We start from the raw sequence: 120,163 nt of genomic DNA, 5'->3' as shown, positions 1-120,163 counted from the left end.
GTATACTTTTTACTTAGTTATAAAGTAATGTACGGAACTCGTCCAGTTACAGTTTTAAGAGGGGTCTCTCTGTCACTCGCTCTATACAAACGTAGTTCCAATTTCATTTGAATATTAAGCAACCAAAGTCCATGAAATTTCGCAGGCATATTCTAGAAACTAATATCTATGCCTGTGGTTTTCCAGATTTCCGTTAAAATATTCGGTTTCAAAGTTACGCAGTCTTAAAAATTCACATACAAATCTTTGAGCCCCTGTAATTTTAAAACTACATATTTAAAAAAAAATCTAAAACAACACAGGCACAGATATTAGTCTCTAGAATGTGTCTGCACATGGACTCTGGTTGCTTAATATACAAATGAAATGGGAACTACGATTGTATGGAGTAAGAGGAGAGAGGAGAGAGCCCTGTTAAGTAGGTGCTGATGATTTCGCAACGAGCACTAAAATATAATATTAATATAGATTGTATAGATTTTGTACACCTCTCAAGACACAACTAGATACTGCAAACAAAGGTCGCAGGTGGCAATCCGATTTTGCTTGTTACGAATAACGATACCCTCAAAAGGTATTAAATTATTTGTTCTAAACCCTACCTAGGTACTTATATGATATTCATCTCTAAAGATAAAATAATCAGTTATTTAGCATCTATTTATTTAACATTCTGGCTCCTGAAACACAGTTTTCACTTCATCAGGAGGCAGGGCCTCACACTAAAGTTTGTAAACACTGTTTTGTTAAGATAATAAAGATTTATTTAATTATTGTTATTATTAACATTTAATTATTATTTAACACATTGGAACAAGACCAAAAATCTTTTTATAAAATCTATCGGAATAATATTATGATTCAACCCCTATTTTCACTGACATAATATTACCATTACAGTTCTTTTGCAACTCACTATACTATTTAACTTTATTACACAAAAACTGTACAAAAAGCGCACTTAGTACCAGTAAATAAAAGCTAGAAATCAGAAATAGCTATTGCAATTTCATTCAAACGTAGAAAGGTAAATTAAAATGAAAAGCAAACATGATGCTCCAGTCAGCACGCAAGGCGAATAAAAAGGACGATCTATTTATTCCTCTTCAAGTCTTTACTAAGTACGAGTGAAGGGAAAAGCGCATATAAACGGAATGCTATTTAGAGGGGTCTCTCCGTCACTCGCTCCATACAAACGTAGTTCCAATTTCATTTGAATATTAAGCAACCAAAGTCTATGAAATTTTGCAGACATATACTAAAAACTAATATCTATGCCTGTGGTTTTCTAGATTTCTGTTAAAATATTCGGTTTCAAAGTTACGCGGTCCTAAAAATTCACATACAAATCTTTGAGCCCCTGTAATTTTAAAACTACATATTTTTTGAAAAATCTAAAACACCACAGGCACAGATATTAGTTTCTAAAATATGTCTGCAAAATTTCATGGACTTTGGTTGCTTAATATTCAAATGAAATTGGAACAACGATTGTATGGAGTAAGTGACGGAGAGAGCCCTGTTAAATTAAATCAAAAAGTACTGAGCTATGCTTTCGTTAGTTTCTGTACAAAATTGTCTGGAACATTATTATAGTGAAGGAAAATGCGCATATAAACGGAATGCTACTGTATAAAATGAAATCAAAAAGTGCTATACACTGCTTTTGTTAGTTTTTGTATACAATGTCTGGTAAAACATTATCTGTTTCTTAATTTCTTTGCATGTAGAGGGAAATATAATATTTATAATATTTTGTCTGTAAAAAGCTTTAATATAGTGTGTTGGAATTGGAATGGGCAAATATTATTAACAACTTAAGTCAACACAAGAATTTTCTTTTTAGAGTGTGTCGTGATTTGAGAGGCCCATCCTATCCAATCTATCTTGCTTTCCAAACCTATGGTGGGTGAGTACTACCCTTTTTTATCGTAAGGAAATCTGGCATGGGTTCCACCGGCCACGGGGGAGCACAGAGACTATGCTGGACTCCTACCGATTAAAAACCTTACGAAATTGCATCCCACCGCTGACGACGAATACAACGCCTTGTTAATCTGCCAGTGGATGTCCGCCGCAACAGAACCACCACTGGGACGTACTACGTGCCCCCAAACACCCTTAGAGGCATGCCAGAATCACAAAACGCAAACCAACCTGAGAACCACCCCGTGTCCATCATCCACAGGTCCGAGGGTTAGGGTTCGCGGGGAGGGCAATTCCCTCTCCATTCCCTATCCTCAACATCTCCCTCGCCCGTCACCAAACTGGACAGGCGAGAAACCGGTGGAGCAGCCAGTGATTGGATGGGTGATGAAACATGGAATGCCGCGTAGTGTCGGTCCAGCTGATAGTGGGACGTGCGACGAGGTATTTGTCCAGGTCGAGTCCAGTTGTGCACGCAGGGAAGTCGGTTGGCTGCGCTCGTAGGCTCTAGCCAGCAGGGGTGGCGTGGTCAGAGAGCTAAAGCGTGGAAGAGGATTACACACAGCATAGGACGACGAGCGACGACCGACGTGACGATAGAATCCGAGCGGAGCTCCCCCTCCTTTACAGCAAAACTTTAAACTTGATTCTTAAATCACTTTTCTCTGAAATGAGGTTGATTCCATTGAAGTCTTAGTTTCTTTAAGTTTAAAGAAGTCAATATAAGTTTGCCTGTTCAAAGCTAAGCTTCATTGATCAAGATCTTTTACAGATACATTACTTTTGATTAAACTGGACCGATATTCTAAAGTCGAATGCTCACCTACGGGATCAAATATTAACAAAATTATCACTGGAATTCATTTTGTTTCTAATATTAAAAACTGGTAACAATGATAAGTAGGTACCTATATGGATTGATTCTTAGATACGTTGATGTAGGTATAAGTTTAGGTCAGTATAATAGATAAATCAATTACTTATTAGGCTTAGATACTCGTAGGCTAGTATAAGAATATTCTCGATCAAGCCACCTCTCAAACAAAAAAAAAACTAAATTAAAATCAGTTCATTAGTTTAAGAGCTACGATGCCATAGACAGATACACAGATACACAGATACACGCGTCAAACTTATAACATCCCTCTTTTTGGGTCGGGGATAAAAAAACATGTCAGTATGCATTGAAATATGTTACTTTGACTTTGCTTAGAGTTAACTTTACCTCCTCCTAACCGTATGCGTATAACCGTAAGTATATATTTTGTCAAACGTTTTTACACAGATGTAGACAAGATTTAGGTAACAATGTACCTTTGTAACTATGTTCACATTGAGATACAAACTGGAGGGCAACTCCAAAATCCACGAATCCGATGTCAAAGTCTCTTAATGTTGATGAAAACGGAAACTTGCCTAGTTTGGCTTGCTTTATGTGGAATCAGGTCATGGTAAATCTAGCTGTGCTTAAAACTTTCCCGCTGAAAACATCAAATCATTTATTTTACGTTTGCTTTGTATTTATTTTATTTTTCGGGTTCCGTACCACAAAAGGAAAAACGGAACGCTTATAGGATCACTTTGTTGTCTGTCTGTCAAGAAACCTATAGGTTACTTCCCTTTGACCTAGAATCATAAAATTTGGCACGTCTTATAGCACAAGTACAGGAATAAATCTGAAAACCGCGAATTTATAGCCCGCACAAAAAATTTTTCGAAATGACTACCTTATGCGTGATATGATAGTATAGATAGATAGATAGAAACTCATAGAGGTCATTGGTACTTGCAGTGCTATAAGTTTTATTGAGCGAAAGAATAACAATCTTAAATAATAGATCTCTATCAAAGATGGCCGCTAGACCCATTCGAAAGTTTCTACGAACTTTTCAAGGAAGTCAATCTAAGTTGGCAACTTCTTGAAAGTAGAATATCATGAAACTTAATTTACAACTTGGGAACCTTGTTTAATTTAAGGAATGACCTTACTATTTAACTTGGACTATGCAATTTACTCTCTATGAAGGAAACACTTTTTTGGTATCGAGTCCGTAAGATGTTTAAATTAATTTTCAGCGTTGATTGTGCTGTCAGTGATAAAATATAGAACCTTTAGTAAGAAGAATAAAATATTTTCAATTTATGTTTTACTAGCTGATACCCGCGACTTCGTCCGCGTGGATTTACGTTTTTAAAAATCACGCGGGAGCTCTTTAATTTTCCGGGATAAAAAGTAGCCTATTTGTTAATCCAGGGTATAATCTATCTCCATTCCAAATTTCAGCCAAATCTGTCCACTAGTTTTTGCGTGTTTGAGTAACAAACATCCAAACATCCACACTTTCACATTTATAATATTATAAGGATTAGGGTTATAATCTAGACGTGCTACGCCGTAGAGTCTACGATATATCAACGGATCTACGGCGTAGCTTTTTAAACCCTTTGCGGCTATCGGTTAAAAATCTCAAGAAACCAGCATTCATGTAGTTTTTATGGTAATAAACAAAATGTTTGGCAGCAACCCAACCCTCGCAAGCAGTGGTGTCGTACTCAACAGCCCGGAATGCCTCTCAGGCAAAAGCGAGCCGTTTCTAAGGACATTAGGAATATTTCCAGGAAAATGTTCAGAGCCCGCTGTGTTGGTGCCAAGTCGTTTTGCGATTGAACAAGGATTCATTTTTCAACTAACCTTTGAACGAATCTTCACCACTGGTACCAAATTCACGTGACGACAGTTTTCTGACTATACTAGGCTATATTAACTACATTAGACTACAGGCCCATGTTTAAAAATGGGTGGGTCATATGAACCACCAGGTGACGTATACAGGACGATATAAGAGCATAAAATAATAAGTTTCAGCACTATGCCGTCACTTGTAAGCTGTCCAACAGAGTGCTGGTGAGAATTGAAAAGTGCAGGTAGAGTGAGTACATTTTGGTCATATATTTTTGTACGGCATTTTTACCATCGATAGATCCATGAAAAATAATAAGAAAGCGCGCAGTGCCGTAAAAAAATGGTGCGCCACAAAGTCAGTAAATGTTTTGATTTTCTGACAATTTCCGGGGTAAATTTGGTCATTTGATTCTGTACGGCACTAGTTTCATACTGTTTCAATACAGCCTCTAATCCATTATTCCGCAACGCCGTACAAAAATCATGCGACAAGGGGAAAAAATTGAGGGTAGCAACCCCCTCTCTTTCCGTGGTCCGGGGGGTGATTTGAAACAACATAAAATTAATTTATTTTGAAAGTGTTTTATGCATAGATAATATTTTTTTACATGCCGTACATTTTCGTTGGTCCAAAGGTTTGTAGGGGATGTGGATATTATATACACACCCGTTCACTTCAGTTAGACGGCATAGTGATTTTATCATATTATCAGTTGTTCTCTTCAAAAATATGTTAATGCCGTACAGTATCAGATGGCCATAAAGTACTACCCTTAAAATGGTAGCGTCATTTTCATCAGCCTAAAAGATATGGTCTGCATTAAAATGTACGGCATAATTTTTTCCTAATTTATTTATCTTAATACTATTTAAAACAAGGGAAAAGCGTAGAAAATTGCTATATTTTATTAATCTATGAATATTTAAACTTTTGCAATAATTTGAAAAATTTCAGTTTTTGTATTTATCTATAATTTTTTTTAGAACAGTTTCTTTTGAACGGCAATACTATATAACAATAGTATTTTACACTATCATGTTAAAAAAAAAGTTGCCGTACAGAGTCAAATGATTTTACAGCTTTAAAAATTAAGTATACCATGAAATTAAGATAATTATTGATACACATTCAAATGAACACTAATTTTTTTACGGCATTATTTTTAATAGTACTTTTGAGTGCTAGATAATGTTTTGGAACCAAAGCCGTACTTTCTCAAATCACCCCCCGGACCACGGAAAGAGAGGGGGTTGCTACCCTCAATTTTTTCCCCTTGTCGCATGATTTTTGTACGGCGTTGCGGAATAATGGATTAGAGGCTGTATTGAAACAGTATGAAACTAGTGCCGTACAGAATCAAATGACCAAATTTACCCCGGAAATTGTCAGAAAATCAAAACATTTACTGACTTTGTGGCGCACCATTTTTTTACGGCACTGCGCGCTTTCTTATTATTTTTCATGGATCTATCGATGGTAAAAATGCCGTACAAAAATATATGACCAAAATGTACTCACTCTACCTGCACTTTTCAATTTTCACCAGCACTCTGTTGGACAGCTTACAAGTGACGGCATAGTGCTGAAACTTATTATTTTATGCTCTTATATCGTCCTGTATACGTCACCTGGTGGTTCATATGACCCACCCATTTTTAAACATGGGCCTGTAGTCTAATACTACGGCGTGTGAAAATCCCTACAAAATAAGTACCTATGCCCAGCTGTGGAAACCTATCAGTTGACGACGACGGTGACAAAATACCACCTCAACTTGGTGCCAAGATTACTGGCTGCATTTCCGCACTGGACAGCCAGGCCGATTCTTTGCGCAAAAAATGAGACAGTCTTGTTTTTTATTTATTTCATAAGATACACCATCAATTATACTGTACTGACATTATAAATATTATTATGTTATAATAATTGTCTAGTCCGAGTACAGTCTTTCTATCACCAGATGAGGCTTTTAACTGCGTTGAAATGTCTCGTATTTTTTTTTTTACTCTAAGACTCCTTGGCCCTAGGGTCTTCACGGCAAACGGAACAAAAATGTATAACTCTTGACTCTCCGTGAAGAGAGGTACTTGCGCCCCTTACCAGTTTCAGCCATTTCTGCTGCGGCTCCCACTCTTGATACTGTCTCACTTTGGTCTCACTGATATGACATGTTGCGTCCCACATTAGGGTCCGTTTCCGTTCCCAGGGAACCAGCGTGAATCCATCAGCCACTAACTCGACCTTGTTTTGGCGGTCGTACTTACAGAAGATCTATGTAATTAGAATATAAAAAAATATACCTATCTAAACGGTATCTAAGAGCACTAAGCGACAGCAACATTTAAAATCGCTTACAATTCTCATAAAAGGAAACCGTCGTATCACGTGTGTGGGGCGAAATTCATTGTAATTACGAGGACTATAGGGGGAAGCGTTTCTGTCAGGGGCAGATTATAGAGAAGAGGCGAAGGCGGAAACGTGGCGCGGACGTAAACTACCACGGCGGATCCGAGAAATATACCTATGGAGAGGCCCAAGACTTTCTTTCCTGAAAGAGTGAGATAAGAAATAAGAGTTCACGCGATAGAAAGAAAGGCGTTTATTGAACTTTATGCAAGCTGAATTGCTCTTCCATACTAATATCCATAGGTACTAATATTATAAATGCGAAAGTGTGTCTGTCTATCTGTCTGTCTGTCTGCTACGTTTTCACGGCCCAACCGCTGAACCGATTTTAATGTTTGGTACAGACACGGGATACATCCCGGGGAAGGACATAGGCTACTTTTTATCCCGAAAAATCAAAGAGTTCCTGCAGGATTTTAAAAACCTAAATCCACGCGGGCGAAGCCGCGGGCATCCTCTAGTTATTATATACATTTATTTTATAAAAGCTGAAAGTTTCTCTGCGTACTGTTCCCAACACAGAGAAGAACGATCAGCAATTTTGAAGTTTGGATCATGGTGGCTTTGGGAGATAACAGCTAACAAATGTGTAAAAAAATCTTACGCCATTTTTTTCATATTTTCTTCGGAATAGTATTAAAAGTCACGTCATTCATTGCCAGAAATTTAGTATCGTGGCGACCTCCAGCCAGACACCCTTAAAGTTTAAAAAATTGTTAAAGTTAGTGCCACATCTCCGCTTTCTCCAGGTCTATATAAACCGAATCGTATATAGCTGACACGGGTGCATGAATGCTTTTATTTGTACGAATATCATTATAGCTGTGTCAACGTTTCCCTTGTGATGCCCTCGTGGAGCGAGGTAATTATTTTTAGTGTAGATTGCAAAGGTAATAACATGGTGCAGTCGAAATTGTTATTAAGAACACAGACCTCTGAAGACAACAATTTTGTTAGGACCTTAAAATCATAGTTTGATGAAAAACATAGGATTTGGAAGACAAGACTTGTGAGTGGCGTACGAGTATATTGCACCGACTTTACCACCATTGCCTTCAATAAACTTGTTTATTTACTTACTGACACAACATCTGGAACAAAATCATCCGCATATAGTACAGCAAAGAATATAATAATTATTTTATTACCTATTTTTTAACCCCCGACCTAAAATAGGGGTGTTATAAGTTTGACGTGTGTATCTGTGTATCTGTCTGTGGCATCGTAGCCCCTAAACTAATGAACCGATTTTAATTTAGTTTTTTTTTGTTTGAAAGCTGGCTTGATCGAGAGTGTTCCTAGCTATAATCGAAAAAAATCGGTTCAGCCGTTTGAAAGTTCTCAGCTCTTTTCTAGTTACTGTAACCTTCACTTATCGGGGGTGTTATAAATTTATAATTTACACTTGTTTAATTGAACATATTACACACGCCTTCGTATTTATAATAAATGTTAGTGATATATTATAGCGCTATGCCTTCGTTTTAGGAATACCCTGATAAGGTATCCCTATTCGACGGAGCCGACCATCACACCGACGTAAAAGATTTAATTAAGATCCGTAGTAAAAGCCGCTAAAGTTAAATCGGGCATAACGCTAAATTAAAGCAGTTTTGTACTAGATTTTATGTGGCTAATTAGTGTTAACAGCCGAGACGGATACCTATGTTAAATCCAATTCAATTAGGTAAATTAGGTTTCATCACATTTTAGAATGTCTAATCCAAACTAATCTCTACCCATATTTTAAATGCGAAAGTGTGTTTGTTTGTTGGTTACCAAACCAGCTGTTTCCACGGGATTTTACACACGTTAATCGACGTGTGCGAAGCCGTGGGCATCAGCTAGTATTATTTTACATGCAAAAGTGCGTCTTTCTGTCTGTTCGAAACTTTTTCGCAGCCTATAATAATCTGTGATTTTTAGGGTTCTGTATCTCAAAAGGAAAAACGGAACCCTTATAGGATCACTTTGTTGTCTGTCTGTCTGTTTGTCTATCCGTCCGTCCGTGCGTCCATCGTGTCTGTTGAGAAAACCTATAGGGTACTTCCCGTTGACCTAGAATCATGAATGGTAGGTAGATAGGTCAAGTAAAGGAATAAATCCGAAAATCGTGAATTTGTGGTTTTCCTTTTATACATACTTACTTAGGTATGTATGCAGATAGATTATATAGTTTTAATTTTTGATACTACAATAGTTAATTTGAAAATCCAAAAAATGCCACTGTTACCTATATTTTCATAGTTATAATTTTCACTGACTGCCCATTTTTATTTTTTAGTTGAAATATTGAGGAATTGCGCTTCAATCGAGACTAAGAGGTGCTACTAAAATCCTCATCTCATTATAATGACGCAGGTCAAAGACAAAGTTTGTGCTTTCACCCGCTCCGGTACCTAAGGGCAAAAGTTAGAGGCTGTGGACAGGGCAGTTAATTAAACTAAGGGTACTTTAGTAACTGCGTTAATAAGGAAACTACTTTACCTAGACCGTAAGTTGCGAAATATTTGCTACTTAGGTACCCAGTCGCTTGCAGAAAAAGTACTAAGTAATCTTATTTCGTAGCTGGGTATGAAAATTAGTTAGGTACTAATGTAGATGGAAGGGAAAAAAATTTAAGAGGGCTCTCTCCGTCACTCGTTTCATACAATCGTAGTTCCAATTTCATTTGAATATTAAGCAACCAAAGTCCATGAAATTTTGCAGACAAATTCTAGAAACTAATATCTATGTTTGTGGTTTTCCAGATTTCTGTTAAAATATTCGGTTTCAAAGTTAAGCGGTCTTAAAAATTTTTATTAAAGAGCCCCTGTTATTTTAAAACTACATATTTTTAGAAAAATCTAAAACACCACAGACACAGATATTAGTTTCTAGAATATGTCTGCAAAATTTCATGGACTTTGGTTGCTTAATATTCAAATGAAATTGGAACTACGATTGTATGAAACGAGTGACGGAGAGAGCCCTGTTAACTTTCAACTTGTCCGATTGATAGAACCACAAGCAATAACTTAAAATTAAAAAAAACCCCGACATAAAACCTTTATAAGAAAACTAGAAAAGAGCAGATAACTTTCAAACGGCTGAACCGATTTTCTTCGATTATAATTATAGTTAAAAACACTCTCGATCAAGCCACCTTTCAAACAAAAAAAAAAAAACTAAATTAAAATTGGTTCATTAGTTTAGAAGCTACTATACCACAGACAGATACACAGATACACACGTCAAACTTATACTCTTTTTGGGTCGGGGGTTAAAAAGAATTGCCCTTGGATCAACCAGTAGAACTACGCGATCGGACCACGGACAATAAACGAAAATGACTAGCCCTTTTCCATTAGAAAATAATGTCTGCTGCCTTTTACCGGTTTCGCACGGGTGACCTGTATGTATATATAATATGTATTTACATAATAATAGGAACCTTTTCTGAGAGACTATTATCAGAAACTTAAATATTAACCCCTTTACGCTTCCGTTCAGCTTTATACTACTAGTAGCTAGACTGTAACTTCAAAACAGTGTAAGTACCAAAGCTACTTAACAACTTACTTTTCATCCACTTGTATCAATCTGAAACTTTACATCCAACTCCGATGCAAACTGCACTACTACTACTACTCCACTAAAGGTTATTCGACTTGATTTAGTGAACCCTTTTATTGGTAACATACGAGTAGGTATTATAATTAAATAAGGGTCCAATGAATAGTTTTTAGGGTTCCGTACGTCAAAAGGAAAAATGGAACACTTAGAGAATCACTTTGTTGTCTGTCTGTCTGTCTGTCCGTCCGTCCGTCGTGTCTTTCAAGAAAACCCATAGGCTACTTTCCCGTTGACATTTGACAGGTAGGTAGATCTTATAGCACAATCAAAGGAATAAATTCGAAAACTGTGAATTTGTGGTTACATCATAAGAACAAGTGTAAATTAAAAATTTTCAACACCCCCGACCAGTGAAGGTTACAGTAACTAGAAAAGAGGTGATAACTTTCAAAAACTTGGAGTTTTCCAAAACATCATTTTCAAATAAATAATAATGTATATCTAGGCAACGTCCATCTTGACAGCTTGACATTTGTCAATTGACTTAATATTAAGAACCTAACGGTTATCTAACCTTCTTTTCTACAAGAAAACTAGAAAAGAGCTGATAACTCTTAAACGGCTGAACCAATTTTTTTGGATTATAGCTAAGAACACTCTCGATCAAGCCACCTTTCAAACAAAAAAAAACTAAATTAAAATCGGTTCATTCGTTTAGGCGCTACGATGCCACAGACAGATACACAGATACACAGATACACAGACACACAGATACACAGATACACAGATACACACGTCAAACTTATAACACCCCTCTTTTTGGGTCGGGGGTTAAAAATATCAAAATGTGTTTCAATTTTCAAAGTGAGATAACTATACTAAATGAGGTGTCATATGAAAGGGATTTACGTGTACATTATAAAACAGATTTTTATTTATTTTTAAGCATAATAGTTTTTGATTTATCGTGCAAAATGTCGGAAAAATTACCCTAGTACGGAACCCTCGGTGCGCGAGTCTGACTCGCACTTGGCCGGTATTGTTTTTAAAATCTGTAATTTATTGCATTGAGATAAGTGATATAGGGAAATTTAATTTGAATCATCTCTACTCTGTTCTTTAGTTTACGTCTTGAATGTTATACAGTAAGTATTTAGTATATATTTTCTTAAGTGAGTACCTATACGTCTTCTTAGGTGAAGCTTTTGAGAGAAAGAGACTTATTATACGTCTATGTTAGTGAGCTTAAAAACATGATCAAAGCTTTGTAACCACTCTTAGCTATTACCAGGTAGCCTACCAATACATATGTGGGGTTTCGCACTCATCCGATTCGAATCCGTAAATACCTATATAAAACTCGGACCGAATTCGGATATTGCTTACGAGGTTATCCGATCTCCGATCAAATCTAAATTCAGTGGGCATCTTTGTCATATCTACGTCATATATGTCCGATTTAAATCCGAGGCACATCACACTAATATTTGTGTGGTGAACGTTTGTGTGTATGTGTGTATGTTTGTTACTCTTTCACGCAAAAACTACTGGACAGATTTGGCTGAAATTTAGAGTGGAGATAGATTATACTTTGGATTAACACATAAACTAATTTTAATCCCGGAAAATTAGAGAGTTTCTACATGATTTTTAAAAAACCTATATCCACTCGAATGAAAACGCGGACATCAGATAGTCTGATAAATATTCTAACGGATGACGGAGAGAAATCGGATGACGGAGGTGGAATCTAGTGCGTAAGATACCATGCAAATAAATAGTTGTATGACTACTTCGGATCACATTTTCACGGATTCGGATCGGATGAGTGCGGAACCGCCCTAACAATATTAGTAATACCTAGTAATATTAATTAATCGGATCAACTCTTGACGTTCCTTTGGAAGATAATAATGGGAATAACTGGAATCAATCTACTCTATTGAATGAAATAGCAGAATCACAATGATAATATTATTTATTATAACATTCATACCTTATTAAATTGTGCTTGCCTTATATTCAGGAAATTACTAATAGTTATATTTGAACTAGGTACGTAATATATTCATTATTATACTATATTAGTTAGGTTTTTTATTAATAAAACGAGCGAGCAAACGAGCAATCGGGTCACCTGGTGTTAAGTGATTACCGCCGCCCATGAACATTTGCAGCACCAGAGGTGCTTAATGCTGGTAATTCCTGAATGGCCGATGCGTTGGCAGCCATTCAGGAATTTATTGGCCCGCCCCTTGAAAACCCCCATGTAGGTACTATTATATGATTTTCTATGATAATAATAATACACAGCTTATTTTAACTCTGCAATTATAAAAGTCCACTTACAAAGCCTATTTCAAGAGAAGTTGTTACAAGTAGAAATAAAACTTAGTTAAGTGAAATCAATTTTAATAACAAGTGTAAATTAAAAATTTATATCACCCCCGACAAGTAAAGGTTACAGTAACTAGAAAAGAGCTCATAACTTTCAAACGGCTGAACCGATTTTCTTGGATTATAGCTAAGAACACTCTCGATCAAGCCACTTTTCAAACAAAAAAACTAAACTAAAATCGGTTCAGTAGTTTAGGAGCTACGATGCCACAGACAGATACAGAGATACACAAATACACACGTCAAACTTATAACGCCCCTCTTTTTGGGTCGGGGGTTAATAAAGGCAATTATATAATTAATAGGATGAACAAAATCCATATTCCTTGGACAGTTTGGCGACATGATGCGCCGCGACTGACGCGCGACGTGTTTTTCTATAATAATAATACAGAGCTTATTTTAACTCTGCAATTAACAAAGTCCAACCACAAAGCCTATTCACAATTTCAAGACAAATTACAAATAAGAAGAAATAAAATCAAATTTAATAAAGGCAATTATAATATTATAGAATGAACAAAATATTTATTTAAGTGTCAGAACTTCGACACCATATTCCTTGGACAGTTTGGCGACATGATGCGCCGCGACAGCCGCGCGACGGGGCAGAGTTGCGACGTCGTCGCCTGTCGCGGGACGCACGTTGAAGGCCTGAAAGCGAGTGGTTCCTGGCATCATGCGACCTATAACCCTGGAATTAAGACGAATTAGAAAGTCAAATACTAAAGTTATAGGTGTCTAGATTTAAGAAGTTTCAGATTTTTTTTTGTTTCAAGAATGGTATCGAGTGCAATAATAATAATTAATTATATGCAGCGGTTTGAGAGGCCCTCGAATCGTTTATTTTCGATGTAGAAAAAATTAATCATTAAAAAGATTCCGACGAACTGAGAGCCTCCTCCTTTTATGAAGTCGGTTAAAAATAGTTTTATGTTCTGTAAAAAAGTTATTTTCAACGATATCCTACCAGCTTGACTAGATTAAAAAATATGATTAATGATAAATATCTACCCGGTATGACATTATAGTAGATACAGTCATAATATGGCTGCATGCGCCATGCATTTCTCTAATAGAGAGAGCCAGCGTGCCTGGAACTTTCGTAAGAAAGCTGAAAGTTGTAGCTTTTATAAAATAACAAAGGTCTGGCACGCGCTGGCTCTTAGCCTATATAGTACATACATTGTTTATAACTTAATATTTTTTTCTGTTATGGTCATATAATTATTTTTTGTTTGTTGCCAAGTCGCTTTGTTTAACGGCGATGTGTAAATTCAACGTTTCAGCCAAGTAGGTAGAGAGAGAGAGTAGAGTTTCGCTCGCTCGATCCTATAGGTATTCAAGGTACTAAATAAATCTTACCTGACCGTACAAGGTGGCTTCAGTTCTGGTAAGAAGAAATCGATCTCATAGTAAACGATCTGGATAGCTGGGCCGTTCTCATCCCTAACAACCAAGTTTTTGGCGCAGGATTCTCCTGCTCGCACGGTCACGCATTTCCCTAAAAAATATGTGCATTTAAGAAAAAAGCTATAAATTATATTTTATAGTATCGCCAGATTGAACTAGTATCGCTATCATCTAACAATTATATGAATAGACCCCATTTAAAAGTAGGGTGAGCGATATTTATATATTATATTATATTTCCGTAGTTTAAAGGCAACTTAAGTGCTACTTTAAGCAGTCACTGACCGCTTCAAGTTGTGACTGCAACTAAATTAAAAGTGAACTATGTCTCCCTTCATCGTCGTTATATACACGAGAGCATCTGCGACGGCTTGGAGTGGTCGTATATTGTGATCTGCTTGAGCAGTTGACAACGACTGGTCGAGCAGTCAGTGAGCCATCAAGCTCGAGCTGTTTGTGGCCACTCAAGTAGAGATTTTCATGTAGTTATACTAATAGATTTAATTTACAAACAATACAAATAAAATTATATGTAGTTATGATAAATTATATTATAACATATTTGATTTACAACTTTTTTAATAATTATTTAAGAGTCTTTATAACATTATACTTCTATTTTATTATATTAAAGGGGAAGAAAGCTTTGGAAGCTCTATAAGTGCTAAGCTTCAAAGAACCTTACCAACAATTTCGTAGAATACCATGGCGCCAATATCTTGAATAGACTTATGCCATTTGAGGATCTTTTCAACCGGTCCAGAGAATACCCTTGTACCAGATTTTTGCAATTCCTGTGGACAAGGAAAGTCTATAAGCATCGTGTTATGTCCACTTTGAGTTGACACAAAGCAGCACCTTGACCCTCGGACGTGGCACATTAAATGAAGAGACCCTGAAGTTTAAGTAATGTGTGGCACAGCTTGTAAATAAGTTATTGGGGTTCCGTGCCCGCAATGTGCCAACTGCCAACGGGACCCGATTACGAAGCCTCCGCTGTCCGTCCATCTATCTGTTAGCGAGCTGTATCTCGTGAACCGTAATAAGTAGAGTTGAAATACGCCACCATTTACCATTGCCTATTGTTTGACTATTGCCGCTATAACAACAAAAAATTAAAAATTTTGTAATTGCTGCCATAAAAATTTAAAAAATTACGACGATGGTACGGAACCCTTCGTGTAGGAGTGCGACTCGCACTTGACTTTTTTTCTTTTTCTTTTATTTATGCTATCTTTGATGGTTCACTTTTTTAAATTCACCACGTTAGTTAATGAAGTCCCTATTTAAAAAGTCACTTCGATCTGGACTTTCGGTTATGGAATCGATAGCTCAAATTTCACCGAATTCTGACATTATATTCAATCTTTCAGTGGGTAACTTTAGTATGAGTTTGCACATCTCGACAACGTTAGTAGATTTCGTGTATTGAAACAGTAGGTATAACATCTTTTTAACCACTCTAAAGGATATGCTGTTTTCAAGTCGTTTATAGCCTACAATCCTTTACCGGTTACCGTTCTCGTAATGTTTGCTTTTTCATCTTATTATAAAAAATTTGAACCAGAGATACCTTTGCAATGCTGTAAATGCCCAAACTTAATTGATAGATGTAACAGTACCTACTAATATTATTTTAAACATATTTTTAACTATTATGAATGTTGTAACAGTTAATTATTGTCAGAATATAAAATAAATAAAATAAAGGGCGCTGGATCTAATTAAATAAACTAAATATATTTAAATCCATTTGACTCTGGTTCTGTTCAAAATCTATCAACGTGGTCGAGATGTAAATTCTCGTACTAAGGATAGAAGCCATGGATTGTTCGACGGAAGCTTTATAGTTTTTTAAAGACAAAACGTCGGAGACGGATATTGCGCGCGCCGCCCGGCTTCTACTTCCCCGATGAACTCTATTTACTGGGACAAAATCACTCGCTTTTACTTAGACGACAATGGAGAAAAGTGCTGCATTTACTTTTATGACGGGCAATTTCTTTAAGTTTTCGTTTTATGGAACACCCTGTACATACGCGTTTTTATAGCTTTTGAAGGGCAACGTGGTCTAGTTAAGGCAGTGCATATTAGTCGAATGTGCTGGTTATACATTCTACTTTCCCGATGAAATTTATTTACTGGGACAAAATCACTCGCTTTTACTTAGACGACAATGGAGAATAGTGCTGCAATTACTTTTATGACGGGCAATTTCTTCAAGTTTTCGTTTTATGGAACATCCTGTACATACGCGTTTTTACAGCTTTTGAAGGTAGCGTAGCCTAGTTAATACAGAGCATATTAGTTGATTTTGATGGTTGTACAACTTGACCTCAGTTGCTTAAGTGGTCTAAATCTGGCCTCTACCTTTACTAAATCTTGGAGAGCACTTTAAATTACCACTCCCATATCATAAAGGCGAATGTATTTATTTGTTGTTTTATTGGTTTGTTCGTGTGTCCTTCAATCACGTCGCAATTCGTCGTGTTTTTTTGCATAGGCTACTTTTAATCCTGGAAAATTGAAAAAGTTCCCAAGGGATTTTTAAAGCCTAAATCCAAGCGATCGAAGTCGTAGGCATCAACTAGTCAATATATGCCCTTACTTCACTCACTGGCTAACTTATCTGGCTAGGTTTAAGCGCATTTGTATAGAAGATGCCTATTTACTATTGCTTTGAAGATATTTAGCCTGGAAGGGCATTCCACACCTTAGCGGCTCGTATCAGATATCAGAAAGGTTAAGCAAAAACATTTTGTCTGAGTAGTAACTTATACATCCTCAAAAGATAATATTATTCTACGGAACCGCCCATTACAGCGACGTGCAAAAGATTTAATTAAGATCCAAGTCACGCGTAAGGATCGCCTAGATTTTAATTTAATTTATAGCGCATAAAACTAAATTGAAGCAGTTTTCCATACAGCTCCACGCGGCTAATTAGTTTCAATAGACGGGTCGGGCATATTAATTAATAATTAATTAAATTTAGTACGTAATAACTTTTCAACTCATTTGTTTCGTGCATGTAAAAGCTGTTCAAGTATATCACGAAGAAGAACTACTTAATTATTGTTGTTCCTACCCATTTTCTCTTACTTGCTAAAGTTTTTTTTTAACCAATTGTTGTCTGTCTGTCTGTTAGTTTTTCATCCATTTAACTTAGTAGTTCTAATTGCTGTCTTGAATATCAGGACATCGTATCGTCTTTGTGCTCCCAAGCTCCCATACATAGTTGTGTTCAGAGTTACAAGCTTTTACAATATGAATTTAGGTCAAATCTTTCAAGTCGACTGTAAAGTTTAACACAGTTTTCCACTTTATTACAAAGTTACATAGAACCATTGTTCTATTGTACCCAACACTTTGACTGCAAAAATTGTCATACTTGCCTACTTAACAATATTGAACTGCATTAAAAATGCATAGACGGCCCTTACAATTTCAGCTCGTTTAACACTTCTACACGTATTCTGGATTCTGTGGTACCTCCTTACTTTTAATATCGTAAAATACAATCTAATATAATATACTTAATACATATTACAAAAGCGAAATCGAATGTCTGTCTGTCAGTCTGTTACCTTCTGATGTCCTACCTTCTTAACCGATTTTAATGGGGACAGAGATAGCTTGCATCCCGAAGACGGACAAAGGCTCCCGGAAATTCATAGTTTCCACAGTGTTTAAAAACCTGAAATCCACGCGTAAGAAGTGACGTCATTATCTAGTTCCAAATAAACTGTACCTATCTCCTTCTGAATTTCGCAATTCGCATGAAAAGTTCGTGTAACACATTGATAGGTACTTACTTTTAGTTTCTCCCCCCGAGTTTTAACTTGGTTCTGTAGTTCGTGCTTCGATAAATCAATTTCAGTTTGTTTCTTGGAAGCTACTGAAATGCAAAGTACGGAATTGTATTCGTTCTTAAAATATAAAGGTATAATAAGACGAGTCGATATTTCAGTGCCCCCAGTGAAAGAGGAAAGCAACTTAAATTCGTCATTTTTCAGGAGCGACCTCAGTATTTCGTAGTTGAAATAAAAACTTCTTTTTGAATGAAAAAAGAAGTCATGATTTCAAGTGCGAAATAGCTAACTTTTTACAGCCCATGAGTTTAACAAATTTTGACGAAAGGTACAGAGGTGGCTTATATATCTTGGGGACAGACATAGACTAATTTTTGTCCTGAAAAATCAAAGAGTTCCCATAGTATTTTTAAAAACCTAAATTCACGTGGACGAAGACGTGAGTATCATCTAGTTATTATAAATACTATGAAAAATATATCTTCGTAAATTTTCACTAACGTAATATTATAAAATGTTTTATCAAGTTGTAATGAAAAGTAAAAAATGCTAACCATTTGGCATTATTTGAGGCACACTAAGTTTATTTTCGTTCTTCTCAGCTCCTTTGAAATGTTGATTAATTGTTCCAGCTCCATTGAAATTACGATTATTATTTTGTCCTCTATTGAAATTACTTTGATTATTATTATTTTGAACTCTATTGAAATTATTATTTGCATCAGCTCTATTATAGTTTGGATTGGCCATTTCATTTTTATTGAAATTGGAAGTATTCAAGTTAGCTCCATTGAAACTGGGATTAGTTGTAGTTTGAGCTACGTTGTAATTTTTGTTCACATTGCGATTATTAGCTTCAACTCTATTGAAATTGTTATTATTTATACCAACTCTATTGAAGTTTTGATTATTTGTTTCATTTTTGATGAAACTGTGATTATTCACTCCTGTTTCATTGAAATTGGGATTTGTTATTTGAGCCCCATTGAAATTTGCATTATTCATTTGATTATTATTCATATTACTATTTGCTTCAACTCTATTGAAATTATTGTGATTATTAGCCTCAACTCTGTTGAAATTTTGATTATTTGCTTGAGTTTTATTGAAATTACGATTATAGGTTACAGCACCAATAAAATTGCGATTTTGATAATCACTACCAAATGTGGTAACCTCTGCCGGTGAGGGTGTATTGACTCCATGCATAGTTTGCAAATATGCAGCATTATTATCGGCATATTCAGCTAAATACCGAGGATCAATGCCAGATACAATTTGACCTTGTGCCTGAATGACCTGAAAAGTTTTAAATTTTTATCCAATGAAAATCATTTATTATTAGACAAACTAGGCGATCTCTGCTTATTTATTTGGTAGACTTCTCCGAAAAACGTTCTATAGATTGGTGAAACTGTACAGCGTTTCTTGAGATTAGTGCATACAAACAGACAGACACGGTATGCTGACTTTATAATAATGAATAGGTACAGATATTACGATGATGATGCCAGAAGCTAAGTAGATATAATACGCGACACGTTGCAACACATTACTTAAATTTTTTATTTAATGAAAATTTAAAAAAATTACATTTGACGAGTAGGTCTGCACGTGAGGCGGCACTAATCGGTGCGTTCCTAATTGCTGCACATTTGTGCTTTGTACTTCCCCTCCGTAAGCGCTGTAGTACACATTATTTTCAGGGCTGAAAATTAAACATTCAATGGTTGCTCTAGCTCTTTTAACCATATTCCCCATTACTGAGGGTATCTCTCCCTGACCATTAATTTATTAATCGGTCATTTCAAAAACCGCATTATGTCAAGGTTTTTTTATCAACATGCTTTTTATGCTGTAAAAGTTTCCTCAAAGGTAGACGCTTATCCCGGATAAAAACCATGTATCACACTAATATTATAAAGGCGAAAGTTTGTATGTGTGTGTGTGTGTGTGTGTGTGTGTGTGTGTATGTTTGTTACTCCTTCACGCAAAAACTACTGGACGGATTTGGCTGAAATTTGGAATGGAGATAAATAATATCCTGGATTAGCACATAGGCTACTTTTTATCCCGGAAAATCAAAGAGTTCCCACGGGATTTCAAAAAACCTAAATCCACGCGGGCGAAGTCGCGGGCATCGGCTAGTTCCTTATAAAGTTCAAACACTATATTCAGCCAAAGTCCTTGGAAAGTTTACTTTTGAATAAAAAAGTTTTATTGATTCCTAGAAAATTATAATTTATTGACTGCAGTTTTTTAAATGACTGATTCAATTATAAGGGAACTACTAAAGAGACACAGTACTTATTCCAACGCTTTTGATCTCGTGGTAAATGACGACGACGACATAACAAAGGTACATAACACAACTAAGACCAACAACTTAACGTGCGCGGAGGAAAGGAAATAGTAAAATTCGGAACTCCAAAGGCGGTCTCCCATCCAGTTACCGACTTGAGTCAAAATTGCTTAATCAGCGCAGTTGTAACTAAGCAACACGTTCCTAATGGCTAAGATTAAAAAAAGTAGGTGTCTACGCTACCTACCAAATGACGTACCTACCTATCTCAATCCTTCTAGTCCTATAAAATAATAATATTACCTAGTGCTAAATTCTTTTGTTAAATTCTTTTTTTCCATTTTACACGTTTTATTTATATGAGTCGATATACCTATACTTAAATAATGTAATTATTTCAAAGTTAAGCGGGAATCAAACCCAGAACATTCTGTTGCGGGACGAGGTATCGTATAAAAATACCAATCACACTAATATTATAAAGGCGAAAGTTTGTATGTGTGTGTGTGTGTGTGTGTGTGTGTATGTTTGTTACTCCTTCACGCAAAAACCACTGGACGGATTTGGCTGAAATTTGGAATGTAGATAGATAATATCCTGGATTAGCACATAGGCTACTTTTTATCCCGGAAAATCAAAGAGTTCCCACGGGATTTCGAAAAACCTAAATCCACGCGGGCGAAGTCGCGGGCATCGGCTAGTGTGTCATAAACGCAGTAGCTAAAGGTTGATGACCTTGTACTGACAAATCCACTGAACAAAGAAACAACTGTAATAAAATGATAGATAATGTCAAGATCTAAATCCTTAGAGGGATTCCTTCCCTCGCAATCTTCCGGCTACTTACATAGTAATATTATTTCCTGGTCTACTGCTAGTTGCTGAAAACGCAATCATTTGATTTCCCTCGGGGAACTCTGAAAAACGTTGATTTTACGATACAAATATTCTGCAGAATCTTGTTAATGTATACCTATTTTAGGTGTATTTTTAAATATTAAGTTAAGTATCCTATTAGTATTTAGGTATATAATGTCTTGATGAATAATAATAATCAATTATTATCCACCTAGTAGGTAGGTACATAACCAAGCCCATGATATATCGATGCATATTATTATAATTAATTATTATCTTAAAAATAGATACCTATTTAAATAGATAGGCTAAGTAAGTATTCGTTTAAAAATGTGCTATTTATCAAGCATAATAGATAGATATACTAGAGAGAAATAATTAATTACCTCCTCCACTCCTTTGCTCTCTTACAACGTAACGATCCATTCTTATTTAAACTTTAAAATTGCTAGAAATAAAGTTTTAATTCGTGCAGTTTCAAGATGGGCGCCAAAGTAACTTTTTTACGTTAATTTTGCCGCCTCCAGGCTTCAACTTCCGATCAATACTTTTTTTTAAAATTAAAATACTAAGCTATGGATTCTAACGTTTATTTATTGTATAAAAAAGTTTTTATTATCAATAGAAACGGGTAACATTGGTATAGTATTAAAAATTTTTAAGATCCCGGCCGTTAATATGTTGTGCATAGCTATCTTTTCGATCCATCCAGTAGTTTCAGCTTTGTGTTATAGATCAGTCAGTCAGTCAGTCAGCTTTTCCTTTTTCTTAAATTTTATTTTATTTAGATTTTTTTCAGGTACGTGATAGATTTTTTTCATAGTTTTTTGTATGCTTCCATTGAGCCGTCAACTCGTTGTTTAGCACTTTTACAATGTTACCCAAAACTAGTAGCTGTCACTTCAGTCTTGTCTATTGTGATTGTCATCATAAAATGAAAGAGCCACAAGTGCGGTAAATGGCTAAAATGCATTATTGAAGCAAAAACGCTATAAATCCTACCAATCACAGCATTTGTAGTCGACTTGGAATTTGGATTGTCATTTTGACAGTTTTGTTAGAAGCACAGACACTTGAGTTCGATTTCGATTATCTACTTAACTTACTTTTCAAAAGATGAAAATAAGAATTTATTAATTTTCCAAGATTTTTTTAAGCAAAAAGAAGAAAGAAATGTGAAATATTTAATTTCATTGAATCATCATTGAATATAAAACATATTATTCTAGACGTGGTTTCCATTAAAATTAAATTGAACAGGGTCACTTGGTGTTTAAATCAAGAGCAGTTTTTGCATAGAATTATTGAAAAAATGGAACTCCAAGACTCGTATTACAATAAATCCGAATACGTAGAAACTGTAAGTAAAAAGTGGGTCCAAATTGTTGTAAATATTAATTTTTTATACCTACTAAGGGTTACTGCTCCCTCATTTCCAACAAAACAACTGCATGAAACTAGCATGAATCATGCCACAAGAATTATCTATCAACTCTTTTTTTTAATTGTATTAGGGGTACCTAAGTTTGTATTAGAATTAATTCATTGCAGCACAATATAATCCAATGCTCACCTTATAATTTATATTTCATAAATAGACTCATGAGCCTCATGAGGTAGAAAAATATGTAGATAACTTCTCGAATAACGCTTTTCCTGAGGCTTCAGATGTTGTAAAGTTTGATTTTTCACTAGGATCACAGCTTGATTGTAAGAATATCAAGGTACTTATGCATTTCTAAGAGAAGTGACATGTTTTACCTTTTGAGTCAGCTTAGCTAAGGTAAAAATATGTGTTGTAAATACTACATTGTATTGCTATAATTCTGTTTAGAAAACAGAGATGACTCTTCAGTTAACTCTACAGTTGCATGATATAAAACACTCTTTCCATCTGCTTTTATGTATTTTTCAGGCATCTGGCAACAAAGTAAGCAGACAAACAGTTCTGTGTGGATCTCAAAACATAGTATTACATGGTAAAGTCATAGTACAGAGTGATGCAATCATCAGAGGTGATCTGGCAAATGTAAAGACTGGCAGATTTTGTATAATAAGCAAAGGGTCTGTTATTAGACCACCATTTAAGAAGTTTAGCAAAGGGTAAGACATTTTTTGCTACAGTATTTTTAGTTGTAACAAAATATTAGCTGACCTAACTTCATTCGGGTGGAATTTCCACAAATTGTTAGTTCAGTATGTTTTATAAGAAACCTAGTGAATATACAAAATCGCAAGTTTCTGAAGCCAGTTATTTTAGCTGTACATTGATAAGAATCATGCAGTACTCTTTATTAATGAGAATATTTAAAGACCTATTTCCACATAATACAAAATTGCAGTAAAAATCTACAAATAACAAAATATCTACAACATCACTGTTACGATAATAAATTGTTATGGGTTTTCAGAGTGGCTTTCTTTCCTTTACAAATGGGTGACCATGTATTTGTTGGAGAAAACACGGTTGTAAATGCTGCTGTGGTTGGCTCATATGTTTACATTGGGAAAAATGTTGTTATAGTAAGTAACAGTAGTAAGTAAAAAAAAATCAAAAAGAAACCTGATTTCAATAACAACAAACACTACACAGTAAAAAATAATATAATTTATTAGGTACTAAATATATCCATACTTAATATTATAAATGCGTAAGTGTGTCTGTCTGTCTGTCTGTCTGTGAAATGAACCATCTTTTCATATTGTTTGTGACTCCAGATTGGTGTCTCGGGCATCGTTCAGTTATTTAATTTTGTAGAAAGGCTGCTCTACTAGAATGATGTGTTATATGTGACTTATTGTACAATATACCTAATCTCTAAACTAAGGCAGTTTTATACTGCAGGTAGCATTATGAAACGGATAACAATGCATTTAGACCTGTTATTTTAGTTAAGAGATTGTGTACAACAGTAGCCATAATATTGATTATGATTCTTTTAATTCCCCGACCCAAAAAGAGGGGTGTTATAAGTTGGACGTGCGTATCTGTGTATCTGTCTGTGGCATCATAGCTCCTAAACAAATGAACCGAGTTTTATTTAGTTTTTTGTTTGAAAGGTGGCTTGATTGAGAGTGTTCTTATAATCGAAGAAAATCGGTTCAGCCCTTTGAAAGTTATCACCTCTTTTCTAGTTTTCTTATAGAGGTTTTGTGCCGGGGATTTTTCAGTTTTGAGTTAACAATATCTTGTACTCTTTTTTAAATTTCAGGGTAGGAGATGTGTCTTGAAAGACTGCTGTATGATTGAAGACAACTCAGTGTTGCCAGCTGAAACAGTTGTACCATCATTTGCAAGATATTCTGGCAATCCAGCTAGACTTATAACCACACTACCCGAAGCCATGCCAGATCTTATGACTGAGTTTACAAAGAGTTATTACCAACACTTCTTACCCACTACAGTTAATTAATAATAATATGTTTAATCAAAATCATAAATTGTATTTTAGCCACAAGGGGTTGTATGATAGTAAAAAATATCCTACCAAAAGTTTTTTATTAGCTTTTAAAATTCGTTCATTATCTAAAACTGTCAAGGTACAGTTTTTAATGGAAGTGTCAAATATGCTTTCCGTATCTAGAGTACCTACTACCTACATCTTAAATTAGTAGTCCAGAACTAAATTAAATCTTCCAGACTCAACGTAGTGTTGTCAGACCTACCTCTAGAGTATTTTTAAAAAGCGTGAAGCCTTTCTGCATAGCTCATTGAATAAAAAATCTGTTAATTAAAAGCTTACGGTAGGATATTTATTTAATTGAAAGACTACTAACATGAGAGAAACTCGTTAAAAATTGAACCTTATAAGTTTGTATTTAAAATTAATTTTAAAAACTATTCACTTGTGTCTGAATTTTTTTTCAATTAAACAACCGTTTGTGGTGGTCTAGATACTTCCATAATTTATTAGTATAACTAACTACGGACCTCACAAGACAGCTCAAAGTCACTCATCAGGCGAACAAATCAGAAATAAGGAGATCTGCAGGAAAATTAGAATAACGAACATAGCTCAACAGGTTGCAAAATTGAAGCAGCAATGGACGTGGCCGATATTTCGAAAAATCAATATACGTAGGCTCCCAAGATGCTGGATTTGGCGATGTCGTACCTGGAAAGTGCAGTGTTGGCAGACCTGCCCACTAGGACAGACGGCATCAAGGGAACCGCTGAATTCAGGCGGCGCACGACCCTGGCGTGTGGAAGTCCCTACAAGAGACCTATGCCGTCTATCGGTAGATGATGATGATAATTTTATTATTATTTTAAAATAAAAAAAATTGTATTTTGTACAATAAGGCTTAGCTAATATTTTATTTGCAATTTTCATATTAATAATAAATATATGCTTAAATAAAAATGTTTTATACCTACTCAAATGCTTTTTAATACTTAAAAAAAAACTAGGTAGGTACTTAGTTAATACTTTCCTGCCAATACAATATCAGTAGGAAGGTACAATATAAAATATACATTATATGAATTTTTATGGTCTAGATTTGTAAGCAATAACCCGACGTGTCAGCAGTTTTATTAAATTGGTTTCCACCCTAGATCGTCGGTATTACAATGTTTTGGTACATCTGACTTTGTCCGTTCATTCGGCTGAAGACATTCCACCTGACAAAATCCAAACCAATTTAAAATTTTCTTTCTAACCTAACCCAATTGGAATCCAGGATATGCTTTAGAGACCAATACGCCATGAAAAGTGACAAAGGTTCAATTAGTATAATCCGTGAAGACTTCAGAGTATACCTAAACTGGTCTATGGGAGGAATATGATCAGAGTTATTTTACCTCTAAGTGGTAGGTACCTAACTATATAGGTGGTGAAAGTGAATATTTTTTAGTATTTTTGGAGTGCCAGGGCTGCCATGGCCATATCCACAAGAATGTAGAAAGTCTGGAAGAAGAAAGTACCTATTCGTTCTTACTAGCTATTTCTATGAGATTATCTCGTCGGTATTCCATAACAGCATCAAAATGGCGAAAATGAAGTTACTTCGAAAACGTTGGCAATCGCAGGTCCAGCGTACTTATTGTAGGCCAGTGAGGTCGTCGTATCGATTCGGTTTTCTTCTGTCTATGGTTTTTACTACTTTTCTGGCATAGATTTCTGGCCTTTTATACCCTGTGCTTTTATGAGTCTGTGCTGACGTCAATTATTGTTGTGTTTGGGATCTGTCAAAAAGTCAAAATCATCAACATTTGAAAAAAAGTTTAGGAATATAATTTTTTACTCGATTATTTATTTCTAAGATTAATTAATTATCTAGTAGTATAGTTAATTTCGCTCTAATGCCGCAACGACATTGAAATTAAGTGATTCCACGATGGAATTTCACTATTCCGATCTCTGTATGCCAACGGAACACCTAATGCCTGGTAAGCGCCTTGTGCTGATTATCGGAAAAAATTCCAGGAACTATTACTGCATTTAGCTGTTTATTTTTCTTAATTGTTGTAAGTCATAATGAAGAGAAAACAATCCTCAACAATAACTTTCAGTTCTAAACGAATATGTACCGTAGAAAACTGGTTTTGATAATTTGCTGACACAGCTATTTACTTCACTTGCAATAGTTATAAAAATTTAAAATAATTATATATTGAGTACCATTGGTTTAAAACTAAAAGCGTTTAGATTCTATATAATATAGGTTGTTATAATGTAGGTTTTTAAATCCCATATGAACTTTGATTTTCCTGCATTAAAACACCTATGTACTATCATCAGAATGCAAGCCATATCTGTGCAGTATTTCAGTAGTAGAGCTGTGAAAAGTTAACAAACAGATTGACACACTATTGAACAACATTATAATTGCAGAACAGTGATAGTTTAGCGGTTAATTTGGGAGGTCCTGGTTTTGATTCCAGGCATGCGCCACTAACTTTTCGGACTTATGTAAGTACACCTTTAACGGTAGGGGAGAACATCGTGAGGAAACCTGCATGCCTGGAGTTCTCCATAATGTTGTCAGAAAAATGTGCAAAGTCCATCAATCTGTATTTGACCAGCACTGTAGACTATGACCTGAATCCTTCTCATTCTGAGAGGAGACCTATGCTCAGTAGTGGAACGGTGCTTGGTTGATGTTGATAATGATAATGACATTAGTGTGTTTTCTACTTACCTACAGAGTTTCCTCAAACATTCCTAGTAAAGAAAGAAGCAGAGTATGAGCTTCGTGCAGGTGTGCTGGTGGATGGGGGGGACCGCTTTGGTGTCTCCTCTGTCATTTTTGATAAGTATGAAGAATTGATATGGATGGGGAACCAAGGAGTAAGTATTTCATTTTTTCTCCTCTATTTCCTAAATCCTTTGGTGTAAAGGGTAGAGAAGAGTGATAATAATTCATAGTCGAAATCCCATGGACTTGTGTGAAGCTTTTCAATTTCTCGTTTTTAATATCCACTGCTAGAATAAGGAATGCTCTTCTGACTTCCATTTTCCCCACTACTTAACACATTGAAAGCCTTAAAAAAGAGTAGAGACACATTCTAGGCAGGTGCATTACACCTTGGGTTGTATCTAGTGCTATTTACTCTATAAAAATCATGCTTTGGCACCTAAAGTCACAACGTTTAACAGTTTTAAATTAAATTAAATTTGTATTGTTGTCCTTTTCTCATTATATTACTTTAGATTTGATTAGATTTAGACAATTTATTTACTTAGATAAAAAAAAAATACCCATAGCCGACCTTACAGACCTTAACTGATGCGCATTGTGTGGCTGTATTGTCATTTGTGTGGCAATATATATTTATATATATTTTCTTTCTATATGTATAGCAAGGGAAGTAGTGGTCCCTTCATCATCGTTATAATCGAAATCCACTATTTACTCAGTTAATAATATTCAAATGAGAATCAAACTGTCTTTTGTATGTTGTTTTGTATGTTTGTATGGAAGTCACGGGCATCCTCTAGTAGAAAATATAACATATAATGTATTAATAGCAACCAACTGCTGCTTCCTTATTTCTTGTCTACATTATAAAGGGAATCTCTGTACAAAATTCCAGCTTTCTAGGTACAAGCATTTGGGGTGGGCATGGTGAATCACTGTGTGAATCAGGCTTTTAATTTTTATTGTATGAGATAAGTTTAAGCAATATTTTTATTTCAGGGCCATGTCACATCCTACTATGGGCCTCGCATGCAAAAGTACACATCATTCCAAATTCATGTATCTGAAGAAGTGAGGGATATTTTAACTTTAGAGGAAGGCATCTATTGTTTGACCAAAACGTCGTTGCGTCACCAAATACGCAGGGGAATACCAAAGCACACTCATAAGTAAGATTTTGTATACATTCTATAATTCAGTAGTCTTCTCTTGCTATAATAATTAGGTATTATAATGTTGGCCTCTAATTAAGTGGAGTCTACTTTACACCATTTTAAGTTTGACTTTAAGCATTTGATTTAAGTCTATTGAGTGTGAGTCTCAGTATATTAGTTATGTTGTCAGTGTTTGTGCCTAATAAAGAGCAGAGTTAAAGCGGTCTTAGCAAAATTAAAAATCATGTTTACAATAATTAGTCTTAGCACTTTCTTAGATCTGAAACAAACATAAGAATAAGATTCTGTGTAGTAAAACCTAAAAGCATTAGAGATGTATTATTTCCTGTCTGTGTTTCAAGACTGAATCTTGACTGAGGACTGACTAGATATCTTACCTATTCACTCTTGCCTTGAAGGTACAAGGTAAGACTGAATAGGCATCTTCTAGCCAAGGGCGCTCCAACCTCACTGCTCTTTTTCTCTGCCTATCAATAAAATAATATTTACTAGAAAACTGCTCATTCTTTTTTATATTAGACGACTCATCAAAATTTCCGACATATTCATAATTATTGGTCATAAGAATACTTATAAAAATGTTAAAATAGGTAATAGGAAACCTCTTTTGCAATAAAAACATATCATCCTACTTTACAGATCACCCAATATGGAGGATATGCAATGCTTGTTCCAAGTTGACTCACACAAGGTGCTGATGGGTGGCCATCAAGATAAGCTTCTGGAGTTAGATCTCAATAAATGGGTGGAGAATGTCATTGTAAGTTACATACACATTACATACATACATAGTTACATACATACATAATACATACATACATCCTTGTACAATAAATCTTACTGCTATGATAATTTGATGAAATTTCTGGCCATGGCTACCACCCTACCGTCAACGCCGTGCCGCTAGCGATTTTGCGTTCTGGTACGATGCTGTGCAGAAACCAAAGGGGTATGGCTTTAATTAAAACTGCCATACCCCTCCCAGGTTAGCCCACTTCCATCTGCATCATCACTTACCGCCAGATGCGATTGCAGTTAAGGGCTTTTTAACTTGTATCTGAATAAAAATAGAAAAGTGAATCTAATTATTATCTCTCATCTAATGATTTGGGATTCCCCAGAATGTCCCAGAAGAAGGTTGCGCGGTGTTACGCAGCGGTGGTGGTTCCGTCGTCGCGTGTGGAAGCGCCAACGGGATGATAACGCTGAGGGATCTGCGATGCCCCAGCAGTGTAGAGCAATCCTTCAGGGCGCACACCGCCTGTCTCTCAGATCTGGATGTCCAGGGAGATATGCTGATCACTTGCGGGTTTACTCAGTCGTAAGATCAAAAAAATACTTTTTTTTTTTTTTTTTCTTCTCTCGTCTGGCTTTACACTGATTAGCCAATGTCAAGTGTGTAGTTATTTACAAGTTAGGAAAACTATATGTATAAGTATGGACTTCGTCTGTGCTGGCGCCCGCCGACATACACGCGGCGCCCCTCTAGAGCGCTTCTCAGTCAGTTCCTTGGTCAGTTCCACCACCAATAAACACCAGCGGGACACAAAAACCGGCCACTTCTAACAAAAAAACACTCCAAAAGGTCACAACACGCGCGCCAACAAACGCCACCACAGACAAAGTCCAAAAAATACTTATACATACTTTTAAAAAATTACCATTTTGCGATGTTTATCATAAAAATGTGTAAGTTATAAAGTAATTACTAGCTGGACTGTCCCTGTTTGGTTCAAGTTAAGTTTTTGAAAATCAGTGAGAAGCTAAAATTCTATAACACATACCTACTTAGGGTATTTATCAATATTTAACTGATAGCCCAAATACGAAATTTTATCAATATAACTTGGAAAAATAACGAACTTTCATACAAATCAACCCTCTATTTAACCTTCTCAAAATCTCTTATCCATCACCAGGTCATCTGGTGCGGTCGCGGAGCCATACGTAGTAGTATGGGACGTGCGCTGCGCCCGCGGTTCCTCCCTCCGGCAAATACCCACTGCATCTCCGCCACAGCTACTGCACTTTGTGCCCGCGGTGTCCGGGCGCGCGGTCGCCATGGCGAGTGACGGCCACGTCACCGTGCTAGATGTCAACGACGCCCACAAGCCCGAGTCGCAGTCTGTGTTTCAGGTGAGTGACGTTGAAATCTATAGAGTGCACTTTGGTTTAGCTTATAGCTCGTTCACACGGGCTACGTAAGCGTAGACGTAGCGCGTACCATTGCGTTGTAATGTATGGAACTGTATGAAACATGTCACACCGCTTGCGTAAAGCGTGGACGTATGCGTAACCTGGGTTGTTAAGGGTTTACGCGCGTCACTACGCACGTGTCACGTGTATGCAATTAGTGTGATTAATCGGCTTTAAGATTTAAGTTTTAGTTAAAAAGAGACAGATTTATGCCAGCGCTAGAGCGCTATCTCGTTTTAATAGTGTTTTAAGTCTGAGCAAAGTCAAAGTGCGCTCTATAGATCTTAGTCTAAGTGTTTGTGTTCCCTGCAGCACAGCAGCATTGTATAGTCACAGCTGCTGCACACTTTGTGTGCGCTGTCACTATTACCAGGTACAACCAAATGTGTCTTTACAATGCTATTCTTTTAGAATATTGTCGTTCCCGATATACTAACATGGACCCATTGCTCTCGTACAGCATGCGGCTATGATAGTCATGACTCACGATAAAATACGCGGTAAGCGCGCTACTATCGTGCGGACTGTATCGTTGCCATAGTTTTTTCCGCGCCCAACCACTGCATGTGCATGTGCAAGTCAAGAGTAAATAAGCATCTTCTAGACAAGCGTGCTCCATCTTAGGCTGCATCATCACTCACCACTTGTCCACTGCTGGTACCGGACTCTATAGAATATGTATTTGTGCTGCTTGCGTCCAGTGGCTTCCTAGAAAATATATGCCCAATGTGCATTGTTATAGGTGGAGACCCATAACTCACAGTGCAGTGTCATGGACGTCTCATCCACGAGTCAAGCCCTCGTGTTCGGCGATCTGGGTGGCCACATCCACATGTTCTCCGCCAAGCAGAACCATGAACCGATTTATAACAGCTTCTCCAGGTATGAAATTGTTGGAAGTGTGTATGATTTTTTCTTGCCTTTATCTATGATGAAAATACATATTTTACTTACCATCCTGATATTTTTGTTTTGAATTTGCTCAAGATTAATATTGCAACGGTGAAGGAAAACATCGTGAGGAAACCTGCATGCCTGAGAGTTGTCCATGTTCTCAAAGGTGTGTGAAGTCTGCCAATCTGCATTGGGCCAGCGTGGCAGACTATGGCCTAAACCCTTCTTATTCTGAGAGGAGACCCATACGCGGAAATGGGTTGATCCTGAATATTGCAAATGTGTAACTATTTACTAATTTTGGTATATTGTCTAAATAATGTTAAAATCTATAGTTATAAATTTGACGACATTTATTTTTAGCTGTTTAGTAAAAGTTATAATTAGTTGCCGTAAAACTAACCCAAATTCGCAATAACGATAATTGAATTGAAATTTCACTGTACTTATAGGGCTACGGAATTTGCCGACCCACCACCAGATCTACCATACGCGAGTTTCAACGACAAAAACTTCCGATTCTCTTCCGTGCCTCTGCCACCGCTTACCACTGGCACCAGGTGGTTCAACGAGCTTCCTGCCGAATTCTTTAAAAAGACTTACAGGTATGTGCAGTTGTGTGTTAAGGGTGGATTTTTTACAGAATTTAATCTATCTTTCCATCCAAATTTTGTGTCTGGAAGATAAAATATTCAAATTCAAGTTATAGAAACACAAACGCACTGCTTACCCTTAGTTGTTTTCATTATGACCTGCCAGTACATTGGTTTCTACTAGACTTGCAACGAATAGTATATTCGGCAGTATACCGAATACCGAATATTCGGCGAGGCCCCTGACCGAATAGCCGAATATTAGGCAAAAGTATTCGGCTGGATTTTTTTATTAAATTGGATTAAATTATGTACCTGTTTTATGTACCAATGACTGCTTAATAAATGATTATAAAAGAAATGAGAACCTTACCCTTCTAAATTTTGTTTACCACAATAATTCAAATACATAGAATCCTCCATTTTTCCAATTCAGAAGATGATTATGCACCTGTGTTATGCACCAATGACTACTTAAATGATTATAACAGAAATGAAAATATGAATATATACGTAATCAATCGATTTTAATTTTTCATTTTACCAATTATTTCTCTATGACAAAATATATTATTTAAGTATTCGGTATTCGGCCGAATAATATGTAGATATTCGGTATCCGGCCGAATATAATAAAAGCAGCGGAATAGGCCGAATACCGAATAGTAACCGAATATTCGTTGCAAGTCTAGTTTCTACCTAAATGCTTGGCCTGCTCACTACTGGTTGCCAGAGATGGCATATGGATCGGAAACATGGTCACTAGCTATAGGCAGAATGCTCAGACTTACTCAGCGGGTGACACAGAGTTTGTAGACACTCTAATAGATCCTAAAGAGATTCCTTTTTACAGAGGGAACCTCTCTTCGCATGAATTTTTCATTTTGGTAACTTTTTAGGAAACCAAAACCCATTGACCCTGAAATCTTGAAGACGATGAAGATGCAAGGTCCCATCGGCTACGCACCAAACCCAAAGACCTTTAGACGTAATCAGGTATTTCATCATTTTTATTCACAAAAACACCATGCTCCTCAAATGTGTAAAACCCACGTAACTTTTAAGATGGAAAGAGAAACTCTCTCTTGAAGTTTGAGTTAGTCTTGAGTCTGGAAGATGAACTCTTCATTATTCAATGGAAGAACAAATCAACAAAATCCTATTTATGATGATAACAGAAATCCTATTAATCCTGTTTAAACCTAATTCTGTATACAGTACTCAAGAATGGAACTCTTTCAAAGTTGGGTGAAAAGTAATACCATATTTTTTTACAGATGCAATACATTGAAGACAACTTGGACGATATGCAAGCCTCGAAACTTAACGACGCCAAGATAAATACTCAGCCCATACCCAGATATTATCTCAAGGTATTCATTTGCAATCTATTTTTCTTTGGCTAAATTAAAAAGTAAACGAGACGTATTTATAGAATCGCGTAAATGACGTAGGTACTTAGGTCGTTTTTACCGTGAATTAACGCGCGTAGTAGCTTACTCTGTCCACTGAAAGAATTTTGTATAGCCCTTTCTCTGTTACGTAATCCCATACAAATAATAGAATCCCATACAGATGAAAATCTCAGTGGGTGTTAACCATTTTGATTCACTAACCAATCACAGACATGTTTTCAAGAAACATTCGAAATTCAATTTGGAAATGTTTTCACAAAACGTACGAAATTCAATTCGAAAACATAAGTTTCGTTTGTGATTGGTTGGGGGTATCAAAATGGTTAACGCCCACTGATATTTTTGTCTCTCTCATTTGTATGGGAGTAACAGAGAGACCGGTATAGTAACTTCTTAACGCGGATAGAGTATAAAAGTCTTTTTTTTGTAGATGGAACTACGATTCGATAAACCAAGATCCACCGACGATATGGACGTGTTGAACAAAACCGGATTTCCTGGTTTGGAGTCTACATTACCAAACTCTTACTGTAATGCTATGCTGCAGGTTAGTATAGTGCGTTGTGTTATAAACTTTCATAAAAAAAAGATTCCGACGAATTGAGAACCTCCTTTTTTGAAGTCGGTTATTAATAAAATTAATCACAATAGATAGTAGTAATAGTAATCACAAAATCTCGTCAACAGAAAGTGCCGTTTCGAGTTTATTTTATTTACAACGGCAAAAAGAGTTTCTTTTAAACAGTTTGAAACCTTATGCCTGTGTATAAAAGGTGCAAATAAGCAAAACAAAAAGTTTAGCTTATATAAACTTTTTTTGAAATTTGAAATATTCATGGAGGTTTTATCTATAGAAAATCCCAAATAAAAAAGGATTTTCAGAAATTTTACCCGAGTGAAACAGAAACGAGTGTACAATATATTGGCTGAAACAGCTGACATTTTATAGAATATAGTTGAATTGTAACAAACGTGTATTTGCAGGTCTTATATCACATTCAGCCGTTGAAGGCCACACTGTTGGCACACACCTGTGCTAAGGAGTTTTGTCTGAGCTGTGAACTGGGTATGCATTCTCTTTTTACAGCTTTTCATCTCTGTATTAACCCCCTTTTTTAACCTCCGACGCATAAAGAGGGGGAATTAGTGGGTGAAGATGTATGAGCTTCTATACGAAAAGTACTAAAATCCATTGCGCCCGATGCGTTCGATACCGAATCGTGGACCCTTCACATCTATGCATTGGAATATTTTAAACCTTTGTCCTGCATTAAAACAGTAAAAGTTTAGAAAGGTTAAAATCAGGCAGGGGTTGCATGGTTCGTGTAAACGCAACACAGTCTTTATGATTTTGCTTTATTGTAGGATTCCTGTTTCGAATGTTGGACACATCAGGCGGGGCGCCGTGCCAGGCCAATAATTTCCTACGCGCGTTCCGTACGGTGCCTGAAGCGGCCGCTTTGGGCCTGATATTGCCTGACCGTGGCACTGATATCAAAGCTGATCTCGTCACCCTGATACAGGTATAATGTCCATACTCCCATACTTTCTCTAGCTATCTCTATACCTTTCTTCAAAGAGGGTTAAGCGGATAGCCGTGAAAAGATCAGGTTCCAGCTATACGCTGTCTTACCTGAGAGCTTACCTGCACAAGCCAGTTAAATGCATGCATGTGGAAGGCAAGACGGTATCCCGCGCAGTTCCAAAAGCTGCTAAAGACTGTACTGCGCAGTTCTTGGTCTTGCTTGTGCAGTTATTACTGAGCAGTGGGCAGACAAGATGGAGCGTAACAGAAAGACACACTTTCGCATTTATACTGTCGAGCATACATCACCTGCCCCTGTACACCGCGATAAAAGTAGATTATGTCAATTTCCAGGATGCGATTTGGGATTTTTAAAAGCGTATCCATTTAACCGAATTTGACGAAACTTGGGCAGAGGTAGCTTGCTTGGTCTGAGATAGACATATGTTATATTTATCCAAAAAACTATAGGTCCTACTAAATATAATAAAACTTAACTCCATGCGGATGAAATCATAGTCATCTTGTAGTTAATAATAAATGACAGCATCCCGATGGACATAAGCTATTTTTTATCCAGAAAAGCAGTTAGATTTCAGATGAAGTGGTTATCCTCAGCTATTATAAATATTTCCCACCCATTTCTAGAACTTGAAAGATGATAGTTAAAAAACCTGTACTCATTTTTAAAAATGTTTTCTTGTTCTTAAGAGTTGGAACCGCTTCATGCTTCACCAAATTCATTCGGAAATACTGGAAACACGTAAAAAGGAGAAAGAATTAACTTTCCTCCCTCAAACCAGTAGTCCGCCAAAACCAGCAGTCAATAGGCAGGTCAACGGGCAATATGAGGAGTGTCAGTTCACTGATATGAAGTATATGGGCCCGCCAGTCTGTGAGGACGATTCGCAGGACATCTTGCCACCAGAGTGGACTCCCAATAATCATGAGGAGGGTATGTATGAGATATACCTGTTTATAACATTCACTTTAGAAATCCCACATTTTATTTTGTGAGAGGCTTCTGCTCAAAAACTTATACTGATGCCGGAAGGGCGTTTCATATCCTACCGGTTCGAACTAGAAACGAGGAGGCAAATCGTTTCGTACGTGTCCGTGGAATATCGACTTCGTACGGTTGCAAACCTTGACAATGCCTTGCCGTACGATATAGTAGAAAAATGAAGGAGGAACCAGGTCAGAAAGTTCTTGGGCACACTCATATATCCCGTAGAACACCGATGAATAGGCAATTTTGCGTCGATGTTCCAAACTTTGAAGTTACGGTTTTGTCTACCTTCCAGGTCCCATTGAAGCAAATCACTTGCCACCAGATAATAATGATCTGCCGAACAATATATCAAAGTCAGATGACGAGGAATCGGAAATATCTCAGTTGTTTGCCATCGGGCGTCAGCAGGTGAACCGTTGCACTAAATGTAACAAGGAGGTAAGTTTAACGACCAACCTTATCTTTTAATTCTGTATACTTTTCGAAGTATGATTTTATGAAAGCTCTAAGATTTACTGTGAATAACTGTAGGGCATATTACGGTGTTTTTTTTATCGCGGACTGTTTATATTTACCGGTGCTTAAATAAAACTTCACTTATGGTTATGTAGGCATTGAGTATGCACGGAAACTTTCTTTGAAGAACTGTCGGGTAATTTTTATAGTGCGTACATTTTGAGAACGCAGTCGCCATATTTGTTCTATGCGTCAACAGTAATGTCAAAAGTACGATTTTAGTCCTTAATCGAAGGATAAACTGTACTTTTGACATTTAAAGCAAATATGGCGAATGTGTCCTGAATATATTATATTATATTTCTTGGAAATATTTTCGTGTATTCCAAATTGGCGAAACGTATTTTTTTTAATTCGATTTTCTTCCATTTCATTGAACGTTACATTGTATTGTAAGGTAGGCGTCTTTATAATTTTTTAAATAGTCGACGACGTATTTCTCACTTTCTTACGACAGTATTAGCAAATTAAGTTATAAAATTTACGGTACCGAATTTGTTCACCACGAAGTCTTAATAAAACAACGATATAGTAAGCAGTTTACTTTTCTTAAATAACTTGCATGATTTAGAAACGACTGCCCGCCGGAAAAAACGAACTAAAAAGTGAAAAACAACATTTGATAATAGCCCTTATATTTTTTTTTTTTAAATATACAGCTAGGTATCACTCGGGATGATGTTAGGATTTTAACGATACCGTACACATCTAGATCTGTCTATGCACTAAGCAGTTATGGTGGAATAAAGAAACTTTACAACAAAAGCCCTGAAAACACTTACTTTCCTAGGCAGTCGTGAAACAAATACAATTAATATCGCACAGTTAAACGTAAAGTTTTAATTTTTTGGGATGACTTAGTTCCGAGGGATTTACTTAAATGTATACTTTTTCATTGTCAGGAGCATCGCGAATGAGTAGTATTGGGCGTTTGAGCTGTTCATAGTGAAGAAAACCGGCGATTTCTTAGAACCGTAGGCGTCACTTGACATCCTTTCTGCACTTCATGATAACCAAAGTGTTTATTAATTGTCTTATGTAATCTTCTATAGTGGAATATAATCCTCTGAAAATGTCGAGCGTTTTCTTTCAAACGTGTTACATTTATTTTTTACGTTTTCTTTGGTCACCGTTTATCCTATTTGTTTTTGATAATGTTAGCTAGTCTTACTAGAAAATTGGTAGCATATTAATTCATTGTATACATTCAATTTTTTCCAGAAAGTTTAACTGACTGACTGACTGACCGTTATTTAGATTTGTTTGCTAATTTTCCTAAAGGCAGTGCATAGGCCGTAGGCAGTGGCGTCGCTAGGAACAAAACTGGGGCAGGGACGTAAACGTTCATTTCGCTCTTGGCTAGTGTTTATAAACTAAGAAAATCTAAAAAATTATATTACGAGATGAATGTATCGATGAATTGGTCATCAATTAATAAAGTTGTATCACCAATTATTATAATTAATTCTGTGCGAAATGGGCTATAAAAATCCACGCTCTTATGAATGAATTAATGAATTTTTTGTACACGATAAAATTTGTAAACAAGCAGAACAAAAATATAGGCAGGTACAATTTTATCATTTACATAATTTTCGATTGTGTAATATACTTTTTGAGGGGTATAAATTCCTTTAAAGTAGTTTTCTGTAAATGCAAGTCTAGAGTTTTGCTATACAAGATAAAGTTGAAAACTAAAACCCGACTGCGATCGACTTAAGGAACGCTGAAATATTATAGTAAAATTGTTTTTCTGTCGCTTGGTATTTTTAATGTTGACTACAACATTTTATATTTATGAAGTCAGAATTTCAGAATTTGCTCCTCTTTCATTTGACATCCCACTTGATACAATAGCAAAAAAAATTTTGGAGACCACCACTTTCTTTGATGTAACATCCGTTCAGTCAATTTTATTCGTATAAAGTGTAGCCTATGTCACCCGGACCTTTATAACGAATCAATTGACACCTCATTCATCAAAATCGGCCCAGTAGCTTAGGCGTTACGGTACACAGAACACACAGAACACACAGAATCTGGATACAAACATACATACATACATACATACATACATGCATACATACATACATGCATAGACTGCTAAAATCATAACTCTTCCTTTTGGCTTTGCCGCAGTCGGGTAAAAAGAGGACACCCACAAACGGGGCTAGCGACGCCACTGGTCTTCAAACGACCATAGACAAACAAACTACGGCATTGTAACAATAGAGCTTGTTAATTACTAGGAAGAACGCGAATCAGTAGTATTGGCGTGCGCGCTACAGTACGTAGCGAACACAGAAAGTGAAAAGGGGGGGTTCTTAGAGCTAGTGCGCGCTTCGCTGGCGTCGCGACGCTCCACGCCCGCCTGGTGCGAGCATTGCGCGCGGTTCACGCCCACCGTACAGAGGGGCAGGATACTCAGGTAATTTTACGGCAAACTAGTTAACCCGCCTCGGCTTCGGGTGTTTCTGAAAATGTTTTCTTTAACTAACGGCCGTATTCACACTCATTACAATGAGGTCTCACAGTGCACTCGAACGCGTACTGTAGGTTCCACCAATCAGATCATTATAAATTGACGTGATGCATACACAGAAATCCCCACAGTAAAGGAGGAAATAGACAGGTCACTTGAGGCACGCAAACAGAGACTTGAGAGAGATCATTTAACAGAGAGGTCATAAAAACAGCCTAGCAGTCCAACTTCTGGATGCCAGTTACAGCACGTTCCGTCTTAAGAGGACAAGATTGGCCAGCATATAGTAATACTTCATCTTGAAGGGATGTCACAACGCTGGATGTGCAAAGCCTCAACTGTTAAAACATTTACGGTCCTCAAATCTGTTCATAATCCAAGGACTGATCGCAGATGGAAGAGATATGAAGAGAAAAAAAAAATTGACGTGATACAGTAATCTGATTGGTGGAGCCTACACTGTAGGCTCGAGCGCACTATGAGACCTCATAGTAACGTTTGTGAATACGGATGCAAGTCTGAGATCTATAGAGTGTACTTTGACTTTTTACAGGCAAAACTCAAAAAAAAAAAACATCAAACAAGCCAGTTCCTTCTAATGGTTAGAATTGTTAGATTTGTAAGATGATATAGTGGTGATAGTTAATTACGTAAACTTAAGGCTTAAGTTTAAGTTAAAACGAGAGAGATTTATGTCAGTGATATAACGCTGTCTCGTTTTAACAGTGTCTTAAATCTGAGCAAAGTTAAAGGTCGCTCTGTAGATCTCAACCTAAGTTATAGAGGGAATAAGCATGGAAAATCTCACGTTTCTAAACCCAATCGTTTAAGCTGTACATTGAAGAATTTGTCAGTTTCTCCTTTTATCTAGACAGAAAATATAATAGATTTTAATGTGACATTCAAAACCTGAAAATGGCAGCAAATTTAGACATGCGCAAACCAAAAACCTGAATTTTTGTGCATTAATTTTAATGGTCATTGAGCTGATCCCGAAATTGTGAAAATGAATGGCCACAACTCACTTGTTTTGATCTGTGTAAGCCCGACTAGTTTCAACCCGTTTGAAGTCCTAAGTCTTGAGCGGGCTGGTAGAGACCTCTCCAACCTTCTCAATAAAAAAAAAAACAAGAATCCTGAAATTAGCTGTATCCTGAGTTAGAAACTCGGTTACATACTTAAAACAAGGGAGTCCTCTATTATTACGATTTCAATATGAAAGCGCATGTTACTTGTTCTTTTAACCAAGTTATTCAATTATTATTTTTATTTCTTTGCTTTTGCGCCATCTTGTACCCAAAAATAATAAAGTGTATAAGAAAAGAACTCCTTTGCAGACATCAGTACCGATGGTACTGATTCTGAGCGCAACTAAGAGAATTCACATCTTTTTCTTACCAATGTAATAAGAAAAGGGCAGACAACCCTAATTTAATTTAGAACTGTCAAACCTCGTGACTTTAGCTACCAGTCGCCTGTAGAATGCACTATTTAGTCTTTAAATTTAAAATTCATGTTCCATCCTTTTTTAGCAATATTAAAAAGAAAAAGATGCAGATACCCTTAATTCAGTTTAGAGAAAACCATGAGAATCGACGTCTTTCTGGATTTTATTAGAAACTAAATGACAAATACATGTTAAATTGTAACCGTGCCAAATATCTATGATCAGGCAATTTTAGAAAATGCATGTATAAATACAAAAATCCTTTCGAACGCGTGATATTAAAAACTTGATCGCAAAGTGGAACTCTCAGATCCTGAACAGCATTCTACTTTCCAGATTGCCACCTATTCTGGCAATAAATTGCGGCGGTGTCACTGCACACGAGAAGGCCTATTGGACTAAAGGTGTCCAAAAAGATATGGTAAACAAAGTTTATACTTACACAAAAGGCTTGAAATTGCTTTTTTTTGGAAACGCCAGCTTCCTTTTAAGGTTCACTGCCCGCGAAATTCAAAATTAATTTGGTTTTTCGCAATTTGTTAATTAATACGACAAAGTAAGCTTATGGCACTTCAGTTGCACTAATGACAGTATCATCTTCACAGGATTACATAAAATTCTTTACTTGAAAGTGTTCAGTTTAAGAAATTAGTCAAAATAATGAGTTTGGCATGAGTTACTCACAAATTAGTCGATATCATAATTAATTTCTTAAACGACTCTTTCAAGTAAAATTTTTTATATAAACCTGTTAGGATGATACTGCCATTGGTGCAATTAAAATGCCATAACCCTACTTTGTTGTATTAGTTTCCAAATTGCGAAAAACCTAATTAATTCGCGGGCAGACCCGTTTCATTCTTTCTATTACTTTGTAATCTCAGGGTATGTATTTCGATTTATTTAGCGAGAAAGCCTTAACTTTTTCCTGGTACTCAGCATAAAGATTTAAAAGTCCTTTTGTAAACATGACATTGAATACAGTAGGTGCTTTTCAAATTGGATAACGAAATACATTTTGCTTTTGATTCATTTGACGCATGCAAACGCTAACGTATAATCTGAATTTGAACTCCTGGGCCCTATCAATCAATCCAGAGTATAATATAAAAAATTGTATGTACAAGTAGCTAGGCTGAATAATTGAGCATGTGATAAAATGCTTTGAAAATCTAATTCGTATTTCAACGTTATTTAAGTATACCTGTGTTTTAGCTTGCATATAATATTGTAATACATTGCCTAACAAATTAGTAGTATTATGGAGATATTTGCAAACAATACTCTTTCAGTCATATTTTTCAGCCTGAAGCGAACAAAAGAGGTAGCAGCAGTAAACCATGTAGATACGGCTTACATTGTGCCAGACCTGGGTGTAGATTCAAGCACCCAGAACGGTAATTTCAATCATTATAATCTAGCTAGCTTCTTCCTACGCTATTTTTTGGGGTCGGCACAGCATGCCTTCTTCTTCAACTCCTTCTGTCCGTCAACGCATTATCCACTCCTTTTGCGCAATCCATCCATCTTTTCTTTGTTTCCTTCCTCATGCAATATACATATAAATAATCTACAGTTTGCGACAGGTCGACATGGTAATCGATGGCGGGGGGGGGGGGGGGGGGGGTACACCCGCACGTCACAAGCCACATGTAAAATTTCGAGTTTCCAGCGGCCAGTTGTATCATTATGTCATGATTTTAATAATAAATGTGCATAATAAATTCTTTTTAGGCTCTCATCGGGGCAACAGATGAATTCCCTGAACAATTCCTCGCAAGAAACTAATTGCATTTTGCCTCAACAGTTGCACATTCGTTTGCAAACTGACGGCGAAGTTATTATTGATGATAAGGTAAGTTTGTGTCTTAAACTAGAAACTCGAACTTTGAACAATATCCGATCTTATCCCCCTATCAGTAGATGTTTTGATAAATGTAAGGAATTCATGAAAAGTGACAATTTTAGACTGATAATTCACCAACGGAGCCTAGGATTGACTTCAGCAAACCCAAGAAAAAACCAACAAACGTCCAACACGAAGAGGAATACACTCTGTCTTCGGTGGTCGTTTGCGTTGAGGACACTCCAAAAAATATTGTCGCGTACGTGAGAATACCGGACAAGGATGACGAATCGCGATGGTTCCTGTTCAATGATTTGAAGTAAGTTCACTTTAGAGGAATTTTGAAACGAATTTTACATTAGCACGTCGTAGACTCGTGCGCATGTCTGTACGCTTCTAAATGAAAAGAATGATTTGATGAAGTGAAAAAATGATTTTTTAATGTAATTTTTTTATTTATTTTTTATTTTGACACAATATTGTCTTGAAATGACGCTCGTTTATGTTATAAATCCTCTTAAAAACAAAACTTAGCTAGGCAAGAGAGTTAAAAGTTAGTAAAAAACTGTGCGATTTTGCAACCATCTGCAAGGTGACGGTCTGCCTGCCAAACAAATTGTCACCTTCAAGGTGACAATGTTTCTCTTTATTGTTACAAATTTCTGGTACAAATAAAAAATTATAATATTATGGAATTTTCTTCCAATTTAAATAGGATTTGAATACTTGTAACATTGGACAATAATGCCTATCTTATATCCGTACAGCATCGTCCCGGTAAGTCCTGATGAAGTGGTCCAGTTCAGCAGTTGGTGGAAGAGTCCGTGTGTCCTGTTCTATACCAGCGCGCGCGTGACGGAGGTGGCTGATGACTCATAGCCGACGTGCCCGTATGGGCCTTGCGAACTGTGAGTTGCACTTATACTTGTTCGAAGGACCAATAGATTTTCGGGTCCCAAGGTGAGTCAATTGACTCACCCGAAGGCTTGCAAGTCTTCACAACATTATTCTCGTGAGTCCTGATGAAGTGGTCCAGTTCAGCAGTTGGTGGAAGAGTCCGTGTGTTCTGTTCTATACCAGCGCGCGCGTGACGGAGGTGGCTGATGACTCATAGCCGACGTGCCCGTATGGGCCTTGCGAGCTGTGAGTTGCACTTATACTTGTTCGAAGGACCAATAGACGTTGGGGTCTCAAGGTGAGTCAATTGACTCACTCAAAGGCTTGCAAGTCTTAACGACATAGTTCCGGTGAGTTCCAACGAAGTGGTCCAGTTCAGCGAGCGAGAGCGAGAGATCATATCCCACTAGGCAATTGGTAAGTCGAAGTGGGATAGCGATAAGTAGGTATTGCTTCAAGTGTTGGAAGTGAACCCATTACTTCTACTTCATAGGACCGACCGATTGTCGAGATCCACATGCAGAAATCATGATTTGACAGCTGACAACTGTTGATAAACTATAATGCATGCAAAATAAGTGAGATACTCACCATTTTAACTTTATGTGTCAACTATAATGTCAAAGTACGATTTTAGTTCAAATAAAATAATTCGTACTTCTTGTTTTCAGGTGTGAGGGCCCATACGAGTTAAACGGCACCTACTACGGAATACCGGCCGAAGAAAACTACAGCTTGCGATGAGTATGATAAGTCTGAGAGAAAAACTAAAGTACGAATGATGTTATGAATTTTCTGCGAATTAGATTTTAAGTAAGTCCTTATTTATATATTTAGCAAAGTGGAGTAGCTGGGAATCGAATTACGCTTTGATAAATTTAAATATTTTTATCAAATTTTCAGTTAATTTTTAATGACTTTATCACTGGTTTGAACCAGCCAGACACCAATCTATCTACACTTTTTCTAATTCATTCATATTCATTGTAAAACTATGGTGTTTTTTTTTTGATGACGTGATGAACAGTTTTTATATGTATGAAAATACCTTTCTACAATTTTACAGTAACATATTATTACGTGCGTATTGGCAGATTAGAATCGACGCTTGCAATGTGGCCACATTGTGTATCAGCCAAACGTCAAAGTTAATTTATTAATATATTTTATGCAAAATTGGTGCATAAATACCCTATGCCCTGTTCTGAAAGAGTGCGTAAAGTACTTAGCGATCGACAAACAGTGACTATTAAATCACGACGAATTAATACGCCATCGAAGGCTGCTTAAAGAATTCAAAGAGTTGTCTTCCAACCTTGCGGTTGTATGGGGCGAACTGCAGATGCCCGTTCAGTACTTACTCTTGCCTCGTCTAACTTAGCCTGAATTTGTGTTAGAAGACATGGCAGAAGATATCACCACTCCGTGTCCCCGTCCGACTCAGGTCAAATGTAAGACGAGATGGCAGAAGATGTCGGTACTCCGTATTCGCCCTCCGTCTTAGGTTGAGCCTATGCTAGAAGAGATGTCAGAAGATATCGCCACTCCGTATCCCTGTCCGACTAAGGCTGAGCTTATGCAAGAAGACATGGCAGAATATATCGGAACTTAGTGTCCCCGACCAAACCAGCCTGGGCCTGTGTTAGAAGACATGGCAGAAGATATCACCACTCCGTGTCCCCGTCCAACTCAGGTCAAATGTAAGAAGAGATGGCAGAAGATGTCGGTACTCCGTATTCCCCCTCCGACTCACGCTGAGCTTATACTAGAAGACATAGCAGAAGATATCGCCATTCCGTGTCCCTGTCCCACTAAGGCTGAGCTTATGCTAGAAGACATGGCAGAAGATGTCGGTACTTAGTATCCCCGTCCAACCCAGCCTGAGTCTGTGTTAGAAGGCATGCCAGAAGATATCACGAGACTACGTGCCCCCGCCTGATGCAGGTCAAGCTTATGTTAGAAGTCGTGTCTTCTTGTATGTATGGATCGATGTATAGATGTTTGTTACTCTTTCACGCAAAAAATGCTGGACAGGTTTGGCTTAAATTGGCAGTGGAGATAGGTTGTACCCTAGGTTAACACATAGGCTACTTTTTACTCTGGAAAATCAACGAGTTCCCATGGGATTTTTAAGAACCTATATCTACGGGAACGAGGTCGCGGGCATGAGCTAGTATGTTATGTGTATGACCGACTTAACTCACCTATTTGTCAGAGTATACCCGACAGTTTCAGTACTATACATGTTGCACTAGTTTCAATTGCACTTTATTTCTCAACTACGCCACTTTGCTAAAACTTACGTCTGAAGCGAAACGGTCTAAAACATAATGTCTTCGGATTTTAAATTATTACTATCGAGCGTTGCCTGTTTGACTTGGTATATATTTTTATATAACAAATAAAGACTTTTATATAGAACAATAATCTTTTATACGAAGCTATATGTATATTACGCCATTTTACACCCAAAACCAAGCGGATGGCATTCGCCAAAACTATTTTAAATAAATTATTAAGTATTTTTTTATTATATATAAGTATATCGCTATTGCATACAGTTGCGTGTCAACCACAGCTTAGCAATCATATAGTAGCTGCAAAGATTAGTTGACTTTATAGCAAGTTCTAGTCTAGCGCTCATACCTAAATGACATTCGATAAATGAATGATCAAATACTGGTGTTAAAGTCTTAAATTCAAAAATACTTCCGTACACACTCACGAACTTACATTAAGGGACATGATACTTGCCTGCCCGCGAAATTCAAATTTAATTTGGTTTTTCACATTTTTTAAACTAATACGACAACGTAGGCTTATAGCATTTTTAATTGCGACAATGGTAGTATCATCCTCACAGGTTTATATAAAAATCTTTACTTGAAAGGGTCCAGGTTAAGAAATTAGCTGTAGTATCGACTAATTCTGACACATTAATTAATTATTAGTTTAAAAAATGCGAAAAACCAAATTAAATTTGAATTTCGCGGGCAAGCCCGTCGCTTCCACCTTAAAGTACGTTCGTTTACTAAGATTAACTTTATTATCTTCATCACCAGAGATTAGATTTGTTAACTACTATAGTTGGTGGTGTCAAGACGTAATTAATTTACGTTTACTTTTTAGAATTTATAGTATTAATATTTATTTTAAGCTTTATCTTATAAGTATTTTCTGTACAGCTGGATTTTTATAGTAGAGTTGTTTTTATAGCTCTGTTTTGCATAATGATAATTTAATGACCATTAAACGGGTCAAAATACAAAGCGAGTATGAAGTACGCTTTGGGTTCGAGTTTATTGATTGCCTAACTGTACGATTGTTAGACTGTGATCTCAACCGTTTTGCTTCAGATAAACTTCTGTTCCATTAATATAAGGCACAAATGTGGAGACATATTTTTAAATTAAATTATTGAGTATAGACAAGCTAGTTTTTCATAGTTTATGTTGATTGATGATGATCGTGAAAATATTATATATGTATATGCCACGCGTTTTTGTATATCGAGTACTTAAAATCATGTTGTACTATTTGAAACGGACTTTTTGTCTCTTTTTTCGAACAAATTTTTAATTTTAAGCTATTTACCACAGCCTAGAAATAATCGTCAATCCGAACCAAACGTAAAATAACGTAAACTTAAAAACATTACTAGTGCAAACGTCTCATTTTTATCGTTATTGATATTTAAATCATTTAGATAATAAAAATCAATAATTATTTTCTCATTAATATGTGACTAACTCATTATATTTGTTCATAAAATGCATATCACGTGCAACGCGAATCTTAGTGCGTGTTCACGTCAAAAGTGCAGGCGTATTGTTAGGCGTACCGGGGCGTGAATACAACGTGAACACTAAAACCGAGATGTATTTAGTGCACTTTACTTCGAGTTAAAACGAGACCGATTTATGTCAGACACATAACTATGTCTCGTTTTAACTCTAAGAAAAGTCTGACCAAAGTCAAAGTATACTATATATCTCGGTCTCATATGCCCGGTAGAAAATATTGTACATCGAACTATCATCTTTGCCCTCGCCTTATCCCGTTACGCGGGGTTCGCTTTCCTTATCATACGGCGCCATGTAGATCACGTGTTAGCGTCTTCGTCATTGAGGCCGAGGTGTTTCATGTCCCTTTAGACATTTTTCATCCAGATAGTTTGCGGTCTTGCTCTACCCCCCTTTCTTGCAGCGAAAGGTACATTTTCACCACGTAATCGTCGCGCCTACACATTACGTGTCCATACCATCTAAGCCTTGATTCCGATATTTTGACGGTTATGGGTGCAACTTTAAAGCTTCCTCTAATATAGGTACTCGTTCTGTACTTACTCGTAATAAGAGATTTTGGCTTTGTAGAGCGTTGTCTCTGTCACTCATACCAATGTGAAGTTTTTCAACGATAGAGACGATCTACGAAACCGTTATCTCGTTCTAAAGTTCGATGAATACATACATACAATATTTCCTGCCGGGCACTGTATATGTTTTGTATCTCGCGTGCACACCTACAATTTGACGTGGACACTATTATTATACCCTATCCGCGGATTCATGTTGGTATAGTGCTCTCTCTGTTTGACTCTATCATTTGTATGAGATTGTGTAACAGAGAGAGGAGAGAGAGCGATATACTAACATTTCCATGGAATGTAGTTTTTGTATAGCGCTCTCTCTGTTTTTGTATGGGATTATGTAAGAGACAGCGCGCTACTAAACGTATAGTAGTTGAACTGTTATTTTTAGGATGTGGTACATTTCTGTCTGTATTCTTCGGTTGTGATGTGATATTTTTACAATCCGCATTTTAATATGAATTATTTTACAAATTCAATAAATTATTATGTTTACCAAACTCTTGTACGCTGTCAGCAATTTTAATTTATTTATTTAATGATTTCCATGGTGGCTGGTTAATGTAATAAAAACGAAAAATAAAAGTCTTAAATCAATTTCGGCTTTTTATTTTCTCTTTCCAGAATTTTTTATTCAATATATAAATACAATTAAGTTACTTGTCTATCTGCTTAAGCAGATTAGATAGTTGTTCTGGTCTAGTAGGAGGCTACGGCCGTGACTAGTTACGACCCTACTGGCAGAGCCAGCCACGCTGCGGCTTTTCGCCAGGTCGCCATTCTTAGGGACCCAATGTCTATCGGTTTTTCGAACTATGTGCCGTGCCAATTGCTAGTTAGATACCCGTATATAAAAATAGTACCTATATACCGTCCATTCCATCAGCCTGTATGCGTCCACTGCTGGACATAGGCCTTTCCAAGAGCGCGCCACCAAACACGGTCCTCCGCCTTCCACATCCACCCGCTCCCCGTCACCTTCACGTCATCAGTCCAGCGGGCTGGAGGTCGTCCCACACTACGCTTACCGGTACGCGGTCTCCACTCCAGAACACGTCTGCCCCAACGGCCGTCGGTTCTGCGACAGGCATGGCCTGTCCATTGCCACTTCAGCTTGCTAATCGTTTGAGCTATGTCGGTCGCTTTTGTTCTCCTGCGAATTTCCTCGTTCCGGATTTTATCCCTGAGAGTAAGGGTGCCTTTCCACCAGAGATGTGCTATGCAGCTATGCTACGAAGATGAAATCTACGCTACGAAGATGCGCCGCCGCAAAGTAGCTGCGCGAGAAAGATGTGCAGCTCGAGCTATGCGATGTATCGATAGTAGGGAAGCGGTGAGAGCGACGCGGTGAGGAGAGAGGTGCTCACGCGTCCTGCCGTGCTTGCATATAGCTACACCACTCGCGACGGCCCATAGCAGGCATCCATAGCACGCATCCTTCCATATAAAAAACATATCTTAGTTGAATCCGCTTCCACCAGTGCTAAGCTATGTGCACAATGAATATGATTGGTGGATAGCAACGTAGCATAGCAGATCTATAGTGGAAAAGCAGCCTTATACCCAACATAGCTCGCTACATAGCACGCTGAGCGTGTTTTAGTTTGTGGAGATCAGCGTCCACGTTTATGCTCTATGCGTCATCACAGGTAGGACATTGAAGACCTTAGTCTTAAGGCTTTGCTATATACCGCACCGTACCCTAAATAAAAAGGTTCCTTATTTATTTATGTAGGTGTAAAGCCTCCCGGCCCTAATGTCTGCCATTTGTACCGACGCGACGTTAAATCCAATATAAACCGTCTCAGTCGACTGCTTTTTTCTCGGATCCTGATATGTTACTTTTCGATAAATAGCATTTTGTGTCCTCGAAATAGATACCCCTGAGTTGTTATGGATTCAGTGTGATCTTGTTGATTTTTAGGGTTCCGTACCTACCTCAAAAGAAAAAAGAAACCCTTATAAGATGACTTTGTTGGCTCGATTGTACCTACTTGACGTGCTATAATACCTTACCTACCTGCCAAATTTCACGATTCTAGGTCAACGGGAAGTACCTACCATGTAGGTTTTCTTGACATACATGACAGACGGCCAGACAGACAGACAGACAAAAAAGTAACCCTATAAGGGTTCCGATTTTCCTTTTGAGGTACGGAACCCCTAAAAATCTATGAAAACCCAAAGGATTTCGTAAGTAAATAAGATGCACAAATGTTATAAATACTTAGCATGTTTGTAGGTAAAATTATAATGTAGAGTTTACCAGGGAATTACCGGAATTACCTTCATAAAATAATAGAAAAACCAGGACTAAGTTGTTCAAGTATTTTAATAAATAATAAAGTTGCCTCTAGCTATCTATAATCTACAATATAGGTAATATTATTTTGTAAAAGTGAACTCCCATGTCAGGAGAGCTTTGCCAGTTTTCCATTTTTCAGCACAAGATTTGGAACAAAATTCGGCGTTTATTAAAACATCTTCGGTATTTTCAATTAAAATTATTTTTCTGAAATCGAAACAAAATATCATATAGTTAGGTATTATTTAGAGATCTCGGTAGATGAAATCTTTTAAACAACTTTAAAATATTAAGTAATAAATACGTACTCTAAGCAAAATTCGAAATAGACGAAATCGAATAAAGGTTTTTTGCAGTCCACATTTTCACATCTCGATATAGGTCCATTGCATAAATCATCCTTAAGGAATTTCGGTAAATAATAAAAGTGTTCTTCCACAATGTCCGATGGAACACAGTATCCTTTCATTTTAGCTTTGATGAACAGTTTGTCTACTTTCGTATCTCCTTTGCATTTCTCATAGTATTCTTCGTTAATATCCTTTTTAGAACACAAACCATTCTTCAGATTGAACTCTTCAAAATGCTCTTGAAGATTATTGATATTGTTATTGTTTTCCAAATTTTCGTCATAATTAACATCAGAATAGACACTAATAGTTGGTGATGTAGTCAATCTTTTTGAAGCACTATCGAGCATTTGGTAAAATTTTCTTTTGCATAGTTCCACAAGACTTGGTGTAGTAATGATATTTCTATCTAAAATGTGTTCAAACTTTCTAGGAAAATGTATTTCTCTTCTATTAGATTCATTGTTAATTTGTCTCAGTTGTAGCAAGAGTGTATCGTTGTACTTTGAGTCGTTACATATTGAATTGCCAAAACATCTGTAAGCCAAAAGAAATATTTTAATTCGGTAACTACACTCATAAATTTCCCTCTGATTTTCGCCTTCCAAAAGTAGTTTTTTTTTTTTTTCAAAAATAAGTTTTTCTTTACCGATTACCCGAAAACTGTAAAATTTCTATTTAAATCGGAAAAGAGTAAGTTCTCTCATTTGGAAGGAGAAAAATCAGAAGGAATGTCAGGAAACTCTCAGTGCAATGTGTGCAATTTATAGCTATTAACTAAGTAATACTACTTAATTATAAAGCAACAACATATTCTTGAATTCTTGGCTTGGTAGGTAGCACGTAATACAAGACATTTAGGGAATCTTTTTTTTATTTTATCATTCATTATTCGTGGAACGTTTAGCTTTTCGTTAACGTCTTACTAAAATCTTTACAGCCAGGCATGCCATTTTATTATTTAAATTTTAAACTTACCCTATATTAAGGCTTCTAGTCTGTTGCCCTCTAAACATATGGTACCACAGGGAATAGGGTATTGTGCTCAGACTTCGGTTTCGCCAGAATCTGAATTCGCAGTGATGGTAATTGTACACGGGTCTTTGGGGCAGCCATTGTAATTTATTATCTGAAATATTATTAATATGTTTTAGCTAAGAAATTGTAAGACAAGTGTAAATCAATAAAAAAAATTATAACACCCCCGACAAGTGATGGTTACAGTAACTAGAAAAGAGCTGATAACTTTCAAACGGCTGAACCGATTTTCTTGAATTATAGCTAAGAACACACTCAATCAAGCCACCTTTCAAACAAAAACCTAAATTAAAAATCGGTTCATTAGTGTAGGAGCTACGTTGCCAAAGACAGATACACACGTCAAACTTTTAACACCCCTCTTTTTGGGTCGGGGTTTAGAAATGATTTTAATAAATGAACTAAACTTTAAAATACTTAAATAAATATAAAAATTATAAATCAGAAATATCATTAAAACCACTGTATAAAGAGGCAAGGCGCCCAAAATGCTGGCTTCAGAGCTTTTGCGCATTAACCGCTGAAAAATTACATTAGATCCATTGTGTCAGGCTAACAAAACCTGGTGTCTGCTATAGTCTGCGAACAATTAGCTCAACTTTCTTCAGCGGTTTCCGCAACTTGGGAGTTAAATGGGTCAAACAGATCAATAAGGAAACGTTAGACTTGATTTATAACGGCCAGTTTGTTATCTACTAACATAACTACAACAGTTACAACTGCTTCCGTTGCTTTACGAGGGACACTAAATCTGCTTGTATTGGGAGCATCAAATGTAGGTTGTTAGATTTATCGGAATCAATTCAGTGCAATAAATTGTTTCATACACATTATATTTTTTTGTATCGGCTGGCTACACGTTTCAAAATGTCTACTTTCGCAAGAAGTAAGTAGTAATAATGTTTATTTCGAGTAGTTAGTTCACTTTAGGTTTGAAATATATCGAAACCTATCCGTTATCTGCCGATAAGCTACTTAGCAATATACTTATTTAATATATAAGTTTAATAAGAAATTAAAAATTGATTTTTTGAAAAAGAACAACGTTCCTAACTCATTTCGGCCATAAATGCCGTAAATGTTGCCAATTATAATATTTAGCAATGCGAATCATTTCAACCTTAAAATATTTTCAGGTCATCGTAGAAATATTACAAAATCTCCTACCTACAGACATTTAAAGTACTTAAAAGCTTACAGTTAATTTGTTTTCCCTTAGTAATCTGTTTTATGAACATATATTTTAAAGAATTATTTATTATACTTAGCAACTTACCTTTTTATTAAAATTGTTTAATTTGTTATATCGCACGCACACGCAAATGAGTTAAATAACACTCAAACCAAATCAACAACATGAATTACCACAAACCGATAGGTATCGTAGCATCCGTAGTTCAGAGATCCTTAAAGGCAGTTCGCGCAGCTCATTTTCGTCCAATATCAAAAATTTGAGGCTCCTCATTTCGCCAATCTCGTCCGGTATAAATTGCAATCGATTCCCACTAAGGTCCAAGCACTTTAGGCGACTCAACTTTGATATCTCTCTCGGCAACTTGGTAATGTCATTCCCGCTCAGATATAAGCTCTCTAGGTTATTCAGTTTACCGATATCGCTGGGTATACGTGATATTAAATTTTCCTTCAAATAAATATCCGTTATCTCGGTTTCTTCACCTTGGAGATGTTGTAGTGGGAATTCCGTGAAACCTCTGTAGTTCCAATGTAGGACACTGTTCACTGCTTGCTTGTAGTCCATTTTGTATTTGCGAAATTTTCTTCTTTTTCTTATTCAACGTTCACCTTTTCAATTCCTGCTTCTTATCTAGGTAAACGCTTACCATTGTTTATAAAATTTTAATCAAGTATATCTAATAAGCTTGTTCTGCTTTTATGAAGTTTTCGTCTTCTTCTATACGTTCACGTAATTGTTTTGTTATGTAAACATTTACCATTGCTTATTCATTTCTTATAATTATATTTAATATTTTGTTAACTTGTCCTACAGATAACTTTACTTAAGTACTTTAGATAATTCAATAGAGTGTACTTTAGTAATTCAATAGAATTTTTACGCATGATTTTTTCAAATCATTGTAATTTTTGCGCCCAGATGGTTTTTAAACTTCATAATTAATTATTTTAGTCGGAATTTTTTTTAATTTGCAGTTAGTTACACTAACATAATGTTGTTTGTTCACGATAAAGACGCGTTTATCTTATTCCCGTCTCAGTTAGACTGCGTCTCGTCCGAGGTTAGGGAGGATTATTTTTAAAACTGTAGCAAGGTCTCTTATTTAAAATTAGAGCATCAATTTCATCGCGTTTATTGAATTCGGTTGCCAATCTTTGGTTGATGCATGCTGTGCGTTATTTAGATCACAACCCGTGATCAATATCAATGAGATTAATATTGTGATCCATCAATAAACCATACTAAATGCTCAAAATATCACAATTCAGGATGAAACTCCGAAATTGTCAATTTTTGGAGCCGAAATGGAAATATGAAATAATACATTTTAAAGGACTTTTTCATGATTAGTTCATATTATGCGATCTATGATATTTTTTACGTCTATTGATAACCATTTTTTATATGTATAACTTTGCTGTCTCTTCTACCTAAAAAAAAATATGTGATTTACCTAATTATATGAGGAAAAAATAATCGTCGGAACTACCTAGGTACTTGCTTCAGAGACAATTTTTACTAATTACTAAGAAAAATCTCTTTTGTTCTGGATAACAATAACAAATAAGTTATAAGGTAAGATAAAATACACACTCTTAAGAAGGTAAGTAGGAAGGTACCTATGTTATTATAGAAATCTAGCCTAAACAAAAAACGGTATCTAATTAAATAATAAACGTATTCGATATTGAGTATAATAATTTGGCCTATGTCCAAGAATCGTGAAATATCTTCAGGTTGAGAACGTGCCGAGCGCGTTCACAGACATAAACAATGGCACCACGGCCGGACGCGAAACTCTTGATGTCATCTCCTGGACTATAAATGAGTTGCATTTAGTGGATTACGCCAAAGGTAGACTTTCGTGGGTCGCCACTTGCGGACAAATGGTACGGATGTGTCGCGGCTTTTTTACCCGACTACGGCAAAGCCGAAAGGAAGGGTTATGATTTTAGTAGTTTATGTATGTATTTATTAATCGACTTCAAAAAAAGGAGGAGGTTCTCAATTCGTCGGATTTTTTTTTTATGTATGTTCCCCGATTACTCAAAGTCCCCTAGACCTATTTGGATTTTTTTTCGTTTGAAAGGGTATACCGTGCAGGTGGTCCCACACTTTGGTGAAGATCTGATGAATATCTTCGGAGATGGAGAACAGAACTCCTCATGGATAAGAGCAAATTGCTCGCGCTCAGTGTAAAAGCTTAGTAAACAAAAATTATTTTTCACTTTTTAGTGTTTGTGGTTTTTGAAGTCGGTTTTATACCGCAACTACACATTTTTACAGAAATCTGGAAAACTATAGACGCAGATATTATTTTCTAAAAAATCGTACCTATAATTTTTATAATTTTTTTGATTTTTTTTGAAGTTGATTGGTTAATTTTGGTTAATAATTAATATTGGTTATAATAATTGATTATAATCAAATGAGGATTTTTCTTCCAAAAAATCTGTTACCACGAGATGATGCGATAACCGTGTAAGGGCTGTAAAAAGTGCAACACATTTTTCGTGATGTCAGCAGCTGTAGAACTCGTTAAAAAAACTGAGAATGTTTTTGCATTAATTTATTTTCATATCGTGTAAGTACAATTTTTTTATACTTATAAATAATATAGTAAACATTGAAGCTAAATTTCTGTTTAAATATTTTGAAATGATGTCTATGTAGTAAATATTCTATTATTATAATATTTGCAATACTTAATAGTCATACAAAATTGGTAGTAAAATCGACAAAGAGTTTTGTTATATAAGGAAAAATATGTTAAATATTTTAATTTAATAATTTAATATACTTAAATTTATTTAGTTTTGACTAAATAAGATCAGACTTTGAAGAATATTGTAAGCTTTGCACAGGTACCTAAAAGAATTTTTACATAAATCTTTTATTAGTAATATATAAGGCGCTGACAGGGTGTGATATATATGTATATACATTATACAATAACCCTATGGATATAATAAGTATTAAAATCATTGCAAGAACCATTATAATATTTCGAAAAAATGTGATAAATAGAGCCGTTAAACATTCTTAATTATCAAAAAAAATCTTTTTGATAATATTTTTTTCAAAGAACTGTGCTTAAACTGTATTCTATATTATAATAAAATGATATGTACACTTTAAATCATCTAATTAAATAATACTATTAGGTAAGTATAGTAGTTACATAATATAAAGTATTAACCATTTAAAAATCAAAATTTAATTATTATTGTGCTCTAAAGTCTAAAGCAATCGGAAAATAATATACTCGTTAAGTCACTTGGTCATCTTTACTTCGAAAGGTTTAAGCGAAAATGATGTAATAAGAGCTAGCCCGCACAGCGAATACAAAACGCGCGTTTTTTTTTTCGCAATTCTGTAACACTTGCAATCATAATATGGAGATATCCGCACACTTGTGATATAAAATCCGCGCGGAAAAAATAATCTGTGATTTGATACAATATTTTTTGCAGTATTGAGCTGATGGCGCTCACCGCAATCGCAGTGCGTGCAGGTGAAATTCCGTACGCGGAAAATAAATCGCATGAATAAAAATGGCTATGCGGACGAGGCCTAAAAATGAGACGTTTTTACATAAAATTGACCCCCTTTTACTAAAGTTAATGTGTAAATCACCGAATTTTTAGTGTACCAAATTTTTGCCCTTATTCGTTCCAGATCATTTCCATTACTCCTGTTTTTTTTGTATAAAATTTTCCACCTGTTTTAAAAGGGGAGGTGCACTAATGCTATTTTTTATTTAACTTAGATACTTAACTAAATAAATAGGCGATACGGCTTGGCCAGATAGGCTACTAGTAATATCTAAATCATCGTACCAAAACGATAGGTAAATGGTTAGACCATATCTAAGGCTTCTTCGCCATAATATTATAATTTACGCAAGATAAATTTCGTTGATTTGAGGTAAATGTCACGGTGCTTAGAATCTGCGTAAGATTCTAACGCGGCGGGGTTTCTTTTCACATTCGTCGTCGCTGTCGAAGGAGGATTGACTGCTGTTCAGCATCAGGGCCTGGATCTCAGGGTTCAGAGGCAAGGCCGGATAGGACGACCGACGTACCATTGGGGCTGGTCTAGCACCTAGAAGTAAAAAAAGTATGGAGGTTAAAATATCTATGACATGAATTTAAAAAGAGACAGTCGAATATATCAATAGGTATAATCTATCTACACCAAGAAAATTGTAACTAGACCATTCTTCATATTGCTTTGGTGGCTACCCTTAAATAGTAAAGTCCTATTCTTGATCTGTTAGTTTTATATTATTATCATAATACCTAGTAGTTCACAAAAAGTAGTAAGTTAAAATATAAAAAGAATAAATCTAGATAATAAACCTCTAACACTGACTAACTGACTGATGACACAAACCTCTAACACTTAAACTGGTGGGTCCAGATTCTAGAAGCATACCCACTTAAATATACCTAAACTTGTGTGCAGGATTCGTTGCCAACGTGAAGTAACCCTAAGGGGTTAAAATATGGGATGATAGGAAATCCCATGGGGCACAAAAAATGCTTATCTACGTAAATTGCTAAAATACCTACTCCAAAACTATGACTATGATAATATTAGGTATAGCTTGCTTCGGTGCAACAATTCGGACATGGGCATTGATAGCAATAATAATAGCTTTGACTATTCATTTAGAAAATTTATATGTTCGACGGACTGTGAGACGTATACGTCCCTACAAATTATAGAGTGGTTTCTACCACTACTATACATAAATGGTAAAATGTGAAAGAGACTACCTGTCCATTGACAGGTAGTCTCTACCACCAGTCACCACCACCACCACCACCAGTCTAGTCAGGTAGGATAGGTAGTATTGGTAGGTAGGTATTGCCCGATTCCGGAAAATAAACCATTCTATAGGTAGGTACTACATCCACGGCTATCTTATCCTATAGGCTCTTTCTGTTACTTAGCCCCATTACAAATGGTAGAGGCGAAAATTTCAGTGGGCGTTAACCATTTTGAGTCACTAACCAATCACAAACGAATTTACGTTTTCGAATCGAATTTCAAATGTTTTGTGAAAACATTTTTGAATTGAATTTCAAATGTTTTATTTGAAAACATATTTGGGATTGGTTCGTGACTCAAAATGATCAATGCCAACTGAGATTTTCGTCTCTCTCATTTGTATGGGATTACGTAATAGAGAGAGCCGTATACTAACTTCTTTCCATTGATAGAGTTGGGATGGTCTATTAGTAAGCAAAGAATCTAACGTAAATTGGTTAGGGCATATTTCTACGAGCTCTATTCTATCTATGGGAAATCTACGATCAAGATTGTTTAGCCTGATGAATGAAAAACTTTAGATAATATGAATCCTAACCATCGATTTACTGTCGTCCCCAACATTCCAAGCGCACGGTTTACTTTATTATTGGGGAAAGGGAACATAAATAAGTAACTAATATTAAGATTTCACTCGGACTTCGTCTGTGTTGGTCTTAGCTGGCGGGCGTGCTCTGCCTTTTTGGAGTGTTTTTTTTTGTTAAAACTGACTGGAAAGCGCTCTAGAGTGGTGCCGTGCGCATGTCGGCGAGCGCCGGCACAGACGGGGTCCATACTTGTGTAGTTTAACTAACTTGTTACAAATAACTACAAACTTGACATTGGCTAATCTTTGAAAAAAAAAAAAAGATTTCACTCATATTTTACTTCCATAAAAATACTTTAAAGCAAGCAACAGAAACCACATTAGAAAAACAGTTATACTTAAGCGTGATTAGAAAAGCACAAGGCAATTCTGCATAAGAAAAGCATAATTAATATTGGATGCAAGCAAAACGCTCGAAATTTTTAATTACCTGATTTTCTTTCAGTCGTCTGAGAGACCTTGTAAGAAATAAAGAAAAATATAGACTGCAGGTGAGAGATAAAAAGTTTAACATTGATAACAATTATTTGTTAGGTACAATCATTCAACAGCACATTCAGATTGTTCAACGCTTGAATTTATTAGAACCTAAAATATTATTAGGGTTACTCAAGGGTGACAACGAAACCCTATGCCTCCGTTGTGCGTCCATCTGTCTGTCAGCGGCTTGTATCTAATGAACCTACCTACCTATTAAGGTAGAGAGAGAGAGATTTCAACTCTTTACCTATTAAGGTAGAGAGTTGAAATTTTCACAGAGTGTGTATTTCTATTGCCGCTATAAGAAAAGATGGCGAATTTTAAAATGCCCACCATCTAAATAAAATAAAAAACTGTACCATCGTGTACGAGTCCGATTTGCACTGCTTTTTCATCTTAGCAAGCATTTTATATGAATAATACTTTTTAGTTTAATTTTACTCGTCATATCTTCAGTAGTCTTAGAAGATGGCAAAATCATAACAAGCTATCAATGAGTGCATATTTTGATGGTGTGTGTTAAATTAATTGAAAACTATAGATACGAACAGGACGGCAGATTTCGTTTTAGATAACAACTACTTTTCACTTTTTTAGCGGTCTACGGTTACAAGGGACATTATTTTGTGAGAGATTATTATAATAACTGTAGGATAACGAATGTACATGGAAAGCTTACGCAAAGTAGCTTATTTACACAATAAGGTTTCAATTTTTTTCTAATAAATTCGAGCGTAACATCAAATAAATAGGTATTTATAATAGAAAATTATACGTAGGTATAGATCAAAATCTTGTGTAAAAATAAAATGCATGACAAAATTAGACGTTCGTGTCATACATACCAATCAGCTTTGAAACTGACTCCCTCTTTACTAATTTGTGTTCCACAGGAGTGACTCCAATTGACGCTGGGGCTGAGTTTTTGGTCATATTTTTCTCACCGAGGTATGAATTAATGGACTCTGCTCGAGTATACGGCCTGCTTTCTCGAGGGCTCTTTTTCTCCTCACTGGGAGTCGCTTCAGATTCTGCGATCTGGAATAAGTGCAGACTAAATTTGCTTGACTCCCTTCGCAGCATTTTCTTATTAGCAAACTCAGCCAACGACTGTCTCCTTTCTCCATCTGGATTCAATCTCCTTCTAGCTCGTTCTTCTTCTTTGACTTTCAAGACATCGAACAACGCGTTCAGGACCAATATAACTAGAAACACAGTTATCCCGATGACCGTGATAGTATTGTTTTGAAGATCCATGTCTTTGAATTTGGACCGTTTTATTTTAACCGTTTGAGGTTTTTGCGTGAACACTTCCAGAGCGCTACATGCGTCTTTGAGGAATAAAGGTATCACTTTCGGCTTCACAACATTCGGCTGTGAAATGTTTGACTTATTACCGTTAACTTCTGGCTTGTCGGTGTTTACATTAGAACTCAGGGGTTTTTCTTCGTTCACATTAGTCGTCGTAAACCACATTTGCACACTGTAGAAGCAATAAAATATAACGGAGAGTACGAAGAGTAATATCTTACGCTCGTTCATGTTTACATCGCAAAATACGTGTTTGTTTTGATTGGGCCTCGCGCGTGCGTGTTTAGCTTTATGCGTAATGTGATTGTTTAAAAAAGCTGAAAGCTTACACTGATTTGTGCTTCTGTTTGGGTTTCGGTTGGTTGTTTATGAGTATTTTTGATGCACTGAACACAACTGGGGGCCACGGTAGGCCTTGTTTTGTGGCTGGCTGGTGCGTATTGCGCATGTGCGGTTTTCTATTAGCCGGGGCGTAGGGGTCAGCTTGCTTGTAGGGGAATCCGTCTGTATGTGTAAGTAGTAGACACACGAGGAAATGGTATAAACTATTCATCGATATGGAACCGTTGCCACGGTTGCTATGTTCCCATTTCGTTACACACAAAATATTATGTTTCATTAACATTATCAGATTTCCTCCTCGGTTATTCGTGTCTTATCAATTTCATTTGGAAGCTCCGTTATCGGCGCATCCTATTGGCGTTGATAAATCGATCACGTTTAATTAATTTTATCTATTCAATGTTGAGGGCGTTTTTACCATTAACGATAAAATTGTTTGATAAATATTATTCTAGTTTACTATATAATATAAAGTAAACTAGTTTAATTAAATAGTTGGTCCGAAACGGAACCCTTATAGGATCACTTCGTTGTCTGTCTGTCCGTCTGTCGTGTATCTGTCAAGAAAACCATATCTAGAGTACTTCCCGTTGACCTAGAATCATGAAATTTGGCAGGCAGGTAGGTCTTATAGCACAAGTAAAGTTACTCGCACTTGACCGGTTTTTTGAAAAATTTAAGCTTTTTTGAGCTTTGAGCTAGGCCACGAGATAAAATAGGAGTTTGAATTTTCAAAAATCCTTGCTTAGCTGATGTCTATGTCATAATGGCTATCTAATTAATTCCGCTTGATCCGTCTAGTAGTTTGAGTTGTGCGTTATCAACGCAATCAGTCAGTCAGCTTTCCCTTTTATATATTTAAACTTAACTTTTTATATCATTTTTGGCTTATGACTATCACACTAATATTATAAAGGAGAAAGTTTGTGTGTGTGTGTGTGTGTGTGTGTGTGTGTGTGTGTGTGTGTGTGTGTGTGTGTGTGTGTGTGTTTGTTACTCCTTCACGTAAAAACTACTGGACGGATTGGGCTGAAATTTAGAATGGAGATAGATTATACCCTGGATTAGCACATAGGCTACTTTTTATCCCGGAAAATCAAATAGTTCCCACGGGAATTTTAAAAAACCTACATCCACGCGAACGAAGTCGCGGGCATCAGCTAGTTTAACATATACCGCTCATTTACTTGAGGAATTGAAGTAGATATTTTGTACTAAGTAGGTACCTACTAACTAGAATTGCATCTAAGTAGAATGGAAAATTGGTGCAAAGCAGCTCGAAATTCCAACGGTACAATTAAATCGAAAATGTTATAATATTAAAGTTTTCAACATCTGCTACAATTCAATTTCTGTTAATGCATTGGTTGCATGCGAAACGTGCTCTGTTTCTTAAAAACCAACCATTGGGCCACTGTTTTTTGGTAAGAGCGACAGCGGCAGCGAAAAATAGATGCAGAAAAATAGGCATGTTTAAAACACTCTAGATCATGGGTCGGCAAGTAATTTTAAGTGCGGTCCGAAATTTTTTATCGAGGTCCAGAAAAAAACCGGCCAAATGCGAGTCAGACAGACAGACAGACAACAAAGTGATCCTATAAGGGTTCCGTTTTTCCTTTTTAGGTACGGAACCCTAAAAATGCGAAAAATTACACCGACGCGACGGTCTAGACCCTAAAGCCAGTTTGGTTCACGGACAGCAAATGCGAAATTTGTAATCCTGCCAAAGTGCATGTCATCATGCAAAATGTGCAAATGTTAAACTTTTTAATTTATTCGTTCACTAGCCGATGTAGTACAAGATTCGATCGTCCACTGTCCGCCTGTTGCCCACCGATGCTGTAGATTTGGCGTATTCAGTTCAGTTCAATCAGTGCAGCATTTTTAGGGTTCCTTACCCGAAATAAGTACTAACCCTTCGGTGACCGGCCGTCCGTCTGTCTGGCAGCGGGCTTTATCACATGAACCATAATGAGTAAAGAGTTGAAATTTTCCTAGAACTTTAATTCTAGTGCCGCTATAAGGACAAATCAAATAAAACGGGGGATCTTCCGAAGCTGATTTTGGTTCCATTTTCTCGCTATTACGCTCTTCTCTCCTACAGTACTAAGTATAGTATATTATTAGTAAGTATATTACAATAATATAGCCGTTTATTTTCTCACAAACGCAGTCATTCAGTCGAATGGGCTTCATGCATCTATTCGGCGTGTCGTTTACCTACTATCATCATTATCGAAAAGTTTTTTGACATAACTCAAAACTTAAAAAAACCCCCGACACAAAAACCTCTCTCTATAAGAAAACTAGAAAAGAGCTGATAACTTTCAAACGGATGAACCGATTTTCTTTGATTATAGCTAAGAACACTCTCAATCAAGCCACCTTTCAAACAAAAAAAAAAACTAAATTAAAATCGGTTCATTCGTTTAGGAGCTACGATGCCACAGACAGATACACAGATACACACGTCAAACTTATAACACCCCTCTTTTTGGGTTGGGGGTTAAAAATAGCAATTACTTGATTAATTAGGCAGGCCCCCGATTAGTTATTATTAATCCCAGGGGCCCACAAACACACGGTCCGTCCCTAAGCTTACTGTACAACAGATTTAGGCACAATGGCGTCAATTTGAGAGAAAAGATAAGCTGCATTCATGCAAGTGATGCAGCTACTATAAATAAATAAGGACTGAAATATCGTGCAAAACTAATAGCAAGCAAACCATTTATTAAATGCATATCTAAGCACCTTAGCTGTAAGGAACGCAATATCGCCGAGCTGCGATTTAAAAAAGTGTGTTTCGATATTGCATTCCGGTTAGGCGGTGAGAAATCCAAAAAGATTTCCATTTCGCGCTACGCCGCATTCGGCTGCGCATTAAAATGTACGAATACAATTTTTGAATCAATTTCCGATTTGGCCGCTTACGTTCGCAGTTGTGAAATATAATTTTTTGAAGCTTTTTATGGTTCCGTACCTCAAAAGGAAAAAAGGAACCCTTATAGGATCGCTTTGTTGTTTGTCTTTCTGTCGTGTGTGTCAAGAAAACCTATAGGGTACTTCCCTTGACCTAGAATCATTAAATTTGGCAGATAGGTAGGTCATATAGCACAAGTAAAGGAAAAAATCTGAGAATCGAGAATTTGTGGTTATATCACAAAAAAAAAAAACATTAAAATGTGTGCATAAACAGATAATTAATTACTATATACATAGTTGTTTTCAATTTTCAAAGTAAGGTAACTATACTAAGTGGAGTATCACATGAAAAATTATTTATTTTTATGCATAATAGTTTTTGATTTATCGTGCAGAATGAAAAAAATACCCGAGTATGGAACCCTCGGTGCACGAGTCTGACTCGCACTTGGCCATGTTTTTTGCGTGCTAAAAGCGCAAATTAATAAAATACACGCGCGTTCAACTGCATTAGTAGCGGTGTTAGTCTAGCTGGTTGAGATGCAGCCTCATATCCCGATTGCCATCTCAACCTGTCGTATACTTTAAAACGAAAAATCAAGTAGGTACCTAAAATCCGCTCAAACTGATTACGGCAATTATTTCGCTCAATAAGCAGTTTTATATACGCTTCGGGGACGGAGGTTCCCAAACGATCCCCCAACGCATGCCTAATGAACTTGAATGGCTTTGTTACGAGACAGAGCCGCTTTTATACGCTACATTTGCATTTTAAACCTTAAACCTCGATAATAAAGTTCCTTATCTCGAATGAAATTGGTGTCTGAGTTCACGAAATAAGACTTCTCTATCAATTTATGTGTTCAAAGGATCTGTCTGAAAGAAATCAGTGATACAAAATCAGGTATATAGTAGGTACCTATAGCTAGCTATACTTATTATTTATTTAGAGAAAAGCTTTCATGATCATCACCCGTGACACCAGGGCTCTGCCTGAAAATCAGCGCTGCAGTAGCCAAATACTGCAGCATCTTGCTGAGGCAGAGCCCTTTTAGCTCACAGACACAACAATAGTTTAATAGTATTTTCTAGTTTTAAGTTTAATTAATATTTAAGTTTAATTGTATCTTTATTTTTATTCCTGTTTTTTTTTTGTGATTCTGCAATTGAGCTAAATAAATTTTTATTTAGCTCTTTTTTATCTTGATGATCATGAAATGGCTCACCGGCTCAATATTTTTTTTAAAGATAATAATCCTTCCTAATAATGACTAAAGCTTATCATACAATCGAAGATTATGTAAATGACAAAAAAGCTTGGATTTGACTCGCTCCAGCAATACCTACACGGCGCTGCAATTGCTTGTATAGGTACAGTATGGCATATTATTGTAAATTGAATACTTGAAAAGAGCAACCGCCGAGTTTCTTACTGGTTATTCTCGGTAGGAACGGCATTCCGAACTTTGTAACACCGGTATTACACAATAGATTTTAAGTAATTAAAAATCTTTATAAGAAGAAAATTTATTTGAAGATTTCTAGACGATAAAATCAAAACGATATCAACAAATTCGCACCCGAAACAAATTTAATATGAGGGCAAAATTGAGAGTCGATCTTTTCACTCATTAAGGACCCGTTCAAATGCAAATTGGGGGAAAAATCTCCCGTTTCAAAGACAGGATTGGCTATTCGGAGCGATTTCCGTTTCAAACGTTCACTTGGATTAAACCTTTGGACGATTGATTACGTGTATACTTTTTTTGTGTGGTCTGGCTCCAACATTGAGGCGGACTGAACTATAGTTGCGATAGCCAAGCAACGTCTACCTAAGTGAACGGGGGACCTATTTTGGGGTCCATAAGTATATTAAGCCTTAATTGGGCATTAAACGTCGGTGTAAACACAACTTAAAGCGCTATTTTGGTTGTAATAGCGTTCATAATGTCGTTAGGTTAGAAAAATAATAAAAACCTAACCTTATTAGGTAATACGGGTTTATTTGATATAAATTGTCTCCAATGTAAAGGAGTTTTAATTTAAAATTAATCTTAGAATTTTCCTCAAATTATGAAAAATTCACAACAAGTTAAAATCTCCTTCATCAATTTAATTGTTTATTAATTTATATTACAAAGCCCTATTACAAAGCCTCCGCTGTCTGTCTGTCTGCGGCCTGTATCTTTTGAACCGTTTTAGGTAGAAAGTTAAAATTTCACAGAATGTGTAGTTGCAGCTATTGCTGCTTTAACAACAAATAATAAAAATTAAAAATATAAGGCCAAAACCAGTATTTGAATAGAAGCCTACGAATTTTGACGGAATGACAACATGTAACAAATAATAAAACCTTTTTAATTAGGTACTTTTAACTATATTGTTTTATGAATTGGCGAGGCATTAACTTTAGTGTAGTCCCAGCATAAGAAGAAAGACACCCACCCCCAAGCAATATTACTCTAAAACAAATAACATAAGAATTCTTCGTGACGGGTGAAATACAAAGTAAACTTTATATTAGTTGATACGACGCGGCGACAGCTCTCGGTGGAGATTACACTGAGATTAACTTCGGAGTATGACTGGGAACACAGTTTAGCAATCGTACAGAGAATCGGAAGGCTAAAGAGTGTCCTATTCTCTATCCCAAAGATGGGATTAGGCCTACGCGGAAAATAAGCAAGTTTAGGTTCTCATTAGCCTAGCGGTTGTTTCTTGTGTCTTGTATCTTCAAAGAAAGAGTGATAAGCAATAGAGCACTTTCTATCAGGTATAATATTATTGTAGTCAAGCCATAAATATGTAAGACAAGCTTATTACTCGACTGCGACAAAGCCAAAAGGAAGGGTTATGATTTTAGCAGTCTATGTATGTATGAATGTTTCTATCCAAATTCTGTGTGTTCCACCGTAGTGCCTAAACTATTGGGCCTATCGGTTCTGTAGTTCCCGAGATTACTTTTTTTTTTTTTTTTAAATTATATAGACTAGCGCTTGGCTGCAATCAGACCTGCTAGCAAGCGATGATGCAGCCTAAGATGGAGCGCGCTTGCCTAGAAGTTGCCTATTCACTCTTGACTTGAAGATACCCATATTATAGGTGGAAGGGAAAACTGACGCCGGAAGGGCGTTCCATATCCTAGCGGTTCGAATTAGGAAAGAGGAAGCAAATCGTTTCGTACGTGTTCGAGGAATTTCGACTACGTATGGATGCAGACCTTGTCGATGCCTGGAAGATACTTCCTAAAAACAAATTAACTATAAACAACCTTTTATTTGCTATAAACAACTTAGCTCTTTATAATATTAGTGCATGGACTTATACCTAATACCTACTCTATTAGTGTAGGTAAATTAGCATGGAGCTAAAAAAAAAACCTCCTTCCGGAAGCAAAAGAACTTCTTTTGTTTTAATATCCTAAATGAATTGTTTACAACTCATGTCGCCCTTCGCCTGTGACTAATTTTGCTGAAGTCACAAACAAATTTTGCCTAAATTAGCTTAACTTGTGTGATTAAAATTTTAGGGACAGCTCGTGTAACGTGAATTTTCAAAGTTTCTGTTTCAGAGCTTAGCAGTAGGTAATTATACTCCATACTAATTAATTTGAAAAGGTGTCTGTCTGTCTGTCTGCTAACTTTTCACGGCCCACCGCTTAACCGATTTTGACGAAAGGCAAATCTGATAGCTTGTATTCCCGGGTGGACGGACATACATACCTACTAAGCAACATTTTATCTCGTAAAATCAAAGCGTTCCCACGGAATTTTTGAAAACCTGAATCCACCTAGTCGAATTGCGGGCATCATAATATATTTGCTACAGAGACGTACATGTGCTGCTTTTCATCTCGGAAAACTAAGAGTTTCCACAGGTTTAAAAAAAATGGAAAATAACACGGACGAAGTCGCGACATCATTTAGTAATCATTTATTCTTCCCGCCTGTACTTATATAAATCCCAGGCTGTAAGGAAAGTCATAATATAGGTGAATTTCAAAATGGCCGCCATAAAAATTTAATTTTTAACCCCCGACCCAAAAAGATGGGTGTTATAAGTTTGACGTGTGTATCTGTCTGTGGCATCGTAGCGCCTAAACGACTGAACCGATTTTAATTTAGTTTTTTTTTGTTTGAAAGGTTGCTTGATCGAGAGTGTTCTTAGCTATAATCCAAGAAAATCGGTTCAGCCGTTTGAAAGCTGTCACCTCTTTTCTAGTTACTTTAACCTTCACTTGTCGGGGGTAATATAAATTTTAAATTTTCACTTGTCTTTTTTTAATTCAGTAGGTACTGATTAGGTATGTTATGTTTTGTAGGATGGTACCTACGCTACGGAACTTTTCGTGTGGGAGTCCAGCACGATTTTTTAATAAGCCGCAATATAAAATGGTGTAAGTAGAGAGTAAAATATGTGTTTTAATATTTCGTACTAATGCGGAGCAGTTCATGAATTATTCGCTAAATAAGCCGCTCTCTCAGCTAAGTGTGTTCATAAATTGTCTTTTTTGGAGGCGCGTTATATGTTTTTTCTCATAAATATGTATAAAATTTCATTTACGCCAACATTTTAAACCATTTTGACTGTGTAAGGTTTGATACAACGATATCACAGATAGCTACCTACTTACTGCCCTGACCTTTACTAATACACGCTGGACTTGCGATTGCCAGCATGTTTTTAAAGCATTTTGATTGTGGGCATTTTATTTTATTCGCCATTATGTTTTTCGAACTCCCTGCGACTCTTTTAATATCGTCTGCCCACCTCGTACTTACCTAGGCATTGGGCAAATGGCTAGTGGGTTTTTCATCTTACAAAATATTACTATATATTATGAAAATCATCTAAGTCCTTGACCCTAGACAGCTGAAATTTTGCCCTGAAGTTCCCTTTATTTAACAATGTAGACATTCCACTTCTAGAAATAAGGCCGGAATTTTTGAAATTCCCACACTATTAACGTATATCTTCCATTGGTCTATACTTTGTTTCGTATATTCTATCAGGCTCCGGCTAAGCAAAAGTCTATCATACGAGGGCGGCACTGAAAATTTCGGGAATCAAGGAAGTGACACAACATTACTATATAAAAATGTATTTATTGCTTTTCGAAGTATTCTCCGCGAAATTTGACACATTTTTCCATACGATGGAACCAATCATTGAAGCAACCATTCCATTCGGAAGTTGGGGTCTTCAAATGGCCGTTTTGTAGGCGTCCACAGCTTCTTCAGGTGATGAAAATCTCTGACCACGCAATGTATTCTTTATTTTAGGGAAAGTACAGAAATCATTAGGGCTTAGGTCGGGGCTGTACGGCGGATGGTCTAATAATTCTATGTTTTCTTGCTCTAAAAACTCTTTTGTTCTGTGCGCGGTGTGAGAACTCGCATTGTCGTGATGGAGGATGATGCGGCGGTTGCAGTTCTCTTTACGGAGTTCAGAAACGACCTGTGGCAAACAAATGCTAGCATACCATTCAGCATTAACCGTTCTTTGTCCCTCAAGAGGAATAGTCGCAACATGGCCGGTTTTGGAGACAAACGTGGCCACCATTTTTTTTGCAACACTTCGTGAACGAACAATTTTTGTTGGCTTTAACTCATTTTCGAACACCCAAACTCGTGACTGGTTTTTTGTTTCGGGTTCGTACGCGTATATCCAGGATTCGTCACCTGATACGATGTTGTATACAGCATTTGAGGATCCTGCGTGGAATCTTTCGAGAGTTCTGACGCACCAAGTAACGCGACCCGCTTTTTGCTCTTCACAGAGCAAATGCGGTATCCATCGGGAAAACAACTTTTTTACACCTAATTGTTCATGCAAGAATATTTGTATTTGACTCATGCCAATGTCTAAAGTTGCCTGAATTTCGCGGTATGTCACATGTCGATCTTCCTCAATCAGCTTACGCACAGCATCAACGTTTTCTTGGGTGACTGCAGTTTTTGGACGACCTTGACGGGGATCATCACTGAGCTTGACACGTCCACGTTGAAATTCAGCAAACCAGCGATAGATTGTGGTTTTGGATGGGGCTTCATCACCAAATGCAGAAATCATCCGGTCAACACACTATTTTTGTGTTAAACCACTTCGAAAGTCATAATAAATCATCGCTCTAGAATTTTCTCGAGTCAATTCCATTTTCTCAACGACTAAACAAGTTTGACAAGACATTGTGAAAAGACCGAGAATCTTTTTTTAAATAAATAAATGGAATTCGATTTTTAAAACCAAGGAGTTTTCAATTAAAAAGATTTTAATATGACAGGGACAGTGGAAATATTCCATTCCCGATACTTTTAGTGCAGCCTATGTAGATGTACTTACTAAGAAGAAACAACGTATTAATAACTACATAATATTATTATTGCTCTAGAACAGAGGTTCCCAAACTTTTTTTTTTCAAAGACCAGTTTAAAAATTTAACTAGTTCCGGAGGACCTCCTGCAGCTACAGTTCTACTATAATGTTCCCAAAACTCAACACTTGAAGATGAGATCTAAAGTCTATGGAAATTTTTGAGTCTGAGGTCCAACCACGAACACGAATTAATAGTTTTCGAAAAAAAAAGTGAAAATTGATTGGTTAATTAACTAACTGGTTGCGCTGTGAGTGAATGTTAAAAATAAATATGGTATATGCAAGTTTTTGAAAGTAACAGTCGCTGAGCTTCTTAAAATATTATCTGCCTATATTGATAGGTGAAGTCAAGCATACATTTTAGTTCTTCACAATCGTGGACCCCCGATTACGAATTGTGAACCCCCATTTTTTTGTCCCGCCAACGTACATAGACCCCTGTCAAGTCTCCCGTGGACCCCTGGGGGTCCACCTGGACCACTTTGGGAACTAATGCTCTAGAGCTAAGATATCTGCTTTGTAATGGTCAAACGATCACGCCATTGTGCCGACCCCGGATTTGACACAATAATGGCTCTTCAACGATCTCTGTGACCCGCGAGGCAATACCTACTTAGCTATAATTATAATACAGTGGGTCACCTTGAGAAGACTCACTTTCCTTATTGCACAGGGTTGTCACCAGCCGATGGTTAAAATTTTATTTTATCGTTTTTTCTGTGTACGACGACGAGTACAAGTCCGATAAATACAAACTTATCTGACTAGTGGATACGTTCTGAGTTTGCAAAATAAAAACCTTCATAATACACGTATTTATACTTTACTGTTGTTGGCCTCCTAGCAAGAGATCATAATAATATTATGAGATCGAATATCGATCGCAATAGCAATTATCGATTTTATTAAACTACTTTCACTAAAAAATTAAATAAGTAGTTTCATTACATTTCTAACGATTCAAAACAATTTTAAAATAACTTTACGCTTAGAATATTATAGAAAAGATTGTTATTCAAACTTATTCAACTGTGAGTTAAATTCAAGTATTGCACAGGTGCTTCCAATTGTTTTAATGTTATTTGATATTATTTTAACCAATTAAATACCACTTGCTTTTAAGGTGAAGGAAAGCATCGTGAGGAAACATGCATGCCTGAGAGTTCACCTTATTACTCTCAAAGGTCTTTGAATTCCGCCAATCCACACTTACCGAACGTGATAGACTTTGTCCTAAAAACTTCCCATTCTGAGAGGAAACCCGTGTTGATACTGGGTTGGTAATGGTTGAAAACATATTATTTCAATACAATATTACCTATACCCAAAATGCATTAACATTTTTGACAACCCTACTACTGGCGCTAGTTGATGCCCCTAGTGAACTGAGGTTTTAAATGAGTATAATACTTAAAGAAATCGAATTCATTAGGAAATATAAATACAAAATAATATCACACGATTTTGAATTGGATTAATATTACCTAGGGACGAATGTTAATTAAATTAACTCGATAATATTATTTTTATTAAAGAATGACTGAAAAAAAAGAGAAAATAGGTAGGCAGGTAGATACCTAGGTACTTAAGAAGGTACTTATCTACTTATTCTACGCTATTAAAATATCATCTAAGATTTTAAATGCTAGGTCTAGGATAGGTATAGTCTATAAGATATACTAGTTAGGCAAGTTTTAAATATTTTTGACCATGACTTTTCGATTAGATAGGTACCTAATTATCTTTGATTTAAGCTTCTGGATGTACGTCGCTTCCTACGTATCCGTGGAATAAATGGGTCCATATTATGGTATGGGGTTATTATAGCAATTTGATGTCAGTTAATTCATTCTTAATTTTACAATAATTTACTAATAAACAGGAGTCTTGATATTATCAGAATTTTATGGTCTGATCTAATTTTCATTTTTTAAAGTGTGATTCTTTTATCAAGAATACAGTAAAATAATGCTAAACACATAAAATAGATATTTATACTGATAATAATTAATAGGAAAATCTGTAAAAGTTGCTTAGTTAATTAGGTATCCAATGATTGAAAAAACAACCCTAAAAGCCGATTCACGCCAAGCACGTACACGTGACACGTGCATAGTGACGCGCGTGAATCCGTAGACATAATTGCACGCATTACGTCTACGCGAACGTTCACGCAACGCAAGCGGTATGCCATGTCTCATACAGTTCCATACATTACAACGCAATGGTACGCACTACGTCTACGCTTTCACGACGCATACGCGGCCTGTGTGGCCGGCACATTAGAAATATAATGTTATCTTCAGAGTTGGAAAAATCTACAAATATTTACTTATTTCAGAGATATACCTAGGTAGGTATAATTTTATTTAGGTTGTAACTGATAAATCAAATTATTTGTGTGACTAATTCCCATATTTTTCATGATCTTTTTTCACGATGTAATTAATCTACTTGTATGTACTCCGAAATACATGGATTTATTATTCTAGCCTGGAATAGGTATCTATCTACTACTTTTTGCGATTCCCAAATAGCTAGATAGAATTAATAAATTATTACTTATATTAAAATGTCAAAAGTGTATGTCCCCATTAATGCTTTTCGAAGCTTAGCCTGTATATAACGACATTACAAATATTATATCTTCCGAAATGTTTTTTCCTTAGCCTGTCAGTTTTTTCACTCTGGTTTTTTGTAGACAAGCGGACGAAGCACGTCCTGCCATGAAGAGAACGTTTACATTGCGACTTGACTTTTCTACATAGGTAATATTAAGATAATCTACTTTCAAGAAGATAAGTTCATAGGATCCGTTTTAGTATTTTGACGTTTGGCTATCTAAAATATTTCATATACATATTTGTTTAAATACAAACATATTATATTTGTATAGTTTGTAAGTAATACATGCCAGCTTTACTTAAAATCAGGTTTAACGATCGTGGTCATTTTCCTGAGCATCAATTTATAAAGTATGGTAATACCGCTGTACAGAATACAAAATTTGAAAAATAATAGAATATCTAATAAGTAATTAAAGAACATTATGTTTGTAGATATACTTATCAGCTAGAGCCATAAGAGCTTAGTGTTTAAAAGGTCTGCCTACTATTCGGGAGGTCGGTAGTTCGATCTCGAGCAAGCACCACTAACATTTCAGAGTTATGTTCATTTTAAGCAAGTAGTTATTACTTGAAAAAACCTTGTGAGGAAACCTGCATGTCTGAGAGTTCTATTTTAAATGTTCTCAAAGATGTGTGACGTAGTAGACTATGCCTGAACCCTTTTCATTCTGAGAGGGGCAAGTGCGTGGACCAGTCATGGTTTGAGATGATGCTGATGATAGCGATAGTACGTGTCGTCATGTAAACGGAGTCTAACCTTTCAAAATCGTCTGCCACTGAGTGATAAGTAGCTAATCGTAAAAAAAGGAAATAAATGTGCTATTAACAGGTTTATCTAAATGTTTTCTCTCAAAGGTGATTATTTAAATAGCTTTTTTTATTACTTCACTTAGTATCCGTACGACCTTGTATATCATCTGCTATCCATTATTTAATTGGCAAAATATACTTACCTACATTTTCTTAACGTTTATTTACTTAGAAAAAATATTATATTGTTCTTATACGAGAGTATTAATTTTGTTTTATACATTTTGTTTAGTGTAAGTACAGTAGATATCTCTTACACTAAAAGAAAGTTCTGACTCACTAAGTAGGTATCTTATCAACGATTGGTAGACTTCACACACTAGGATTTTCGGTATTTTTAACCCCCGACCAAAAAAGAGGGATGTTATAAGTTTGACGTGTGTATCCGTCTGTGACCTCGTAGCGCCCAAACGAATGAACCGATTTTAATATAGTTTTTTTAGGTAGGATTTTGCATGATGCTTTCAAATAAAGCATCATGGAAAATCCTCAGGCATACAGGTTTTCTCATGAGGTGTTTTCCTTCACGGCTAAGCGAATGATGTTTACCTAATCGAGCCTCCGACCTCCCAAAATCCTTAATTTACCATTCTTGAAACTACAGAACCTGTAGGTATTTGATATTTAAAAGTTAATCGAAATAACAAATGCATAAAATATTGTTGACCTTAGCCTAGAGCATAATTTTAATTTTTAACTAATAAATTCTTGTAGTAGGTTAGGTATAATAATAATAATTAGTTATATTGATCGATTGATGAAGATACACAACATCGTTCTTCGATGTATCACACCTATAAAAACGGTTAACGGTAATTAAACAATAGTACCTATAGGTAGGTACCTACTTTGAATAAATGATTTTGACTTTTGACATTGACTCTGAATAATTTTAGCATTTGAACTATAGTACGCGACAGGTTGAGATGGCAATGCGGCACACCCGCACGTCACCCGCATTATCTCGCACCGGGTAAGCGGGGGGCCTGTGCGGGTGTGCGGGTAGTCCCCTCCCCGATTAACATCCCGACCTGTCGTGTACTATAGGAAGTAGTTAAGGGTCCCTTCAGACGTCACACGACCTTGTATGGTGGTTTCATTCATAACATTAAACAATTCTGTTCAATGGCTGTCGTGAACATGTGGTCATTTAATCAATGCCAACGACACTGCAGCTACAGTTCATCCATCCACGGCATTCGTATGTAAGTAAGCAACGACATCCTGACCATTATATCATGCTAAGACAGATCAATGGAGCATAGTTTTAATATCAGATTTTAATTAGTTACCAGATCAAAACAGCCCTGGACCGTTCGACCATGAAATGGCCTATTGCCCCCTTACTACATAGTTGTACGTATCTATATACATCCTACTCTATGGTACGTACTTCACAAGTTATGTAGCTAAGTAAAATTACGTTCTGTTTTTGTGTTTTGTGCGGACCGCTTATGAATGCCCTTCCACAGTCCGTAGGTATTTCCGCCCACGCGTACCTATAACTTACTTCTAGGCAAGAGTGAATGGGCATCTTCTAGTCATAGTCCACTACGCTGGCCAAGAGCGGATTCTTAGACTTCACACACCTTTGAGAACATCGTGGAGAACTCTCAGACAGGCAGGTTTCTTCGCGATGTTTTTTTTTTCAAGTGATATTTAATGGCCTAAAGCACACCAAGCTCCGAAAAGTTAGAGGCTCAAGATCAAATTTCCGGCCCCTTAAATAGGAGACCGACGTCTTAACCACTAGGCTATTACCGCTTCATACTTACCACGTGGGAAAATAAAACCCTGGTACTCGTAAATATAACACACCCTGTGGTTTAGTATATCCATCTTAGGTTAAACTATCTAACAATTAGGTCATTAGGTGAGTTTAAATTCAAGCGCTGTCGTATGTTTATCGTCATAAAAAATCACAGGCTAAAACACCGTAGATATTAACGTTTAGCGTTTTCTATAGTCATAAAGGTCAGAATGTTCAAACATTGTAGTAGATTTTAATTATTATGCGCCTCGCATAGATTCAGGATTACTCGACCTTGAATCATCGACTAAAACCTGGGATTCACGCTCGCCGACTCGTCTTGCATACATTTAGACAAATATCACATGTACTGATAATAATACTACATTTTTGTCGCCAAAGACTAAAAAATCAGAATGGCAAATGATAAAGTTCACGGATTTATGCATTCAAATTTGTACATTAGATTCAGTAAAAGTTAAACAGACAAAAATATGGCGTGTTGAAATCCTTACAAGAGACCTGTCTATGTCCAGCTATGGACGTCTATTGGTTGATATGATGAATGAATGAAAAAACTAAATTTCATGCTACATCTGCAGCTAATTTATTCTTTTCCCAGACACGACAAATTCACTCATAACGAGAAAATAATAAATTCAGTGCTCTGTTTAGGAAATTACCCTATATAAAGTCTAGTGTCGCTATCATTAGCCAGACTGACGCTAAATCAGCTCCATAACCCACTTACAACAATATGGTAAGAGAGCTTTATTCAACAAAGATTAAAAGTGATCAGAAAAAGTTAGAAAAGTGATAAGTTTAGTGACGATAGTTTTAGGAAGCTTTCTTTTAAAGAGAAATATTCAGGATGTATCATTGAATATAACATGTAAAAAAAATGTGGAGATAACTTAAGATACGTTCATATACTTAGAATATTTCTTTGGCACATACGTGTCATTTTAAAGTAATCACCAAGTTGTAACCTGTTTGTTTATAATTATATGTGACTGTAGTTCAAATTAAAGAGCTTAAAATTAGTGTGATTTTAAACATTTAAAGTTTCGTCCCTGAAATAAGTACCAAGTTGCTCAAAACGACCAGACAGTGAAAAGTGCAGTCCTTTATCTAAAAAGCAAAAAGCAGTTTTTGTGCTATCATCAAAAAATTTAGAAAAAAAATTGGACGATAACTTAAAAACTACTTCTTGCAGAAGGACGTGTTGAAAGACCCACTTTAAGTAGATAGTGGTGGATAGATGACATCAAAACAGTCGCAGGCTATCCATCTCTTGTTGGCTATCGATTGACGGCCAAAATTAATGCTCAATCTATCTTTAACAGGGCTCTCTCCGTCACTCGTTTCCACTCGTTTCATACAATCGTAGTTCCAATTTCATTTGAATATTAAGCAACCAAAGTCCATGAAATTTTGCAGACATATTCTAGAATCTAATATCTGTGTCTGTGGTGTTTTAGATTTTTCTAAAAATATGTAGTTTTAAAATTACAGGGGCTCCAAAATTTGTATGAAAATTTTTAAGACCGCGTAACTTTGAAACCGAATATTTTAACAGAAATCTGGAAGAAAAGACTTTTGACGAATAACAACATTGCTAAGTAATTTATCGACAAATCACAGATAGATTGATTTTAATTTTGGCCATGAGTCGACGAGACCCTTCTTCTTCTTTGCGGTGCCCGTAACACAGGTTTTCCTAGTACGGGTGCCAAAGCACTCACAAAAAATCTTTATCTTACTTTGTGCTTTACTTTGTTTTGTATTCTCCGTTTTGGAAGCCCTGTTTTCCGAGACACAGTTTTTACTAGTTCAGGAAACAGGTGCACATGCAGTAATGTTTACCATTATAACTAAATGTGTTTTGTTACGTTTATGTTACATTTGTTTCTGAGCCAAATAAATTTATCTTTATCTTATCTTCTTCTACTTTTCTTCTACTTCTTTTTTTTTAGAAATTCCTAGTCATTCTCGCCGTCGCCATGGCCTGCGCCGCCGCTGACGTGTCCCACATCGTCAGATCTGACGACTACGAGGTCCCCATCGTCAAGTCAGGCTACGAGCTCAGCCCCGAGGGTGCCTTCCAGTACTTCTACGAAGCAGGCAACGGCATCGTCGCCCAGGCTGACGGTGTTATGAAGAGAGTGAGCTCTGCTGTAAGTTTGGTAGTCTTTACTTAAATGATACAGAAAAACCTCATTAAAAAAACTGGCTAAGTGCGAGTCAGACTCGCGCACTGAGGGTTCCGTACTCGGGTATTTTTCCAACATTTTGCACGATAAATCAAAAAGTATTATACATAAGAATAAATAAAAAATCAGTTTCAGAATGTATAGGTAAAGTCCTTTCCCCACTTGCTATAGTTATCTTACTTTGAAAATTGAAATACGTTTTAATTTTTTTTTTAATGATGTAACCACAGCGTATTTCAGATATATTCCTGTACTTGTGCTATAAGACTTACCTACCTGCCAAATTTCATGATTCTAGGTCAACGGGAAGTACCCTATAGGTTTCTTGACAGATATGACAGACAGACAGACGACGAAGTGATTCTATAAAGGTTCCGTTTTTCCTTTTGAGGTACGGAACCCTAAAAAGAAGATTACTAAAGAAATGAAATGTGTTCTATGAGTGTCTTTACTGTTATTTTTATGGTTTATTCTCTCAGGACGAGCCCGCTCTTGAAGTCAGGGGATCCTTCAGATACATCTCCCCCGATGGCACTCCTGTGGAGACCACATACGTCGCCGGCGAGCAAGGATACGTAGCCAGTGTAAGTACTCCCTTAAATTAATATAAAACAGTAAAAAAAGAGTGGTGTCTATGCACAAAAAGTGTTTTTTTTTCGTTTTTCGTCTATATCTTATCATACTTTTAAGAAAAGAATTCACAATTGTCAAATCACCATCGAAGTTTTACCATAACCGAGAATCACATGATCAGCGGGGTGACGCGCTCTCTCGAACTCAGTGTATGACACTGAATGATAGTCACCGACCTTATTTTTTAATCCATTGAAGGTTTTCCACGAAAATATATTAATTATAAAATAAATATATATATTTATAAAATAAAAATATAAAATAAAATATATATATTATTATAATATAATATCATCCTGTGAAGCAGCGATGTAGAACTAACCAACCTCGGTGGTTATCATCCGGTGTTAGACGCTAAGTCAGCGCATCACCTAGTATAAGCGCAAATGTAACACTTGGTCCCAGTCGACGGGGAACACCTCGACTAAGCTGGATGTCAGCAATAATGAACGACCTTAAAACAACCCAAATAATATTTCTCAATGAAGTTTGAGAAATATTATGGTTAGGACAGCCGGCCCCAACTAACATGGGAAAGGGCTAGATTTATATAAAATTTCGGAGTTTTACCATAACTCGTGTTTTTTTTTCTCTTTACAGGGTAGCCACCTCCCAGTCCCTCCACCAATCCCAGAGCTGATTCTTCGTGGTCTTGCCTACACCGCAGCACACCAACCCGCTACAGTTGAAAAGGTCTACAAGCCCTAAGTACCTAGTGACGTTCGTAGTAAAATTATGTAGACAAATTAATATACTGGCACTTGGACTCGATAATTGGATTTCGGACGTTGTTTTGTTTTTATGTTAAGCGGCCTAACAAATGTAAGTTAATGAGTTGTAATAAAGTCTGACATAAGTACAAACAATTATTTTTGTTTTCATTTATTATTTACCAGCTGATGCCCGCAGCTTCGCCCGCGTGGATTTATGTTTTTAAATCCCGTAGGAACTTTTGATTACCCAGTACAAAAGTAGCCTATCCGTATAATAGCCCGTCCCCGGGATGCAACGTATTCCTGTACCACGTAAAAACATTTAAACGGATGATCCTTTAAAAATCCCGAGGGATTACCAGGATTTAGGAATGATATTCCTTACAGCATCAGCGTTGAGGAGTTGTGTCCTTGAGGTCAACGACAAGGAACCGAATCGATACCAACAGTTTCTAAGGTCCATCAGCTTTGGTGGTCTGGTCCCCTGCAGCATCAGGATTGAGGAGAAAAAATGTCGCAAAGTTCCTTTATCGATTATAAAAAAACGCAAATCGGTTCAGAACTCTCGGAGTTATCGGTGTACGTAGGTAGAAAAATACAACTCCTCCATTTACTCCTTGGCTAATCCTCTACTTGTTTGTGAAAGTCCCGTCAAAATAGGTCCAGCCGTTCTGAAGATTAGCCTGTTTAAACAGACAGACAGACAAAAATTTTAAAAACGTGTGATTCGGATATGGTACAGTTAACTATATGAGCTTGATATGAGGTATAGTTATTTCGAAATTACAGACAGACACTTTGATTTTATTTATTATAGGTAGTAAAGATTATTTATTTACGAAGTCTAACTTCCAAGCCCTTATTAAAAACAATTTCTTCATGAGAATTCACTCCTAAGAGTCGGTTTTTTAAATATTTTTTTGTATGTATCTACTACTTACATAACATTATCAACCTAAACAATTATATTTGTAGTCAGTTATGTGAACTAAAAAAAAATTTCGATGTGAGTTACTGTGTGCCTGTATGGATTTGCCTTAACCTTTGAGGTCAAGGTTACCATGCGGTCAACATATCCGACTGCGTGCCTATGCAAATTTTTTCGTTTAAATTTATGAGTTTGAATTAGCTTCCCACTTCGGCAATATACCTACCTACACCAAAGAATCGATGTTTTATGACCATTACAAACTTTTGTATTCATTAATGGCTGGTTCACATTACTCAAGTTGCTGAATCCACTTCTGTAATATTCTTCAAAGAATTGATGTTTTTATGATCGTCTAAAAGGCATTTTCTTGTATTCATTTATTATGGCTATATGGCCGGATTACATTAGCCGCTGACTGTACCACTATGTAAACTCTGTTCTAGCTACTTACTAGCTAATGCCCACGATTTCGTCTGCCGGGATTGAGGTTTTTTTTACAAATTATCCCTCTCCTCCACACGATGCAAGCTATCTGTATGGTTAGATATTAGGTAGAGGTGTGGGCCCGGAATCGAACCCCGATCGCCTGAATGGGAAGCCAACTTTTCACTTGGTCACCACTTCATAATATTAGGTTACTAGAGGTAGCAAGCGACTTCGTCCGCGTGGATTAAGGTTTTTAAAGATCCCGTGGGAACTGTTTGATTTTCCGGGATAAAAAGTAGCCTACGTCCGACCAGGTTATACGCTAGCTCTGTAGCGAATTTCGTCAGAATCGGTCTGTTGGGCCGTCAAAATTTAGCAGACAGACAGACAGACACACTTTCGCATTTATAATATTAGTATGGACGTATGGATTATCGTATTTTTATAATTTTTATGATAGTGTTTTACCTACACTTCAAGGAAATTTCCAAATGATATTTAAATACATATAAAAAATTACGGAACCGGCAGGATTCGAACCTGCGTCTTTTTGGTACGCGCCGACGACGACGCCCTGACCGCCAAAAATTAATTTTTTAGGCTATTACCGCTTCGTTCAGCCTGCTGACATACAAACAGACCAACCAACAAACATACTTACACATTTTCATATTTAGTTATAATAATAATAACAAGATTTATTTTCTTCATTTATGTTTATTTCAGAAGTAATAAGGCTCTGAAATAAATAGATAGAAGAACTTTTGAAGTGCTTTATCCAAGTCCTCGTTTCAGCGTCAACTTAATGTTGTACAACAAAACAACCATTTAAGTACTACCTGATGCCGGCGACTTCGTTCCCGTGGATACAGGTTTTTAAAAATCCCGGGGGAACTTATTGATTTTCCAAGATAAAAAGTAGCCTATGTGTTAATCCAGGGTATAACCTATCTCCATTCCTTTCAGCCAAATCTGTCCAGTAGTTTTTTGCATGAACGAGTAACAAACGTCCATACGTCCATCCATACATACAAACTTTAGCGTTTATAATATTAGTAGGATAAATTCACGGTAGACGGCGCGGTAGGGCAAAAAACTCGTCCTAACATTTTCCCTGTTTTTTGACCTACCAGGGTCATTCAGCCTATATTTTGACAGACAAGTAGTTTTTACAAGAAGCAATTTCTGACTAAGGTAAAGATTGATTACTAGTTAAGGGTAAACGAGCAAAACCAAATATCTGTGATGTATCTATTAACTAACCTATATGGTATTGATAGCCTAGTGGTTAAAACGTCGGCCTGCAATACGAGAGGTTGGGGGCTCGATCCTGGGCACGCACCACTTACTTCTCAAGTTACTCGTATGTACCTATGTTTTAGGAAATTAATATCACTTGCTTTAACGGTGAAGGAAGACATAGTGCGGAAACCTGCATGTACCTGAGAGTTCTCCATAATGGCCAGCGTGGAGGACTATGGCCAAACCCTTCTAGTTCTGTGAGGAGACCTGTGCTCAGTAGTGAACCGGGCGGCGATGGGTTGATCATGATGATGATCTATTAACTAGTTATTTATGTAAGATCGATTCTTCTTGCTATTTTTTTAGGGCTCCGTACCTCAAAAGGGAAAACGGAACCCTTATAGGATCACTTTGTTGTCTGTCTGTCCGTCCGGCCGTCTGTCCGTCGTGTCTGTCACGAATACCTATAGGATACTTCCCGTTGTCCTAGAATCATGATCTTTGGCAGGTAGGTAGGTCTTATAGCACAAGTAAAGGAATAAATCTGAAAACCGTGAATTTGAGTTTTAAAAAAAATGTGTTTCAATTTTCAAAGTAAGATAACTAAACCAAGTGGGGTATCATATGAAAGGGCTTTACCTGTACATTGTAAAACAGATTTTTGTTTATTTTTATGCATAATAGTTTTTGATTTATCGTGCAAAATGTCGAAAAAAATACCCGAGTACGGAACCCTCAGTGCGCGAGTATGACTCGCACTTGGCCGGTTATTGCCAAATAAAAACAAATATTTTAACAAAACACACCTTTGAATACATAAGGAAAAATACTTACTTATATACATATTTAAACTAGATGATGTCCGCAGCTTCACCTGCGTGGTTTAGGTTTTAAATCCTGTGGGAATTATTTGATTTTCCGGGATGAAAAGTAGCGTATGTTCTTATGCGGGATGTACTATATCTGTACCAAACATCAAAATTGGTAAATCAATCTTTAAAAAGCCCGTGGGGACTCTTTGATTTTCTGGGACAGAAAGTAGACAATAATATCCATCCCCAGGATGTAAGCTAACTTTATAGTCTATACCTGCATCAAAATCATTAAATGGACCGTGAAAAGATTGCAGACAGACAGACACACCTTTGCAGCATTCGCATCTATTGCAATATGGATAAATTTTTAATACACATTTGATTCAACAAAAAGCATAGAAAAAAGTTCAAAAACAAAATAAAATAAAATATGGATAAGTAAACCATTTTCAATTGATTACAAGCTGCAAACTAGTTCATTAATTATGAGTGATCATATTCTTCGGAAATGGTCTGAACTTCTTATCAGTCTATTCGCCAGATTCTCATTTAGTTATGGTATCACACTGAAATGAAAGGCTTAATCCATCAGAAATTAAAAATAATCATTATTTAATTATTCCACATGTTTTACACACTCATGATACAAAAATTTGTAAGACATGTAAAACCAAGTTAAGTTACGAGTAAGTATAGGTAATTAAGTAAATTGTTAGATGAAAGCTTTTTGGAAAGTTAACACGATGAACTACATAATGAATGTGAATTTAATTATTTTTGGTTCATCTTTTTACTTGGTACTTAGTATTTAACTAATTTAATTTACTTATAAATAGTATTTTAATATTTTTTAATGAAAATTTTCAATAAAGAGTTGAAATAGGAGATGTTACGATCACGAATACACTGCGAGAAAGTCACGGCCATAGTACATGAGCTTTGAGACCCGTCTCGCATACATTAAAAAAAAATCACACATTCTGGTATTATAATAATACTATTTTTTCACACCAAAGACTATTCATTTCTCAGATTCAGACAAATATTTCTGCCTAAACTTATCAGTCTCTGAAAGGACTATTTTGAAAATCATATTACTACTCTATATTCGTAAACTAATAATCCTTTGTGGAGAGTTCATTGGATTAATAAATAGTAATTATAATAATATCAATCTTTTAGAACTTACCTATATTATTACAGAATTTTAATAATATACTACAGCTTATTCCCGCAAAATCGTTCGCGTGTATTTAAGTTTTAGTTAAGGACTTTCTTAATTTTTGCTTAATTTACTCTTAGGGTATGTAGTCAAGCAATGGTTCCTCCTTTCAAATCTTTATTGTTTAGGCTTAAATGACCTTTACGTTATAATAATAAATCGCTTTAATAATGACTAATTCAAAATTGACTAATTGGCAGGCAATGGGGACTGCTGACAGAAGTGAAAACTTAAAACCATAAAATAACAATGTTTTGTTTGGATTTTCAAATTAATCAAAAGTTTAGTAGTTTTAGTAGTTTTTAAGGCTTTTGGCACTCCGAGGACTATTAACATTAGCATGTCGCTGATGTGACCTTGAAGTTTTTACCCAACCCACAATTGCCCAACTCACATATAATAGGGTTGTTCAAGGGGCGGACCAACAAATTCCTGAAAGGCCGGCAACGCATTGGCAGTTCCTCTGGAGCTAAAAACCTGCCTGCTCGTTTGCTCGTTGAAAAAAGAAGTTGTCACTTCAATAAGTGCTCAAGTTTAGTTCATCACAATTAGTCCTCAAGTGCATTGGCACTTACACTCAAAATCCGTTAAGTATTAATGCCACCTCTGTCAATTTATTCTTTGCTCAGACGTGAGAATTTCATGCAAAAAAAGAGATAATTAATTCATAGTTCGGTTCTGGACATTCAGAAATTACCTATATAAAGTCAGTGTGGAGATCATCCAGGCAGACTGACACTTTAGCAGCTCGATAACCCACTTACAATATGGTAAGCTACGCTTTTGTATTAAGTAATTTTATCAAATAATGAAAAAAGAAACAATTTTAGATATAATGGTACAAGTTCTTCACTTGCCTATCAAAATATTAAAGTGTAAATCGTTAAGACTTTATTATAAAATAAAATATTGTTTCAAAATATTGTATCAATTTGTACATCAAATATGTATAATGAGACAACATATTTTATAAAATAACTTACCTATGGTACTTTGGGCAAATCCAATTACCTATCCTAGTTTTGACTTTCTGGCTCTCTTGCCTGCAAACAAAGTTGTAAAGAAGAAGAAATTAGTCAAATAATAAGTTTGACGTGAGTTACTCACAAATTAGTCGAAAATAACTGACTAATTTCTTAAACTGGACACTTTCAAGTAAAGATTTTTATATATTATAAACTATTGGCGCTATTAGAATGCCATAAACATAGATATAAAATTTGGATTTCTGTGGCCATAAATCTACTTTGTCATATTAGTTTACAAATTGCGAAAAACCAAATTAAATTTAAATTTCGCGGGCAGACCCGTACTTTGCACCTTAAGACAATGTTTTCTAAAATCTCCTTTTGATATTTTTTTCTAGCAATTCCTAGTCGTTCTCACCGTCGCCGTGGCCTGCGTCGCCGCTGACGTGTCCCACATCGTCAGACCCGACGAATACGTCCCCATCGTCAGGTCACTCTACGACATCAGCCCCGAGGGTAACTCCTACCGTTACTCCTACGAGACCGGCAATGGCATTTCCGCTTCCGCTGAGGGAAACACCAAGATCGTTGACGTAAGTTTAAAAAGCTCCTCTTACTACTATACTATATTTTGACTTTGAATACTTATCTATTTATTTATTGAAATAGACTTACTATCTGAGATTATGTCAAAATCATAAAATTAATAAAGGTAATTTAACGGGAAGGTTTATTAATTTTTAATTCACTGTTGATTAAATTAATCTGGAGTCTGGAAGATTCAAAGAGCTATTAAAACAATTCAACATTTCCGCATAAAAAATTGGTTTATTTTTGTAATTTTCTTAGTCAAATATTTTACAAGATTACATAATCTTCTTAATTTTTTTTTAAGCTAGATAGCGGCCATTTTTTTATTGTTTGTTATACTACTTCAATTCTCTACCTATTATTTATGCTTCATGAGATACCTACAGCCCGCTGACAGATTGATACACAGACAGACAGACGGACAGCGGAAGCTGAGTAATAGTTTTTAACTTATTTTAATAACCAAAACGTATTTATACGAAGTACGAACCCTAAATACGTAATGGTTATTAAAATAAGTTTTGACTTTTGAAAAATGATTTTTTTATCAATTGATATTTTTTCAAATCTGGTAAAAGCTATGCTACGTATATTAATAGTAGAATAGAATAGAATAGATTTTTATCCAAGTAGACTTTTACAAGTGCTTTATGAATCGTCAAAATAATTTACCACTGGTTCGGAATGCCGTTTCTACCGAGAAGAACCAGCAAGAAACTCGGCGGTTGCTGAAGTCATGTTGAATTGTTTCAGAACGAGCCCGTAATGGAAGTTAGAGGCAGCTACAGTTACACGTCTCCCGATGGCACCCCCGTCGAGACCACATACTTTGCCAACGAGGCCGGATTTGTAGCCCAAGTAAGTATTCCCAAAGATATAAAATGTGACTCTCATTGAATTTCAGCCACGGTAGCCAGTGTTTTTTTATCGCAAGATTGCGCTTGACAACAATCATCACACTAATATTATAAAGGCGAAAGTTTGTATAGGCTAGTGCCTAATACAAAGCAAAGATGAGGCATAGGTTGGAGCGTGCTTGTCTGAGGTGTGTAGAGTCTGCCAATCCGCACGGTCAGAAAGGTAGACTACCAAACTCTTCTCATTCTTAGAGGTGACCCGTCCTCAGTAGTGACCCAGCGTTGGGTTGATGATAATAATGAACCGAGTTTCAGCAGCCAGTCTTAGTGGAGACTCTCAAATTACACAGAATATATTATATTACCGTGCATTTAGATCTTGTCGTCAAGCGCAAGGCGATAAAAAACATAGATATGTATTAAAAAATTGTCTTAACTTCTGTGTGTTATAGTGGCGCGGATTCTGTTGTCTTTCTCTAACCTAAATTTAGAGTATCTGTATCCTTTTTCTTTTTATTATTGCTAAAACAGGACGGAAAATGAATTTTACACTTCTTAAATTTTAGTCGCAACTGGCAGCTAAAGTCACGAGGTTTGACAGCTCTAAATTAAATTTAAAACTGTCAAAGTGTTTCCTTTTCATTAGTAAGAAGAGGATGTGAATACTCTAGTTTTGTTGTACTCAGAATCAGTACCATTATTTTAGTGCAACGATCCAAAAGCTACTCAAAATATTCGACCGATAGCTCTAACAGAATAATTAAAATCAAGTTATGGGTGTGGAACAACGCAAAATTATTTTGTTTATGAAAATACTCGTTTGGAATTTTTATATAAAAGATTCGTTTTAATACAAGAAACCTTGATCTTTAAATCATTGGATGTTACAATGATAGGTCATTAGGAGGTCCGTAATTCGGCTGTAGGTAACTGATTAATATTACTTACTGAGATTCAAGATTTTTTTGTTATATGTTTACATAGGTATAAGTATATTGGCATTTAATTCAAAACAATATCTTTAATTTACTAACTTTATTTATGAGCGCAGATGAGCGCTTGATCATTCGACTCTTTTTTTTATTTTAAGCTTTACATTTTCATGCTGTATTTTTCATATAAATAGGTTATAATCACTTCACTACTAATTACTATTGTATACGAACGCATGATTTTTTGTTTTGTCCTTCGATCACGCTGTAGGTACTGGAGCAATGGATTGACGTAATTTTATCTGAACATTTGTCCATATATAAATAACTAGAAGATGCCCGCGGCTTCGCCCGCCTGGATTTCAGTTTTTTAAATCCCGCAGGAACTCTTTGATTTTCCGGGATAAAAAGTAGCCTATGTCCTTCCCCGGGATGTAGCCCAAGTCTGTACCAAATTTCATCAAAATCAGACAGACAGACAGACACACTTTCGCATTTATAATATTGGTATGGATTGTAATAATACCTAATCCATACCTAGATTCGAACTCTGTGCACGCCACTGCCTATACCAGACTTAAGCGAAGCATTTTTAGGGTTCCATACCTCAAAAGGAAAAACGGAACCCTTATAGGATAACTTGGTTTAGGAATTGATATTGATTGTTGGTATACAGAGTATTAAGCTTGTATTTTTTTGATTTACAGGGTAGCCACATCCCCGTCGCTCCCCCAATTCCAGAGGCAATCGCCCGTAGTCTTGCCTACATCGCAAACAACTACAAGGCCCCCGTAGAGCGCGTCGCAGGCGTCGCCGAACGTGTCTACAGGCCCTAAGCGATGACTCTCGATTGAACAACTGACTCGAATGAACATACTAAGCCCACGCGAACGATTGTTGGACTAGCCGATTTTACCCCCCGTTTTTGTTTTGTTTTTCGTTTATGTTAAGCGCCGTAAAATGTAAGATAATAACGAGTTGTAATAAAGTGTGACATACAATTATTTTTTGTTTCAATTTTTACCATGCATTACAATACTTAGATAAGTAGATTGGTAAAAGGAAAGAACTGGAAAACTTATAACGTTTCATCAACAAGAAAATTCTTACTAATTGGACCTGCTTAAAGTTGTTGTTTGGAAAATGGAAGTTTTCAATCTGAAAATATTTTTTACATGATTAGTGATTGATTGATTGGTGATGACCCTCTATTGAACAATGACTCGATTGAACTTCACTCAGCCCAGGAGAGCGATTGTTGGACTAATCGATTTTACCTCCCTTTTTTTATTTTGTTTATGTTATTGTGCCGTAGAATATAAGATAATAACAAGTTGTATTAAAGTATAGCAAACAACCATTTTTTTGTTTTAATTTTTACTAAGGAGCTATATAATACATAGGTAAAAAGAAAAAACTGGAAAATTTACTACGTTTCATTAACAAGAAAATTATTATACTATTTGGATTTATAAAAATACTTAAAATTATTGCTTAGAAAATGGAAGTTTTTAATCTGAAAATATCTTTTCCTGTCAAAAATTGAGGGTATACTTCGTGAAAACGCTCTGATATTTTTTACATGAATGCCCCATAAACGAACGCGCCTACAAGCCCTAGGGATGACTGATGACCGTCGATTGAACAATAATGAACTTCACTCAGCCCAGGCGAACGATTGTTGGACTATGGCTGATTTTAATCCCCCGTATTTTTTGTTTTTATTTTATGTTAAGCGTCATAAAATGTAAGATAATAACGAGTTGTAATAATGTGGGGCATACAGTTATACTTTTTGTTTGAAGTTTTAGTTTTTTAGGCTATTCTGAATGAACTGGAAAATTCGCTCCGCTTTATTAACAAGAAAATTGTATTTAAAATTACTACTTGGAAAGCGAAAGTTTTCAATCTGAAAAAATCATTTTCAATCAAAAATTGATAATATTTTTTTAATGAGTGCCCCAAAAAGAAGTGTAATGTTTTCAGGGTTCATATTGTATGTAGTATGTAAGTTTCTTTGTCCCACCGTAATGACAGATCTGGATGTATGGGGTAGATGTCCTTGGTATCCTTACATCATTCCGAGTGATATTGGCTTTAAATGTTTAAAAAAAAATAGTATGGTTGAGCAGTCATTTTTTAATAAAATATAATAAAAATGATGAAGGAAATTTATTGAACAACATCCCAGAAAAAACTAGATATCTGCAAATCAACTAATGGGTGCTAAAACTCGTTTATTATGTAAAGGTTACGTTTTTTATTACACTTGTGATGAATAAGAAATAATAAAGATGCAAGAGAATACGACCCGAAGCCACACCTAATAATAATTTTGAATACCTAAACCGACTTTTATGCTATTGAAAAAAGACGGCTTGCTAAAATTGCAACTATTAGGACCTACCAGCAGGGTTGGACAAAATAGTATAAAAAACAATTTTTTGTTTAAAACTGGTTTTTAATTTAATAAAATACATGTTTAAAACCAACCAACCAACTACTAGGTAGGTGATATCTGTTGAGAAGTTCCGTCCTCCAAACTACAGAAATCTTCATTAGATCTTCACTAGAATAGTAAGTATCGCGGGCTCCTATTTCTCATCTCTTGAAAAGTATCTGCCAAAAAAATATGGCTGCAGTCTATAGACTACGCCATCTCTGTGAAAGACCACTCAGATTCAGTGCTTGATAATATCGGTATTATCATCTCAGTTGGCTGCCAAAATTTAGCGCTAAAATTAGGACATTGATTGTGATATTGTAAATTTTAATTGCTAAGAATACAAGTTTTCGACTACAAGAGCTGTCCGTCCGATGTCTTATCCATAATTTAAGCTATAGTTCGCTAAATGACCTATTGGGTAAAAATTGAGGTCTGCAGACTTCGCATTAATCAGCTAAAAACTTATATTGTAATATCTTGTAAGTTGCAAGTTACTTAGGCGTAGGCGCCATCTCCATGGGCGAGAGTATTGCGACCGTCCTACTATTGTCAGATAATCTCCACAGTACAACGATAATTACGCCAGCAGCGTGTCGTCGCGACCCTCAACGATACGCCACGAGACGGTAAGACGCAATGGTACGCGCTACGTCTACGCTTACGCAACACTTACGCAGCCTGTGTGAACGAGCTGTTAGGTACATGAAATACCTATTATTTACGTACGGGTTGGCAAAAAAACTTGCGCTTCTTCGTTTTTTTCATCATTATCATCATGAATCCATCGCTGGCTCACGGCACCTCAGACGGATCGCCGAGTAACGTGACAGCAACGCCTGGTCTGCCTCTCAACTGTGCTAACGTGGCGGTATCGCCGCGAGACTTAACCACTCTTCCTGAGTTTCTCGTTATATTGCCGCAATATATCGCCCTGTGGGCCTATAGAGTTTGTATCGAATTTGATAGCACGACGAGTTTATCGCTGCGATACTTACGCCCGTGGAGATGGCGCCTTAAGGCCGGTTCACACCAATCACGTACACGTGACACGTGCGTACTTAGTGACTGCACGAATTACGTCTACGCGAATGTTCACGCCACGCAAGCGGTAGAATGCCCAGGGTCATACAGTTCCATACATTACAACGCAATGGTACACGCTACGTCTACGCTTACGTAACCTGTGTGAACGAGCTGTTAGGTACATGAATTACCTATTATTTACGTACTGGTTGGCAAAAAAAAATTGCGTTTCTTCGATTTTTTTATCATTATCATCATGAATCCATCGCTGGCTCACGGCACCTCAACGCACGGATCTCCTCACAAAAAGAATTAATTGTTTCTTTTAGAAAACTAAGATTTTTACGCTTATGAAAGTACAATAATTGTTAATCCTTTGACATACGAACACGGACGTTGTGTTCCAAAGGGTTGCGAATGATTTGATTGAGCGTCTTAGGTACCTGCTAATACGCGTAATAAAAATGCGTAGGTAGCTACGCATTTTTTACACGTCTTGCGCTACGGCTTAAGAACATTTTCTGCCATAATAGCTAAAAAATCTATCAATTCAATTTTCTACCTAGTACGGTTCACGAGATACAGCTCGCTGACAGACAGACGGACGGACAGACGCATGGACAGCAGACGCTGGATAGGGTCCTGTTGGCACACTTTGGGTACGAAATCCTAAGAATAATGAAAAATACTTACTTTTAAATAAATAATTATTATTATAATAAAAATTTCTTTTTTTTCGGTATTAAGTACAATTTGGTACTTAATTTCTTTTTGATCATGTGCCATTTTTTATGGCCGATGAACATTGCCTTCGATGATCACGTGATAAATAATTATGATCGCGTGATTAATTGATTGATTAAAACTAATTCTACAAGGTTTCCTTTAAAACTGAATATTTTTTTAAGTAAATGCCAAAGACGACCAGCATAATAATTTATTATCTAACCCGACTACTTCTTAAGGAACTTGTTAAGCGAGAATTAGCTTGTCTTGTCAAAAATAAATTTAAAGTTTTTCTGTCGTCTGTCTGTCTCCTAAGGACAAACATAAAAACCGGTCAAGTGCGAGACGACCGAGCTCGCGAAGGGTTACGTACCATCGCACAAGATGTATCTAAAACTTTTTACCCGAATGCGGGTTAAACATATTACTTATCGTTATTTTCTATAGCATACGTTTATTTAAGCTAAGCTGATTCTTGTCTTTTATGTTGCGGCTACATTAAGGTTAACGTCAATACCCAACAACGCCATAATTATGCCTATTATCAACGCGTTAAATCCAGTGGCCACACTTGAACGGTTAATGTCTAATGCCAATTGAATTAGCGTTAAAATCGTCTAACGCCAAATCAGTGAATGCCGTTGTACGTTGATCGTGGCTAGATGTACGTTTAACGGGAAACGCCGTCGAACGTCGCGTTGTTGGCCGTTAATGTGGCCGGGACATCACAGTATGTCAGTAGCACTAGGTTATCCAAAATGCAACGATTACTTTTTGAGCCTATCTATGCCCAACTATGCGTAAGGGCTTAAAGCGACCCAGATACAACAAGACTGTCATAATATAATTACCATGTAGGTAAGCTGTTGTTGAATTATATTTATAAAAAACTAGAGGATGCCCGCGACTTCGTTTGCGTGGATTTAGGTTTTGAAAGATCCCGTGGGAACTGTTTGACTTTCCGGGATAAAAAGTTGCCTATGTCAATCACAGGGACGCAAGCTACCTTTCATACAAATCGGTTAAACGCATGGGTTTTCGGGAATCCCATGTGAACTCTTTGAGTTTCCGGGATAAAAAATAGCCTTTGTCCGTCTCCGGGACATAAGCTAACCCTGTACCTTTTGTCGGAATCGGTTAAACTGTTGAGCCGTGAAAAGGTAGCAGACTGACAGACAGACACACTTTCGCATTTTATAATATTAGTATGGATAGATTGTTCTAGATTAATTTAATGTTATGATTAATAAAATAGCATTTTTAAACAAGACCTTTATTCCCTTTTTCGTCCTAGAGCAGTAGTTACAAGAGTGTTACAACTACTTCATAACTTATTAAGTTTTTGTCCTTTGAGTTAGTGAGGCTTTTAAAATATTTACCGATCCTATTCATACTGTAAAAATGTCGTCATCTAATATAATTACTATTACATTTTGTTCTAACACAAGACACCTGTGTGGTATAGGACAGGTTTTTATAAGAAAAGATTTTTGCAAGTCCATCTTTAGTGACCTATTGACATTATGATTTACACCCGTAATTCTACGTAGACGTTGCATATATTTTTATACCTATGCATCAAAATTTTTAAAATTTGTTTGTTTAGAGAAAATCATATTTTAAAAGTATCCTGTTCTAAAGAAAATTAGAAAATAGTTCATCATCATCATCAAATATCCTAGTTTCTCCTTTCACCAAAGGTTGCGTGTTGGAGATTGCTCTGAGCAATAAGGCCACCTTTGCATACATTTTTTTTTAGTTTCTTTATTTTGTCATGGTTATTTTCATGTTTTGTGTGCAATAAAGCTTTCTATCTATCTATCATCTGAATTCTGAACCCATCGCCCGTGCCGGCCCACTGGTAACTTTGGGCCTCCTGTCAGAATGAAAAGTTCAGTCCACCATGCAGAATAAGTGCGGATTGGCAGACTTCACACACCTTTGAGAATATAATGCATGTGTTCCACGATATTTTCATTCCTGATAAGGCGAGTGAAATTACGATGAATAAATTCTCGCGGACTTCAAAAAGAGCATAATTATATTCTCTAATGATTATCGGTAATGATTATAGAAGTAATTGATCTGAGTATAACTTCTTAATATTTTATGAAGGTGTGTATTCAATATGCCATTGCCTATTAGCTAACCAAAATAATATCTAAGTATATGTATCTAATCATAACGGATAAAAGAAAAAATCGAAACCCGAAATCGACGATTCTATTTTCATATTGCTGGACCGGAAAGTGTTGGAAACAACTAAACAACTACACCTTACAAATTAAGTTTTAAATTAAATTAATAATTAATTAATTAATCTATCTTTTCCAGAGACTATTACTACTTTAATATTTCAGGACAAAATAGACAGATTAAATAAAACCTAACCTAACTTAATATTTAGTGAGACCGCATGGGTAAAACGTGCAAAAAATTAAATTGCGCTCATCTTGTAAAAAAAATCGTACCACCATATCTTTGCACATCGAATGTCGGAGTTTCTTTGTTGCTATAAAAAATAATTAAAAGGTACTTTACCTTTTATAATTATTATAGATTCCTTTAATAGTAAAATTGTTGCCTATTAACCTTTATTAGGACCGCATGGATACGGCATGCTAAAAAAAAATATTAAATCGCGCTCACCTTGTAAAAAAATCACTCCACATCGGATTTTGAAGATTCTTTGTTGCAAAATAATGCAAATGCCGATACATAGAACTATGATCGTATGAATCGTCCGAGTATAAAATGCGGAGCGATTATTTTATAGTCACAGTTACACATCGCCTGTTAACTTTGACACACATCATGGTGAGTTGGTCACTAGATAAGCTTTTATTAGGCTCAATAAGCTTAGATTAACTTATCAAAAAGTGATCTATTTTTATTGCAAGTTTCCTTTTGTTAAAATCGAATCAGGCTATCTATATTTTGCACCAAAAAGTAAAAAAGAACATAATTAGCTTTGATTTATCGCTTGCTTTGTTTTTATCACAATATTTTTTAAATGCAAAACTTTTAAGATTTCAACAAACGCCTTTCACGAGTTGAAAATATAAATCTGGTTCAAAAGCTTTTACTATTCTATTGTTCCTTTTTAATGGAATTTTACTGAACTATTTCCATAATATTAATTACTAGCTTTCCCGCGTGGATTTTGGGGTGTCCAAAAATCTTCTTTTCTCTAACTACTTTCTTTGTGGAAGTCTACGTTATAGAAATCTTCATACATGCGAAATTATAAGTTTCTAAACCCAATGGTCTAAGCTGGATGTTATGTCAGTCATTCAGTTTTTCCTACTATATTTTTATGCATACCATAAAAAACTGACCTATGGTGTTGTGATCTCACAAATGCTCTAATATTTTACTAAAAGGGCTGTTACTTTATTTGTATTATTTTAAAAATGACAACTATCAAAACATGTTTTGTTCTTATAATTTTTTTGTCATTCTAAAATCATTGTTCCATATTCTTCTTCGCCATATTATTATGATTCACATAATACCTTGTATGAAAAAATGAAATTGAAAGTATACGTGATAAGCTGACTAGTTTTTCTCCGATTTATCTTATCCTTATTAGTTTTTTGAACTGAACTATTTTCTTCCCTTCTATGTTCTAACATGCCTGCCACCCTGCTTTTAATTATAATAGGGTCTTCTGTATAACATTTAGATATTTTTGATTGGCTACTAGCGTATTCGTGGTTTCTTTGTCGTTGAATCCTTATTGGTATTCCAGAAATCCTTCCTCGCAATTCTCGCCCTCGTGGCCGTCGCAGCCGCTGACGTCTCCCAACTCCGCAGCGCCGACAACGCCGCAGTTATCCTCAAACAAGACGCTGATGTCTTCCCCGACCAGTACCAATACGTCTATGAGACCAGCAATGGCATCAATGCCCAAGAACGAGGTGTCCTGACGAACGTCGGACGGGTAAGATTTATAACTTTCTTATATCCTCATCGTCAGACAAGACTTTTTGCTTAAAAAAGTTGTAGTGTGTGTGTGTGGATACCAAGGCTCAAGATTATCTGTTACTCCGTTGCAACTTGCAAGCAACTACCAACAGACGAGCATACTAAGGTCTAGTTTTACAACCACCAGATAAACTTTATATAGATAAAGTTTATCTGGTGGTTGTAAAACTAGACCTTAGTATGCTCGTCTGTTGGTAGTTGCTTGCAAGTTGCAACGGAGTAAATAGCTATAGAGCTATATTTCTATCTTTATTTATATCTATATTTCTAATTTTATTACATCAGTTAGGTGCTCACATGTCTTTACACGTAGTACATGCCAAACTAATAACAAGTGTAAATTAAAAATTTATAACACCGCCGACAAGTGAAGGACAGTACCTAGAAAAGAGCTGATAACTTTCAAACGGCTGAACCGATTTTCTTCCATTATAGCTAAGAACACTCTCGATCAAGCTACCTTTCAAACAAAAAAAACTAAATTAAAATCGGTTCATTAGTTTAGGAGCTACGATGCTACAGACAGATACACAGATACACACGTCAAACTTATAACACCCCTCTTTTGGGTCGGGCGTTAAAAAATAGTGAATGTCGTATTAGAACTTTGCATGCGGATAATTTTAGACGTAATCAAAGCAGACAAAATTTTTACAACAGTTTTTATTAGACGCGACTTAAGTTGGGAAAAATATTCAATAGCTTTACAACAAAAACTATTTAAAGAACACTCGTAAGATCATAAGTAAATATATTTATAATTATTGGTTAAATTAGTGTCATAAATATAGGTTAATATTTTATAAAAACATATAGGAATAATATTCAAATAAGAGGATATCAATAAAGTAACTTGAGATGAGTTAAGATAATAAAAATGAATTAAGATTATATAAATTATCATAACACGTTTAAAGGGAAGTAGCCAAGAAATGAATTATTTATCAATCAGTAGGTACCAAGTTCAGGTAATTTTAGTGACATATAAGGAGATGAGCTAGTTGCCGAATTATGTTCATAAATTAAAATATTGAACCTTGATATTTCCTCAAGACCAGGTCAATATTAATACATAATTAAATTAAAATATATTCCAAGAACACTATACGACCGCGTGTTTCTTTGGCCTTAGATATTTTATTTATAGCTTTTTTTCTAAATTGCATCATGTTTTTGAAAAGTTTGATATTGTTCCTGATTAAAACACTTACACAGTCAATAGAAGCTATATTTTACTAGCGAATTTTCACTACGCGATTGAAAAACATTAAAATCCAACATGCTATCGAATGTTTTAAATTGTTTTGACTGTTTAAACTTTTAATAATAATTTATTAAGCAAAAAACCAAGAACATACCTACATAATATTGAACATCAAGAATAACAAATTATCATCTCTCGCTGTACCGTGTTCTCCATTACTGAGAGACGTTATTTTTATTACAGGAAGACGAAGGTATTGCAGCTGAAGGAGCATTCTCCTACCCCGGTGATGACGGTCAAATTTACTCTCTAACTTACACCGCTGACCAGAACGGATTCCAACCCCAGGTAAAATAATAGTTTAAGCTAACTCGATAGCTCAACGGAAGCCTTGTATATTGACGTAGACAGGATCTCTTGGTTCTGAACGATGTCATACCATTGACCACAAGAGCTTTTTGTTTGTGAATTGTGATCGTCTTTCGATACCTGATTTTAGGCTTCTTGCGTCAATCGACAGAAATCGGATCTAGTTCTAAAAAATCTATAAGCACAGAAATATTTAGCACTGATTGTAAAGTACAAAAATACCTATTTTAGTAAAATTTCCTTTTAATTGGTCTGATTCGGATCACTGCACCAGACCAAATAAAAAGATTACGGAACACATTCATCATTTTCAGTTAAAAACTGCAGATTTTTTCTTGCATTAGTAACAACATGAAACTAAAATTGTTTGTGAAAATAGGTTAGGCATTACAAAATGTCTATTGATATTTGATCAAGTTTTAGAACATAATGTAATAGTTTCAATCTTTAGAAATATACATATTTCAATAATAACATGCTGAACCCACATGTGGTTGCATAAAAGCTCAGCATTCCGTCTCGGTCAATTGATGCACTATTACGTAGGATTTAAAGGTGACATGCCATATACGAGAAGTCTGAAAGCTTATAAATATCTTATGAAATTCCTATTGTGTCAACCTGACCTTCGTGAGGCAATAAAACAATGTTTCTAAGAATAAAAACATATTGCCATATGTTGATTCCACCTACTCACATCTTTTTGGATTTAATATGTCCTCTGACACTGCAGTGTTTATTTAAGTTTTATATCTAAAAAAAAGCATCCTCAAGAACCTGTTACGGGTAAAATATTGCGACATTGTGTAGGCGCAAAATTATTATTAATTTGTTTACTAATTTCGTCTTTCTATTTTTGCAGGGTGCCCATCTTCCCGTCCCCCCACCCATCCCAGAGTACATCGCGAGGGCCATCGCCTACAACCTGGCCAACGCCAAGCCTGATGTTCAGAGGCCTTAAATTTAGTACTTAGAGCTAACGCTAAATCACTGCCATATTTTATTATTTTGTTAACTCTAGTCGCGTATTTGTGATGGAGCAATTAAAGTTTTAGTGAACCGTTTACTGGTATTTATATTATATTTATCTCCTTTCCAACATCGAACTTACATTTTTGTAAGCGTCTTTAGGGCAACTTTTTAAGTTGTGTATAAAGTCATTAGAGTGGACATTAAAAAAGAGGAAAATTTTGCGGTCCCACTTATAACCTAACCTAAGAGCTTTTAAGCAAAAACTATTTTTAGTACGGTAAAAACTACGTACGGTACGGTACGGTAGATTTCTTTTTGATCTACACGAATCATTTCGACAACCTAAACTAGCTAAACCAAAACTGCTATGATGTACCTACCTTGAAAGTTATTAATTTCCAAAGGAAATATAGTGTGAAAAGAATCGTGAATTCTAATAATAAATCTTAAATCTAGCCTTGTCTACAAATCATGCTGAGTGAAATGGTGCCAAGAATACATAAGAGTACTTATTTAAGCGTTTCTTATGGGTCTTCTAGAATTTCGGATTCCAAAGCCGAACACAAGAGCTAGCAAAATAAAATAATTAAAATGTGGACTGTTACTTTAACAGAATTGCAGCAATTTGCGTGATGTCGATATAGCGTGACTTTTGCACTTTTCCACTTTACGGGGAATATTAATTAGGTACATGTAAACCTTTATATTAACTTTATTACTATTTCATTAGCCATGGAATTAAGAAATAAAGTTCGTTTTTAGGGTTCCGTACGTCAAAAGGAAACCTTTTAAAGGATAACTTTGTCGTCTGTTTGTCGTGTCTGTCAAGAAAACCTATAGGGCACTTGCTACTGACCAGCTAGAACCATGAAAGGTAGGTAGGTCTTTTAGCACAAGTAAAAGGGAAAAACCCAAAAACCGTAAATTTGTGCTTATATCGCAAGAAATAAAATTAAAATACAGTTTACATACATTTACGAAAAAACAATTTACATCTCTTGAGATGTAAATTGTTTTTACTTGAGATGTAGCTTGCTGGATCGCTGAACTTGTCATATGTATAGGTTTTCTTTGTGACGTAGATCCTTAGGTACTAAACAAGTGTAAATTAAAAATTTACAACACCCCCGACAAGTGAAGGTTACAGTAACTAGAAAAGAGCTGATAACTTTCAAACGGCTGAACCGATTTTCTTGGATTATAGCTAAGAACACTTTCGATCAAGCCACCTTTCAAACAAAAAAACTAAACTAAAATCGGTTTATTAGTTTAGGAGCTACGATGCCACAGACAGATACACAGATATAACACACGTCAAACTTATAACACCCCTCTTTTTGAGTCGGGGGTTAAATAGTGACTTTCCATCTAAACGAAGCCGGGGCAGGTCAGCAGCTGGTAAAAAATAATCATAATATTACAAAGGTAATGTGAAAGCAAACACTACATTTATACATTGATAATGGCTCCATTGAAACCTGTACAAAGGCCTGTTTACATACGGGGGAGCGATGGGAGAGAAGGGTCAAAAGCAAACATTGTCTCGCCACAGCGTTGGTATGAGTACTAATGAATGATGATATTATGCTACTATTTTACATAACAGTTAAGTAAGTCCTGAATATGTAAAACGTATGGACGACCATTGGCTACCAAATGGTCATTCGTGACGTGGTCTGTTTCGGTCTATGACTTTATTTAGGGTTCCGTAGCTCAAAAGGAAAAACGGAACCCTTATAGGATCACTCTGTTGTCTGTCCGTCTGTCTGTCGTGTCTGTCAAGAAAACCTATAGAGTACTTCCCGTTGACCAAGAATCATGAAATTTGGCATTGTAGGTAGATTTTATAGCACCAAGTAAAGGGGAAAATCCGAAAAACGCGAATTTGTGGTAACATCACTAATAACAAGTGTAAATTAAAAATTTATAACACCCCCGACAAGTGAAGGTTACAGTAATAACTAGAAAAGAGCTGATAACTCTTAAACGGCTGAACCGATTTTCTTCGATTATAGCTAAGAACACTCTCGATCAAGCCACCTTTCAAACAAAAAAAACTAAATTAAAATCGGTTCATTAGTTTAGCAGCTACGATATCACAGACAGATACACAGATACACACGTCAAACTTATAACACCCCTCTTTTTGGGTGGGGGTTTTAAAAATTTAAATGAGTGTTAAAATTCAAAGTAAGTTAACTATACCAAAGTCGGGTATTTTATGAAAAAGCTTTACTTGTACATTGTAAAACAGATTTTTATTTATTTTTATGCTGAATAGTATTTGATTTATCGCGCAAAATGTCGAAAAATAACGAATCTTCATAACGATTATTCATCAAAATTAGCTCAGTAGCTTAGGAGTTAAGGTGGAACATAAATAACAATTGATAGACTACTGAAATCATAACCTTTTCGTAGTCTTTGCCAGAGTCGGGTAAAACTGGATAACGCTACGCTTAGCGAAGGCGTCGCCGCGTCGATGAAGGAAATGTATGCAAATGAAAATTTTCTAGCTCCCGTTGGATCCATTTCCGGCGTTTCCCGTCGCGACACATCACAAAATTACATTTAAGGTGAGCGTTTACTTACGTCACGTCATACATACAAATTGCTTATAATTTAAAGTCAACCTTCCAAATTCATTTTTTTTATGTACAGAAATCGTCCAGTTACAGTTTTATTATAAGTGTAGAATAAATCGACACCTCCCACGTAAGTTGTTGTATCCCCAAAACTACAACTTTTCAGTAGAGCGTTTTAAAGATATAAATTGAAATTAAAGCTCCATTTTTCAATATATTTTTGTGAAATTCGGTATTTAGTTATAGTTTACAGTACTTTAACATATTCTGAAAGATAATTTATAGAAATACTTCACATTTCTGAGATTTTGTTCATACAACATTTTACGGCGTGTTTCATCTTTGTAAAATGTTGTATAAGATACTTACAACAAATTACGCTGGAAAAAACGGGATTCAATCATTTCCAACCAATGGATGTCCACTACTGGATATAGGTCTCTTGTAGGGACTTCTATATGCCACGGTCTTGCACCACCTGAATCCAGTGGCTCCTTGTGACTCGTTTGATGTCGTCTGTGCACCTAGTGGGAGTCTGTCAACGCTGCGCCTTACACTGCGAGGTTCCAGCACCTTGGGACCTCAACGTCTATGGGTCCTTCGAATTATGTGCCCCGGCCATTTACACTTCAGCTTCGCAACCCATTTATGCCGGTTACTCTGATTTTCCTACCGATATCCACATTTCAGATTCGATCACGTAGAGAAACTTCAAATATAGCTCTCTAATTGCCCGCTTAGTGACTCTGAACTTTCTTATGAATTCCATTATAATATGTGACCATATTATCTCGGATCCATAATATGTCATCACTGGTAACACGCACTGTTTGAAGACTAATTTAGTTTCCGTACGCTGCCGCCGAGTCGGATACCTACCTGGTCCAGGTACCGGTTCCAGGCTCACACTTTTGTATAATTTCGAGTGCAGAGCCCTCAACGATTACTGGGTGGGCCGAGACATAAGAATTAGACATAATTTTCGTCTTACTCATGTTCATTTTCAGGCCCATCTGTTGAGAAACTTTGCAAAGGTCATTGAGCTGTAAATGTAGAAACTCTGGGAAATCTAATGAGGTTTCCCAGAGTTTCTGCGATAGTGACTATGTTATCGACAAATTGAAGGTGAATTTCTTTTGATGTTAATGTCAAGTTCATTCCAATCCTAGCTTAAAGATAAGGACGTCTTCCAAAGCAGCGGTAAAGAGTTTCAGAGAATTACGTCTCGATGTGCACTCTGTCACTGCAATTGGACTGGCCTAGTCTGGTCCTATATGTCGACTGACATGGTGTTTTCGTACAGGATTCTATTTCAGCATTTGTATGAACAGGCAGTTGTTTCAGCATCTCAATAGCAACCTTAATACAGCCCCAGTTTCCACCAAATCAAAAACTTTCTTATAGTTTACAAACGCTTAGCAAAGAGGCAGATTGTTATAATAGCCTTCAGTTATATTATGCATAACATGTCGCAGCTTATGAATGTGATCTATAGTGCTTAAGCTTTTTCAGAACCAAGCTTGTTAGGGATGCTGAAAGTCATTGAACTTATTATTGTGACGATTCATAATGACTTACAATAACAACAGCTTATAGACATGGCTTAGCAGCGAGATGAGTCTATGACTCTTCTTGAGTAATGTTTGTAACTTTGTAATTTCGTTATGCAATGAACTAGATTAATTTGAATATAAGATTCACTAACCTTTTGTGCCCACATTGCAACAAATAAACCATTAACTACTTATTATTTATTACGGCATTGGATTGGAAAATCGCTGAAAGACCTTAAGTACTGGTTTGCCAGCCGCTTTCAGGAATTCTACTGTGATTCTGATATCACCGAGCGAATTTTTATCCTTGAGTTGTTTGAGAGCCATACTTATCTCGTATAAACTGGCATCTGGGATATCTTGGGTATAGTGTCCCGTCAATTTAGCTCTGGGATCTTTAGCCAAATCTTCAACAAGTCTTTGTATTGTGGTGTATAGAACTTCTCCACTTATTTCAAGAGCTCAAGTTTAGCTGAAATGAGGTGTTGTCAGTTTTTTGTCGTATCAGCAGGCCCTGTTTAGTAGACAGATCTTTCGTGAATACTTTTGAGTTCCTGTTCCGCTCTATGGTATCTTTAAAACGAAATTAAAGATCCATAAGTCACGTATTTGTACAATAGAGATCTGCCAGTAGATAGGTGCATCTGCTGAAGACTACAGTATCATTTCTGGCCTTTTTCTGGCCATGAGCTTTAAAATCATAAAAAAATATTTGTTATTTTTGGACGATAGGCCGTAAAGAAATTGGACTCCACCACCTGGCAGGTTCTACCAACCTATTTATTGGAAAGGTAGGCTCTGAAATAATATATTGTAGTAGTGATTTTTTTGTTAATCATATGGTAACCTAGTGGTATGATGAGCCGATTAGTTATTTCATTGACTATCATAGGTTTACGTCGCCATCAAACTAAATTTTAACATAGTTTTATTGTATACAATGTCGTATGTAAGAAAAAAAACAATGTCATAGCAACGTAAAATATAGTATGTAATCATACAACAAAATTTTGAGAAATAAATGCCGAAGTAAAATGTTGTATGTATCACTTAACACAAAATTTATTATAATTCTGCAACGTAAACGGTTGTATGTCATCATACAATACTGTTTTTGGGTGTCCTCAACGACGTAAATTGTTGTATGTAATCTATACAATAGTTTAGCTTGGCATCACTATTAAATTACTAAAATACGATAATAAAATAAAAAAATGCAAACACAACCGTGACATATCAGTGTCTTGAGTTACAAACATTTCATTTGAAGTCCGGCGTGATCTGTTGTATCTGTTACATACGAGGCGCAAACGTGCGACTTCACCCCACATAAAACGTTGTAAAGGTCGATATGATATTTTACGTCGTCCTCGTTTGAAAAATACAACATTATACGCCTCATAAGTACTTTAAAAAACAACATTTTTAGGATTTTTTTTAATTGAACATATAAAATAGATAAAAATAGACATTGTTATGTAAAAAACGCAAAATGGCAATTTTGTGGCTTACAACAACTTACGTGGGAGGTGTCGAAATATTCTTCTGCGTTGCGGAAACTGATTTCTATAATTGCTAATTTTGAACTTTACAGCTCTTATAGTTTATTTTTAGGGTTCCGCACCTCAAAAGGAAAAACGGAACCCTTATAGGATCACTTTGTTGTCTGTCTGTCTGTTTGTCCGTCTCTCCGTCTGTCCGTCTGTCGTGTCTGCGAAGAAAACCTGAATGTGTGGTTACATCACAAAAAAAATGTGTTTCAATTTCCAAAGTAACAATACCAAGTGGAGTATACTTATATTACTAAAGGGCTTTACCTGTACATTCTAAAACATATTTTTATTTATTTTTATACCTAATAGTTGGTAATTTTGCACGATAAATATTGATTTATCGTGCAAAATATCGGGAAAAATACCCGTATACGGAATCCTCGGTACGCGAGTCTGACTCTCCCTTGGCCGGTTTTTTATTTATAAAACGTACAGACGCACTGGATGACATTATAAGGGTTCCTCATTTTACTATAAAACCCTCAAGGCACATTGTGTTACAGTTTCATTTATATTATTTTGTGTTGTTGCTAGAGATATATTTTTGTCGTATGTCTACGCTGTGCCATAGCTTCCCTATTTTTATTTCTATGTAGACATTATAATATACCTACATATATACTTTGCATTCGAAATTGCTTTTGAGTTCTGAATTTTTCAATTTCCTAGGAATTCAATTATCTATAAAGGAAATTCAAAATATTAGATTGAAATGATAATTTTCATTTGAATGTCTAGAACTGAAAACCTTCAGGGAAATCTGTTTGAGTGGGGAAATTGCAATATGACGTTATCATTCTTTTAGCGAGATCTTTATATCGAATATAGTGATTTTATTTTACTGATACTTAAATGAACTAGATAAAGTCGAGAGAATGAAATTTGTATGGATAACATATTATATAACACAGGTTATAACATATTATAACATACATACATATATAAAAAATATATAAAAAATACTATAACACATTTCCAATGTTTGTACTATAGGTAGAAGCTGTATAAGTTATTCTCATGCAATTTCACAAATGCCGAGTCATTCGTGGATCTAGAATTCTTGATAGTACAATCGCATCCCCTACTATCGGCTTACCTGTAACAAAAAAATTTTCACTAGCTAACCCATCCCGGTTTCGTATTGATGGGCTTACTCGTAATTCGTATCTATTCCGTAGACTTTTGTCCTTTACCAGGCTGGACTGACTTGGTTAAGTGAATCGAGCGTTCGGCGGCGCGTTCCTTTACGCCAATTATCTTAATGAGAGAGAGTTAAGAGATAAGAATTCAGATACGTGAAAGAAAGAGAGACGTTTATTAAATTTTAAACCGCAGTGCTGTGCAAGCTGAATTGATTTTTTTTTCTTCGGAACAAAAGTCGCTATTTCGTCTTTGCGGAGTACTGATAGGTATCTACATCTGTATCCAATCACTATTTAAATGCAAGAAACATTTTTTCTTCATCCCGTAAAGTTGTTAAAACTGAGATAGTACCAGTTCCCAGTTACAGATTCTGTGCCTTAGAATAACCACCTGTTCTGTGCATTGTGGTGTCTACATTTCCTGAGGATGCTCCTTTGTCGGAGTGAAACGTACCTCATGAGTGATTTTAGGACATTTGTGTGGTGCTGTGTGCTGGTGTTGCATATTGTTTGACGGTTGCTTGCCATTTCTACATACACTTCTATAGTATTACTGGTGTACATATTCTTCTATTGCATACTATACTTGTACCATACGTCTGTTTTGGTGAATTAAGCTTGTTATTTCTTGCCAAGATATTGTAATCTACTTCTTCTCTCTTCTGGCTCCTTGAAGATGTCACGTGAAGAAAACAAATGGTAATGCTATCATGAATTGCAACCAACATTTACGTTTACTTCCCTGGCGCAATATAACACGTGAGTTCTACTCAAAAGCGATGTAATTTGTGTGTACCCGAGGTGGAAATCGAAAACCGTGTTTGTGATGTGCTTCGCGACTAAACCGTTTCGAATTAATCTGAATACAAGCAATTTTCTAATAGGTACTTACTCAAGACCGGACTTATAAATCATGTAGTTATTGTAAGAGTTCCGTGGTCCTCGAGTCAGGAAGTAGGTACACTTTTGTGCTCATGGTGCGCTGCAGACGGAATATACAAACCGATTTAGTCCCATAGCCCAGCCAAATCATGGTGTTAATTCGCACTAAACAACCCAGCATACTTTTTTAAGAAAAAAAATTATTTCCATAGCCGATTTCTGGGTTTGTAGTATTAATGTAGGAGGAATTTAATTTGTACGCTGCATATCTACGCTGCTTTCATACTCACTACGGAATCCCTACTTTTCACGGGCAATTGACCTTGAGATGTTCCTTGTGACCTTGTATGTACAGTTATTATTAGATACAATTTATATTATAAGGAACTGTATAAAACAACATGAATGTACACATTTACACGCGCATTTAGTAGGCACTGAATGACGTTCAGTCGTCTCTAACGGCGTTTGTCTAATAGGTACGAATTTCATAAAAAAGCGATGCGATTATCTCTGTAAAACGCGCCATTACTTAAAAATTTAATTAAACTTTTAATAGTAAATCGTCACTTGGTGTGACGGAACTTTCCCCATAAGTCACCTCCCATGATTGCCTTGGGGCGTTAAACTTTAGTTATGATTTCATTAAAAGTACGCAGGTACTAGATTTTCTTTGCCCAATCACAGTTTAGCAAATATACAATAATTCAACTGAGCAATGATTTTATGGGCGAAATTAGTAATAACTAGCTGTGCCCGCGACTTCTTTCGCGTGGAATAGTGACTTTTCAGGCAGCATATACTCTGTACGTTAAAAATGTTCACCGTGATTCTTTAAATTGACATAACTTTTTTATTTATGAACCGATTGACATGAAATAAACACTAAATGTTAAGTGAAGCTTATTACAATATATTAGTGAAAACCGTATCTAAATCAAATAGGCCGTTTCTGATATTAGCGTGCACAAACACACAGACAAACAGACAAACAGACAAAAAAAATTTAATTACAATTTCGGGTTCGGCATCGATATAATAACAACCCCTGCTACTTTTTTTTTATATATTTCCATTGTACAGAGACCACTTTTCTACAATTTTATTATATGTATAGATAATCTATTCCTAATCTGTCGTTAGCAAAGTAAGTCATTTATTTTGTCAAAAATTACAATGGTATTTTTCGACAACTAACCACTATGCTAACAACGTTGATAAGTAACTTATCGACAGATTACTGTCTACACATAGATCGATTTTGACCGTTAGATTGCCGTTGACTTTTTGAATTTTGGCCGTTAGAGATAACTAAATTAGATATATCATCACGGCCAGTTATTCCACGTTAACATTTCAGATGCCTTCACAACTAATTTGAACCAGTTTCTCAACTATTTTCATATTTTTTCTCGCCTTTTTCTGATACTAACGATCTATATGATTATAAACTAATTTGGCCGACTAACTTGGGCCGTATCTTAACTGTATGATAGCTAAACTGTGAATTAACTTTGGACATAAAACTTTACCTATTATGTCGGCTATGAAAGTATTACGGTTCGCAACATGAACATGGTGTATAAAATTTTCAAACTTTACAGTATTGTTTCTTATGAAATGCTGCGATTTTTCAATTTGTTTCGTTTTTTCATGTACTCAAAGTTTATGGTAATTTTTTTGAGATGTAGGTAGGTATTAACTTACTTTAAAATACAATGAATGAATGACCTCAAAATATACAAGTACTCATATACGATATGCTTACGAGTAGTATTTTCGGGTAACATGTAGTCTGGTGCCGAGACAAAGCTGCTCTAGGATTGGTTTGTTGACTTTCTTAGTGGATCAGCGTACCTATCTAAAGCATACTTCTCCAACACTATGTTTCCAAAGCATCGCTCCTTTTTGTCTGCAGCTCGAATCGTGCACGCCTCGAAGCCATAAAGGAAGGTAGAGAAGATTAAAGATCTATCTTTAAATAGACTAAAGATAGATCTTTAATGTTCTCTATAACAATTAAGAATAAGATTAAAGATCTATCTTTAAATAGATTAAAGATAGATCTTTAATCTTCTCTATAGTCTCGAAACCATAAATGAGTCTCTATTTGGTAGTGTTAGAGATCTTCCTGTTTCAACAATTTCTTGTTAATTTACTCATAGCATCTTTGGCTATTTGTATTCGTCTTCTAATGTCATATTTACTCCCTCCCTTGTTCTAAATTATCCTACTTGCTGACAAACTCCAAGTCCGAGAGTTCTCCACTCCTAGAGAGTTGACCAGTTCTGTTGATCAGCATAAGTTTTGTTTTTGACTTGTTAGAACTAAGTCCAGTCACAGAACTTTTCCGCTAATTGGAGAGTGGATCTCTGACTCCAATCCGCAGAACATGTTTTGTAAGTTCTGTTTCCGATGATAGCGTCAGAGATAATAGTATTTGAATTGAAAGATACCGGGCAAAGCTCTTAAATAGTATTAAGCTAAGGCTGTTTGAGTATTCAGATCCTTCTGAATTAGGTATGTTAGTAAGTATGAAAACAATTAGCTAATTACTAATACTATCAAAGCATAGTCGCAATAGATTATTATCAAAAAGCTGAATGAATGAGCTACTTCAGTAAGTATCTACTCCACAAAATAGTACGAGGCGAGGGGAACCAACAATTCAAAGGCCATCTAGAGTGTAAACATGCGCAGAACACAGTTCAAAAAAGCGCAGGCGCCAAAACAATGGAGTCAAACAAATGACAGTTTTGACTGCAGTCCCGGTGAGGTTATTTGCTGAATGTTGTTTTGAGTTGAAAAACAAACATCACGAATTCTCCCGACGAAACTAAACAATTCACTCAACAAAATTGAATTAATACGGGTTTAGTTTTTATGGATTCGCAATAAAACGCGATGGTTTTGTGACGATTTGACGAAATTTTTAGTTTGGTTCGCTTGTGTTTACATTTTTCCCGCAAACGTTTCTGTGTTTGTTTCATTAGTAATTGTGTACAGAACGTTGTATTGTGTGTGTTTTTATTGGAACATAATATACCTAGAAGCTTTAGATTTTGTTTGGTGAAATTACTTCGAAATTGACTTCAAAATATTGGCGCTCGAGAGAAGAATACCTATCAAGGAGGGGGAAGCAGGTAAGTTTTACTAACCTACTAGCTGATGCCCGCGACTTCGTTCGCGTGGTTATAGGTTTAAAAAATTCCGTGGAAACTCTTTGATTTTCCGGGATAAAAAGTAGCCTGTGTTAATCCATGGTATAATCTACCTCCATTCTTTTCAACCAAATCCGTCTAGTAGTTTTTTGCGTGAATGAGTAACAAACATACACACATACATATACACAAACTTGCGCCATTATAATGTTAGTGGGATTATAAATGCGAAAGTATCTCTGCCTACCGGCTAGCTTTTCACAGCCCATCTGCTTAGCCGATTTTAACGTAATTTTTAACCCCCGACCCAAAAAGAGGGTTATAAGTTTGACGTGTGTATCTGTGTATCTGTCTATGGCATCGTAGCTCCTAAACGAATGAACCGATTTTAATTTAGTTTTTTTTTTTGCTTGAAAGGTGGCTTGACCGAGAGTGTTCTTAGCTATAATCGAAAAAAATCGATTCAGCCGTTTGAAAGTTATCAGCTCTTTTCTAGTTTTCTTATAGAGGTTTTTGTGTCGGGGGTTTTTTAAATTTTGAGTTATTTAGTACAAAGATAGCTTGCATCCCGGGAATGGACATATTATTACTTTTTGCACACTTTTTGTGCCAGAAAATTAAAGAGGTCCCACGGAATTTTCAAGATCTACTTTGTACCTACAGAGATAGATAGCTTGCCTCTCGTATTAGGTATACGACGAATAGGTATAGGCTTGGGATTTTTAATAAACTAAATACGCGCGGACGAAGTCGCAGGCATCGTCTAGTGGGTATGTTATAGAATAGGCACATAACCCTGAAACTTTCATTATAATGTATGCCACATTCTTATTCACGGCGCGCCGGGACAGAAATCCCTTTAGAAATTTTTACATGAATATTATCTGGACGGACAGAAGATAAATTGTGCTGGGCGTTTTTCCATTTTAGTCGGCTTTTGAAGGTTCAAACTATTTGCGATATTTCGCCTTAGTTTTTTTTCTGTCGTTTCCTGCGCGCGATCAAGCGAAGTTGTTAGAGATATAAATGTAAGTTATTTTTTTTTAATTAGAGGATAAATAAAAAGAGAAAAAGTATTATATAAGCTGCCTTACCATTGGAGTGAAGACTAATCAGATTATTGAGAAATAAATTTGAATGAGATTGTGTTGATAAAATTATTATCAACTCATCTATCATTCCTTTTATGGGTCTACCAACACTTTTTTTTTAAACTCCGGCCCACTACAGTGCATACTAAAGTTTATCGCTAGGTATACCCATCGCAAAAGCTTCAGAAGGAGCCAGAGACTTCTATTTATTACATCGATGTATAAGGATATGTCATTCCCATATAAATCCGTTTACAAAAATGAGCCTATAAAAAAATAAATATTACGTCATTGAACTCGTCAGTGAATTTGACGCGAGCGTCAACTCTCTATTATTAAAAAGAACAAGGATGGAATGGAGCTGTTTTGTGCAGTATTTCGTCAAATTTTTTTGCGTTAAAAATATTATTAGTGCAGATATGAGCATGTAATGAATCTAACAAAGAATTTTCACAAATAATATGTAATAATATAACCATATAATATAAACCATAACCAAAAAAACTTCTGTAGTACGGAACCCTCGGTGCGTGCACTTGACCAGTTTTTTTAATCATTTCTATTGCCATAATTGAATCACTTAAATTAAAATAAAACAAAATTTAAAAATATAATGTATTTATTTATAGGTATTACAGAAGTAAAAATACACAATATCTAGCGTGTTTTTGCGATGATTTTACTAGCTGTTGCCCGGGACTTTGCGTAGAATTGCTGATTTCCCGTGAGATTGAGGTTTCCCTCAAATGGTAAAAATGGAATGGTAAGAAAATCAGCAACAACTGTCATCCCTATTTGACCACCCTTAAATGGTGATATTCAAAAATACTCTGACATATACAGGGTGGTCAAAAAGTCGTGGATCAAACGAAATAGGGAGATAGAGGAGGTCATTTCCAGCAAAAAAATTCTCTACAGCATGGCCATATTTAAATTGCCCTAAGAGTTATGAATATTTTTGGGTTTTTTAACAAAATACCAGATTCTCTTACAATTAGACTAATTAAAAAAAAATGAGATAAAAAACAATAAAACAAACGATGTTGTGTCATTACTAGATAATGTATCAGCACTACAAACCTTCTATTGAGGCTCTGGCTATCAAATTACAAGAGCAATTAATTTTTTTCCAAAACTTTTAAAGCGTTACCAAAAATTAAGTGTCACTTTAAAAGCGCACTGTGAAAAAAAAATGTACTACGGAAAAGTGATCCTGTATCAGAAAAACTTGCTGATTTAATGCCAATTTAAATGAGGTATAACACATTACTCTTTGTTTCGTAATTCTGGTATTATAATAGTTTTTTCATATCAAGGTGCAAATTTTAGTAGATTAGTTTACTTCAAAATAATTTTGAAGATTATCATGCTGCTAGTTAAACTGCTAGTTTTTTGTACGTTGGAATGTTAGAAACATCACTGTGCTTGTCACACTTAAAATTTGTGAAAAGAACAGAAACTCTTCACTACCACCACGTGCCAGAACTACCCAGAACGCCCTCTTTTCTAGGAAACAAAAGGATAAAAAAAACTATGCCTCTCTTTCACATCCTTCCTTATTCCAACAATGCAAATAGAAAGGATGATTAGTGTGAACGAGAGGCATAGTTTCTTTATCCTTTTGTTTCCTAGAAAAGATGAACTACTTGCAAGACGGTCGTTCTGGGTAGTTCTGGCACGTGGTGATAGTGAAGAGTTTCTGTTCTTTTCACAAATTTTAAGTGTGACAAGCACAGTGATGTTTCTAGCATTCCAACGTACAAAAAACTAGCAGTTTAACTAGCAGCATGATAATCTTCAAAATTATTTTGAATTAAACTAATCTACTGAAATTTGCACCTTGATATGAAAAAACTATTATAATACCAGAATTACGAAACAAAGAGTAATGTGTTATACCTCATTTAAATTGGCATTAAATCAGCAAGTTTTTCTGATACAGGATCACTTTTCCGTAGTACATTTTTTTTTCACAGTGCACTTTTAAAGTGACACTTAATTTTTGGTAACGCTTTAAAAGTTTTGGAAAAAAATTAATTGCTCTTGTAATTTGATAGCCAGAGCCTCAGTAGAAAGTTTGTAGTACTGATACATTATCTAGTAATGACACAACATCGTTTGTTTTATTGTTATTTATCTCATTTTTTTTTAATTAGTCTAATTGTAAGAAAATCTGGTATTTTGTTAAAAAACCCAAAAATATTGATAACTCTTAGGGCAATTTAAATATGGCCATGCTGTAGAAAACTTTTTTGCTGAAAATGACCTCCTCTATCTCCCTATTGCGTTTGATCCACGACTTTTTGACCACCCTGTATATATATTTTTATTTATAATTAACAACCTAATTGCCGATTCTCGTGTCTCTAAATTAAAAAACATAGGACTTTCATACAAACTTCAAATGCCTATTTTACCCGCTTCGGGGTAGATTTGGATAAAAAAAATTCTAACCTGATACTTACGTCCTAAAAGGATGCGAATATCGGAAACATCGCTAGTCTACTAGTACAAATATACATACATAGTAAAACAGTTAATTATATACAAACATACGTAGTTAAATACTTACAAACATACAATCATAGTTAAATATATTCATGATCATAAGTAGTCTGTCATACGCGAATAAAAAGTTTTACTTCAAAAAAAATAACACGACTCCATTCTTTCTGTATTCCAATTTTACGATATTTTTGCGGCAAATATTTAATCATAGCAAAATTAAAAATATACCCAGCTTATACGTTAAATTAAATGAGAAAACGATATACTTACAAGTGAAATGTTATTCCATCTTTTTTTTGATGGATTTCCGTACGGTTTTTGCAAGATTTGACCGCACATGACGGCATTTTCGACAGTCAAAAACACGTGCGATACGATAAAGCGTGTGCGGCCGACTGATGCGTGATAAAGAGACTTTTGCCAATTCTCTTTAACTTGTGAGCGCATTTTTTTTCTTCTAAGGGCCTATCCATATACATCGATGATTTATTAGGATGAGGTAGTGTTAGCCTCAAGTCATACCTACCTACTTACCTAATATTGCGACTTTCAGTACCCAATAGTACCTATAGTCGAACTGATTACCTCAAATATCAACAAGTGTAAATTAAAAATTTATTACACCCCCGACGATCCAAAGTATTTGAGTTTTTCAAAACATCATTTTCAAATAAATAATTATGTATTTAGGCAACGTCCATCTTGACAGCTTGACATTTGTCTATTGACATAATATTATGAACCTAACGGTTATCTAACCTTCTTTTCTACAAGAAAACTAGAAAAGAGCTGATAACTCTTAAACAGCTGAACCAATTTTTTTAGATTATAGCTTTGAACACTCTCGATCAAGCCACCTTTCAAACAAAAAAAAACTAAATTAAAATCGGTTCATTCGTTTAGGCGCTACGATGCCACAGACAGATACACAGATACACCGATACACAGATACACAGATACACAGATACACAGACACACAGATACACAGATACACACGTCAAACTTATAACACCCCTCTAAAAATAAAATATAGTACACGACAGGTTGACATGGCAATCGGGGTATGAGGCGGGGGAAAGCCCCGCACACCCGCACGTCACCCTTTCCCTCACCGGGCACCATCCTCACCCCGTTTGCCATCTCGATCTGTCACGTACTATTATAACTATACGTTTATCTCTGCTACGTCATCTAAAAATTTGTCTGTTTGTGTGTGTGTGTATTATTACTTAGTAATATATTAATGCTTATTCCCTAGAGTAAATATGTTGCTTGCTAAAATCTAACAAAATGTGAGCATCAAAAATATTACATTAGGTATTTATATTTACATGAAATATTAAACTTAATATTATTGAAATTTAGTAGTCAGGTAGGTATTTAGATTTTAGATGTATATCAGCAAACACATTTTTTCGTTATTTCGCTCTAAAGTATTTCAGGCGCAAAATAATAGGCAGGTGCAGTGTGCAGTATTTATTAAACATAGATTTCTGATTCTTATAATATATTTAGATTTAATTTTAAATGTTTAAATAATATATTACTTAGAATTACGAGAGCCACATACACATATTACTGACTCAGCTCTTTTAATGAGAATTTCAAATATAATATTAATTTATAATAATATTAATTCGTCATCATTAATAGTAGCGTCAGTTTTAATAATGTGATCAAAATTTAAGGTATTCTTAACACAATTAATTCGTCTTATTAAATAAAATAACCAAAATGTAATTTAATAATTCGTAGGTATTTAAAGTTACCGTACAATCACGGTTTAGAAATCTGACAGTTTGGCGACACTTTTAACTGGTGGGTCTTTCATGTTTAGTGTTCTTACAGTCGAACGGCATTTTGTCGACTGCTGTCGTCGTTACGTGTTGGTGACTGCCGTAGATGCCCTTCAAGCAGCGCATCGACGGCAGCCACCAATGTGTTGATGGCAGATGCCAGCGCAACAATGGCAGTCTCTGACATATGATGATAGCATCGAACGCGTTGATTGCAGCTGATGATTTGCGATGACAGCCGCCAACATGTCGATGAAAGCCGCTAACGCGACAATAATGATCGCCGACGCGACAACGAAGCGACAGCAGCAGTCGACAAGTGCCGCTCGTTTGTAAGCAAGCTAACATACAGCAGCAAGTGTGCGGTTCAGTTCACTCAGCGATTTCAGGATATGGTATTCTGCTTTGCCCTAGTTAGGAATAAGGAAATAACCAACGAATGTTTGCACGATAGATTGTGGATTGCACTATTTTTAACCCCCGACCCAAAAAGAGGGGTGTTATAAGTTTGACGTGTGTATCTGTGTATCTGTGTGTCTGTGTATCTGTGTGTCTGTGTATCTGTGTATCTGTGTATCTGTCTGTGGCATCGTAGCGCCTAAACGAATGAACCGATTTTAATTTACTTTTTTTTGTTTGAAAGGTGGCTTGATCGAGAGTGTTCTTAGCTATAATCCAAAAAAAATCGTTCAGCCGTTTAAGAGTTATCAGCTCTTTTCTAGTTTTCTTGTAGAAAAGAAGGTTAGATAACCGTTAGGTTCATAATATTATGTCAATTGACAAATGTCAAGCTGTCAAGATGGACGTTGCCTAGATACATAATTATTTATTTGAAAATGATGTTTTGGAAAACTCAGATACATTGGATCGTAGGCGCGGAATAGTCCAAGAAAATCAGTTCAGCCGTTTGAAAGTTATCAGGTCTTTTCGGTCTTTTCTAGTTACTGTAACCTTCACTTGTCGGGGGTGTTTAAATTTTTATTTATATATTTAGACACAGCTTTCCCATACGAACCTTTCATAATATAAAATGTTAATGTCGATTGAACTGTATTCATTCAGTCTCGACACGAGCGTCAAAACCTTTCCAGTTCCACTTTAAATATGACACAATGCGCCGCCCTTGCCATTGCTCTCTCAAAAGTATTTGCTATCCATCTGTATGGTAATTAGACTACAACGTCCCTAATTATCCATTGTTTTGTGCTACCCATCTATGCCGAAGGTCTTCAACGGCGAATACCTCGAACAACCCCGGAGGATATTATAATTCAATGGAATTTTAATAAGGGACAAACAATATTTTTGGGGGACAAGAAATCGCTGGCTGAAATTTCGGTCGGCAAAATCATGAAATGTAATTTCTAAACATAACAATAGTTGACGCTTGTTGGTGTTTTGTTCGGGTTTTAATTACAAATAGGCTGTTCAATCTTACAGCTCTACTCAAGTCTGGGAGCTGTAAGCTCCCATTGTTTATTTTTAAAATGGCTTTGACACACTGACATGACTGGGACAGATGCATAGACGGATTAGCCGACAGACGAACTGAACGGAACTATAAGGGCTCTTTGCTTAAAGTAACCTTAATAAAAAGTGTAAATAAAAATTAAATTAAAAATTTAAAAAACCCCCGACACATAAACCTCTAAAAAGTAAAAAAATAATAGGTAAATATGTATGGGCCCTTTAAGAATAGTATAAATAGTAAAGTTTTATCCAAGCGCTCGTTGCGCCAGGGGACCGCTACCTATGATAAACTATGAAAGTCATCTGTTGTGGAAAGAATAGTCTTTAGCGGTCCCCCGACGCAACGAGCGCTTGGATAAAACTTTACTATTTATACTATTCTTAAAGGGCCCATACATATTTACCTATTATTTTTTTACTTTTTAGAGGTTTATGTGTCGGGGGTTTTTTAAATTTTTAATTTAATTTTTATTTCACGCTTTTTAAACTTTATTCATAAATTACCGTTTATTTGTGCCATTCTAAAACCCAATTTCTATAATAATATAAATCCAATAAGGCAGCTAATATCTCTTCAAAAGTAACATCAATGTTATGTTAATTATACGTTCCATGAAATATTTTTGACCGAACATCACTAAATCAAGAATTATCTGAATGACTCACATAGTTTAACACGACCAAAACGAAATATCTGTTTCTAACATGTCGTTGCTTTAAAAATGTACCCATTTTACGTAGTCGTATAATAGTTCGCTTTTCAAGATATACCTACGATTAAATTGAAATCGACTTTCACCCGATGAAATAAGGAATAAAGTGGCTTGTATTTCATTTTGTTTGTTATTGCATGTCAAATTTTTATTTGACATAACTTTCAAAAACCGGTCAAGTGCGAGTCTGCCTCACACATGAAGAGTTCCGTACAAGTTTTTTTTTATGTAATGACAATTCAGTTGCCGGATTTTTCTCTTTACTTGGGCCACAGGAGTAGAGTGCTTGGGCTATAAGATATTGCTACCTGCCTTTCATGATTCTACGTAAACGGGAAGTACCCAATTTATAAGTTTTGATTCTCTTGAAAGATGACACACAGACAGACAACGAAGTGGTGAAGGAAAACACCGTCAGGAAACCTGCATGCTTGAGAGTTGGCCATAATGCTCCCTCAAAGGTGCGTGAGGTGTGCCAATACGTGCTTGGCCAGAGTGGTAGCTTTCCATTCTGAGAGGAGACTTGTGCTCAGTAGTGAGCCGGCGATGGGTTGATCCTGATGATGATGAATTTTAAACGTATTTTGTCAAAGTAAATAAGCTGAGTTCAAGCAGATAAAATAAAAAGAAGGTGCGCCTAATGCATCATCCAAACCTGCGCGACAAAGCGACTACGATGCGGGAACCTCAGCCGCGCGGAGGGTCATCGCCTCCTACGATATTTAATGGTGCCAAGCACACCTACGCGACTACAACAGTCGAGGCTACCTACAACATCTTTTTTTTTCTACAGATACCTACTGAACCCTAAAAATAGTTTGACTATGGTTTGGGTTTGGGTTGATTGTTCGTGGCCTTTGGTTGACTGTTGGATATTATAATTGAATTGATGTTTTCTCGTTTAACTGTGATTATAAAATTTTATAAATTAGAAACTCCGCGCCTACGATCCAAAGTATCGGAGTTTTCCAAAACATTATTTTCAAATAAATTATGTATCTAGGCAACGTCCATCTTGACAACTTGACATTTGCCAATTGACAAAATATTATGAACCTCTGTTACAATAGTGAAAGATCCCAGGGCCACCAGCTGTCACGTATTTTCTGACGAACGAAATGTGGACGATTGAGTAGTGTTACTATGTACTAAGAATGCATGCCTACAGACCTGCTAGCTTGCTTAGATGGCCAATTTTCAGGTATCAGGTAATCAAGGTACATAAAAACATTACTTACCTCACGTAAATTCTCCAATTTTTTTAATTTTAACAGATTTTTTTTTAATATTAATAATTAATTGACATAAGTAAACTATAAGAGAGTGAGAGAGAAGTCAATATATCCTAATACATGTCTTACTCAGTCTCATGCGCGTAGATAATGATGCCCTCGCGCTCAAACCCACAGAGGCATTAAAATTGAATTTAGGGGATGATTGGCCCTCTGGATCGGTCTGTCTTCTTGTAAAAGGTTTTAAAATAGTTGTCTGGTGGACATATATAAAAATGGAGCATCAGAATTTACGTGCAGTTAAGTAATTACTTATTTTGGGAGCTTTAAAGCGTCTGCAAAGCAATACGGCCGACGCGGGAAGTGTCTGGGAGTATTGGCGACATATTTTTAAGGATATTGCCTAAAATATACGTAAAAATCAGTTTGGCGAATTTACGTGAGGTAAGTAATGTTTTTATGTACCTTGATTATCAGATACCTGAAAATTGGCCGTCTAAGCAAGCTAGCACGTAGGCTAGGCATGCTTTCTTAGTACTTACTAACACTACTCAATCGTACATATTTCCTGTGTCAGAAAATACGTAACCTCTGGTGGTCCTGGGATAAAAGTAATAAGAAAACCAGAAAAGAGCTGATAACTTCCAAACGGCTGAACCAATTTTTTTGGATTATAGCTAAGAACACTCTCGATCAAGCCACCTTTCAAACAAAAAAAACTAAATTAAAATCGGTTCATTCGTTTAGGCGCTACGAGGCCACAGACAGATACACAGATACACAGATACACAGATACACAGATACACAGATACACAGATACACAGATACACAGATACACAGATACACAGATACACACGTCAAACTTATAACACCCCTCTTTTTGGGTCGGGGGTTAAAAAGAAACGATTTCCATAGCAAAATAGCGTCGTAAACGTCTTGTTTTCGTGAAGAATTGTGGCAACAAGCCATAAATTCCTAATGCGCGAGTCTCCTTCAAAGATTTTTGCATGCAGGACGGACGAGCGAGCCTCGAGACCCGGGCGTTTTGTTCGGGTTTTAATTACAAATTATGAATTCCGCACACGAATCAACTATAAAGCCATCATTAAATACCATAAAAGCTTTTCCTACGCGCGACCGGCGGAAAAAATTGAAAAATCGTTCCGGGCCGTTTAATCGTTTTAACGTTAGCGTTTTTAGGGTTCCGCAGTCAACAAGGAACCCTTATAGTTTGGTCATGTCTGTCGGTCTATCTGTCTGTACGTCCGCAGCTTAGCTCAGAGACTCTTAGTACTAGAAAGCTGTATTTTGGCATGGGTATAATATGTACAATATTATACATTTTAATCACTTTGGATATTGCAGTATAATATAATAATAATATATTATATTTAACGAAGTCAAAAGGAAAACTATCACAGTAGTAAGTAGGCTTTACAAGTTAACAAGTAACTGAAAGTCGACCAACTTTTAAAGTGACGTGCAAATACAGAACTCTACACTGCACGTGGCCCCACTCACACTTGGCCGGTTTTTCCTTTCGCGAAGTTGAAATTGCTTACACTTTTTTTTTCTCTCTGAGTCTCCTTAAGGAACACCTATGACTTCGTAATTTTTTTTTTGTTGCTTGCCTACGATGTCACTTAATGGTACCTAAGGAATAATGCAGTCTTAGTTGAAATATTCGTACCGTAAACAACATGTAAATATACATATGTTATACTAGAACCGCGACTTCGTCCGCTGGTTATTTTTTTTTTAATTCCGTGGGAACTCTTTGTTTTTCCGGGATAAAAAGGACTTATCTTATTTGCTACCAAACTTTCTTCTGCTTTTCTTTCTAAAAGCTTACCAAATCTTTGATCTCTTACTCTCCATTATTTTCTTATCAGATCTGATTGTAGTCATGCGTTAAATGTATGGCCGTATAAAATTATTATCTTCAAAAAACATAAATGTATTCAGTCATATTTTAATACATTAATAATTTTTAGGCTTTTTAATAAATTTCCAACCATATCTCACAGTTCCGGCAGACGCAACGCCGATTCCGCTTCTGGGGTTCCAGAGTTTTTTTTTACATCGGAACTCAGAACGCAGATTACAATTAGATATAATATGGAAGTGGTTATCTACCTAAACCGGAAAGTTCTTAATCAAGAATAATATAACAAGAGTATAAATAATTCTCAAGTTGCGTCTTTTTATAGCTATTAATAGTACAAAAGTTTACCACATTTAATTGAGGTTATTCTGTTTGACTCGAAAATAATCCATACTTACTAATATTATATTTAAATGCAAAAGTGTGGATTTTTGTCTGTCTGCTAGCTTTCCACGGCCCACCCATCAATCGGTTCTGATGATTACAGAGATAGCTTGCACCCCGGGGAAGGACATAGGTTGCTTTTGGTCTCGGCAAATCAAAGAGTTCTCACATGATTTTCAAAAATCTTAATCCACGCATACAAAGTTGCGGGCATCAATTCTAGTAAAACAACAAAATTGAAAAAATTGAGAAATTTAGTACAGGAATCGATTTGACTCAAGAATTATTTCTATGTTTGACCTAGATTCTCCCTCGCACTATACACATCCTGAAGTCTGCATCTAAACTTACTGTTATAGTCAACATGAGACAGATACATGCAAAGCGCTTCGGTCCCTCATTTTTATACCGCTACCTTCAATTTTGGTACCTTCAAAACTTGACTGAATTCACTTTCGATCAAAGGATTGGTTGATCAAAAAATCATTAATAGCACGGTTCGCGATAGTTAGGAAACTTCTACCAAAATGTCGAGGGTTCTACGTCATTGGCAGGCGTCAAATGTTAGTACCGACATTTGACGCAGGTAGCTCTAATGTAGCCCTATTTTTCTGTGATTTCACATCACCATAGACTAAAATTTGACATAATATCGTCGTTCAGGATCAAACCGAGAGTCCCCTAAGTCCTCTGGTTAAATCAGCTGATAGCGCAACTGTGTTCACTATTAGTTGGCGATTTTATGGCACTTCCATATCCCATAGCTCTTTTACACACTTTATTCGAATATACGATGGCGTAGCGATATTATTTATGGTGTGTATGAAAACGCCGCGTGTAATGGCATCATAATGTTTGATCGAACAGATACGGACGGCAGCCCATCCGTCTGCCGGCTGGTCATTTCTGAATTCTGAGCTGTTTTATGCTTAAAGCGGCTTAAAGCATGAAAAAGTTCATGGGTGTGTGATATGCATATTTGTTTAAATGATATTGTATTTTTTCTAAAAATGGTAACAGATACAAATATAATCTCTTGAATTTCAATTCTTTCCCCAAACAGTTAAAGCCTCAATAGCTTCACAGTTAAAGGAGCGGACTTGTCCGAAAGCTTGGTGGTTCAAACTCTTCCCGTTGTTCCTAT

General features: G+C 36.1%; 7 protein-coding genes across 12 annotated transcripts in view; 5 read left to right on the top strand and 2 right to left on the bottom strand.

Moving 5' to 3' along the window:
• Nucleotides 1–13,456: 13,456 nt before the first annotated feature.
• On the bottom strand, nt 13,457–21,838 carry LOC123872864 (putative uncharacterized protein DDB_G0289263). The gene is made up of 8 exons (XM_045917457.1): nt 21,740–21,838; nt 21,343–21,412; nt 19,787–19,901; nt 18,748–19,492; nt 18,197–18,279; nt 15,067–15,175; nt 14,334–14,472; nt 13,457–13,662 (listed from the first exon to the last, which is right to left on the bottom strand). Exons 1-8 carry the CDS (start codon nt 21,777–21,779, stop codon nt 13,497–13,499), a joined length of 1,467 nt encoding a protein of 488 aa, XP_045773413.1. The 5' UTR covers nt 21,780–21,838; the 3' UTR covers nt 13,457–13,496.
• Nucleotides 21,839–22,417: 579 nt separating this feature from the next.
• LOC123872863 (PAN2-PAN3 deadenylation complex catalytic subunit PAN2-like) lies at nt 22,418–44,298 on the top strand. Of its 2 annotated transcripts, XM_045917456.1 has the most exons (25): nt 22,418–22,713; nt 23,269–23,456; nt 23,765–23,876; nt 24,566–24,757; nt 27,530–27,646; nt 28,497–28,666; nt 29,312–29,432; nt 29,794–29,993; nt 30,592–30,808; nt 31,611–31,750; nt 32,215–32,367; nt 33,255–33,351; nt 33,633–33,728; nt 34,201–34,317; nt 34,755–34,836; nt 35,136–35,293; nt 36,007–36,250; nt 36,600–36,745; nt 39,073–39,251; nt 41,089–41,173; nt 42,058–42,149; nt 42,487–42,607; nt 42,721–42,917; nt 43,366–43,506; nt 44,167–44,298. In XM_045917456.1, exons 1-24 carry the CDS (start codon nt 22,666–22,668, stop codon nt 43,475–43,477), a joined length of 3,384 nt encoding a protein of 1,127 aa, XP_045773412.1. In that variant the 5' UTR covers nt 22,418–22,665; the 3' UTR covers nt 43,478–43,506; nt 44,167–44,298. The 2 variants fall into 2 exon arrangements, with proteins under 2 accessions (XP_045773412.1, XP_045773411.1); XM_045917455.1 differs by lacking the exons at nt 22,418–22,713; nt 23,269–23,456; nt 23,765–23,876; nt 24,566–24,757 and adding an exon at nt 26,541–26,745 and having other exon boundaries at nt 27,504–27,646.
• Nucleotides 44,299–44,428: 130 nt separating this feature from the next.
• LOC123872865 (leucine-rich repeat-containing protein 28-like) lies at nt 44,429–60,356 on the bottom strand. Of its 3 annotated transcripts, none has more exons than XM_045917461.1 (5): nt 59,500–60,356; nt 51,498–51,648; nt 50,478–51,056; nt 50,245–50,376; nt 44,429–44,455 (listed from the first exon to the last, which is right to left on the bottom strand). In XM_045917461.1, exons 1-4 carry the CDS (start codon nt 60,194–60,196, stop codon nt 50,250–50,252), a joined length of 1,554 nt encoding a protein of 517 aa, XP_045773417.1. In that variant the 5' UTR covers nt 60,197–60,356; the 3' UTR covers nt 44,429–44,455; nt 50,245–50,249. The 3 variants fall into 3 exon arrangements, with proteins under 3 accessions (XP_045773417.1, XP_045773414.1, XP_045773416.1); XM_045917458.1 differs by lacking the exon at nt 59,500–60,356 and adding an exon at nt 52,923–53,619 and having other exon boundaries at nt 44,437–44,455; XM_045917460.1 differs by lacking the exons at nt 44,429–44,455; nt 59,500–60,356 and adding an exon at nt 52,923–53,619 and having other exon boundaries at nt 50,179–50,376.
• Nucleotides 60,353–78,494, top strand: LOC123872867 (larval cuticle protein LCP-17-like). 3 transcript variants are annotated; one of them, XM_045917465.1, is made up of 4 exons: nt 60,353–60,475; nt 76,771–76,971; nt 77,487–77,591; nt 78,241–78,494. In XM_045917465.1, the coding sequence occupies exons 2-4, from the start codon at nt 76,798–76,800 to the stop codon at nt 78,346–78,348; spliced, it is 387 nt and encodes a 128-aa protein (XP_045773421.1). In that variant the 5' UTR covers nt 60,353–60,475; nt 76,771–76,797; the 3' UTR covers nt 78,349–78,494. The 3 variants fall into 3 exon arrangements, with proteins under 3 accessions (XP_045773421.1, XP_045773420.1, XP_045773419.1); XM_045917464.1 differs by lacking the exon at nt 60,353–60,475 and adding an exon at nt 67,554–67,628; XM_045917463.1 differs by lacking the exon at nt 60,353–60,475 and adding an exon at nt 75,526–75,554.
• Nucleotides 78,495–83,666: 5,172 nt separating this feature from the next.
• LOC123872866 (larval cuticle protein LCP-17-like) lies at nt 83,667–87,338 on the top strand. The gene is made up of 4 exons (XM_045917462.1): nt 83,667–83,759; nt 84,356–84,550; nt 85,302–85,406; nt 87,045–87,338. Exons 1-4 carry the CDS (start codon nt 83,757–83,759, stop codon nt 87,171–87,173), a joined length of 432 nt encoding a protein of 143 aa, XP_045773418.1. The 5' UTR covers nt 83,667–83,756; the 3' UTR covers nt 87,174–87,338.
• Nucleotides 87,339–93,314: 5,976 nt separating this feature from the next.
• LOC123872868 (flexible cuticle protein 12-like) lies at nt 93,315–97,156 on the top strand. Its single transcript, XM_045917466.1, has 4 exons — nt 93,315–93,349; nt 94,284–94,475; nt 95,967–96,071; nt 96,955–97,156. The coding sequence occupies exons 1-4, from the start codon at nt 93,347–93,349 to the stop codon at nt 97,051–97,053; spliced, it is 399 nt and encodes a 132-aa protein (XP_045773422.1). The 5' UTR covers nt 93,315–93,346; the 3' UTR covers nt 97,054–97,156.
• A 10,391-nt stretch (nt 97,157–107,547) lies between these two features.
• The window catches only part of LOC123872265 (putative polypeptide N-acetylgalactosaminyltransferase 9), a 258,936-nt gene continuing 246,320 nt past the window's right edge, over nt 107,548–120,163 (top strand). Inside the window, exon 1 of the mRNA XM_045916434.1 lies at nt 107,548–107,922. The gene's annotated coding sequence lies outside the window, so the exon portion shown is untranslated. The remainder of the gene's footprint in view (nt 107,923–120,163) is intronic.

The sequence above is a fragment of the Maniola jurtina genome, chromosome 15 (genome assembly GCF_905333055.1).
Source record: "Maniola jurtina chromosome 15, ilManJurt1.1, whole genome shotgun sequence".
Classification (NCBI taxonomy): Eukaryota; Metazoa; Arthropoda; class Insecta; order Lepidoptera; family Nymphalidae; genus Maniola; species Maniola jurtina.
Note: the sequence above shows the minus strand (reverse complement) of the source record. Positions and strands in the feature narration are given on the sequence as shown.

Bases quoted from the DNA above. Each gene is read 5' to 3' on its own strand.
- LOC123872864 (XM_045917457.1), bottom strand. From the start codon at position 21,779: ATGGATCGTTACGTTGTAAGAGAGCAAAGGAGTGGAGGAG. The intron at 19,493-19,786 runs GTAATTTTTTTA...AAAACTTTTCAG, and splicing joins TGCAGACCTACTCGTCAAAT to GTCATTCAGGCACAAGGTCA. The intron at 14,473-15,066 runs GTAAGGTTCTTT...CATATTTTTTAG, and splicing joins GGTATTCTACGAAATTGTTG to GGAAATGCGTGACCGTGCGA.
- LOC123872863 (XM_045917456.1), top strand. From the start codon at position 22,666: ATGGAACTCCAAGACTCGTATTACAATAAATCCGAATACGTAGAAACT. The intron at 32,368-33,254 runs GTATGTGCAGTT...GTAACTTTTTAG, and splicing joins TTCTTTAAAAAGACTTACAG to GAAACCAAAACCCATTGACC. The intron at 34,837-35,135 runs GTATGCATTCTC...GCTTTATTGTAG, and splicing joins TTGTCTGAGCTGTGAACTGG to GATTCCTGTTTCGAATGTTG.
- LOC123872865 (XM_045917461.1), bottom strand. From the start codon at position 60,196: ATGAACGAGCGTAAGATATTACTCTTCGTACTCTCCGTTATATTTTAT. The intron at 51,649-59,499 runs GTATGTATGACA...ATAATATTTCAG, and splicing joins GTCAGTTTCAAAGCTGATTG to ATAATAAATTACAATGGCTG. The intron at 51,057-51,497 runs GTAAGTTTAAAA...TTTGGCTTACAG, and splicing joins ACTAGAAGCCTTAATATAGG to ATGTTTTGGCAATTCAATAT.
- LOC123872867 (XM_045917463.1), top strand. The intron at 76,972-77,486 runs GTAAGTTTGGTA...TTATTCTCTCAG, and splicing joins TGAAGAGAGTGAGCTCTGCT to GACGAGCCCGCTCTTGAAGT. The intron at 77,592-78,240 runs GTAAGTACTCCC...TTCTCTTTACAG, and splicing joins AGCAAGGATACGTAGCCAGT to GGTAGCCACCTCCCAGTCCC.
- LOC123872866 (XM_045917462.1), top strand. The intron at 84,551-85,301 runs GTAAGTTTAAAA...GAATTGTTTCAG, and splicing joins GAAACACCAAGATCGTTGAC to AACGAGCCCGTAATGGAAGT. The intron at 85,407-87,044 runs GTAAGTATTCCC...TTTGATTTACAG, and splicing joins AGGCCGGATTTGTAGCCCAA to GGTAGCCACATCCCCGTCGC.
- LOC123872868 (XM_045917466.1), top strand. The intron at 94,476-95,966 runs GTAAGATTTATA...TTTTTATTACAG, and splicing joins TCCTGACGAACGTCGGACGG to GAAGACGAAGGTATTGCAGC. The intron at 96,072-96,954 runs GTAAAATAATAG...CTATTTTTGCAG, and splicing joins AGAACGGATTCCAACCCCAG to GGTGCCCATCTTCCCGTCCC.